Below are 121896 nucleotides of genomic sequence, written 5' to 3'. Positions count from 1 at the left end.
AGAAAAGCTAGGAAATACTCTTCTGGATATCATATTTGTCAATTAATTTATGGCTAAGTCCTCAAAAGCAATTGCAAGAATAACAAAAATTGACAAGTGTGATCTAATTTAGCTAAATAGCTTCTGCACAGCATGAGAAACTATCACGGGATTAAACAGACAGCCTAAAGAATGGAAGAAAATATTCACAAAGTATGGATATAGCAAACGCCTATTATCCAGAATCCATAAGAGACCTAAACAAATCAACAAGCAAAAAATAAATAACACCATTAAAACTGGGCAAAGGACATGAACAGACACTTCTCAAAATAACACACGTAAGTGGCCAACAAACATTAACAAATGCTTGCCATTGCTAATCATCATAAAAATGCCAAACAAAACATCAGTGAGATACCATTTCACACCAGTCACAATGACTTTTGTTAAAAACAAATAATAAATAAAAACTTAAAAAAGGATGTTGGGGAGGCTGTGGAGAAAAGGGAACACAAACCGTTTGTGGCAATGTAAATTAATTCAGCTACTATGGAGAGCAGTTTGGAAATTAAGAACTAAGGATGACTGTTGGATGCAGCAACCCCATTACTATACTAGGGGTATGCCGAAAGGACAATAAATCATTGTAACAAAAAGATGTATAAACATGTATGTTCATTGCAGCACTATTCACAATAGCAAAGACATGGAGTCAATCCAGGTACATCCAAGGTACATTGAAAATCCAAGGTAGATTGGAAAATTCCATATATACCATGGAATACTATGCAGCCATGAAAAGAACAAAATCACGTCATTTGCAGCAACATGAATACAGCTGGAATCCACTCTCCTAAGAAAACCGACGCAGAAACAGAAACCAAATATCTCATGTTTTCACTCATGTGGGAGCTACACATTGGGTGCACATTGTCATAAACATTGGAATAATAGACACCGGGAAATAAGAACGGGGAGGGACAGAGTAGGCCAGGGTTTAAAAACTACTTCTTGGGTCCTATGCTCACTACCCGTGTGATGGGTTTAATTGTACTGCAAACCTCGGTATCCCTCAATATGCCTTTGGAAGAAACTTACAGAGGTACCACGTTAATTTAGAATACAAACTAGAAAAAAAAAGAAAAGTTTACTATAAGTAGAGAACAGAAATTTCTTTTTAAGATAAAATTTATTGAAGTAAAAAATGGATTAAACTTTTATAAAGGGCAGAGTTTTCTAAGAATTTCAAAGCAATGCATTCATTGCAAAAGATGGCCTCAATTACTTAATCTTTTTTTTTTTTTTTTTTTTTTTGTGAGACAGGGTCTCACTCTGTCACCAGGCTGGAGTGCAGTGGTGCAGTCTTGGCTCACTGCAACCTCCACCTCCTGGCTTCAAGCAATTCTCCTGCCTTAGTATCCCAAGTAGCTGGGACTACAATAGCACATCACCACGTCCAGCTAATTTTTGTATTTTTAGTAGAGATGGGGTTTCCCCATGTTGGCCAGGATGGTCACGATCTCCTGACCTTGTGATCTGCTTGCTTTGGCCTCCCCAAGTGCTGGGATTACAGGTATGAGCCACCATGCCTGGCCATTGTTTAACCTTTGTACTAATAAAACACTATCTTTCTAAAATCATGTATATGCAATAGATCAATATTAACTGCATTTTTTCAGATTACTCTAAACAGCATTACACATATACATCCTCTGTTATCTAAACTTAAAATAAGTAGAAATTTTATTTTATTTATGTGATTATTTTTCTATTTAAGCAAACTTCAAGTTATGTCTAGTCACTAAAAATACTAAAGGCCACATTTTGTAAGTGATACATGATTTTCATGATAATGTTTCTTGTTTAATTTAGACATTATTATTATTTTTACTTATTTTAGATGGAGCCGGACTGTGTAGAATAAATAATTAGAGAAACAAAGAGAAGTACGTTGCCAAAATTTATTAATTAAATTTAGGTTTATTTTAGAAATAAAGTGTAAAAAGCAAATGGCATTCCTTTTCATTCTTGGGTTAGTAGATACTACATCAACATTTTTTTTCTTACACACATCTAATGAAAGATGTGAAAACAGAAACTTTCATAGAGAAGACTGTACTTATGCACCATAAATTCATCATGTTCCAAAGCTTAAACAGTTCCCAAGAAGTCTGTGCATCTCTTTTTCACTGGCTCTACACTTTCTTAAGTTTTGCCATCCTCATGGAACTGTCAGCCAGCACACCGAAACGATTCTCAGAAAACAAAAGCATCATCAGGTTTTCGGGGTTTCAGTAGAGATTGAAGGCCAACAGACCTAAGACTCATTCAGAAATACTTAGCTGAGCAATAATCCTTCATAAGCAGTCACTTGACAGGTGACATTTTAAATCTCCTGTCATTTACTGTGTCATTGGCTTACACTTGTTCTCAGGAAAAGTTCCAAATTTTTCACCATGAAATAAAAACAGCCATGTCAAAGTAATTCTTGTCAAGTTACTCAGCCTTGTCTCTCACCAGTTACTGCACTCTGCCCTTTGCTCTAGCACCAAACTGGATGGAGTGGAACTCTGCAGGGCTCTTCCTCACCTCAGGCTCTTTGCCTTCGCCTCTTCCCTCTATCTGGGAAGCTTTTCCTTGTCCTTCAGGTATCAACCTATGTTATCTCCTCCACCAGAAAGCCCATGATATTGACATAAAAGTGGGTAGATGTCCCTTCTGTGTGTTCCAGTAGTGCCCTGCTGTATACCTGTCATGGTATCTATGACTCTATATGGACATTGCCTGCCTGTCTGTTTTTTAGGTTATAGTTTATGACTGTTGAGAGGTGGACCATGCCATCTTCATCTTGTAATTCCAGTGCTGGTTCTAGTACCTTAGCATGTGGCTGTTGATTACATGAATGAAGAATGAAAAAGCTCTGATATTTAAACACAATTAGAATGCCATGTGTAAATTATTAAATAGTAATTTTGTATTGTAAATGTACATACATATTTCTCATTCTTATTAACTCTGATAAAGTTCTCAAGTCTTTAGTTTTTAAACTTACACTTAGTTAATTGAAGTGTTTTAGGTAAAGAACATAATTCTTTATTTTTCTTTCCAGCTGTTGCTGTATTGGACACTTGCTCCCATCTACTTTCTTCTCTAGAATCCACTGGTAAGCCACATCTAATGAAGAGAATATTTAACCATAAACTCTTAAGGAAAAATTGTATAATGATTTAAAAGATTATAAAACTTTATTACTGGGCTATTTACACATTTTAATTGTTTCTCATAAAATATATAACATTACAATATTTACTGAAGTAGGATATTTTTGTATCATATATATGATGATAATTTATAGGGTATTTTAAATGATGTTTTTTAGCCTCCTTAAGTTTTAAGTGGATCTTGCAAATGAAAACCAGTATTATTGAGTTTGACATACTCAAATTGCCCAAATGTCAGCTATTTAAACAACCAAGTCATCATTGATACTTTGGTAAAGGTTAGTAAAGGTCATCGAAGGCTTATTTGCATTTTACAGTTTGTATTACTTAGGAGACTTAAGGAGTACTGCCAGGTTTGTCCATGCTAATGTTACGACTTTCTTTTTGTAGTTCAACCATATTTTGTATGGAGATACTTTGAGGCTCTGTAAATATCTGGTTACTCCTCAGAACCCACTAGATTTAGCATTTCATGGATGACTTGTGTTTGAACAATTATTACTATGATGGTTGCCAGATGATTATTTTCTTATTCTCTTCTTTGTTCTACATGGAGAAATAAAACCAATAAATAAGGGAGAAGGAAAGCTCATGATTCTGATGCTCCATTTCCCCAAGATTAGGCCAGTAGTAGACATTCCAAGCTGACTTTATGTCTTTTTGATTTGTCTCCATTACTCTGTCGGCACTTTTTTACTTTCTGGCAGAAGATGTTCTAAACTCATCTTGTATTTTCTCTGCCCCAGCTCTGGAATGAGTAAATTTTTTTAGAAGCAGAAGTGGAGCCACTGAGGAAGCACAGGTGAGCCCTCCCCAGCCTGTACTCACTGGTCTCCAACAGAAGAACCACTGCCGCATCCACTGAGGTACCAAGAAACTAGCAAAGGGCCTTCTGGCTGTCTGGGGAGAGTCCTTATGTGGTCCCTGGCTGAGCCTCCGAGGTTCTGGATTAGTCTTCCTGTAGCTTCTGTGTTGTGTCTTTAGATCGGGGCTCTGTGGGAAGGGCCCTGGGAGACCCAACAGCACAGGGTGTCTCATCTGCCAAACATCCCTCCCTTCCTCACACTCTGACACTCAGGAATAGGGTAGATGGTGTGTCCAGGCAGTGTCAGGCCACCTCACTGTCTCCTTTGAGATGGGGCCAGAGGGCCTTTGGGGTGAGTGTGGAGCTGGGAACCTGGAGCCTGAGGCCAACTCTCTCTCCCTGTGTCTTGGAGGAAAGGCCATGTCCCAAAAAAACCCCCAGGGCCTGACTTCTGGGCACACATGCAGGGAGGGAGGGTCTATGAGCTGAGGGGGACATTGTAATGAGACTTTGAGCCCCGCTGCTCCGGGGCCAGGTCAATGGACCATGGTCAGAGATGACCTGGTCATCAGGACCTATTCATTTGGGACCTGATCAGCAGGGGCCTGGTTAGTGGCGGCCTCCTCAGTAAAGGCCTCATCAGTGGGGACCTGGCGACCTAGTCATTGGAAGCCTGGTCAGTGGGGAGACCTAGTCAGTGGTGGCTTTATTAGTGGGGCCTGATCTGTTGGAACATAAACAATGAAAAACTGGTTGGTGGGGCATATACAGTATACCACGGGCCTGGTCAGTGTGGGGCCGTAGTGGCTTGGGGCCTGGTCAGTGAGGGCCTGGTCAGAGGGGGCTCGGTCAGCTGGGGACTCGTCCATGGAGAATTGTTCAGTGGGGGGTTGGGTGAGCAGCAACCTGGTAAATTGTGGTCTTGTCAGTGGGAACCCGGTCTTGTCAATGGGGACCAGGTCAGTGGAAAATTGGTCAGTGGGGTCTGGCCCATGAGGCCTATTAAGTGTGGGCCTGGTTAGGAAGACATGGTCAATGGGGACTTGATCAGTGGGACCTGGTCAATGGAGGAGTGGTCATTAGGGGCCTCATCACTCATCACTGGGAACCTGGTCAGGGGCAGTTGGTCAGTACCTGGCCTGCTGGCCACTATGTGACCTCAGGCAGGGGGGTTGTCTGTGGAGCCTCCTTGCCTCCATCTACAGGGAAGGTGAGTCAGGGCACCCTGGAGGGTGGCTGGAAAGAGAAGGTGAGAAGATGTGTTGAATCCAATACTGCCTGGCAGACCTACAACTTTACAAATGACCTGTGTTCCACCTAGAGAGGGTGCCAGCCCTCTCAGCATTATGCAGTGCCCCTCCTCTGTCTGCATCCCCAGGACCACCATGGGTGGGGAGGGCAGAGATTGGGGAGCACCTATAGAGTCTCTAATGCTCTAAGGTGACAGTGATGAGGACCTGGGTGCACCCATGAGTGGAGAAGCTAGGCCTGTCCAGAGAAGCAAGACAAACACACACATACACACACACACACACACAGGCACACATGCATACACAAATACATTGCATACACACATGTCAGTTCAGGGGATAGAGGACACTGACTCTGGGCCCTGTTGACCCAAGCAGGCTCCCATGGTGGTCGGTTGTGTCACCCCACAATGTCACTGTTGCTGAGTCCCCATCGCCTCTGTGTTGTGGAACAGTTAGAGACACACAGCATTGTCTGTGAGTAGCTCTGCGTGAAGGACCATTTTCTAGATGAGAGGCACATCTCAATACAGCTCACTGATCAGACTCAGGTGAGTGGGACCTGCTCTTTTCTCTTCCTCCTGGCTTGGGGAAAGTCACTATCAGGTGGGTGGTTTTGGCCTCCGGGCAGCTACTGAGGGTAATCCCTGAACACTCACTGGCTGCCTGTTCTGTGCTGACAGTCGTCTCATTCATCCTCACAGCAATTCCATTCTGCATCTTTTCTGATCACCTCTGTGACCACCCAGGACAATCCCATCAGGACACTGTCACCAGGCCCAGTCTAGCTCCATGATAACCAAGACACAGGTGCAGAGACAACCGTCCTACATTGTGCCTGCATCTGACCCCCCTCAGTGGGTAGTGACCAGCACAACATGGAAGAAGCCAGGGCAGCATGCAGCCAGCTGCTCTGCAGCCCCAAATGGCTCCTGGGCCTTGGGAAGTCATTCATAAAAGGGAAGCTGGTCACTTTGAGGTCCCTGAAGGGAAGGGTGAACGTGCATCCCAACAGCCCTGGCAGCCAGCACCATGCCATACATCTTCTCACCCAACCTGTGTGACAGAGGCCCCCTCCTGGGGCACAAGTCCCATACCTAAAGCATCCTGTCCCAGTCGGACCTCATCCTGAGCCCTGGGAGGGGAGAGGCACCATGGGCCCCCCTTCAGCAGACAGGATTACCACCCAGGGGACTCAGCCTTCTGTGGCCCTGGCCAGACTTAGAATTTGGTCCAAGACAAACTTACTCGGAGCAGCTTCTCAGTACCTGGGGCCTGTGCATGCCAGGCAAGGCCAAGCTGGATCAAAGAGCAACGAGCCACCTCTGCAAGTGTGTGCCAGGAGCAGGTGGAGAAGTCACCAACCTCACCCACTCAAGGAAACAGGGATGGCCAGTTTCCCACAGTCTGAGTGACCACCACCTGACAGCTGATGGAGTGGAGGCCTGAGGAAAAGCAGATGGCACTGGGGCTCCACCTCCAGGGCAGAATAACTGATTTACCCTGACTGGCAGGGAGTGACGTTGGTGGCTGGTCCACTGGCTCCTGGCACACCCTTGCAGAGGTGGGTGGTTGCTCTTTGAGACAGCTTGGCTTTGCCTGGCATGCACAGGCCTCAGTGCAACAAATGTGCTGCAAATAGAGCCACATAGAGGAAACGAGCAGCAGGCTCAGAAGTGGGGTGTGTGCTGCCTTTGGGGCTCCAGTCCAAGCATCAGGGCTTCTACAGCACTGTGGGCTTCTCGGGTGCCAAGAGGCAGACCACAGGCCATCTTGAGGAGGACTCTGGTAAGAGCTTCCTTGTGTATGTGGATGATGTCCAGAATGTTGGCCTGGTGTCCCTGAAACAGCACTAACAGGTCCATGACTGGGTCCAGGTCCCGCCTGGGCTGATGGGCAAAGAGCTCACTGACAGTGTGGAAGGCATCTATGGTGAAGTGGATCTATGTTCAAGTGCAGAAAGGGCCCAATCTTGTAGATGAACCACACAGCCAGCTTCTGGATGCAGGTGCGGTGCCACATTTTTTGTCAATTCCTGATGTGCCCCACCAGCACTGAAGAGATAGCCTGGAGACAGGGCAAGAGGAAGGCTGAGAAGGATGAGATGGTGAGTGCCAGATTCTTCCTGGCCCTGAGCCCACCCCAGTGTGACACTCAACTTTTAGGAGTGGGAGAGCAAGACTGACGGCTTCAAGTGCTTCACCAAGAAGATGGACAACAGGGCACTCAGCTCAACTTCACAGCCAATGAGTGGTGACAGGCTTTGAGAAAGAGCATCACAAGCCTGCCAGTTCTTCTTCAGCCTCAGCCAGGCCTTGGAGCTGGACCAGGCCATCCACTTCAGTATAGATGCCTTCCACTCTGTCAGTGAGCTCTTTGCCAGTCAGTCCAGGAAGGACCTGGACCCAGCCATGGACCTGTTAGTGCTGTCTCAGGGACACCAGACCAACATCCTGGACATCATCCACATACACAAGGAAGCTCTTACCAAAGTCATGGAGAGCAGGCAACATGTGGCAGAAGGGAAGACAGAGGTGCAGAGGCGGATGACGTCAGAATCACAGGAACAGGATTTCTTTGGCCACTTTGGCTGAAATTCACCACTTCCATCCAATTCCAGTGAGAGACATGGACTCACAGATGCAGCATTTCTTGCAACAAGAGATACTACTTTTTCAAAAAGTCACCCAGGAATTGATAGTGTTGAATGACTCGATACTCGATCGTGGACGGTTTCCAGCTCAAGGATACTTTCTACAGCAGAATAATAACACTAGCAAAGAGCTAGTACAAGGATGGTTTTGTGCTCAACTGAAATCCAGCTGAATACAGAATTGTATAGGAAACAGTTAATATGGTGATAGAATAGAAACAGTAGCAATCGTGAACTAAATCATACTATGAATGCCTAAACTACTGCTGTAACTTTTGGAAAAACGATAATACCACTTTATTGCTTTTCGAAGTATGAATATTTTAGTGTATATGCTCTAGACCTCAAACTCTATAAAGAGTCTCAAAGAAGTTGGCTGGATAAAGCCTGCTGTGGATGTCTTTATATTCAAAGATTGGTGATGCAATTTGAATATGTGTCCCCACCGAATCTCATGTTGAATTATATTTCCTAATGTGGAAGGTGGATCCTGGTATAAGGTGACTGAATTATGAAGGCAAATTTCTCATGAATGGTTCAGCACCATGCCCTTGTACCATCCTCACAATAATGAGTGACTTCTCATGAGATGTGGTCACTGAAAACTCTATATCACCTCCCTACTCTCCGTGTTTTCCCCTTGCCATGTGAGACAATTGATTCTTTCTTTGCCTTCCATGATTATTGAAAGATTTCTGAGGCCTAGAAGCAGAAGCACTGTGCTTAGAACCATGAGCCAATTAAACCTCTTTTTCAAAATAAATCATACAGAAAATGGCAAATGAGGACAGAAGCATTGCTATAAAGATACCTGGAAATGTGGAAGCAGCTTTGGAACCAGGTAATGGACGGAGGTTGGAAGAGTTTGGAGGGCTCAAAAGAAGATAGATGAGAAAACCTTTGGACCATTTTAGAGTCTGGTTCAATGGTTGTGACAAAAATCCTGACAGAAACATGGACAGTGAAGGCCAGGCTGAGGAGGTCTCAGAGAGAAATAAGAAGCTTTCTGGAAAATGTCTTCCTTTTGGATATGGAAAGCTTACACAATGCCTGCTTTTTATTTCAGAGACTCATAGGCAAAAGAGACTGTAGCCTTGACCCAGATGAGACTTTGGACTTTGTAACTTTGAGTTAATCCTGAAATGAGTTAAGACTTTGGGAGACTGCTGGCAAGGCATGTTTGTATTTTGCAATGTGAGAAGGACATGAGATTCATCGGGTCAAGGACAGAATAATACGGTTTTTGTCTATGTCCCTACCAAAACTCATGTGGAATTATATTTTGTAATGTTAGAGGCAAGGTCTAGGTGGAAAAAGATTTAGTCATAAAATGGTGCAGGTAGATACTTCACGAATGATAAAGAACCATCACCTTGATGCTATCCTCCTGATAATGAGTGAGTTCCCATGAGATCTGGTTGTTTAACAGATCTCATCCTCCTGCTCCTGCTTTAGGAGACATCTCATTGTCCCTTGGCTTTCTGATATAATGAGGAGGCTTCCTGATTCCTCCCAGAAACAGAAGACACTATACTTCCTTCACAGCTTGCAGAACCATGAGTCAATTACACCTCTTTTATTTACAATAATACAGAAAAGTAGAACTGCAGAGAGGAGCTGTGAAATGCCTTCAAGGCCTTTTTCCCTTTGTTTTGGCTATTAGCACAGGGCTTCTTTATATGCAAATTTCTGAAATCTTCTTGAATGTTTCCCCTTAAATGGGATTTTTGTTATGGCTACATAGCCAACCTGCTATACAGATTTCTGAAAAAGTAGAAGCAGGCTCAGTAGTGGGTAGCAAACAAAGATTGGAAGGGTTTGGAGGGATTAGATTATGACAGGGAGTGGGAGGGAGTGATTTAATCATGGATGGGTGGGGGTGGGTGTGGAAGGGAAAAAGGGGTGGGCAGGGTGGGAGGGAGTAGACTGGCTGTACGGTGGTGGGAGGGTGGTGGGTAGTAGGAAGGGGTAGTAGCCTGCTGCAGAGGCAGAGTCTCATGGAAAATCCCTACTACGGAAGCGCACCTGTGGCTTTGCAGGTTTGAGCCCCAATGGCTGCTCTCATGGACTGGACTAGTGTTGAGTGCCTGTAGCTTTTCCACACGGAGGGTGCAAGCTGTTGGTGGGTCTATGTATCTGGGGTCTGGAGGATGGTGGCCCCCTGCATGGGGGCTCCAAGTCCATATTTTCCTTCTGCACTGCCCTAGTAGAGGTTTCCCAAGAACGCTTCATCTGCAGCAGGCTTCTGCCTGGAAACAATGGGAGGTGGGGGTGGGAGGCAGATCCTTCACCAATGGTTAGGCAACATTTTCTTGATGCTGTCTTCATGATAGTGTGTTCTCATGAGATCTGGTTATATAACAGGGGGTGGCACCTCTTTCCTCTCTCAGTCTTTCTTCTACCCCTGCCATTTGAAACATCTCATTGCCCCTTGGCCTTCTGGTATGATTGGAAGGCTTCCTGATCTGATCCTCCCAGAAGCAGAATCCACTGTGCTTCCTTTACAGCCTGCTGGACCATGAGCCAATTAAACCTCTTTTCTTTATGATCATGCAGAAAATTAGTACTATGAAGTGGAGCCATGAAATGCCTTCAAGGCCCTTTCCCCTTTGTCTTGGCAACCAGCACTCAGCTTCTTTTCATGCAAATATCTGAATCCTTCATGAACTTTCCCCCTGAAAATGGACTTTTCTGTTTTACCACATTGCCAGGCTGTGATAAAGATAGCTGACAATGTAGAACCAGGTTCAGAAGTGGGTAAAAGACAGAGGTCAGAAGAGTTAGGAAAGCTTAGAAGACAGCAAGATGAGGAAAATATTGGACCACTATAGAGAATTGTTAAATACTTGTGATAGGAAGGCTGACAAAAGTGTAATCACTGAAGTCCAGACCTAAAAGTTCTCAGATGAAAATGAGGAATTTCCTATGAACAAGAGACAAGATTACATTTGATTGGCCTTAGCAAAGAAGCTGGCTGCACGGGGACCCTGCCCTGGAGATCTGTGAAACTATGAACTTGGGGGTGATGATTTAGGATGTATCTGGTGAAATGAACATCTAGGCAGCATAGCATAAGAGGTGTCCTGCCTACATTGAACAGCTTGTGTTCTTATGGGTGACCTAAGAAGTGACTTCAAGTTGGAACTTCAAGTGGAGATCTAAAGTTTGGAAAATGTGGAGCCTGGCTAAGTGGTCAAAAAGAAAAGCCGATTTTGAGGGGGAAAATTCAAGAAGGCTTAGGGTATTTGTATAAAAAGGAACCCAGTGCAAAAAGCCAAGACAGTGGGAAACCGGCCTTGAAAGCATTTTAGAGATGTCTGCAGCAGCCCTTGCTGTCACAGGCCCTGGGGCCTAGGAGAAAAGAATGGTTTCCTAGGCCAGTCCCATGGCCCTGCTGCTGTGCTCAACCGCAGGACACTGCTGCCGGCATCCGTGCAGCTCCAGCATCAGCCATGGCTGAAAGATGCACAGGTACAGCTTGGGTCATTGCTTCAGAGGTGGCTCAAAATCTTGATGGTTTCCATATAGTGTTAAGCCAGTAGGTGCACAGAGAAAGAGATTAGAGGCTTGGGAACTCCCATCTAGACTCCAGAAGATGTACAGAAAATCCTGGATGTTCAGGAAGAAGCTTTTCCAAGAGGCAGAACTTCATGGGGAACCTCTACTAGAGGAGCAAAGAAGGGACCTATAGGGTTGAAGCCCCCACACTGGGAGGCATCATTCTCTAAAACCCAGATTCATAGACCCACAAACAGCTTGCACCCTCAGTGTGGAAGAGCTATGGGCACTCAACAACAGCCCTGTCCATGAGAGACAGCCACGGAGGCTGAACGCTTCCAAGCCACAGGTGCAGATCTGCCCAAGGCCTTGGGAGCTCAGCCCTCACAGCCCTGTGCCATGGATATGGGACAAGGATTCAAAAATGGTGATTTTGGAGCTGTAGCATGAAGTGACTGGCCTGCTGGGTTTTGGACACTTATGTATCCTATGAGTCACCCACTGCCTGTACAATCATTGTACCTTGGAAGTAGTAAACTTGCTTTATAATTCACTGGCTCATGGGCAGGAGGGACTGTAGACTTGTCTCAGATAAGACTCTGGGCTTTGTGCATTTGAGTAAATGCTGGAATGAGTTAAGATTTGAGAGACTCTAGGGAAGGCATCATTACATTTTGCAATGTGAGAAAGACATGAAATTTGGGGGACCAGAGACAGAATAATAGGTTTTGGCTCTCTGTCTCTACCAAAGCTCATGTGGAATGTTAATGCAAAATGTTAAAGGTGGGGGCTGATGGAAGGTGATTTAATCATGGTGGAGAGTGGAGGTTGGATGGTTGGGGGCACCGGGAGGGTGAGGGGGATTCTGGGGTGGAGAGGGTTGGAGGGAATCGGGGGTGGGGAGGGTTGGAGGAGATTGTGGTGGGGTTGGGGGTGAAAGGCAGGGGTGGGGGTGGATCCTTCCCAAATGGTTAAACACCATCTCCTTAATGCTGTCCTACTGATAGTGAGTTCTCTTCATGATTTTGGAGCTGTGAGATTGAATGAACACTGACGTACTGGATTTTGGATGTCCATTGGGCCTGTGGTCCCATTTGTGTTATTTTTTTTGGAAATTTCTTCCCTTTGGATTGAGAAAGTTTACCCAGTACCTGTACCATCATTGTACCTTGAAAGAAACAAACACCCTTTTAACTTCAGGGACTCATAGGCAGAAGAGACTGTAGACCTGTCTCAGATGAGACTTAGAACTTTTTACATTTGAGTTAATGCAGGAAGGAGTTAAGCCTTTTGGAAACCTTTGAAAAGGCATGATTGTATTTTATTCTGTGAAAAGGATATGATATTTGGGGGGTCAAGGTCAGCATAATATGATTTGGCTGTATGCCCCTGGAAAAACTCATGTGGAATTGTAATCCCAAATTTTGGAGATTGGGCCTGGTGGGAGATTATTTAATCATGGATGGGACGGGTAGGGGTGGAAGAAAAAAGGGGTGGGTAGGGTGGGGAAGAATAGCCTGGCTGTAGGGCGGTGGGAGGGTGATGGATAGTAGGAATGGGGAGTAGCCTGCTGCAGAGACCGAGGCTCATGGAAAACTTCTACCAGGGCAGTGCACCTGTGGCTTTGCAGGCTTTAGCCCCCATGGCTGCTCTCATGGGCTGGGCTGGTGTTGAGAGCCTATCACTTTTCCATACTGAGGGTGTGAACTGTTGGTAGGTCTATGAATCTGGGGTCTCAAGGATGGTGGCCTCCTGCATAGGCAGTCAAAGCCCTTATTTTCCTTCTGCACTGCCATAGTACAGGATTCCCAAGAGCCTCTGCCTCTGCAGCAGGCTTCTGTCTGGAACACTAGGAGGTGGAGCTGTGTTGCGGGGCGGATCCTTCACCAATGGTTAAGCACCATCTTCTTGATGCTTACCTAGTGATAGTAAGTTATCATGAGATCTGGTTATTTAACGGTGTGGCACCTCTTTCCTCTCTCAGCCTTGCTCCTACTCCTGCCGTATGAAATATTTCATTGTTGTTTTCCTATTGGTATGATTGGGAGTCTTCCTGAGTCCTCCCAGAAGCAGAAGCCACTATGCTTTCTTTACAGCCTGCAGAACCATGAGCCAATTAAACCCCTTTTCATTATGATCATACAGAAAATAAAGTACTGTGAAGTGGAGCTATGAAATATCTTCAATGACATTTCCCCATCGTCTTGGCTATTAGCACTGGACTTCTTTTTAATGCAAATATTTGAAGCCTTCTTGAAGTTTCCCCCTGAAAATGGACTTCTTTTTCTTCTACACTGTCAGGCTGCAACAAAGATAGCTGAAAATGTAAAGCAGGTTCAAAAGTGGGTAACAGCCAGAGGTTGGAGAGTTTGGAGAGCTTGAAAGAAGACAGGAAGGTGAAAGAAATTTTGGACCATCGTAGGCACTTGTTGAATAGTTGTGATTAAAAGGCTGGCAGAAGGATGGACAGTGAAGGCCAGGCTTAGAAGGTCTCACATGAAAATGAGGAGCTTGCTGGGAACAGGAGTCAAGGTCACTTTTGTTTTTTCCTTAGCAAAGAATGTTGCTGCACGATGCCCCTAACCTGGAGACCTGTGAAATTTTGAACATCAGGGTGATAATTTAGAGTGTATTTGGTGGAATGAAATTTTAGGCAGCAAAGCTTAAGAGGTTTCCTGTCTGTGTCGAACAGCCTGTGGTCCTATGTGTGACCAAAGAAATGACCTCAAGGTGAAACTTGTATTTAAATGAGAAGGAGAGCTTAAAGGTTTGGATAATTTGAAGCCTGGCCAAGTGGCCAAAAAGGAAAGCTGATTATCAGTGGGAAAGTTCAAAAAGTCTTCAGAAATGTGCATAAAAAGGAGTTCAGTGCTGATAGCCAATACAATATTGAAAAGGTCTTGAAGGCATTTCAGAGACTTTTGCAGCAGCCCTTGCTATCACAGGCCCTGAGGCCTGGGAGAAAAGAATGGTTTCCTTCTCCAGCCCCATGGCCCCGCTGCTATGTCCAACCTCAGGACACTGCTGGCTGCATTCCTGAAGCTCCAGCTCCAGCCTTGGCTGAAAGATGCACAGGTACAGCTTGCATCACTGCTTCAGGGGTGCAAGATTCAAGGCTTGGTGGCTTCCACATAGTGTTAAGCCAGCAGCTGCACACAGCACAAAACTAGACGCTTGCAAGCCTTTGTCTAGACTCCAGAGTATGTACGGAAAAACCTGGGTGTTCACACAGAATCTTTTCCAAGAGGCAGAGCCTCATGGGAAACTTTTACTAGGGCAGTACAGAAGGAGAATTTAGGGCTGGAGTCCCTAAATATGGAGGCACCGTTCTCCAGACTCCAGATTCATAGACTCACCAACAGCTGGCACCCTTAGTATGGAAATGCTACAGGCACTCAACATCAGCCCAGCCCATGAGGGCAGCTGTGGGGTATAGACCCTGCACAGCCACAGGTGCAGAGCTGCCCAAGGCCTTGGAAGCCCAGGCATCACACACCTGTGCTCTAGATGTGAGATGTAGATTCAGAAAAGATGATTTGGAGCTGTAGGATTCAATGACTGGCCTGCTGGGTTTTTGACTTGCATGGGGTCTGTAAGTCCTTGTACATTTCAGTAAATGCTGGAATGAGTTAAGTCATTGGGGGACAGTAGAGAAGTCATCAGTGTATTTTGCAGTGTGACAAGGATACAAGATTTGGGGAGCAAGAGCCAGAATAATATGATTTGATTCTGTGTCCCTACCAATACTCATGTGGAATTGTAGTGGGGAATGTTAAAGGTGGGACCTGGTGGGAGGTGATTTTATCATGGAGAAGAGTGGGTGTTGGAGGTAGGGGTGTGGGGAGAATGGGAGAGATTATTTTGTGGGTGGGAGTGAGAGGTGAGGGTGGGGGGCAGATTCTTCACAAATGAGTAAACACTATCTCCTTAATGCCGTCCGCATGACAGTGAGTTCTCTTGATGATTTTGGAGCTGTGAGATTGAGTGAATACTGTCCTGCTGGGTTTTGGACTTGCATTTGTGTTATTTTTCTGGGCAACTTCTTCCCTTTGGATTGAGAAACCTTACCCAATGCCTGTTCTACCTTGAAGGAAAAGAAATCCCTTTTAAATTCAGGGACTCATTGGCAGAAGGGACTGTAACCTTGTCTCAGATGAGATTTTGAAATTTTTACATTCGGAATGAGTTAAGACTTTTGGAAACTTTTGAAAAGGCATGATTGTGTTTTGCTCTGTGAGAAGGACATGAGGTTCTGGGGAATCAGGGTCAGAATAATATGGGTTGGCTGTGTGTCCCTATAAAACTCATGTGTCATCCTTAATGTTGGAGGTGGGCCAGGTGGGAGGTGACTTAATCTTGGATGGGAGGTGGTTGGGTGGAAGGAAAAGGAGGGATAGTGTGGGGAGGAGTAGGTCATCAGTAGGGTGGTGGGAGGGTAGGAGTAACCTGCTGCAGAGGCTCATGGGAAACCTCTACTAGGAGAGTGCACCTGTGGCTTTGCAGGGTGTAGCCCCCATGGCTGCTCTCATGGGCTGGGTTGGTGTTGAGTGCCTGTAGCTTTTCCATACTGACAGTGTGAGCTGTTGGTGGGCTGATTAATCTGGAGTCTGGAGGATCGTGGCCTCTTGTGTGGGGGCTCAAAGCCTATATTTTCCTTCTGCACTGCCATAGTGGAAGTTTCATAAGAGGTTCTGCCTCTGCAGGAGGCTTCTGCCTGGAAGCAGTGGGCAGTGGTGTGGTTGGAGAATCCTTCACCATTGGTTAGTCTTCTTGATGCTGATCTCCTGATAGTGAGTTCTCATGTAATCTGGTTGTCTAACAGGATGTCACACCTCTTTCCCCTCTCTGTCTTGCTCCTACTCCCGCCATATGAAACATCTCATTGCCTCTTGGTCTTCTGATATGGTTAGGAGGGGTCTGATCAGTGTGGGCCTGCTCAGTGGACCTAGTCAGTTGGGACTTGTCAGTGAGGCCTATTTAGTGGGGGGTGGTCAGCAGGGGTCTGCTTAGAGCGGGTCTCATTAGAGGGATCTAGTAGTGCATGTCTTGGTGAGTGGGTTGATAGTGGTAGAGAAATGTTTGGTGTCTGATCAGTGCCAACCTGGGCTGTGGGACTTGGTCAGTGGAGACCTTGGGACCTAGTCAGCAGAGACGCTTGTCAGTGGGGCCCTGGTCAGGGCAGGCTGGTCCGTGGAACTTAATCAGTGGGGGCCTGGTCAGAGAGGACTTGATCATTGGTGGCTTTTGTAGCACTGGTCTACAGGGTGACCTGGTCAGCGGGGATCTGAGCAGTGCGTGCCTGTTCAGTGGGGCGTAGTCATTAGGGTCCCAGTCAGGGGCATCTTGTCACCTCAGTCCTGGTTAGCAGGGGCCTGGTCACTGGCTGCCTATTCCCTGCAGGCCTGGTCAGTGGGGCTTCGTCTGTGGGACCAGACAATGGGGTCATGATCGGTGGAACCTGATCAGTGAGGCCTTGTCAGTAAGGACCTCGTCAGTGAGGCCTTGCCAGTGAGGCCTTGTCAGTAAGGTCCTTGTCAGTGGACACCTGGTCATTGTGGGCCTGGCAGCGGGAATCTAGTTAGTGAGGCCTGGTGATGGGGCTCTAATCAGTGAGGGTGTGGTCAGGGAGGAAGTGATATGCTGGATCTGGTCACCAGGGACCTGGTCAGTGGGGGCTGCTGAGTACTGCTGGGAGATGTCAGGGGAAATGCATGTTATCGAGGAGCCTGTGGACAGCTGGGGTGGCCCAGTGGTGTTCAATGGCCCAGTCAAAAGTGGACAAAGCAGGTGTTTGGATGGACCTGGGAGATCTTGCTCAGAGATTCTGACAGGACAAAGGTAAAGGAAGGGCCAGAGTGCTCGGAGAGATGGTCACAGTCTATGGTCTGCACAGGATGGAGGCGGCCAGGGAACAGGCAGGGTGGGCAGCTTGGTTTCAGGGAGAGGCAGGTGCATGCTGGGAGGTCAGACCCTATGAGGGTTGTGGGGGCGTCAGGTGGTGTGGGCTCCAAGTGCACCCTCAGCGCACTGGGCAGGTCTTGGCCCAGGCTCCCTGGACCTTGGCTGGGTGATGTGGTCACTTGCTGGGAGACTTTTGTCAGGTGCTGGCCACCCACCCTGGGTAGCACTGTCCCATCTCAGGACTGGACTTCCTCAGATACTGTAGAGGGCACAGCCTCCAGCCCAGGAGGGGCAGCCCGTTGGTGCAGCCTGAGCTCTCCATGGGCCTGGAGCATCCCCTGCCAGCCCTGCACTCCCTCTTCTCCCAGGTCCCGCTTTTCCAGGGTCAGCCAGTGGGGAGGCCCCGTCCTCACTTCCCTATGTGTCTCCTGGGCTGAAACTTGCAGTGCACTGGGACAGGGATGAGGCTTCCCTAAGGCCAATTTAGGGAGAGGACTGGCTCCCAGCCTGGCACAGGTCCTCAGCTCTGCCTTGGTTGCCTTAGAATGAGATATATCAGTCATTGCCCTGAAGGTAAAGGTAGGAGACTGTCCCTGCTGTTGGGAGGCTGGTCTAGGGATGGAGGACTTCACAGGTCCTCCCAGTCTGTCAGGCCTGGGCAGCACTGTCCTGTTTTAGGACTCAGTCCAGTTCTGGGATGGGATGGTGCTGCCCAGGGAGGGTGGCCAGGGTCTGACAGCAGTCCCCCAGGGAGTGACCACATCACCCAGCTGGGGTCCAGGGAGCCTGGCCTGAGACCTGCCCTGTGCACTGAGGGTGCACCTGGAGCCCACTCCACCTGATGAACCCACAGCCCTCACAGGTCCTGACCTCCCAGCATGCACCTGCCTCTCCCTGAATTCCAGCTGTCCACCCTGCCTGTTCCCTCACTTCCTCCATCCTGTCCAGCAGGATGGGATGGGCAGGGGGACAGCCTGTGTGCACATTTCATGGCAAGCAGGAGTGACACACCATCCCTGGGAGGCGCCTTGGTTCCTCCAAAACTCGGTCCCAGAACTCTGTCCTTGGGGTGGTTTTACCAAACCCCAAACCCAGAACTGTGGTTGTGGCTCAGGGGTCAGCACCCGTTAGTTCTACAATGTCGCCAAGGACTTTGATTGTACAATGTTCTTCTTTTCAATAGTCATTCCAAATATTGTGAGATGCATTGTTTCAGGAAGCCCCTTGCCCTCCTAAAAGCCACCCTACTTCTCTCTAAGGAGAATGGCCCACCCCAGTCCTCTCCCGAGTTCACACATGGTAGGCGATAGCATTGCTTTTGTGTAAATTATGTAATGCAAAATTTTTTAAATCTTTGCCTTAATACTTTTAAATTTTGTTTTATTTTGAATGACTAGCCTTCATGGCCCCACTTTTTTGTACCCCAACTTGGAAGGTATGAAGGGTTTTGGTCTCCCTGAGAGTGGCTCGAGGTAGCCAGGGCTTACCTGTACTCTGACTTGAGAAAAGTTGGATAAAAGTGTTCACCTTAAACAAAATTGAATGACGAAGCATTAACAAAAACAGTATTTCAGTACAGTGGACAGCTTAGCATTTTGACAATTGGGAATAAAATGCTCATTTCTGAACTGTACAATGTAAGACACAAAAACAAAACACTGGAAATGGAAATTCAATTATGTCATTATAGACTGGCTACTGCTCTACATAACTGTGACCAAAGTCAGATAGTTGAAAGAGATTTCTTTCCAGAGAACAAGACATGAACAGGTTTATTTACAGAAAACAATGAATTCTCATATATCTAACCTAAAAGATAGCAGATTCTTTCCGAACAAGTCCAATGTAGACAGTAAAATTAACAGACTAAAAATTAATCTCCATCAAACAAGATGAACTCTGAGAGAATAGATGGGGCAGGCCGCCATCTTTCCTGTTCAGGCAACTTAGTCATTCCAGCCTGAGGGCTTTGGAGAGTACAAACCGACAAGGGGCAGAAGAGATCCCACAGCACAGCATAGCTGCTTTACCAAATCATGGCCAGAATGCTTCTGTAAGCAGGCCCCCGACCCTGTTGCACATCACTGTACAGGACCTCCCAAATGGGGCCTCCAGCTACCGCCACCAGCATTCCTTGGCCAAGAGAAATTTGAAGTGTTCACGGGACAGAGCTCCCAGAGAGAGGGGGAGGCCACCACCTTTGCTGTTCGGGTGACTAGCAGTTCTGGTTTGCGGGCTTTGGAAAGCCCAAGGTGACAAGGGGTGGAAGAGGAACCTCAGCGCAGCACGGCCACACTACAAAAACATGGCCAGACTCTTGTTTAAGTCAGTCCCCGACCACATTTCTAATCAGCAGGTGAAGCCTTTCAACCAGGGTCTCCAGCTGCCTTCACTGCTGTTCTCTGGCCCACAGAGGTTTCAGGCCTCCCTGAGTCAGAGCTCCCAGGAGGAGGACCAGACTGTTGTCTTTGCTGTTGGGGCAACTCAGCCATTTCAGCATTAGGGCTTCAGAGTGTCTGAGGCAACCAGGAGTGGAAGTGAACACCCGACATAGCACAGCTGCTCTAGAAAAACGTGCCCAGACTTTTTTTTTTTTAAGTCAGTGCCTGTTTTTGTTCCTCCTGACTAGGTAAGACTTCTCAACTTGCCTCCAGTCACATCTTATAGGTGTGTTCATACTGGCAACAAGTTCGTACCTCAGTGGCACAGAGCTCCCAGAGGAAGGGGCAGGCTATCATCTTCCCTGGAAAATACAAGGCAATTAGGGACTGGAGGGGACCCCCAGCATACCACAGCAGCCTGACAGAAAAGTGGCCACACAGTCTACTTGATGGGCTGGTCCTACTGACCTGGGTCTCCAGCCAGTCCACCATCAGAGCTATCCAGCCAGTAGCAACTCAGCAATTCCCTGGACAGAGCTTCCAGGAGCAAACGAAATTCTCTCTGCCATTGCCTCTGCAGTGAAACTGCCCTTGCTACCCTCAGAATATCAAGGGAGCAAAGACCCTAAGTGACATATTGACACCTCCAATAAGCTGCGGTTGACCCAATGAACAAGCCAGTCCATCTCCCACGGGTACCACACACCCCCCACTGCTCATCACCAGAGAGGGAACACTGGCTTGGCCTCACAACACAGACCCTCCATCCTGGGCTGATTACGCTAAGTGATTGCTAACTCACATCTCTATGGGATGGAGTACCCAGGAGACAAGCAGAGTGGTGGAGCAGCAAGTCAGGTGATGTGGAGCCCAGAGGGCAGGGACAGCTATCTCTCTAGGCTCCACGTGCCCTTGTGAGATACTTTATCCCAGCACTTTAGGAATGCTAAGTTCAGATCAGCCCCATCTCATGTTCAAGATTGCCCAGCAGAGATCAGGTCCCAGAGTTCCCCTCTTCAAAAAGGGGACTTGCTTAAAAAAGAAGCCTGGCCATGTTTGTGTAAAGCAGCTATGCTGTGCCGGGGATTCACTTTTGAGAGAGTTCTCCTCTGAGACCTGATCTCTGCTGGGCAGTCTTGCACATGAGATGGGGCTGGTCTGATATCAGCACTCCTTAGTCTGCTTGCCTCTCCCAGGACCCCAGCCTGGCCACACCTGCATACAGGGCACTCTCGGATGCCCACAGCATAGCTTCCGTGCTAGTGGACTGTACCTGATCAGTGGAGAGCTGCAGCAAGGTGGCCCCAACAGCCACGCACCAGCCTGCACATTACCTCTCCATACTGCAGCCCTTTATGTGGAAACTTCCTACATCACTTTGCTGTGTGTGTTTACACATGTGGGTTTTGCTGTACTTGCCCTGACAGCACAGGGGAGTGCAGGACACACCCCAACCCACACCAACTGCCATTGAAGACAGAGCCTTGGTGGGCACAGAATCAAGAACCCCATCCCTGCCAGCCCCTAACCCTTGAGCTAATGCTGTGCAGAGAAAAAGGGACCTTCTTATACCCTGAGTGACCACTGTTGCTTTGAGGGGCACAGAGAAGGCACCATGGCCTGCACTGGCCAGCATCCCACCATGAACCAACACTACCTCCAGGGCAACACACACACAGCAGGGGACCCCTGGTCCACACCCCAGCTGTCTTGCCTCCACCACTGGGTGAACGCCCGCAGGGAGGCAGGGACTTTTGCATCCACTAGCATTCTGCCACAGTTGCCACACTTTGGTCCCCTCAGTGCAGTGGACTCCAAACCTCCAAGAGCCAGAGAACAAAGTTGGGGCCCAAGACAAGTTCCCCAGAGTTAAAGCACACAGTCCAAGAATTGGGAGCTGCACATTGGCCCCCCTAAAATCCTCCGAAAACAAAGCCAGTTGGCTGAATCCACCTTATCCCACTATGAAACCCTCAAGATCATCAAATACAATAAAACAAAAATACCCTGTCCGAATGTCAGCAACCTCAAAGATGGAAGGTGGATAAGCCCATAAAGATGAGAAAGAATCTGTGCGAGAACACTGAAAACTCAAAGTCAGCATGCCTTCTTTCCTCCAAATGACTGTATCAACTCTCCAGCAAGTGTTCAGAACTGGGCTGAGGCTGAGATGTCTGGAATGATACAAGCAGGGTTCAGGATATGCGTAGCAACAAAGTTCACTGAGTGAAAGAAGTATGTTGTCATGCAATACAAGTGAGCTAAAAATCATTGTAAAACATTGTAGGAGCTAACAGACAAAATAGCAAGTATAAAGAAGACATAACCGACCTAATAGAGCTGAAAAGCACACTACAAGAATTTTCATAATGCAGTCACATAGTGATTATGTGTGATTGCATTATGAAAATTATTGTAGTGTGTGTGGGCACCCGAGATTGCCCTGTAAGCAGGTGTGGCCAGGCTGGGGTCCTGGGAGAGGCAAGCAGACTAAGGAGGGCTGAGGTCACACCAGCTACATCTCATGTGCAAGACCACCCAGCAGAATAGACCAAGCAGAGGAAAGAATCCCAGAGCTTGAAAACCGGCTTTCTGAAATAAAACAGGCAGACAAGAATGGGGGAAAAAAGAAGGAAAATGAATGAACAAAACATCCAAGAAATATGAGATTATATAAACGACCAAATCTATGACTGATTAGTGTACATGAAAGAGATGAGGAGAATGGAACCAACTTGGAAAACATACTTCAGAATATCATTCATGAGAATATCCCCAACCTATCCAGACAGGCCAACATTCCAATTCAGGAAATCCAGAGAACCTCAGTAAGATAAGCCACGAGAAGATCATCCCCAAGACATATAATCATCAGATTCTCCAAGGTCAAAATTAAAGAAACAATGTTAAAGGCAGCTAGGGAGAAAGGCAACGTCACCTGCAAAGGGAATTCCATCAGCCTTAGCAGACTTCTCAGCTGAAACCCTACAAGCCAGAAAAGATATTCAACTTCTTAAAGAAAAGAAATTTCACGTAGTATGGCAGAGACAGATATACCATATAATAACATGGTGTTATTATAAATGGTTAAAAGAAAAAGAAATTTCAACCCAGAATTTCATGTCCAGCAAAATTAAGCATCATAAGTGAAGGAGAAAAAAGATCCTTTTCAGACAAGCAAATGCTGGGAGAATTCATTATCACCAGATCTACCTTACAAGAGCTTACATGAAGCACTAAATATGGAAAGAAAAGACCATCACCAGCCACTACAAAAATGCACTGAAGTACACAGACCAGTAATGCTAAAAACCAACCACATACACAAGTCTGCAAAATAACTAGCTGACAGCATGACGACAGGATCTAATCCACACATACCATTACTAACCTTAAATGGAAATCGGCTAAATGCTGATTGAAAGACACAGGGGGGCAAGCTGGATAAAGAACCAAGACCCATTTGAGTATGCCGTCTCCAAGAAACCCATCTCACATGCAGTGCCATACATAGGCTCAAAATGAAGGAATGGTGAAAAATCTTTCAAGCAAATGGAAAACAGAAGAAATCAGGTGTTACACTCCCAGTTTCGACAAAATGTATATACCAATAAAGATAAAAAAAGACAGAGAAGGACATTACAAAGGTGGTCCTGACCTTTGATAAATCTCATTATTGATTGATACCAACCTGGGCTATCTTTATTGCCCAAACCAACAGAATAATTTGCTGAGGTTGTGGAGCTTCTCCCCTGCAAAGAGTCCCTGATCTCCCAAAATCTGGTTGAGATCTAAGTTTGATTTTGCTGTACAACTCCTTTTCTGAAGTTTTACTCATTTCCAACAAGGAAGGTGAAAGGAGCCGGGCACATTCCTCAGCCCCGGGCTCAAAACAAACAAGCCCAGTACAAACACATCCCATCCTCCCATCCCACCACATATCGCCATATATCTCTCAAACTTCCTGAGCCCAGTACAAACACCACCAGGAAAGTCTCTGATAAGGGGACAGCCGTTCAAAGTTTTACTGAAAGAGCAGGAACCAAAAGAATTCCTTTGTTCCCCTGTAACTTTCAGGCTATAAAAAGCAAACACTCGCATTGTTCAGGGCCCTCTTGTATGCTGTGGAATGGAGGGACCAGGTTCGAACTTATAGTAAAGATCCTTGCCGCTTGGCTTTGACTCTGGACTCTGGTGGTCTTCTTTGGGGAACTAACGGTCTGGGCATAACAAAGGCAAGTTTTCCTGCTTCTGTGGTGATGGAGAGCAGGCACCTCCTTTCCTGAGTTTCAGCTTGCTTCTGACAGGGAAGGTGAGTGTAAGTTGTTTCCAGCTTCTAAGATGGCAGAGAACGATCACCAGCCTGAGCCTTGTTTCCAGGTAAGTAGCTGAATTAGAGTTTTGTCTTAAAATTTTTCCTTAATGACTAAAATTTAAGATTACTCACCAGCTGCTTTTAATTTCTGCTTTTAGTTTCTCCTTACCATTAGAACACTCAGTAATCATATGAATTGTGCATTTGTTGTTTTGCTTAACTCTTTTTGTTTGTTTATACTTGGGGCTTTATTGTTGTTGTTTCACTTTTCTCCCGTCTCTTCCTTACTTGGTCAAATCCAAAGGAATTTTCCAAATTGTGGGGAGCAAGTCCTCTGAATTGGCTAAAACTCCTATGGCTGCAAACAAACAAACAAACAAATAAACAACAACAAAAAACATTCCAGTTAGCAGAAATTTTTTAAAACTTTTTTTTTTTTTTTTTTTTTTACATAAGTGGTCTCATCTATATAACAAGGCCACCCTTTTGCTAGACAAGGCTAAACTGAAGGAGTAGTTGTGGTGACCCAATGTGAAGATTCTGCCCTGTTCACTACAGAAACCTGAGTTTGGTTCCTAAGTCTAGTTCTTTCTGTTTGATATTTGTGTTACTTTTAAAGCGTCAGCAGTTTGTCCCAGCTATGATGTGGTAATAAAAGATTCAAAAGGATTTTCTTCACAAGTTCTATGATTAAAAGCTTAATTAAAAGCAAATTTCTTTTTTTTAAAATTATACTTTAAGTTCTGGGGTACATGTGCAGAACATGCAGGTTACATAGGTATACACATGCCATGGTGGCTTGCTGCATCCATCAACCCATGATCTACATTAGTTATTTCTCCTAATGCCATCCCTCTCCTAGCCCCCCACCCTGACAGGCCCTGGTGTGTGATGTTCCCCTTCCTGTGTCCATGTGTTCCCATTGTTCAACTCCCAGTTATGAGTGAGAACATGTGGTGTTTGGTTTTCTGTTCTTCTGTTAGTTAGCTGAAAATGATGGTTTCCAGCTTCATTCATGTCCCAGCAAATGACGTGAATTCATCACTTTTTATGGCTGCATAGTATTTCGTGGTGCATATATGCCACATTTTCTTTATCCAGTCTATCATTGGTGGGCATTTGGGTTGGTTCCAAGTCTTTGCTGTTGTGAACAGTGCCAAAATAAACAGACAGGTGCATGTGTCTTTATATTAGAATGATTTATAATTTTGGGGGTATATACCCAGTAATGGGATTGATGGATCAAATGATATTTCTGGTTGTAGATCCTTGAAGAATTGTCACACTGTCTTCCACAATGGTTGAAGTAATTTATATTCCCACCAACTGTGTAAAAGCTTTCCTATTTCTCCACATTCTCTCTAGCATCTGTTCTTTCCTGATTTTTTAACGATGACCATTCTAAGTGGTGTGAGATTGTATCTCATTGTGGTTTTGATTTCCATTTCTCTAATGACCAGTGATGATGTGCTTTGCTTCACATGTTCGTTGGCTGTATAAATGTCTTCTTTGGTAAGTGTCTGTTCATACCCTTTGCTCACTTTTTGATGGTTTTTTTTTTCTTGTAAATTTGTTCTTTGTAGATTCTGCATATTAGCCCTTTGTCAGATGGATAGATTGCAACAATGTTCTCCCATTCTGTGGGTTGCCTGTTCACTCTGATAATAGTTTCTTTTGCACTGCAGATACTCTTAAGTTTAGTTAGATCCCATTTGTAAATTTTGGTTTTTGCAGCCATTGCTTTTGGTGTTCTAGTGATGAAGACTCTGCCCATGGTTATGTCCTGAATGGTATTACCTAACACAAGGACATTTCTGTGCCTGAGTGCTATACCACCCAAAGTAATTTATAGACTCATTGCTGTCCCCATCAAGCTACCATTACTTTCTTCACAGAGTTAGAAAAACTACTTTAAATTTCATATGGAACCAAAAAAGAGCCCACATAGCCAAGACAATCCTAAGCAAAAACAGCAAAGCTAGAGGCATCACAGTACCTGACTTCAAATTATTCTACAAGGCTACAGTAACCAAAACAGCATGGGGCTGGTAACAAATCAGATCTATAGACCAATGGAACAGAACAGAGGCCTCAGAAATGACACCACACATCTAAAAGCATCTGATCTTTGACAAACCTGACAAAAACAAGCAATGGGAAAGGATACCCTATTTAATAAATGGTGTTGGGAAAACTGGCTAGCCAAATGCAGAAAACTGAAACTGGGCCACACCCATACACCTTAAACAAAAATTAAGTAAGATGGATGAAAGAGTTAGAAGTAAGACCTAAAACCATAAAAAATCTAGAAGAAAACCTAGGCCACCAACCTCAGGGGAAATGACCTGTAGTGAAATGCATGGTACAAACGTGCATTCCCTGCTTCCTTGAGTGGGCAACGTTGATGGCTAGTCCAACCACTTCAGGCACACCCTTGCAAACGTGGCTGGTTTCTTTTTGAGCCAGCTTGGCCTTGCCCGGCATACACAAGCCTCAATGCAACAACTGTGCTAAAAATGGAGCCACACAGAGGAAATGAGCAGCAAGCTCAGAAGCAGGATGTGCACTGCTTTGGGGCTCCAGTCCATGCCTCAGGGCTTGTATGGGACTGCAGGATTATTGGTTGCCAAGAGGTAGACCATAGACCAGCCGAGGAGGACTTTATGTTCAAGGGCAGAAAGCAGCCAGGTTTACCACCCAGGGGACTCGGCCTTCTGTGGCCCAGGCCAGACTTAGAATTTGGCTCAAAGCAGGACCAGCTCACTCGGAGTAGTGTGTCAGTAGCTGGGGCCTGTACATGCTAGGCAAGGCTAAGCTGGCTCAAAGAGTAACCAGCTACCACTGCAAGGGTGCTTCTGGAGGAGGTGGAGCAGCCAGCAACCTCAGCTACACAAGGAAGCAGGGATGGCCAGGTTCCCACAGCATGAGTGGCCACTGCCTGATGGCTGATCAAGCAGAGGCCTGAGGAAAAGCAGATGGCAGTTGGGCCCTACCTCTAGGGTAGAAGAACTGATGCACCCTGACCGGTAGTGAGTGAGGTTGGTGGTGGGTCCACCGGCTCCTGGCACACCCTTGCAGAGGAGGCTGTTTGCTCTTTAAGGCAGCTTGGCCTTGCCTGGCATGCACAGGCCCCAGGTACCGACGCGCTGCTCCCAGTGAACTTGTTTTGCCTTGGACCAAATTCTAAGTGGCTTGGAATTTGCCCAGCATGCACAAGCCTCAGTGTAATAACTGTGCAACAAACGGAGCCACATAGACGAAACGAGCAGCAGGCTCAGAAGCAGGGTGTGCCCTGCCTTTGGGGCTCCAGTCAATACCTCAGGGTTCCTATGGCGGGTTTCTTGGTTGCCTAGCTGCAGACCACAGGCTGTCTTGAGGAGGACTTTATGTTCAAGTGCAGAAAGTACTCAGGATTACCATCCAGGGGACTCTGCCTTCTGTGGTCCTCTCCAGACTTAGAATTTGGCCCAAGGCAGGAGAAGCTGACTCGGAGAAGAGTGTCAGTACCTGGGGCCTATGCATGCCAGGCAAGGCCAAGCTGGCTCAGAGCAACCAGCCACCTCTGCAAGGCTGTGCCTGTAGCAGGCGGACAAGCCAGCAACCTCACCCGCTCAAGGAAGCTTGGATGGCGAGGTTCCAACAGCATAAGTAGCTGCCACCTGATGCCTGATGGAGCAGAGGCCTGAGGAAAAGCAGGTGGCATATTTAACTCTTTAATCAATCTTAAGTTAATTTTTGTATAAAGCAGATGGCACTAGTCCATGCCTCATGCCTTATATGGCACTGCGGGCCACAGAAGGGCGAGTACCCAGGGTGGTAATCCTGCCTGCTTTCTGCACTTGAACATAAAGTCCTCCTCAAGATGGCCTGTGGTCTGCCTCTTGGCCCCACCTTTAGGGTAGAAGAACTGATGTACCACGTCTGGCAGTGAGTGAGGGTGGCGGCTGGTCCATCTACTCCTGGCACACCCTTGCAGAGGTGGCTGCTTGCTCTTTGAGCCAGCTTGGCCTTGCCTGGCATGCACAAGCCTCACTGCAACAAGTGTGCTACAAATGGAGCCATATAGAGGAAATGATCAGCAGGCTCAGGAACGGGGCGTGCACTGCCTTTGTGGCTCCAGTCCATGCCTCAGGGCTCGTATGGCACTGTAGGCTTCTTGGTCGCCAAGAGGCAGAACACAGGCTGTCTTGAGGAGGACTTTATGTTCAAGTGCAGAAAGCAGCCAAGATTAGCACCCAGGGGACTGGGCCTTCTGTGGCCCTGGCCAGACTTAGAATTTGACCCAAGGCAGGACAAGCTGACTCGGAGCAGAGTGTCAGTACCTGGGGCCTATGCATGCCAGGCAAGGCGAAGCTGGCTCTGAGCAACTAGCCACATCTGCAAGGCTGTGCCTGTAGTAGGCGGACAAGCCAGCAACCTCAGCTACTCAAGGAAGGAGGGATGGCCAGGTTCCCACAGCCTGAGTGGTTGCCGCCTGATGACTGATAGAGCAGAGGCCTGAGGAAAAGCATATGGCACTGGGGCCCTACCTCTAGGGTAGAATAACTGATGTAACCTGACCAGCAGTGAGTGAGGTTGGTGGCCGGTCCACCGGCCCCTGGCACAACCTTGCAGAGGTGGCTGGTTGCTTTTTGAGCCAGCTTGGCCTTGCCCAGCATGCACAAGTCTGTGCAACAACTGTGACACAAATGGAGCCACACAGAGAAAATGAGCAGCAGGCTCAGGAGCAGGGTGTGTGCTTCCTCGGGGGCTCTAGTCCATGCCTGAGGATTCATATGGCACTGTGGGCTTCTTGGTTGCAAAGAGGTAGACCACAGGCCATCTTCAGGAGGTCTTTATGTGGAAGTGCAGAAAGCAGCCAGGATTACCACCCGTGGGACTCGGCCTTTTGTGGCCCTGGCCTGACAGAATTTGGCCCAAGGCAGGACAAGCTCACTCAGAGCAACATGTCGGTACCTGGAGCCTGTGCATGCTAGGCAAGACCAAGCTGGCTCAAAGAGCACCCAGAGCATCCATTCTGGTGGATGAGCCAACCACATGGCCAGCTTCTGGGTGTGGGCACAGTGCCATATCTTCTATCACTTTCTGATATATACCACCACCACTGAAGAGACAGCCTGGAGAGAGTGCAAGAGGAAGGCTGAGAAGGATGAGATAGTGAGTGCTGGCTTCTTTCTGACCATCAGCACACCCCCAGGTGGTGACCATCAACCTTTAGGGGTGGGAGAGAAAGACTGATGGCTTCAAATGCTTCCCCAAGAAGATGGACACAGGCCACTCAGCTCAACCTCACAGCCAATGAGTTGACAAGCAAGCAGATGACAGTGACAGGCTTTTAGAAAGAGCATCAGAAGGTGGCCAGTTTTTCTTCAGCCTCAGCCAGGCCTTGGAACTTGACTAGGCCATCCACTTCACCAGAGATGCCTTCAAGAACATCAGTAAGCTCCCTGCCAGTCAGTCCAGGAAGGACCTGGACCCAGCCATGGACCTGTTAGTGCTGTCTCAGGGACACAAGACAAACATCCTGGACATCATCCACATACACAAGGAAGCTCTTACCAAAGTCACGGAGAACCGACAACATGTGGCAGAAGGGAAGACAGAGGTGCAGAGGCTGATGGCATCATTATGACAGGAACAGGATTTCTTTGGCCACTTTGGCTGAAATTCACCACTTCCATCCAATTCACTCAAGTGAGAGACTTGAAATCACAGATGGAGCATTTCTTGCAACAAGAGATACTATTTTTTCAAAAAGTCACCTAAAATTTGATAGTGTTGAATGACTAGCTATTCGATTGTGGACTTTTTCCAGTTCACGGGTACTTTCTACAGCAGAATGATAACAGTATCAAAGAGCTGGTGCCAGCTATCGGTGGTAGTACAAGGATGACTTTGTGCTCAACTGAAAGCCAGCTGAATATAGAATTGTGTAGGAAAGTGTTAATATGGTGATAGAATAGAAACAGTAGCAAATGAACTAAATCATACTATGAATGCCTACACTACCATTGTAACTTTTTGAAGAATGATAATACCACTTACTTTATTGCCTTTTGAAGTAGGAATATTTTTAGTGGATATCCTATAGATCTGAAACCCTATAAAGAATCACAAAGAAGCTGGCTGGATAAAGCCTGCTATGGATGTCTTTATACTCAAAGACTGATGAGGCAATTCGAATATGTGTCCCCACCAAATCTCATATTGAGTTATGCTTCCTAATGTTGGAGGTGGATCCTGGTATAAGGTGATTGAATCATGAAGGCAAATTTCTCATGAGTGGTTCAGCACCATCCCCTTGGTACTGTCCTCACAATCACGAGTGACTTCTCGTGAGATCTGGCCACTGAAAACACTATATCACTCCCTACTCTCCGTGATTTCCTCTTGCCATGTGAGACAATTCACTCTTTCATTAGCTTGCACAATGATTGAAAGATTTCTGAGGCCCCCCAGAAGCAGAAGCACTAAGCTTCCTGTCCACTCTGCAGAACCATGAGCCAATTAAACCTCTTTTTCAAAATAAATCTTACCAAAAATGGCAAATGAGGACTGGAGCATTGCTATAAAGATACCTGAAAATGTGGAAGCAACTTCGGAACTGGGTAATGGGTAGAGGTTGGAAGAGTTTGGAGGGCTCCAAAGAAGACAGACAGATGAGAACATTTTTGGACCATCTTAGAGACTGGTTAAATGGCTGTGACAAGAATGCTGACAAAAACATGGACAGTGAAGGCCAGGCTGAGGGGGCCTCATAAAAATAAGAAGGTTTCTGGAAAATGTCTCCATTTTGGATATGGAAAGCTTACACAACGCCTGTACCATCATTGTACCTTAGACACAGTGAACTTGCTTTTTATTTCAGAGACTCGTAGGCAAAAGAGAATATAGCCTTGACCCAGATGAGACTTTGGACTTTGTAACTTTGAGTTAATGCTGAAATGAGTTAAGACTTTGGGAGACTGCTGGCAAGGCATGACTGTATTTTGCAATGTGAGAAGGACATGAGATTTGTGGGGTCAGGGACAGAATAATACGGTTTTTCTCTATGCCCCTTCCAAAACTCATGTGAAAGTACACTCCCTAATGTTAGAGTCGGGGCCTAGGTGGAAAAAGCTTTAATCATAAAGGAGTGGGAGTGGATCCTTCACAAATGGCAAAGCACCGAGCCCTTAATGCCATCCTCCTGATAGTGAGTGAGTTCTCATGAGATCTAGTAGTTTAAAAGGCTGTGGAACCTCTTTCCTCTCTCTGTCTTGTTCCAACTTCTGCCATATGAAACATGTCATTGACGCTTGGATTTCCGGTGTGGTTAGGAGGGGCCTGATCAGTGTGGGCCTGGTCAGTGGACCTAGGTCAATGAGGACTATTTAGTGGGATTGTGGTCAGCAGGGGTCTGCTTAGAGAGGGTCTCATTAGTGGGGTCTAGTCGTGGGGGTTTTGGTGAGTGGGGACCTATTGGCTGCCAGTTGTTTGCTGTCTGGTCAGTGCAAACCTGGGCTGTGGGGCTTGATCAGTGGAGACCTGGTCAGCTGGGGCTTAGTGCTGGCCTGGTCAGCATGGGCTGGGGCACTGGTGACCAGGTCAAGGGGTGCTATTCAGTGGAGGACTGGGCACATGGGACCCAGTCAGCAGACCCTGGTGGGCGTGTCCTCATCAGTGAGGCCCTTGTCAGTGGGGCCCTGGTCAGGGCAGCCTTGCAGCGGGACCTAATCTGTAGCGTCCTGGTCAGAGAGGACTTGGTCAGTGGTGACTTTTGTAGCACTGGTCTACAGGGTGACCTGGTCAGTGGGGATCTCAGCATTTGGTGCCAGTTCAGTGGGGTCTACTCACTAGGGTCCCAGTCAGGGGCATCTGGTGACCTTAGGCCTGGTTATTAGGGGCCTGATCAGTGGCAACCTGTTCCCTGGAGGCCTGGTCAGTGGGGCCTCATCTTTGGGGCCAGGGAATGAGGTCATGATCAGTGGAACCTGATCAGTGAGGCCTTGTCAATAATGACCTAGTCAGTGAGGACTTGTCAGTAAGGACTTGGTCCGTGAGGCCTTGTCAGTAAGGTCCTGGTCAGTGGAGTCCTTGTCATTGTGTGCCTGGCAGTGGGGGCTTTGTTAGTGGGGCCTGGTCATGAGGGTCTAATCAGTGAGGGTGTCATCAGGGAGGACCTGATGTGCGGGGTCTGGTCAGCAGGGACCTGGTCAATGTGGGCTGCTGAGCACTGCTTGGATAAGCCAGGTGCAATGTGCATTATTGAAGGCCCTGTGGACAGCTGGGATAGCCCAGTGATGCCCAAGGGCCTAGTCAAAAGTGGACAAAGCACGTGTTTGGATGGACCTGGGAGATCCTGCTCAGATATTCTGACAGGACAAAGGTAAAGGAAGGGCCAGAGTGGCTGCAGAGATGGTCACAGTCTATGGGCTGCACAGGATGAAGGAGGCCAGGGAACAGGCAGGGTGGGCAGTTGGGATTCAGGGAGAGGCATGTGCATGCTGGGAGGTCAGACCCTGTGAGGGCTTTGGGGGCGACAGGTTGGGTAGGCTCCAGGCACTCTCACTCACATAGGATTCCAGAACACTGCTACAAGGCTCTGAGTGTTTGTCCCTCACGTAGGATTCCAGAACACTGCTGCCATTGTCTGAATGTTTGTCCCCCACATAGGATTCCAAAAGCCTGCTGCTGGGGTCTGAATGTTTGTCCCCCATCTAGGATTCCAGAACACTGCTGCGAGGGTCTGAATGTCTGTCCCTCACATATGATTCTAGAACATTGATGCTAGGGTCTGTATGTTTGCCCTTAACATATGATTTCAAAACACTGCTCCTGGATTCTGAATGTTTGTCCTTCACATAGGAATACAGAACACTGCTGCTGGAGTCTGAATGGTTGTCACTCACATAGAATTCCAGAACACTGCTGTGAGGATCTGAATGTTTGACCTTCACATGGGATTCCAGAACACTGCTGCGAGGGTCTAAATGTCTGTCCCTCACACAGGTTTACCAAACAATGTTATGAGGTTCTGAATGTTTGTCCCTAACAGAGGATTCCAGAGCACTCCTGCTGTGCTCTGAATGCTTCTCCCTCACATAGGATTCCAGAACACTTCTACGAGGGTCTGAATGCTTATCCCTCATATAGGATTCCAGAACACTTCTGCTGTGGTCTGAATGTTTGTTCCTCACATAGGATTCCAGAATACTCCTGCCGTGGTCTGAATGTTTGTCCCTCACATAGGATTCCAGAACATTCATGCTGGGGTCTCAATGTTTCCCTTAACATAAGATTTCAGAACACTGCTCTTGGGGTCTGAATGTTTGTCGCTCACATAGGATTACAGAACACTGCTGCTGGAGTCTGAATGTTTGTCAGTCACATAGAATTCCAGAACACTGCTACAAGGGTGTGAATATTTCTCCCTCACCTAGTATTCCAGAACACTGTTGCAAGGGTCTGAATGTTGGTCCGTCATATAGGATTCCAGAACACTGATGCTGTGGTCTGAATGTTTGTCCCTCACATAGAATTCCGGAACACTGCTACAAGGGTCTGAATGTTTGTCCTTCACATACCATTCCAGAACACTGCTGCCGTGGTCTGAATGTATGTCCCTCACATAGGATTCCAGAACACTGCTACTAGGTTCTGAATGTTTTCCCCACACCTAGGATTCCAGAACACTTCTGCTGGTGTCTGAATGGTTGTTCCTCACGTATGATTCCAGGACACTGCTACGAGAGTCTTAATGTTTGTCCTTCACATAGGATTCTAGAACACTGCTCCCATGGTCTGAATGTTTGTCCTTCACATAGCATTCCAGAACACTGCTGCTGGGGTCTGAATGTCTGCCCCTCAAATCAGATTCCAGAGCACTGCTGCTGGGGTTTGAATGTCTTTCCCTCACATAGAATTCCAGAACACGGCTGGGAGGGTCTGAATGTTTGTCCCTCACATGGGATACCAGAACACTGCTGCGAGGGTCTAAATGTCTCTCCCTCACATAAGATTTCAGGACACTGCTACAAGGTTCTGAATGTTTGTCCCTCACAAAGGATTCCAGAGCACTCCTGCTGTGGTCTGAATATTTGTCCCTCACATAGGATTCCAGAACACTGCCACCTGGGTCTGAATGTTTGCCCTCACATAGGATTCCAGAACACTACTGCTGGGGTCTGAATGTTTGACCCTCACATAGGATTCCAGAACACTCCTGCTGTGGTCTGAAAGTTTGTTCATCACATAGGACTCCAGAACACTGCTAAGAGGGTATGAATGTCCCTCACATAGTATTCCAGAACACTCCTTCTGTGGTCTGAATGTTTGTTCCTCACATAGGATTCGAGAACACTCCTGCTGTGGTCTGAATGTTTGTCCCTTACCTAGGATTCGAGAACATTCACGCTGGGATGTAAATGCTTGCCCTTAACATAGGATTTCAGAACACTGCTCCTGGGGTCTGAAAGTTTGTCCCTCACATAGGATTCCAGAACTCTCCTGCTGTGGTCTGAAAGTTTGTACCGCATATAGGATTCCAGAACACTGCTGCTGTGGTCGGAATGTTTTTCTGTCACATAGGATTCCAGAACACTGCGGCTGGGTTCTGAATGTTTGTCCCTCATAGGATTTCAGAACACTGCTACGAGGGTCTGATTGTTGGTCCCTCACATAGGATTCCTGAACACTGCTGCTGGGCTCTGAATGTTTGTCCCTCACATTGGATTGCAGAACACTACTGCTATGGTCTGAACGTTTGTCAGCCACATAGGATTCCAGAACGCTCCTGCTGTGGTCTGAATGTTTGTCTGTCACATAGGATTCCAGAACACTGCGGCTGGGGTCTGAATGTCCCTGACATAGGATTCCAGAACATTGCTATGAGGGTCTGAATGGTTGTCTTTCACATAGCATTCCAGAACACTGCTATGAGGGTCTGAATGTTGGTCCCTCACACAGGATTCCAGAACCCTCCTGCTGGGGTCTGAATGTTTGTCCCTCACAAAGGATTCCAGAACACTGCTATGAGGGTCTGAATATTTGTCCCTCACATAGGATTCCAGAACACACCTGCTGTGGTCTGAATGGTTGTCCCTCACAAAGGATTCCAGAACACTCCTGCTGTGATCTGAATGGTTGTCCCTCACATAAGATTCCGGAACACTTCTGCTGTGGTATGAATGTTTGTGTCTCACGTAGGATTCCAGAACACTGCTACGAGGGTCTCAATGTTTGTCCCTCACATAAGATTCCAGAACACTGCTGCTGTGGTCTGAATGCTTGTCCCTCACATACGATTACAGAACACTGTTGCTGGGGCGTGAATGTTTGTCCCTCACAAAGGATTCCAGAACACTGCCATGAGGGTCTGAATATTTGTCCCTCACATAGGATTCCAGAACACTCCTGCTGTGGTCTGAATGGTTGTCCCTCACATAGGATTCCAGAACGCTCCTGCTGTGGTCTGAATGGTTGTCCCTCACATAAGATTCCAGAACACTTCTGCTGTGGTACGAATGTTTGTGTCTCACGTAGGATTCCAGAACACTGCTACGAGGGTCTCAATGTTTGTCCCTCACATAAGATTCCAGAACACTGCCATGAGGGTCTGAATATTTGTCCCTCACATAGGATTCCAGAACACTCCTGCTGTGGTCTGAATGGTTGTCCCTCACATAGGATTCCAGAACGCTCCTGCTGTGGTCTGAATGGTTGTCCCTCACATAAGATTCCAGAACACTTCTGCTGTGGTACGAATGTTTGTGTCTCACGTAGGATTCCAGAACACTGCTACGAGGGTCTCAATGTTTGTCCCTCACATAAGATTCCAGAACACTGCTGCTGTGGTCTGAATGCTTGTTCCTCACATACGATTACAGAACACTGTTGCTGGGGAGTGAATGTTTGTCCCTCACATAGGATACCAGACCACTGCTGCTGGTGTCTCAATGTCTGTCCCTCAAAAAGGATTCCAGAACACTGTTATGAGGGTCTGAATTTTTGTCCCTCACTTAAGACTGCAGAACACTGCTTTGAGGGTCTAAATGTCTGTCCTTCACATAGGATTCCAGAACACTGCTACGAGGGTCTGAATGTTTGTCCTTCACATAGCATTTCAGAACTGCCATGGTCTGAATGGTTGTCCCTCACATAGTATTCCAGAACACTACTATGAGGGTCTGAATGTTTGTACCTCACATAGGATTCCAGAACACTGCTATGAGGGTCTGAAAGTTTGTCCCTCACATAGGATTCCAGAAGACTGCTGCTGGGGTCTGAATGTCTGTCCCTCACATCGGATTCCAGAACACTGCTGCTGGGGTTTGAATGTCTGTCCCTCACATAGAATTCCAGAAGACTGCTGGGAGGGTCTGAATGTTTGTCCCTCACATAGGATTCCAGAACACTCCTTCTGGGGTCTGAATGTTTGTCCCTCACATAGGATTCCAGAGCACTCCTGCTGTGGTCTCAATGTTTGTTAATCACATAGGATTCCAGAACACTGCTACAAGGGTCTGAATGTTTGTCCCTCACATAGGATTCCAGAACATTCATGTTGGGGTCTGAATGTTTGCCCTTATCATAGGATTTCAGAACAGTGCTCCTGGGGTCTGAATGTTTGTCCTTCATGTAGGATTTAAGAGCACTCCTGCTTTGGTCTGAAAGTTTGTCCCTCACATAGGATTCCAGAACTCTCCTGCTGTGGTCTGAAAGTTTGTCCTTCACGTAGGATTCCAGAACACTGTTGCTGTGGTTTGAATGTTTGTCCCTCACATAAGATTCCAGAACACTGCTACGAGGGTCTGAATGTTTGTCCCTCACATAGGATTCCTGAGCATTGTTGCCGTGGTCTGAATTTTTGCCACTCACATAGGATTCCAGAACAGTGCTATGAGGGTCTGAATGTTTGTCCCTCACATAGGATTCCAGAACACTTCTGCTGGTATCTGAATGTTTGTACCTCACATAGGATTCCAGAACACTGCTCCTGGGGTCTGAACGTCCGTCCCTCACATAGGATTCTAGAACACTGCTGTTGGGGTTTGAATGTCCCTCACATAGAATTCCAGAACACTGCTGTGAGTGTCTGAATGTTTGTCCTGCAGATGGGATTCTAGAACACTGCTGCGATGGTCTAAATGTCTGTCCCTGACATAACATTCCAGCACACTGCTACGAGGTTTTGAAATGTTTGTCCCTCACATAGGATTCCAGAACACTCCTGCTGTGTTCTGAATGTTTGCCCCTCACATAGGATTCCAGAACATTCCTGCTGTGGTCTGATTGTTCCTCGCATAGGATCGCAGAACACTGCTACAAGGGTTTGAAGGTTTTTCCCTCACATAGGATTCCACAGCACTACTGCTGGGGTGTGAATGTTTGTCCCTCACATAGGATTCTAGAACACTCCAGCTGGCTTCTGAGTGTTTGTCCCTCACATAGGATTCCTGAAGACTGTTGCTGTCACTATAGTCGTTGCGAGTGTCTGAATGTTTGACCTTCACCAAACACTAAATATCCTGCCCCTTTAGTCTTGGACTTTCCAGCCTCCAGATCTGTGAGCAATAATCTCTGTTGTTTATGAATTACTCAGTCTTAAGTATTTTGTTATAGTAGCCTAAAGAGACTAAGAAAGCATCACCTGCCCTGTCACCTCATCACCGCATTACTAAAGCTATACTAACAGCAGTCACTTTTAGTGGGTGCTTCATGCATGAGAATAAAGGGAAAAAATTGCAAGGCATACTAAAATCCAAAAAAAGAAAAAAATACAATTTGTGTCAACAGAGCAAGCTTCAGAAGCAGACAAAGATATGATTTTGGAATTTTTTTAAACCTCTAGAGAATATGCTAAGGGCCTAATGAATGGACAGCATTCAAGTATAGATGGGTAATGTAATCAGAAAGACAGACATCGTAAGAACCTTCAACATAATGTAGTGGTAAAAAATGTGGTAAATAACTGAAGAATACCTCTGATGGCTTATTAATAGACTGGACTCAGCTGAGAAAAGAATCTCTGAGCTTGAGGATTTATCATCAGAAACTTCGAAAACTAAAGAAAAGAAACACTGAAAAGAACAGAAGATGATATCCAAGACTGTGGGACAACTACAAAAGGTGAAACAGAGTAACAAGAATACCAGGAGGAGAAGAAATAGAAGAAAGTTCTGCAACAACCATGTCTGAGAACTTCCAGTATTAATGTCAGACACCAAACCAAAGATCCAGGAAGCTCCGAGAACACCAGGCAGAATAAATGCCAACAACCTACACTTGGACATATAATTTTCAAACTATATGAAATAAAAGATAAAGGAAAACTGAAAGAAACCAGAGGTGGGGCAGAAAATACCTTACCTACAGAGACACAAAGATAAGAACTGCATTCAATATTGCAGAAACTGTGAAAGCAAGAAGACAGTGAAATGAAAAATTCAAAATGTTGACAGAAAAAAACCCACCAACCTAAGTTTCTGTACCCACTGAAAACACCCTTCAAAAGTGAAGGAGAATTAAGGCCTTCCTCAGAAAAATAAAAATTCAAGAAACTTGTTGCCAGGAGACCTGTCTTGCAAGAAATGTTAAATGAAATTCTTTAGGGAAACAAAAGATATATAACTGAAACCTGGATCAACATTATTTTAAAAAGAGCATTAAAGAAAGAATTGTGGTACAATAAAAACCTATGTATTTATTCTTAATTGATCTGACCAAGAAGTTCATAGACAATAACAAATACACACAGATAGATTATGCATGCTTATACACAAGTTAAATGAGTAACACTAATACAAGGAATGGAATGGAAGGATGGGAGGGAGGCATTGTGGTACAATAAAAACATGTATTTATTCATAATTGATCTGACCAATAAGTTTGTAGATAATAATAAATACACACAGATAGATTATGCATGCTTATACACAAGTGAAATAAGGAACAATAATAAAAGGAATGGAATGGAAGGATGGGAGGGAGGAATCAGTTGTTTTCTTTGTTAAGCAGGTAGTCACCCGTGAAGTGGGATAGTGTTATCTGAAAGTGGACTTGAATTGGTTGTAAATGTTACTGAGGAATTAGGTGTTTTGTTTGTTAAGCAGGTAGTCTTATTTGTGGGATAGTTGGATAGTGTTATTTGAAAGTGGACTTGAATTGGTTGTAAATGTATATTGCAAATTCTGTGGCAACTAGTTAAAAAAAAGTTTTAAAAAGAGAAGTACGTGCTAAGAAAGACAGGGAAAATGTAGTCATCTAAAATCATCAATGAAAACTGCAAAAGGCAGAAAAAGAGTGGTAGACAAAAGAATGAAGACTGAGGAGAATGAATAGAAAACAGTAACAAATATAGTAGATATTAATCCAATGATATCAATAATCACTTTGAATGTTAATGGTATGAATGTACCAATTCAAAGGTAGAGATTGTCAGAGTCTATCAAAAGACAGACACATCTTGTTTCACTGCACTTTGCTTTATTGTGTTTTGTGACCATGTGTTTTACATATTGAAGGTTTGTGGCCACCCTGCAATAAGCAGGTCTCACTGGCACCACTGTTCCTACAGCACGTGCTCACTTCACGTCTCTGTGTCACATTTCGGTCATTCTCACAGTATTTTAAGATTTTTATTATTGAATCTGTTGTGGTGATCTGTAATCAGTGATCTTTAATGCTACTATTGTCATTGTTTTGGGAACCACAAATCACACCAGGATAAGACAGCAAACAATTGACAAATGCGTTTGTTCTGACTGCCCAACCAACGGGCCATTTCTCTTTCTCTTTTTCTCAGGCTTTTTATTAATATTAAAATGTGGCCAATTAATAACCCTAAAATAGCCTCTATATGTTCATGAAAGAAGAGCTGCATGTCTGTCACTTTAAACCAAAAGGAAGAAATAATTAAACTTAGTGAGGAAGGCATGCTGTAAGCAAGACAGGCCAGTAGCTAGACCTCATGCAACAAACACTTAGCCAAGTTGTGAATGCAAACGAAGTGTTCTGGAAAGAAATTTAAAGTACTACTCCAGTGAATACATGAATGATAAAAAGCTAAACAATCTTGCTGCTGTTATGAAGAAAGTTTAATTGGTCTAGATAGAAGATGAAAAACAACAAAAAACATTCCATTAAGCCTAAGCCTAACTCTCTTTTCACTTTTTTTTCTTTTTTTTTTGAGACAGAGTTTCATTCTTCTTGCCCAAGCTGGAGTGCAATGGCGTGATCTTGGCTCATCGCAACCTCTGCCTACCAAGTTCAAGCCATTCTCCTGCCTCAGCATCCCGAGTAGCTGGGATTACAGGCATGCACCACCACACCTGGCTAATTTTTTGTATTTTTAGTAGAGACGGGGTTTCTCCACGTTGGTCAGACTGGTGTCGAACTCCCGACCTCAGGTGATCTGCCCGCCTCGGCCTCCCAAAGTGCTAGGATTACAGGTATGACAGCCACCACACCCGGCCTCTCTTCAATTCTATGAAGACTTACAGTGGTGAGGCAGCTGCAGAAGGAAAGTCTGAAGCTAGAAGAGCTTGTTTCTTGAGGTTTAAGGAAAAAAGTCATCTCCATAACATAAAAGCGCAAGATAAAGCAGCAAGTACTGATGGAAAAGCTGCAGAAAGCTATCTAGAAGATAACTGATTAAGATGGCTACACTAAATAGATTTGCAATGGAGACAAAACATCCTTCTACTAGAAGGAGATGCCATCTAGGATGTTCCCAGCTAGAGAGGAGTTGATGCCTGGCTTTAAGGCTTCAAAGGACATGCTGACTCTTTTGTTAAGGGCTAATGCAGTTGGTGATGTTAACTTGAAACCAATGATGATTTACTATTCTGAAAATCCAAGGGCCCTGAAGAATTATGATAAAACACAGCTCTGTCTGTACTCTACAAATGGGAACAAAGCCTGGATGACAGACTATCGGTTTACAAATGGTTTACTGAATATCTTAAGCCCACTGTTGACACCTACTGCTCAAGAAATAAGATTCCTTTCAAAGTATTACCGCTCACTGACAATGCCCTTGGTACTCAAGGGCTTTTACAGAGATGTATAAAGAGCTGAATATTGTTTTCATGCCTACTAACCCAACATTCATTCTGGTGCCCTTGGATCAAAGAATAATTTCAACTTTCAAGTCTTATCACTTAAAAAATATATTTCATAAAGCTATAACTTCTCTAGAAAGTGATTCCTTTGATGGATCTGGGCAAAATAATTGAAAACCTACTGGAAAGGATTCACCATTCTAGATGCCATTGAGAACATTCATGATTTAAAAAATAAGATCAAAATAGCAACATTAGGAGAAGTTGGGGCCGGGCGTGGTGGCTCACACTTGTAATCCCAGCATGTTGGGAGGCCAAGGCACGTGGATCACGAGGTCAGGAATTTGAGACCAGCCTGGCCAACATCGTGAAATCTTGTCTGTACTAAAAACACAAAAAAAAATTAGCTGGGCCTGGTCGGGGGTGACTGTAATCCCAAACACTTGGGAGGCTGAGGCAGAATTGCTTCAACCTGGGAGGTGGAGATTGCAGTGAGCTGAGATCGCATCACTGCACTCCAGTCCAGGCAAGACTTCATCTCAAAAAAAAAAAAAAAAGAGAGAGAGAGAAGTTGGGAAGATTATTCCAACCCTCACAGATGACACAGGGGTTCACGACTTCTGTGGAGGAGGTAACTGCAGATATGGTGGAAATAACAAGAGCACTAGAATCAGAGACAGAGCCTGAAGATCTGGCGAGACTGCAGCAGCCTCCGGAGAAAATGTGAGTGGATGAGTTGCTTCCACGGATGAGCAAAGAAAGTGGTTTCTTGAGATGAAATCTACTCGTGGTGAAGACAGTGTAAACAATGTTGAGATGACAACAGATTTAGAATAAACTTAGTTGGTACAGCAGAAGGAGGGCTTGACAGGATTGAACCCAATGATTTACAATAATACATAAACTTAGTTGGTACAGCTGTACGAAGGTTTGACAGGATTGAATCCAATTTTGAAGGTTCTACTGTGGGTAAAAAGCCATCAAACAACATCGTATGCTACAGATAATTCTTTTGTGAAAGGGAGAGTCAATTGACACAGCAAACTTCAATGGTGTCTTATTTTAAGAAATTGCCACAGCCACCCCAACGCTCAGCAACCACCATCTTACATTAAGGCAAGACCCTCCATCAGCAAGGAGACTGAAACTTGGCCAGGTGCAGTGACTCACACCTGTCATCCCAACACCTTGGGAGGCCAAGGTGGGTAGATTGCTTGAGCCCAGGAAGTCAAGGCAACATGGCAAAACCCCATCTCTACAAAAAAAAAAAAAAAAAAATACAAAAATTAGCTGGACATGGTGGCATGCATCTGTAGTTCCAGCTAGTCAGGAGTCTGAGGTGGGGGTTTGATTGAGCATGAGGTTGAGGCTGCAATTACTCCAGCCTGAGCCACAGAGTAAAACCCTGTCACGCACACAAAAAAAGATTGCAGCTTTCTGAAGGCTCAGATGACTGTTAGCACTTGTTAACAATAAAGTATTTGTAAATTAAAGTGTGAACACTTTGTAGACATATGCTATTGCACACTTTATACAGCACAGTATAAACATACTTTTACATGCACTGGAAAACCAAAAGAAATTGCATAACTCACTTTATTGCAGTGGTCTGGAACCAAACCCACATATATCTCTGATGCATGGCCGTCCTGTATTGTACACTTAAAATAAAACTTAAGAGGGTATATTTTAGGTGAAATGGTCATCTCATTTTTTTTTTTTTTTGAGACGGAGTCTCACTCTGTTGCCCAGGCTGGAGTGCAGTGGCACGATCTCAGCTCACTGCAAGCTCTGCCTCCCGAGTTCACACCATTATCCTGCCTCAGTCTCCCAAGTAGCTGGGACTACAGGTGCCCGCCATCACGCCCAGCTAATTTTCTGTATTTTTAGTAGAAACGGGGTTTCACTGTGTTAGCCAGGATGGTCTTGATCTCCTGACCTCGTGATCCACCTGCCTCGGCCTCGCAAAATGCTGGGATTACAGGCTTGAACCACCACTCCCGGTCTCATTTTTAAAAAAGGGTGAGAATGAGAAATATATGGGGAGTGATGGTCAAGTTTACGGCATTATTTGTTGTGATGAGTCCTGGGGCGAATACTTATCTCTAAACTCATTAAGATGTATATATTCGGTGTCACACGCCTGTAATCCCAGCACTTTGGGAGACCGAGGCAGGTGGATCATCTGAGGTCAGGAGGTCGAGACCAGCCTGGCCAACATGGTGAAACCCTGTCTGTACTAAAAAAATACAAAAATTAGCCGGGTGTGGGGGCGCACGCCTGCGATCCCAGCTACTCAGGAGGCTGAGGCAGGAGAATTGCTTGAACCCGTGAGGCGGAGGTTGCAGTTAGCTGAGATCGTGTCACTGCACTCCAGCCTGGGCAACAAGAGTAAAACCTCCGTAACACACACACACACACACACACACACACACACACACACAAAGGTATATATTAAATATGTGTAATTTTTGTATGTCAACCACACCTTAGTTTTATTTTATTTTATTTTTTTGAGACAGAGTCTCGCTCTGTCACCCAGGCTGGAGTCCAGTGGTGCAATCTCAGCTCACTGCAAGCTCCACCTCCCAGGTTCACACCATTCTCCTGCCTCAACTTCTGGAGTAGCTGAAACTACAGGCACCCGCCACCACGCCCGGCTAATTTTTTGTATTTTTAGTAGAGATGGCGTTTCACCGTGTTAGCCCGGATGGTCTAGATCTCCTGACGTGATCTGCCTGCCTCAGCTTCCCAAAATGCTGCGATTACAGGTGTGAGCCACCGTGCCCAGACAATTTTTATTTTTTTGAGACAGAGTCTCTCTCTGTCACCCAGGCTGGAGTGCAGTGGCACTATCTTGGCTCACTGCAACCTCTGCCTCCCATGTTCAAGCAATTCTGCTGCCTCAGTCTCCTGAGTAGCTGGGACTACAGATGCATGCAATCACACCTGGCTAATTTTTTGATTTTTAATAGAGATAAGGTTTCACCATGTTGGCCAGGCTGGTCTCAAACTCCTGACCTCATGTGATCTGCCCACCTCAGCCTCCCAAAGTGCTGGGATTACAGGCGTAAGCCACTGCACCCGGCAATTTTTAAATATATATAATTAAAAATTAATAAAAAAACAGGTATTTGCAAGTTTCCGTTTTGTTACATGCTTATTATTCTTTATCTTTATGTCAGGTTGCTGTGTTAATACACTTAGGAGATCATAGTTTCTAAATTGAAATACAAATAAATATGTCTGAAATTTTTTCTTTTTTCTTTTTTTTTTTTGAGATGGACTCATTCTGTCACCCAGGCTGGAGTGCAGTGGTGCAATCTCAGCTCACTGCAACCTCCGCCACCCAGATTCAAGTGATTCTCCTGCCTCAGCCTCCAGAGTAGCTGGGATTACAGGCACCCACCATGACACCCAGCTAACTTTTATATATTTTTTTTCTATTTTTAGTAAAGACAGGGTTTCACCATGTTGGCCAGGCTGGTCTCCAACTCCTGACCTCAGATGATCCTCCCGCCTCGGCCTCCTCAAGTGCTGGGACAACAGGTGTGAGCCAGTGTGCCTGGCCTGGAATTTTTTTCTAAAATTTACATTTCTGAGTTAAGAATGCTTAAAATATTATAAAAACAGAAGCACAATTCATTATGTGTTTCATTAATTACCTCTATTAAAAACAACACAATTATATTATAATAGGACAAAAAAATGTTTAAGCAAATGAAAACAAAACTATGACATACCCAAACTCAGGAGGAGGCAACAAAGGCAGTGCTAAAGGGAAGCTTACAGCCGCAGATGCTTAAATTAAAAAGAAGAAAGATCTCAAACCCATGTTAAAGGGAAGCTTACAGCTGCAGATGCTTAAATTAAAAAGAAGAAAGATCTCAAATCAATAACCTAACATTACACCTAAAGGGGGAAAAAAAAAAAACTAATGACAAACCAAGCAAAATGAAGAAAATAACAGATTAGAACAGAGATAAGCAGAATAAGACCAGAAAAAAAGGAAAAAAAAAACACTGAGTTTGTTTTTTTAAAGATCAATAAAAATTTTAAAACTCACAGCTATATTAAGAAAAAAAGAGAAATCTCAAATACTAAAATCATAAATAAAAGAGGTGACAGTACAACAAATTCCACAGAAATGAAAAAGATTACAAGAGACTAATGTGAGCAACCATATGCCACAAAACTGGGCAACCTAGAATAAATTTATAAATTCCTAGAAACACAAACCACCATACTGCATCATGGAGAAATAAAAAATCCAAAGAGACCTGTAACTAGTAAGAAGATTCAACCAGTAATCAAAAACCCCCCAAAAAAGAAAATTCCAGGTCCAGATAACTTCACTGGAAAATTTTACCAAACATTTCAAGAAGAATTAATGCCAGTCCTTTGCAAAATATTCCAAAAATGTTCAAAAACTAGAAGGGGACATTCCAATCCATTCTATCAGGTCAACATTTATCTGGTTCCAGAGCCAGATGAACACCTTTTGTAATAAAAACACTCAAAGAATTAGTAATATATGGAAACTCCTCAGTAAATAAAGATTATACATGAAAAGCTCACAGCTAACATCATACTGAATGGTGAAAAACTAAAATCTTTTCCTCTAGGATCAGGAATAAGATAGCAACATCTCTTCCTGCCACTTCTATTCACCACAGTACTGGAATTTCTACTCAGAATAATTAGGCAAGAGAAAGTAATAAAAAGCATGCAAATTGGAAAGAAAAAAGTACAAAATTTTGTTCACAGACAACATGATGTAATGTGTAAAAATCCTGAAATTCCACAAAATACTGGTAGAATAATGAAATTCAACAAAGTTTCAGGATACAGTAACACACACAAGTCAGTTGCTTTTCTATAAACTAACCATGAACAATCTGCAAATAAAATTTTAAAAAGAGGCCAGGTGCAGTGGCTCACAGTTGTAATCCCAGCACTTTGGGAGGCCAAGGCGGGTGGACCACCTGAGATCAGGAGTTCATGACCAGCTGGGTCAACCCCATCTCTAATATAAATAGTAAAACTCTATCTCTATTAAAAATACAAATATTAGCTGGGCATAGTGGCAGACACCTGTAGTCCCAGCTACTTGGGAGGCTGAGGCAGGAGAATTGCTTAAACTTGGAAGGTGGAGGTTGCAGTCAGCTGAGATTGTGCCACTGTGCTCCAGCTTAGAAAACAGAGTGAGACACCGTCTCAAAAAAAAGAAAGAAAGGAAAGAGAGAGAGAAAAAGAAAAGAAAAGAAAGAGAAAACAAAAGAAATTTTTAAAAAGAATGACATTTGGCTGGGTACGGTGGTTCATGCCTGCAATCCCAGCAGTTTGGGAGGCTGAGTCGGGCAGATCACCTGAGGTCACAAGTTCAAGACTAGCCTGGTCAACATGGAGAAACACTGTCTCTACTAAAAATACCAAAAAGTTAGCTGGGCATGGTGGTGCGCACCTGTGATCCCAGGTACTTGAGAGGCTGAGGTTGGAGAATCGCTTGAATAAGGAAGGTGCAGGTTGCAGTGACCTGAGATAGTGCCACTGCACTCCAGCCTGGGAGACAGAGCAAGACTCCATCTCAAAAAAAAAAAAAAAAAAAGAATTATATTTACAACAGCATTATAAAAATTAGAAATAAGCTTAACCAAGAGGGCAAAAGATTTGAACACAGAAAACTACAAAACACTGTTAAAAGAAATTAAACACAAATAAATGAAAAGAAAAGCTGGGTTTGCAGAATAGATGATTTCATCTTGGAATGATGTCAACACTACTCGAAGTGACCTAGATTCAATACAATCCTTATAAAGATTCCAATGACATTTTTGATAAACAGAAAAACCTATCCTAAAACTCATATGGAATCTCCAGGGCCCATGAATAGGCAAATCAATCTTGAAACAGAACAAAATTAAAGGTCTCAAAGCAATTACAAAACTGCAATAAGTCAAAAAAAAAATGTGGTCACGGCATAAAGACACTCTTGACACACTTATGGACCAACACAACAGAGATCTCAGAAACCAACCCTGGCATATATGGTCCGATGATCTTCCACAAGGATGGCAAGACCACTCAATGGCAAAGCACAGTTTCTTCAACAAATGGTGTTGGGAAAATTGTATAACTACATGCAAAACAATGAAGTTGGACTCTTACCTTACACCAGGTTAAAATCAATTCAAAGTGAATTATAAACCTAAATGTAAAACTAGAACTATCAAACTCCTAGGGAAAACAAATTTGGAAAATGCTTTATGATGATGAATTTGTCAATAATTTTTAGGATATGACATTAAAAGCTCAGGCAGTAAAAGCAAAAATATATCAAACCTAAAAACTTCTGTATCTCAAAGGTCACAACCAACAGGGTAAAAGGCAAATTGTAAAATTAAAAAAAATACCAGTTGAGTGTCCCTTATTTGAAATGCTTGGGATGTGTTTCAGATTTTGTAATATTTGCATTATTCTTACTGGTTGAGGATCTCAAATTCAAACACCTGAGTCTGAGATGCTCCAATAAGCATTTCCTTTGAGTGTCATGTTGGCACTCAAAAAGTTTCAGACTTTGGAGCATTTGGGATTTCAGATTTTTTGGATCAGAGACATTCAACCTATAGTTGCTCATCATGTATCTCATAAGAAGTGAACATTCAGAATACGTAAAGAACTCCTACAGACAGACTACCAGAAGCAGAGAGGAGCAAACACATTTTCACACAAGCGTACCTCCTATCTCTCCTGGATTCCAATTAGGGCAGAGTAAGTGCTAGTTCTCTGCCAACCCAGGATTAGGCCCTGCAGCTGCAGTGAAAATAATCACAGAAGAAAACTAAGAAATAAAAAATGGAGAAAGTGAGACATCAAACTAGAATTACTAGAAACCCCCAGGAAGAAGGGAAAAAAATCCAAGAAAACAGAAAAACAATCAAACCAGTTAATTAAACCTTGGTGTGACCAGAAGATCAGGGTTTCCTAAAGGAGTGGAAATTTATTGACTTGAAGACGATTTATTGATTACTAATTTGAAGAGGAAGAAAACCATGAATGGTCTAAAGCAAAAGCCTAGTGTCTGAAGAAGTCAGTAGGGTGAAAACAAGAGCTGGCCAGAATGTCCACAGATGGTGACAAGTTGGCAAAGCCTTTACTAGACTACTTGTGAAGCTAACTAGAGGCCAAGGAGCCAACACTGCCCCTGTCCTTACAGAGAGACCCTACACAGGATTCCCAGATATACATGGAAGGACAACATCTTATCAGGTCCTCTCTCTGCAGATGTGGTTATCATTCCAAATAATGAGCTCCAGCCCCAAGACTGTTCCATCCTCAATTGCTTTGAGTGGGCAATGTAGGCTCTCCACACACGAGCTACATGTAGGTTCCTTGGGTACCCAGATGGGAGCCGTGAAACATAAACCCTCCATGGTCAGGTCTGTATCTGTTTCCTGCCTTTTTCCCAGCAATCCCCAGACCTCAGCAGCAGTGGTCTACCTCTGCTGATTCTCATTCAGAATCTAAACTTAGAAACAATTAGAACCTAGACCCCAATTCTACCTGAAAGTGACAGAATAACATAATCTATACCCTGCAGCATGACTGTTTGCCCAACATAATGAGGATGAACTGAGAGATAATGAATGATCATGACCCTGGCCCAAGTAACAAGAATGAACTGTGAGATAAATGAATGATCATGACCAAAAAACCCCGCTACAACACAACAAAATAAAGTGATTTAAAAAATGGACAAAGAAAATTCATCCAAAGATGCAAAGATGATATACAAATAGCCAACAGATACATGAGATATATGAGATGTGTAACATCACTAATCATTAGAGAAATGCAAATAGAAACCACAATGGGACATCACTTCAAACCCAACAGAAAGTAACAAGTGCAGGTGAAACTGAAACACTTGAACACTGTTGGTGGAAATATGAACTGGCTCCTCAAAAAAATAAAATAAAATGACCATATGATCCAGCCATCCAACTTCTACAGAGACAGAATAACTAGTAGCAGGACCTCAAACAGATATGTGCACACCTATGTTCACAGGAGCATTACACAGCCACAAGGTGGAAGAAACCAAAACGTCCATCCAGGAATAGATGGATAAACAAAAGGATATACATATATATATATATAGAGAAAATATATATATATGAAGAAATATTATTCAGCCATAGAAAGGAAGAAAATCCTGACACATCTGCACATAACATGGAACCTACTTAAAAAACAAATATTATATAACCCTAGGTATATAAGCCAAATTTTTAGAAACACAAAGTAGAATAGTACTTGCCAGGAGGTGGAAGGAAGGGGAAATTAATAGTTGTTGAATGGGTATAGAGTTTTCCAAGATAAAAAAAATCTAGAAATCTGCTACACAACAATGTAAATATTCTTAACTCTACAAAACTGTATAGTTACAACTGGTTATGATGGTAAATTTTAAGGTATGTGTTTGTTACCAAAATTTGAAATTATAAATTATTTATAAAAAATGATCTTTTTTGACACACGGTCTTACTCTGTTGCCCTGGCAGGAGTGGAATGGCATGATCACAGCTCATTGCAGCCTCAACCTCCCAGGCTCAAGCAACCTTCCCACATCAGCCTCCCAAATAGTTAGGACTACAGGTGCACACCAATATGTCAGGCTAAATTTTGGTTTGGTTTTTTTTGTAGAGAGGGTTTTGCCATGTTGCCCAGGCTGGTCTCAAACTCCTGGGTTCAAGCAATCCACCTCCCTTGGACTCCCACAGAGCTGAGATTACCAGCATAAGCCAACATGCCCAGCCTATAAAAAATATTTCGGCCGGGCGCGGTGGCTCACGCCTGTAATCCCAGCACTTTGGGAGGCCGAGGCGGGCGGATCACGAGGTCAGGAGATCGAGACCATCCTGGCTAACACGGTGAAACCCCGTCTCTACTAAAAATACAAAAAATTAGCCGGGCGTGGTAGCGGGCGCCTGTAGTCCCAGCTACTCGGGAGGCTGAGGCAGGAGAATGGCGTGAACCCGGGAGGCGGAGCTTGCAGTGAGCCGAGATCGCGCCACTGCACTCCAGCCTGGGCGACAGAGCGAGACTCCGTCTCAAGAAAAAAAAAAAAAAAAAAAGAATTTCAAAAAGCCAAAAGATTAATCAAACTGGAATATTTAGAAATATTTAACCCAAAAGAAGTTAGGAAAGAATATATAGAAGATCAAAAGACAGACGAAGGCCAGGCATGGTGGCTCATGCCTGTAATCTGAACACTTTGGGAGGCCAAGGTGGGTAGATTGCTTGAGCTCAGGATTTCAAGACCAGCCTGTGCAACATGGCAAAACCCTATCTCTACAAAAAATATAAAAATTAGCCAGGTGTGGTGCCATGCACCTGTAGTCCCAGCTACTCAGGGGGCTCAAGTGAGGATTGGTTGGGCCTGGGAGGCAGAGGTTGCAGTGAGCCAAGATTGCACCATTGCACTACAGTCTGGGTGACAGAACAAGACCCTGTCTTAAAAAAAATAAACAAACAAATAGAAAATAACTAGAAAAATGGCAGACCTAAATCCAACCTTAGCAATGATTAGTTACAATGTAAGTGGACAAATACTCTACTTAAGACAGAGACTGCCAGACCTGAGAGGAAGGCAAGACCCAACAATATGGCATCCACAGAGACACAATTTAAACACAAAGACACAAAGTATGAGAAAAAATATGCTATGCAGACACTAAACATAAAAATATGCTATCCAGACACTAATCATAAGAAGCTTCAACAGAGATGTTAACACTAGATGAAAGAGGCTTCAGAACAAAATATATCACCAGAAATAAACAGGGAAATTTAATAAAAATAAAAGAATCAGAGAGGATGATGTTACAATTATAAATTGTGCCTCAAAGTGCACACAAACTACCCACACACACACAGAGCCTCAAAGTATGTGAATCAAAAACAACTGAACAAAAGCAGGAAATTGACAATCCAAAATTATAGCTGGTGAATTAATACTGCTCTCTCAGTAACTGACGGAACAACCAGATAAAAATACAGGAAAAATACGGATCTAAATGACAAAATCCTGACCCAAATGGTACTTGGCAGTGCCAAGATAGACTGTATGTCGATCAATTGAGAAAATGTTCAAGCATGAAATAGTATACAAAGTATGTTGCCCGAACACCTGAAATTAAATTAGAAACCAACAACAAATTGATATCCAGAAAAGCCTCAAATGTCTGAAAACCAAGTAATAAACTTTGAAATACCCTGTGAGTCAAAAAAGTATTCACAAGGGGAACTGGAATGTATTTGGAATAAACTTGTTATAAAAATCTCATTTCTGGTAGACTAAAGGTGACAAATTCTTTCCTGCTCCTCTCTCTGTGAGAACCAATTCCCCTTAAACCTTGACCAGACTACTGACTTATTTGGCCAACAGAAGATGACAAAGCTGGTATTTGGGGACTTCAGAAGCCAGGCTGAGAAAACAGAACACTTATCCAGGAGAAAGCCAGTCACCAGGCAGGAAATCCCACTCCCCTGAGACCTCATGATGGAAACCACAAGGCCAGTCCATGACTAGCTACACGCATTGACATCCCCCACTGAGCCTCCAGCAACACCGACTCCCAACAACTAGTGAGCCTCCAGCAACATCCACTCCCAACCACTAGTGAGCCACCCTGCACACCACCCCACTGTGCTTTCACACAATCCAACTTGGCTGCAACTGTGTGTGAGATGAGCTGGCCACCAAGACTCTCTAAGCCAAAAAACAAGTAATAATGTGTTGTTTTACTTCAGAATAGATAACTGGAACAGAATATGGCAGCTGGAAATGAGCTGCTGTGGTAATCAGAAGCTACAATATGTGACACGACTGTGAGGCTGACCTGTAACTGGGCCTCAAGACCATTCATGCAACCTGGAAGGGCATCAAGACTCTTGGTCAGGGCCTGAAGGACGGTGAGAAAATGTCATTGGAAACTGGAGAAAAGGCCTGAGAGTTACGTGCTGAGGGACTGTGGGAAAACTACCGCCACAACATGGAAACTGAAAGGGCACTGCACCATCTCAGGGATCTGCCTAAGGAGACATCTGGGAAGAACATGGAAAGTGCTACCAGCCTCCCCTAACTGTCACTGAATAAATATGACAGGAGAGGGACATGATCTAAAGAAGAAGGTTCAGTTTTCAAACAGAATTTAGAGAAAATATAAAGAAATAATTTCTTGTCTCAAAAGGCCAAAGTAAAAAAAAAGAAAAGAAAAGAAAAGGAAAAAAAAATGAAAAAGAAGCCATTGAATACCCTATTGACCATAAGAAAAAGGCAGGGAAAGTTTGTCAACGGCAACCCAGGCACTGAAGGAAAAAGAACATGGAGAATGACAAAAGCCCAGAGGGAGGAGTAAAAGGACACAAACACCATTCTCAGGGACGAGGATTGGGCGCCGTTCTCAGGGACCAGGACTGGGTACTGATCACAGAACTGTAACAGGCCCCCCATGGGAATGACCAACTGTTAGACGGGGCTTGCAAGGCAGCACTTCCCTTTTGCCTCTCACCAAAGCTTCTAAAGGGAAATGTCGACTGTTTTCACAGCAGTCCCCTCACTGCGGCTGAGTTTGTGGGCTCAGATGATTGCTCACAGCAACCTGATTCAGTCCCCACTGTGGCTGTGTGTGTGGGGTCAGATGACAGGCCACCACAACTTGATTCAGTCCCCACTGTGGCTGTGTGTGGGGGGGGCAGATGACAGGCCACCGCAACCTGATTCAGTCCTCACTGCGGCTGAGTGTGTGTGGGTGCAGATGACAGGCCACCACAACCTGATTCAGGATTCAGTTGGGCTACTAGCCAGTGCCATAAGGAAAACCATTCTGGGGCTCTTGAGAGGGGCAAAGCATAATTTGCATGTGGGAGAAACGTTAATAGTTTGTGGCCAGAGGACAAGCTGTGGTTTATTAAAGACTGCTGCAGGTTCCTACTATGCTTCTCATCAAGAGGTGGAATCTAATCACCTTCCCCCCTTGAATCATGGCTGGTCTCAGTGATGAGTACGACTGGACAGTGTGGCAGGAGAGATGCTCTGGGACTTCTGAGGGGCGATCATGAGAGGCCTTACAGCTTCTGCCTGGGCCTCTTGGACACACACCCTGGGAGAAGCCAGACAAACCTGACTACCTGACACTGCCAGACTGGGAGGAAGTCCATGCTGGCCACAAAGAGAGGGCTGGGTGCCTGCTCCATGTCCCCAGCCACTAGAGTCCTTCTGGGTGCCTGCTTCACGTCCCCAGCCACTAGAGTCCTTCCAGATGAGACCAGGGACATCATGAAGCAACAAACCCACACCGCCCTGTCCTGTGTCTTGACCCAGAAAATTCTGACATGTAAAAAGAATAAATTCCTGGTTTAAGCCAGTAAGGTTACTGGTACATTGTTACATCTCAGATAATTAAAACCTTGAAAAACTCACGAGAGATCACAAGTAGAACCTTGATCTGAAACATGGCATTTATATTGAGTATTAGGTTAAAAATGCAAGAAGGGAGCATAGTTAATATTTTACGTTAAAGCTAAAACTATAATTGCCTACTTAAAATTTTCAGTTAATTAGGTTGTCACTTTTTGTTCTTAACCAAGAAATCAACTAGTTTTATTCCATAAACAGTTAGAACTAATGCACACATCCATTTTTCCTTACTCATTTTAAACAGCTATCTGAAATAGGAAGCGTAATATAATCTTTAAAGAATCTGAAAACATGATAGAAATGTTTAAACTATAAACATATATTGTATATGTTAGCATATTGTATACATTGCATATTAACATAAGCTAGAATCATTGACATAAATTTATATAAACAAAAGGTATAAAATATGGCAATGCTCTTCTTGTTTTTTGTCTTTGCATATTTCTTTATTGGCCCTTGTCAAACGTGACCCACTAACTCCTGAATGCTTTCTCTCTCCCCATGGATTCCTAAGGATGTCACCACAGTGTTGGCCAGATGCACAGGTCACAGGGGACTGAACCTCATCACCCACAAACATACCATTCAGGTTTTGCCAAGAATGACACTGAAAATGTAACAAAGCTTCCGTGCTTGTTAGTGAATACCAACTCAGCTCCTCTCCTGTATTCAGAAATAAGGATGAGGTGAAAACAACAAGCAGGCCAGGCACGGTGGCTCACGCCTGTAATCCCAGCATTTTGGGAGGCCGAGGCAGGCAGATCACCTGAGGTCGGGAGTTCGAGACCACCCTGATCAAAATAGAGAAACCCTGTCTCTACTAAAAATACAAAATTATCCGGGCGTGGTGGCAAATGCCTGTAATACCAGCTACTCAGGAGCTGAGGCAGGAGAATTGCTTGAACCCGTGAGGTGGAGGCTGCGGTGAGCCGAGATCACACCACTGTGCTCTAGCCTGGGCAACAAGAGCGAAACCTGTCTCAAAAGAAAAAAAAATTAAAAATAAAAGAACAAGGAAACAAAAGTAACAAGGCTGACACCAGATGAGACTGAATCTAAGCAAGAAAAGCCCAGAAGAAATCCCATTTTGGGCCACTGGCTCCATGGTAGTAATACCATACACATAAGGGAAGAGAGGAGGATGTGGCTTTCACTTTGAATTTTTTGAGCTTAAGGTAACTTTTGCGTAGCTACAAAGAAGCATTCAACAGAGAGTTAAACCTATGATGGAAAGACTGAAGGGGTCCAAGCTGTAGAGAAACAGGACTGCAAACCACAAAGGGCTGAATCAGTCAAGGAGAACTGCAGGGCGGGATGAACAGGGACCAATGGAACATTTGGACAAGCTGTTGAGAAGAAAGGAGAATTCAGAGAAAAAGAACTGTCAGTGAGGTCATAATAGGAACTGTTACAGTGAACTAAATATGGCCTGGGAAGGACTCTGTACTTCTAGATTTGAGTCCCTGTGGACAAACTGCAACCTAACTTAATAGGTAGAAAGACTGATAACCTAACTTAGGAGTATGCGCCTGTAACTATAGCTGAGTCCTGGCCAATCCCAACAGCCAAACTTCTGCCACTCACACACTGCTGAGTGTTCAGCTGTGTTCAAATAAGGCAAATGCTGAGCACTGTAACCAGTCCAGTTGTTTCTGGACCTCACTGCTGAGAACTGTAATGGACCCAGTTGCTTCTGGACCTCACTCCTCACTTCAGATTTCTGTACATCACGTTCCCTTTATTGTCTATAAATCTTCCACCACGTAGCTGTGCTGGAGTCTCACTGAATCTGCTGTGATCCTGTGGGCTGCCTGAATCATTCATTGCTCAATTAAGTTCCTTTAAATTTATTTCAGCTGAAGATTTTCTTTTAATAGATGGTGTCAGAAGTGGGATCTGTGGGAGCAGGACTGCTAGGGCCTCCGGAGCTATAGTGTGGTGAGCAGTGTTGCTAGGGCTTCTAATGACCCCCAGGAGTGCTGAGGTACAAGAAAGGCACCTGCAAGGACTGCTCTGTGATGGCAGCAGTGGCCCACGTGGAGCAGTTGCTACAGAGACACTGGCTGCAGTGGGGAGGTGTGGCTGGGGCTGTGCGCTCTTCGAAGCTGGTGGGAGCCAGGAACGGGTGGGAGACCCACCCCTTCTAAATTGGCAGGCAGGAGCCCCGCCCTCCCAGGCACAGCTGCAGCCATCCAGCCATGACTGCAAACCCGGGCATCTTTGCACTCTCAGAGGCCCAGCAAGCCCCCCTGCCCCCGCAGGCTCAGTCGTACCTGGTCCCACCACCTGGTGTCTCTCTGCTCCCAGAGCCCACTCCAACTTCGGATCCAAGTTGAGGTTGAACCCGGGCACAGTCGCAACCCAGCCCAGTTTGTGCAAGCTCAGGGCAGTGCTGACATGCCAGCCCCCTACCACCTCGGCCCCCTCCAGACTTTGGGCACTGACAAGCACAGGAGGGAGGTTGAGGTGGGGCTAAGAGTGGCTCAGCACTGGCCTGAAGGCACTCCTCAGCTCGAACAGCCTGGGCACTGTGGGCACAGCTAACCACCGTGCGTCTCACCTGCTGAGAGCTGAACAGACATTGGGATGACCTGCCTGCAGAAAGGAGCTACCCACTGCAGGTCTCCTCTGAGGTGTACTGTTGCTCAATAAAGCACCTCTTCACCTTGCTCACCTTCTACTTGCCCACATACCTCATTCTTCCTGGACTCAGGACAAGAACTCAGGACCTGCCAACTAGCAGGGCTGAAGGAGGTGTAACATAAACAGGGCTGAAACGCACCCCTTGCTTGCCAAATTGCAGGCAAGAAGAAGAGAAGAGAGAAGGAGAGAAGAGCTGTGGCCCTTCAGGGAGCCCAGACCTAGGTGAGCCCCAAGCCAGGGCTGTGACACCTTCTTTGGGGCTCTGCAGTTCCTGCATCTCCAAGCTTCCGGGCGCCACTGCGTTCCCTGATACCCACAGTGGAAGCTGTTTGCAGTCGGCCTGGTCCAGCTGCAGCCTCACAGGGAGCTGGCACCTGTGCCAGTGCCTGGAGCTGCCCACCCCACCACAGCTGGCATGCTTGGCTGTGTGCAGTGGCCAGATCCCATGCTCATTCACACACCCTTCACTGCTCTGTACCCAGCTTACACTTGGCAGGTGTGTGATCCAGACCACTAGCATGAGCCGAGTGGACAGAACAAACCCAGTGGGCCCGAGCAAAACACAGGTAAAGGCGCCACCAGCCAGAGGTTTCAGGCAGAAGAGTGACGCCTCAGGATTCTGTAACACTTGTGCCCTTTGACCTCTTGGAGCAGCTGGGGATTGTGGTAAATTCTCACTCCGATTTCAGAGCTCCATGGATTTGTGTTTTGAGCTCTGAGGTTCTTTGAGCAAATTTCTGTTCCAAACTGCTATCCAGCCATGACTGGCTGGATGTTTTAGAAGTTATGACAGAAACGGGACTGGGTCCAGGATCAGATTTGATCCAGTAGTTAACTGGCTTGAATCCAGTTGCAGTTAGAGGCCTCCTACATCGGAATGGGTCAGAAGGAAAGTGATAGTAAATGATAATATTGGAGGGTTGTAAAATTTGGCTTTTGAAAATTCACAGGGATTTTTGTGTTCTACCCCTTTGTTTCATTTTCCTCACATGCTTAGGTAGGAAAAAAAAATCATTGGCTAAGTCAATCAAGGGAACCTGGGAGTAAAGCCAATATATTAGGTAAAAATAGGATCCTTAATTTCTGGAAAATTAAGTTCCTTCTGGCTAATTCATTGGGCCTGGGAAGCAGCAAAGTCTTACAGAAATGGCAAAATCTTACTAAAGATAACTTACAGTGGAACATTCCAAATGAATAATGCCCTGAAATGTATTTAAATATGAAGGCTCCCAAATTAGTCTCATCTAGGGATGCCTATTAATATGCAGAAGCTTCTAAAAAGATTTAGAGATGGCACAGCCTATCTGGGAGCAAGTTTAAGTCTTACCAGTTTGACACTGGGTGCTAAGCAAAGTGCCTCGTGTCTATGTTTTGTTACATGTGTTTTGCTCTGAGCAGAATGAGAAATGTTAATTTGGTTACTCCAAGCAACCCCTTGGGCAGCATCTTGCAAAACTGAGTGGATTCTTCCTGTGGCTCCATGATTTCCACTGTGATGTAGCTTGGCCCCCCAGAGCTATAATGTGGTGAGGAGGGTGACAGAGCAAGACGCTATCTTTAAAAAAAAAAAATGGCCAGGGGCAGTGGCTCATGCCTGTAATCGCAACACTTGGGGAGGCCGAGGCAGGTGGATCACCTGAGGTCAGGAGTTCAGGGCCAGCCTGACCAACAAGGAAAAACCCCATCTCTACTAAAAACACAAAATTAGCTGGGCATGGTGGGGCATGCCTCTAATCCCAGCTACTCAGGAGCTGGTGTGGGAGAATCACTTGAACCTGGGAGGCAGGGGGTTGCAGTAAACCAAGATCGCACCATTGCACTCCAGCCTGGGCAACAAGAGGGAAAATCCATCTCAAAAAAAAAAAAAAAAAAAGAATAATAGATTTGCCTATAAGGTTTTATGAAAAAGTGGGTGACATTTGGCTTTCTCTCTTTAAAGAAGATTTTCAGATAATATTAAAAAATAATGGGAGGAGGAGCCAAGATGGCCGAATAGGAACAGCTCCGGTCTACAGCTCCCAGCATGAGCAACGCAGAAGACGGGTGATTCCTGCATTTCCATTTGAGGTACTGGGTTCATCTCACTAGGGAGTGCCAGACAGTGGGTGCAGGACAGTGAGTGAAGTGCACTGTGCACTAGCCAAAGCAGGGTGAGGCATTGCTTCACTCAGGAAGCACAAGGGGTCAGGGAGCTAGTTCCCTTTCCTGGTCAAGGAAAGGGGTGACAGATGGCACCTGGAAAATTGGGCCACTCCCACCCTAATACTGTGCTTTTCTGACGGGCTTAGGAAATGGCGCACCAGGAGATTATATCCCGCACATGGCTCGGAGGGTCCTATGCCCGTGGAATCTCACTGATTGCTAACACAGCAGTCTGAGATCAAACTGCAAGGTGGCAGGGAGGCTGGGGGAGGGACACTGGCCATTGCCCAGGCTCTCTTAGGTAAACAAAGCAGCAGGGAAGCTCGAACTGGGTGGAGCCCACCACAGCTCAAGGAGGCCTGCCTGCCTCTTCAGGCTCCACCTCTGGGGGCAGGGCACAGACAAACAAAAAGACAGCAGTAACCTCTGCAGACTTAAATGTCCCTGTCTGACAGCTTTGAGGAGAGCAGTGGTTCTCTCAGCATGCAGCTGGAGATCTGAGAATGGGCAGACTGCCTCCTCAAGTGGATCCCTGACCCCTGACCCCCGAGCAGCCTAACTGGGAGGCACCCCCCAGCAGGGGCAGACTGACACCTCACATGACCGGGTACTCCTCTGAGACAAAACTTCCAGAGGAACAATCAGACAGCAGCATTCGCGGATCATGAAAATCGACGGTTTTGCAGACACTACTGCTGATACCCAGGCAAACAGGGTCTGGAATGGTCCTCTAGCAAACTCCAACAGACCTGAAGCTGAGGTTACTGTCTCTTAGAAGGAAAACTAATAAACAGAAAGGACATCCACACCAAAAACCCATCTGTACATCACCATCATCAAAGACCAAAAGTAGATAAAACCACAAAGATGGGGAGAAAACAGAGCAGAAAAACTGGAAACTCTAAAAAGTAGAGAACCTCTCCTCCTTCAAAGGAATGCAGTTCCTCACCAGCAATGGAACAAAGCTGGACAGAGAATGACTTTGACGAGTTGAGAGAAGAAGGCTTCAGATGATCAAACTACTCCGAGCTACAGGAGGAAATTCAAACCAAAGGCAAAGAAGTTGAAAACTTTGAAAAAACTTTAGACGAATGTATAACTAGAATAACCAATATAGAGAAGTGCTTAAAGGAGCTGATGGAGCTGAAAGCCAAGGCTCGAGAAATACGTGAAGAATGCAGAAGCCTCAGGAGCTGATGCGATCAACTGGAAGAAAGGGTATCAGTGATGGAAGATGAAATGAATGAAATGAAGCGAGAAGGGAAGTTTAGAGAAAAAAAAATAAAAAGAAAAGAACAAAGCCTCCAAGAAATATGGGACTATGTGAAAAGACCAAATCAGCGTCTGATTGGTGTACCTGAAAGTGATGGGGAGAATGGAACCAAGTTGGAAAATACTCTGCAGGATATTATCCAAGAGAAATTCCCCAGTCTAGCAAAGCAGGCCAACATTCAGATTCAGGAAATACGGAGAACACCACAAAGATACTCCTTGAGAACAGCAACTCCAAGACACATAATTGTCAGATTCACCAAAGTTGAAATGATTGAAAAAATGTTAAGGGCAGCCAGAGAGAAAGGTCAGGTTACCCACAAAGGGAAGCCCATCAGACTAACTGCTGATCTCTCGGCAGAAACTCTACAAGCCAGAAGATAGTGGGGGCCAATATTCAACATTCTTAAAGAAAAGAATTTTCAAGCCAGAATTTCATATCCAGCCAAACTAAGCTTCATAAGTGAAGGAGAAATAAAATACTTTACAGACAAGTAAATGCTGAGAGATTTTGTCACCACCAGGCCTGCCCTAAAAGAGCTCCTGAAGGAAGCACTAAACATGGAAAGGCACAATCAGCATCAGCCACTGCAAAAACATGCCAAATTGTAAAGACCATCAAGACTAGGAAGAAACTGCATCAACTATGGAGGAAAATAACCAGCTAACATCATAATGACAGGATCAAATTCACACATAACAATATTAACTTTAAATGTAAATGGACTAAATGCTCCAATTAAAAGACACAGACTGGCTAATTGGATAAAGAGTCAAGACCCATCAGTGTGCTGTATTCAGGAAACCCATCTCACGTGCACAGACACGCATAGGCTCAAAATAAAAGGATGGAGGAAGATCTACCAAGCAAATGGAAAACAAAAAAAGGCAGGGGTTGCAATCCTAGTCTCTGATAAAACAGACTTTAAACCAACAAAGATCAAAAGAGACAAAGAAGACCATTACATAATGGTAAAAGGATCAATTCAGCAAGAAGAGCTAACTATCCTAAATATACATGCACCCAATACAGGAGCACCCAGATTCATAAAGCAAGTCCTGAGTGACCTACAAAGAGACTTAGACTCCCACATAATAATAATGGGAGAATTTAACACCCCACTATCAACATTAGACAGATCAATGAGACAGAAAGTTCACAAGGATACCAAGGAATTGAACTCAGCTCTGCACCAAGCAGACCTAATAGACATCTACAGAACTCTCCACCCCAAATCAACAGAATATACATTTTTTTCCAGCACCACACCACACCTATTCCAAAATTGACCACATACTTGGAAGTAAAGCCCTCTTCAGCAAATGTAAAAGAACAGAAATTATAACAAACTGTCTCTCAGACCACAGTGCAATCCAACTACAGCTCGGGATTAAGAAACTCACTCAAAACTGCTCAACTACATGGAAACAGAACAACCTGCTCCTGAATGACTACTGGGTACATAACGAAATGAAGGCAGAAATAAAGATGTTCTTTGAAACCAAAGAGAACAAAGACACAACATACCAGAATCTCTGGGACACATTTAAAGCAGTGTGTAGAGGGAAATTTATAGCACTAAATGCCCACAAGGGAAAGCAGAAAAGATCCAAAATTGACACCCTAACATCACAATTAAAATAACTAGAAAAGCAAGAGCAAACACATTCAAAAGCTAGCAGAAGGCAAGAAATAACTAAGAGCAGAACTGAAGGAAATAGCGACAAAAAAACCCGTCAAAAAATTAATGAATCCAGGAGCTGGTTTTATGAAAGGATCAACAAAATTGATAGACCGCTAGCAGGACTAATAAAGAAAAAAAGAGAGAAGAATCAAATAGACACAATAAAAAATGATAAAGGGGGTATCACCACTGATCCCTCAGAAATACAAACTACCATCAGAGAATACTACAAACACCTCTATGCAAATAAACTAGAAAATCTAGAAGGATGAATTCCTCCACACATACACTCTCCCAAGACTAAACCAGGAAGAAGTTGAATCTCTGAATAGACCAATAACCGGAGCTGAAATTGTGGCAATAATCAATAGCTTACCACCAAAAAGGGCCCAGGATCAAATGGATTCACAGCCGAATTCTACCAGAGGTACAAGGAGGAACTGGTACCATTCCTTCTGAAACTATTCCAATCAATAGAAAAAGAAGGAATCCTCCCTAACTCATTTTATGAGGCCAGCATCATCGTAATACCAAAGCCGGGAAGAGACACAACCAAAAAAGAGAATTTTAGACCAATATCCTTGAGGAACATTGATGAAAAAATCCTCAATAAAATACTGGCAAACCAAATCCAGCAGCACATAAAAAAGCTTATCCACCATGATCAAGTGGGTTTCATCCCTGGGATGCAAGGCTGGTTCAATATATGCAAATCAATAAATGTAGTCCAGCATATAAACAGAACCAAAGACAAAAACCACATGATTATCTCAGTAGATGCAGAAAAGGCCTTTGACAAAATTCAACAACACTTCATGCTAAAAACTCTCAATAAATTAGGTATTGACGGGGCATATCTCAAAATAATAAGAGCTATCTATGACAAACCCACAGCCAATATCATACTGAATGGGCAAAAACTGGAAGCATTCCCTTTGAAAACTGGCACAAGACAGGGATGCCCTCTCTCACCAATCCTATTCAACATGGTGTTTGAAGTTCTGGCCAGGGCAATTAGGCAGGAGAAGGAAATAAAGGGTATTCAATTAGGAAAAGACGAAGTCAAATTGTCCCTGTTGGCAGATGACATGATTGTATATCTAGAAAACCCCATTGTCTCAGCCCAAAATCTCCTTAAGCTGATAAGTAACCTCAGCAAAGTCTCAGGATACAAAATCAATGTACAAAAATCACAAGCATTCTTATACACCAATAACAGACAAACAGAGAGCCAAATCATGAGTGAAACCCCATTCGCAATTTCTTCAAAGATAATAAAATACTTAGGAATCCAATTTACAAGGGATGTGAAGGACCTCTTCAAGGAGAACAACAAACCACTGCTCAATGAAATAAAAGAGGATACAAACAAATGGAAGAACATTCCATGCTCATGGATAGGAGGAATCAATATCGTGAAAATGGTCATACTGCCTAAGGTAATTTATAGATTCAATGCCATCCCCATCAAGCTACCAATGACTTTCTTCACAGAATTGGAAAAACCTACTTTAAAGTTCATATGGAACTAAAAAAGAGCCTGCATCACCAAGTCAATCCTAAGCCAAAAGAACAAAGCTGGAGGCATCACGCTGCCTGACTTCAAACTATACTACAAGGCTACAGTAACCAAAAGAGCATGGTACTGGTACCAAAACAGAGATATAGATCAATGGAACAGAACAGAGCCCTCAGAAATAATGCCACATATCTACAACTATCTGATCTTTGACAAACCTGAGAAAAACAAGCAATGGGGAAAGGATTCCCTATTTAATAAATGGTGCTGGGAAAACTGGCTAGCCATATGTAGAAAGCTGAAACTGGATCCCTTCCTTACACCTTATACAAAAATTAATTCAAGATGGATTAAAGACTTAAATATTAGACCTAAAACCATAAAAACCCTAGAAGAAAAACTAGACATTACCATTCAGGACATAGGCACGGGCAGGGAGTTCATGTCTAAAACACCAGAAGCAATGGCAACTAAAGCCAAAATTGACAAATGGGATCTAATTAAACTAAAGAGCTTCTGCACAGCAAAAGAAACTGCCATCAGAGTGAACAGGCAACCTACAAAATGGGAGAAAATTTTTGCAACCTACTCGTCTGACAAAGGGCTAATATCCAGAATCTACAATGAACTCAAATTTACAAGAAAAACACAAACAACCCCATCAAAGAGTGGGCGAAGGATATGAACAGACACTTCTCAAAAGAAGACATTTATGCAGCCAAAAGACACCCGAAAAAATGCTCATCATCACTGGCCATCAGAGAAATGCAAATCAAAACCACATTGAGATGCCATCTCAAACCAGTTAGAATGGCAATCATTAAAAAGTCAGGAAACAACAGGTGCTGGAGAGGATGTGGAGAAATAGGAACACTTTTACACTGTTGGTGGGACTGTAAACTAGTTCAACCATTGTGGAAGTCAGTGTGGCGATTCCTCAGGGATCTAGAACTAGAAATACCATTTGACCCAGCCATCCCATTACTGGGTATATACCCAAAGGACTCTAAATCATGCTGCTATAAAGACACATGCACACGTATGTTTATTGTGGCACTATTCACAATAGCAAAGACTTGGAACCAACCCAAATGTCCAACAATGATAGACTGGATTAAGAAAATGTGGCACATATACACCATGGAATACTATGCAGCCATAAAAAATGATGAGTTCATGTCCTTTGTAGGGACATAGATGAAATTGGAAATCATCATTTTCAGTAAACTATCGCAAGAACAAAAAAACAAACACCACATATTCTCACTCATATGTGGGAATAGAACAATGAGATCACATGGACACAGGAAGGGGAATATCACACTCTGGGGACTGTTGTGGGGTGGGGGGAGGGGGGAAGGATAGCATTGGGAGTTATACCTAATGCTAGATGACGAGTTAGTGGGTGCAGTGCACCAGCGTGGCACATGTATACATATGTAACTAACCTGCACAATGTGCACATGTACCCTAAAACTTAAAGTATAATAATAAAAGAAAAAAAAAGAAGATTCATGAAAGAATGAAAAGGACCCTGAAAAACACTTGTGAACACAGATTTCTAATAACTTTAATATCATGGGTAAAAATTCCCCATAAGTTCCCCGATACCCCAAGAATTGGACAGGTTAAGAATTCTCAAAAGTTAGGCTGGGTGCAGCGGCTCATGTCGGCAATCCCAGCACTTTGGGAGGCCAAGGCCGGTGGATCACTTGAGGTCAGGAGTTTGAGACCACCCTGGCCAACAGTGAAACCCCACCTCTACTAAAAATACAAAATTAGCCGGGTGTGGTGGTATGTGTCTGTAATCCCAGCTACTCGGGAGGCTGAGGCAAGAGAATTGCTTGAACCCAGGAGGCAGAGGTTGCAGTGAGCCAAGATTGTGCCACTGCACTCCAATCTAGGTAACAGAGTGAGACTCTGTCTCAAAAAAAAAAACAAAAACCCAAAATTTAATAAAAAGACCAACTGGTTTATAAAACTGCTAACCCAAGTAAAACAAAAATTTTAAACCAAGGAAATATTTTGCCACATTTGCATGCTAAATCACCAATACTGAAATTGTTTAGATATATAATTTAAATAAACTCCATGGTCTAAGTCAAATCACCTATAACTACTCATCAGTTACCAGTGCCATGCACCTAATTTGGAGAAACAGTTGGTATTCAAGAGGATGTAAGTCTAATGTTAATTAAGCACAGACTTATGAACAACCAGGATGGCCACCTTATCCTTCTTAAGTCCTTAAAACTTTTGTTATTAAAAGTTATGCATTCCATAACTCATCATGGAAAAAGAAAATGATCCAAATTAAATATATTGGTGTGGTGATTTCTAAATTGCTAAAATAGTTTATAACCAATGTTTGGTTTGTCAAACCTATATTCCTAGGAAAACAATCAAAACTTCAGGTACATTTGGTTACCTGATAGGTCATTTAAACATGTTATAAAGGGATTTCATTCAGTTGTCATTTTCAGTGCATGTTTTCTGATTGTATAAAAGCTCTTCCATGTAAGAGAGTTGATGTTAAAACAGTAGATTATTACCCTGAAGTGTATTTCCACCAGGTAAAGAAAGCCTTTTATGGTTCACTGAGGACAGTCAACCCCTTCAAAATCTAGAATCTGATGACTGGATCTTCTGAGAACATCAGAGAAGGACTGCCCTTGCCATCCACATGACAGCAAAACTTTAAAACCTTAAACTTTGGGTTCGTAGTCTCACAACTCAGAAGGGTCCCTCCACACTCGGAACCATATACCCATTGGAACCCTTAAGGTAAAGCTAAAAAGGACAGTTCCTCCCAGAAGAAGATGGCATCCTTAATGTGAACAGCTTTTCCCAAGATCACAAATCAAGACTTCTCTACTATCATGAGACTCTTATCTTAAGTATCTGTGCAGCTGCTAACACTTACAGCATGTGGAGAAAACATGGGGTATTATAAAGATTTGGTTGTAGGGAATTAACAAAAAACCCCACTTAGTTAAGCAAGAAAACTCTTTATCTAATTCATTCTTTAATCTATTTGATTTTAGGTGATTTGATTTATGGGGACCCTGAGTAAGGAGCATATACCAAATTCTTGGTGTTATCCCAATAGTCATAAGAGTCTCCCTGGTGCACTGTACTTACTCAAATGTTTTAAGAGTTTGCATTCAGCCATCTCTAAAATGTCAAATGGTATCTCTTCAACTGGAATGACAAGAGATTTAAAAAAAATGTGCAACCATAAGGACACCGTAACCTATGAGTGACATGCTAAACTGGAAACCCAAAACAATGGGAGTAACATGCTAAACCAAAAACCCAAAACAATGGAAGTGATGTACTAAAACTGGAACCCAAAACAATGGGAGTGATGTGCTAAACCAGAAACCCAAAACAATGGGAGTGACTTGCTAAAACCGGAACCCAAAACAATGGGAGTGATGTGCTAAAACCGGAAATGAAAACAATGGGAGTGATGTGCTTAAACCAGAAACCGAAAACAATGGGAGTGACCTGCTAAACCAGAAACCCAAAACAATGGGAGTGACCTGCTAAAGCAGAAACCCAAAACAATGGGAGTGACCTGCTAAACCAGAAACCCAAAACAATGGGAGTGACCTGCTAAACCAGAAACCCAAAACAATGGGAGTGACGTGCTAAAACTGGAAACCAAAACAATGGGAGTGACGTGCTAAAACCAGAAACCCAAAACAATGGGAGTGATGTGCTTAAACTGGTACCCAAAACAATGGGAGTGACCTACTAAACCAGAAACCCAAAACAATGGGAGCATCCTGCTAAACCAGAAATCCAAAACAATGGGAGTGACGTGCTAAAACCAGAAACCCAAAACAATGGGAGCATCCTGCTAAACCAGAAACCCAAAACAATGGGAGTGACGTGCTAAAACCAGAAACCCAAAACAGTGGGAGCGTCCTGCTAAACCAGAAACCCAAAACAATGGGAGTGACGTGCTAAACCAGAACCCAAAACAATGGGAGTGACGTGCTAAACCAGAAACCCAAAACAATGGGAATGACGTGCTAAAACCGGAACCCAAAACAATGGTAACTAAGAGGGATGCTAAGGCCCTACATTTTGGTCACACTCTCAACTAAGTAAGAACTTGACTGAAAAGGAGGATTTTTTTTTTTCTAAGACAGAGTCTTGGTCTGTCCCCCAGAGTGGAGTGCAGTGGCATGATCTCGGCTCACTGCAAGCTCCACCTCCTGGGTTCAGGCCTTCTGAGTAGCTGCGACTACAGGCACCCACCACCACGCTTGGCTAATTTTTTGTATTTTTAGTAGAGACAGGGTTTCACCGTATTAGCAAGGATGGTCTCAATCTCCTGACCTTGTGATCTGCCCACCTCAGCCTCCCAAAGTGCTGGGATTACAAGTGTGAGCCACCATGCCCAGCCAAAAGAGGAATTTTTTAAGCAAAATTATGGGAGGCCATTGTTTTGAACTAAGCTCATGCAATAGGTCCCAAAAGACCAAACCAAACCAAAATGGAGTCACTCATGCTAAATGTAACATAATCAAACTAAGACTTTAAGGAAACACATAAATCCTAGAACAAACCAGGTTTTGTTTTTCTCCTGTAAACAGGATGTTCCAGCATAAGAAGATACCTTCTACTCAAGTCCTTGTTCCACCTTTTCAAATCTCACTGGTCTATTTCCCAGTGGGTTTCTAAACCAAGTAAGTACATTTGCAATGGTAACAGTGACACCAGTGACTGAATTTTTGGCCAATCTCTCAAAATTGAGAAAATAACCAAAGGGAAGGCATTGTTAAAGTGAACTAAGTATGGCCTGAGAAGGACTCCACAATTCTATATATGAGTCCTTGTGGATGAACTGCAACCTACCTTAATAAGTATACAAGAATGAAAAACTAACTTAAGAGTATGCACCTGGAACAACAGCTACATCTTGGCCAATCCCAATGGACAAACTTCAACCACTCAGGCACTGCCAAATGTTCAAACTGTGTTCAAACAAGGCAAACACTGAGTTGTTTCTGTACCTCACTTCCGATTTTGGTATGCCACTTCCCTTTTGTCTATAAATCTTCTTCCACCACATGACTGCACTGGAGTCTCTGAATCTGCTGTGATTCTGGGGACTGTCCGATTCGTGAATCGTTTATTGCTCAATTAAACTCCTTTAAAGTTTTTCTTTTAACAGAACTAACACAGAAGAATTTCTAGATCATGAACAGATGGTTTGTAATACCCAACGTTTTATTAACATGAAAAGACTCTTCCTTAGATAGCTAACCTTGTTTTTAACATGAATAGACTCTCCTTTAGCTGAGAAAACCAGACAAACTCCATTTGGCTCCTTCATTTACAAGACATCAAGGGCTCCCTACCCACCCCCTTTCCTCAAGGACTTTAACTGGCGCAAGCTGATTTTCAACATATCAAAGAGTGCAATTAACTGATAAAGTGCTGAGGCAAGCGATGTCGGCAGTTCCCAGCAAATTACTCAGAGATAGTATCATAAAGCCACCACATTTGTCCAGCAGATAACGCCCAGAGCCCCCTCACCTATCACTTTGTGGTGAATTTAAATCCCCTGCACCGGGAACAGTTTGTTTTCCTGTATCTATCTGTCTTTTAAACTTTTTTGTCTGTTTTTTTCTTCTGTAAAGTTGCTGCAGCTGGAATCTCCCCTCCCCTCTCTAAACCAAAGTATAAAAGTAAATCTATTCCCTTCTTCGGGGCCGACAGAATTTCGTGCGTTAGCCATCTCTCAGCCATCGGCTAATAAAGGACTCCTGAATTCGTCTCAAAGTGTGGCGTTTCTCTCTAACTCACTCAGGTACGACAGTTTCAACTATGGTAGAAGACTCGAGTAAGGCAAATACAGTCCCGCTAAATTTGACTATTATTTAGGTTAATGGTGAGTTTAGAAGAAATAAGTTAAGACTACACAGAGTGGGCTAAAGCGCAAATAAACACTGGAAATGTTTCCCGGAAAATATGACTTTGAACAGGCTGCTGCACACCCTGCATGTAGAGATAAACTAAGAAAAAGGTGTGGAGAGTTATTTAAGGACCTATGGTTAACTCAGTCCTCAGGATGTTCCGGGTCTCATCCATGAATCAAGGAGGACCTCCCAAAAGTTGTTTGGGACCACACTCTTTGAGCAAGGATCATACCTTACGATGGAAACTGTGCTTTAGTGGCAGATGACCATTTCCACTGCACAACACGCCATGCTTTAGCGGAAGGTGACCGTTTCCACTGCACAACACTATAAGTGTTTACTGCCAGGCCGGTGTGAAATATGTTCCAGCACATAATCTATGTCACCAATGAAGGTGGTGGTTCAGACTTGTTGCACACAAACTTTCCTGTCCCACAAGAACACAGCATGCTCTCTTCTCGGGTTCCATTCCAATCACGTAACAAATATGACTGCCTTTTTTGTCTCAGCATCAGAAAGATCAGAGGAAAATTTGCACCCAACTTAGACAACTCTAAGCTCTTATAACCTGCCTATATCTACAGGTCAGCTTTATCTTATTTATGTATATTTCCTTCAACCTGAGTTTTACTTATTTCTACTTTTCCTTTTTAATTCACAGACACCCATAAACTCAGAAAATACAGTGTAAAACAAAGTGAAGAACAAATAAACAACTCACCAGAGATTTATTCGTTTCTTGTTGCTCTTGGAAACACCCAGAGGACACTGGAAACATAGCTGGATAGAAGGCAAATGACGTGGATTAAGGAGAGAACTGGTGTGGTGTGGTCCCAGATTCTTCTGCCCAACACTGTAGACACATTACCTGGGAAAGCCCTCCTCCCTCCTGAAAAAGAAAAACTTCCCCATGGGAGAAGAGTCCTTCACGCCTCATTAGGGGCAGCAAAGACTCAAGTTAAGATAAGATACGTCTACAAGTACATTAATTGGTAGACATTAGATGCACAATTTATTTTTGAATAAAAATATGTATTACCTACTAATTTAGTAACAATATTATCTAAAGATATAATCTAATAATTTAATGCAAAGAAACATTATAAGTTCACTAAAATAAATGTTATAGAAATATACTGGGCTGTATTAACTATTTTCCTATTAATATGTAGATTCCACAAATAACTTCATATGAGTGTTCCCATGACAGTACACCTTGCTTTTCTATACCTGAACATCATGGAAAGTGCATCTTGCAAACCAGCAATTTTGGCCTACAATTACATTTTTAAAAATGTACATAATATGTATTTCCTACAGTACACCATTGTACTCATGTTTCCCAATAACACCTTTCCTTCTATCCAAGCCCTCATATTATGCTGTGACAATAAATTGGGCTTTTCCATCTGACTTGTCCAGTGAATGGACAATGGAAAATGTGATGCAAATATCCATTGGTTCTTGCCATTTTGGACACAGTCATATTGTGAAGAGGTCTGGAGCTACCCTGTTGGAGACACAGGGCCTAGCCAAGAGTCACCACAAACCACCAGATTGTGAAGGAAACTGTCTTAAACCAACAAGGCTCAGTCAAGGCACCAGGTGACTAAGGGCTCTTCTGTGATCCAGGCAAAACAAATATATCAACTACCCAGCTGAACCCACCATACCAAAATGCAGATCCACAGAACTTCAAACAAATAAAATGGTGGTTGTTTTTTATAAGCCAGTAAGGTTTAATTAGTTCCTTAAACAGCAAGTATTAACTGTTACACCTAAGTGAACACAATTCACTTCTGTGTTTTTAACAAAATTACGTAGGGGGAGAAAATCTTAAATTACAAATCAAATACAATCAATAGAACTTCACAATCTAATGCTAAATTTGGTGATGGACTAGGTTTAATATATCTCAGATGCTGGAAACAACGAGCTAAGGTTGAAGGAATGGGACTGTGTTTGGAGAGTATTTTAATCTTCTCAGGTATGACACGTCACTCCTGTACCACAGACCACACTTTCAGACCCCTTCAAATAAGGAATATTTCCTAGGTCCTTGCCTGTTCTTCTCAGCTGAATTCACCTCAACCTTCTGAAAGTTCGTCCAAACCTTCTACTATCACCTAGTCTTTGCAAATCTTGTGCATTCTAGGGAGTAGAATAAATATTTCCTGAGCGAGGAAAACTGGGATCTTCACCTGTGACCTTTTTTCCTCCTCTGAAACACCAGTGAGAGGTTAGACCAGATGGCTGTTCTTTCAAGTGCACTTCTTATTCATAGGGAACCCTCCCTTTCAAGCTTTATAACACACAGTTAAGACTGAAGTACCCTTAAGGCTGAAGACCATCATCCACTACGCCATCTCCCTCGCGGAATCAGTGAGTTCTTCCCTGAAAACTAGGTCTCGTATAAACTTCTGTAAATGCAACCCAGGAGGAGTAGGCAGGTCACACAGTGAAGGAGGGAACCAGAAACTTCACTTGCTAAAGAGACACCAGGAAACCCAACTAATACAAACGGCAAGTTTAAGACTAGAGGCGCACGCGTTTCGCACTACTACTCTGGGAATGGGGAACGTCTCCCGAGAACTGTGTGTTAGCACCGGGACACATGGGCAAACAGAGTGACATGCGGGTTGGTAACCGGGTCCCTCAGCAGCAGGACAGGAGCTTGGCCTGCAGACTCTGGGCCCAGGGCCACCGGCCTCGCCTACGCGCTCCTGGGCCTCTGGAACCCGCTTCACTGCCGGGACCCCACGTCTGTCCTCCCAGCCCCCACCACGGTCTGCGGCCCGCACCTGCACGTCAGGCCTCGCTCGCCCGCGATGCGCCCAGGCGTCTGCTCCCACAACTAGGGAACACTGGTCCGGCCCCCCGGGATCCCCAGAGGCCCACGGGTCCCTCTTCGCCCCCACACCGACCCATAGGGACATAGAACCAAGCCCCAAGCCTGCCCAGCCGCAGGACCGCCTCAGGGTTGAGCACTTCCAGAGGAAAATGGTGGAGTGGGCGGGGCGGCGCATGAGCAGACAGAAAAGCTGGTTCCCAAGGTCCTTCCTGGTAACATCATTGGAAGGTGACACTACATTTCCCATGAGGCTCTGCGTTCCCCTGTTAGGAACGCACGCCGGACATTCTGCTTTGCCCAGCTGTGAGTCCAGTTACCCGGAGATCCGGACTTCATGGATCAGGACTGGTCCCTACCCACCTGACACATTTGTGGCATTCTGGTTCTTTATTAAATCCTGGTTTCACAGCCTGAGACATTGTGAAAATAATGGAGAAATTTCAATAGAGGCCAATTGGTCTATGCTATTAATGAGTAACTTTTTTTTTTTTTTTGAGACAGAGTCTCGCTCTGTCGCCCAGGTTGGAGTGCAATGGTGTGATCTCGGCTCACTGCAACCTCCGCCTCCCGGGTTCAAACGATTCTCCTCCCTCAGCCTCCTGAGTAGCTGGGATTACAGGTGGGCGCCACCACACTCGCCTAATTTTTGTATTTTTAGTAGAGACGGGTTTCACCATGTTGGTCAGGCTGGTCTCGAACTCCTGACCCCGTGATCTGCCCTCCTCGGCCTCCCAAAGTGCTGGGATTACAGGCGTGAGCCACCGCGCCCAGCCCTCAAGTCTATTTTTTATAGATGCATTCGAAAGCATGAAAAAAATCATGTCTCTATTTTACTTTAAATTTTAAAAACACAAGTAATGAATACGGTAATTCTCTTCCAATCTGTTATCTTTTCTCTCACTAAACTAATTTGTGAGCCTTCAATTTACACAGTTAGGATAAATGCTCTGGTGTATATAGTAGGATAAAATAACAGGGTCATAAGACAGGTGCACTCCATAATCTTTGTGACAACTTACACTTCCAGTGTCTGATAAATATTTGCCCATAAACTCCCACGTTTCATCCATCCACCAATCAATCAAATCTACCTATCTTTATTTATTTATTGTGAGAAAGACTAGAACTTTGCCTTTCCTTCCCTGACGTCTGCCACAAACTAGGCAAGGAGTTCTGCCTAGGGGTTTCTCAGAGCTCCGGCTATCACCAAGGTTCCTAACAGGGTAATTGCCGGCTTGGATGCTCCGGGTTGATGTGGGAGTGCATGTGAAACGGGGGTGGGGTGAAAGGGCAGTGAAGTTTGTAGGTGGGTAGATGGGGTTGTGAAGGGCTTTCAGGTAAGAGGCACGCAGGAAACTGGGAGAGGCAGCGAAAGCACCTCATGCCTCAGATCACCAGAAGATGCTCCCACCAGCGCCATGACAGTTTGCCAATGCCATGGCAGCACGGGAAGTCCCCACCCCTTGCCATGGAAACAGCTGGAAGTTACTGCTCATTTCTAGCTGTTTCTGAGTAACCCGCCCCTTAATTAGCATGCCATTAAAAGTGAATTATAAAAATGACTACAAGCCAACCCTAGGCTGCTACTCTGGGAGCACAACCCACGGAGAGCTCCCTGCCCTACCGGAGGGGACGCAGGGCTGTAACACCGCCAATGCCTCCGTAGAGCTGCTTTCTTCCACCACAGGCTTGCTTTTGGATTTCATCCTGAGCGACGCCAAGAACCTGCGCTTCCCCAGTGTGACTCTTGCCTAAAACCTATCCCTGGTTTTCTCTTTTCCTAAGCATGCTCTGACTTGTTCTTTCATCTCCTCTGATCTTGCAATTGGTACTCAGTGACTCTATTCTGCAGATCCAGAAAACTCAACCTTAATCTTCCCAGAGCCCTGTTGTCTCCAATATTGGAATTTTAGCCTTGCTTTCTCAGACGCCTAGATTTACAGGCCTCTCTCTTGAACACCTATTGGTAAGGTATCTGGGGATCCTTTAAATACAAGATGATTGGCAGGGTTTACATAGGGGAAATTAGTGCCTGACAATTCGCCTTCCAGGATATGGATTGTCTCTCTTTGTGGGCCTCAGTCTCTTATACATAAAAGTAGAGATTGTAATACTCATTTGACTTGCAGATACCTCACCCCGAACCCATCTAATATAATATAAAAGTCAAGAATGCAACCCCTTTCCTCACCCCGTGAAGGTAAAGTCCTCAGAGCCAAGGAGAGAAGGCTCAGGGATGGTACCTGGGTGTTTCCAACACTAACCATGTATTGTAGTTTTTAGTGTTCAAGTTTAAGCTTCTTATGTTAAAGTTACCCCAGCTTTAATTCTATTGTAACAAGATTTATTTTTGTAATTCCATTTTTGGATTCTTGATTTCTTGGTAAAGAAATATAGTTATTTTTGTATACCAATCTTATATAGTATTACATTCCTAAATTTGTTCATGAGTCCTAATACTTTTTAGTAAATATCTTATGATTTTCTAAATGCAAGATCATGTCATCTGTACATAAAGATAACTGTACTTCTTCCTTTCCAATCTAGATGCCGTGTATCTATTTACATTGCCAAGTTGTCCCAGCCACCACTGTTATCAAGTAAAAGGGTCTCACTGCCCAAAGCACTAGAAGGCGGTACCATGGCACCGAGTTTTTGAGAAAAGAAAAACTTTAAATTCAAACCAAAATCTATGGGATACAGGCCGGGTGCAGTGGCTCATGCCTGTAATCCCAGCACTTTGGGAGGCCGAGGCGGGCAGATCACGAGGTCAGGAGATCGAGACCATCCTGGCTAACACGGTGAAACCCCGTCTCTAATAAAAATACAAAAAGCAAAAATTAGCCGGGCATGGTGGTGGGCACCTGTAGTCCCAGCTACTCGGGAGGCTGAGGCGGGAGAATGGCGTGAACCTAGAAGGCAGAGCTTGTAGTGAGCCAAGATTGCACCACTGCACTCCAGCCTGGGCAACAGAGTGAGACTCTGTCTCAAAACAAAAACAAAAACAAAAACAAAAACAAAAAACAAAAAACAAAAAACAAAACTATGGGATACAGTAAAAACAGTACTAAGAAGTAAATTTATAACAAAAAGCACCTACATCAGAAAAAGTAGAAAAACTTCAAATAAACAACCTAATAATGCATCTTAAATAATTAGAAAAGCAAGAGCAAACCAAAACCAAAATTAGTAGAAGGAAACATAGCAAGCATCAGAGCAGAAATAAATGAAATTGAAATTTAAAAATATAAAATGTCAATGAAATGAAAAGTTAATTTTTTAAAGACCAATAAAATCAACAAACATTTAGCCAGACTAAGAAAAAATAGAGAAGACTCAAATACATAAAACCAGAGATTAAAAAGGAGACACTCCAACTGATACTGCAGAAATTCAAAGATTCATTAGAAACTATTATGACCAACTATATTCCAATAAATTGATAAACCTGCAAATAATGACCAGGCACCGTGGCTCATGCCTGTAATCCCAACACTTTGGGAGGCCAAGGCAGGTGATCACCTGAGGTCAGGAGTTCAAGACCAGCCTGGCCAACATGGTGAAACCCCATCTCTACTAAAAATACAAAAATTAGCCAGGCATGGTGGTGTGCACCTGTACTCCCAGCTACTCCAGAGGCTGAGGCAGGAGAATCACTTGAACCTGGGAGGCAGAAGTTGCAGTGAGCTGAAATTGTACCAAGCTCCAGCCTGGGTGACAGTGCAAGACTCCATCTCAAAACAAACAAACAAACAAAAACAAAAAAACCCCACAAAAAAACAAAAACAACCAAAAAACAAACCTAGAAGAAATGGATAAATGAGATTGAACCCATAATAAAACATCTCCTAGCAAAGAAAAGCCTGGATCCAATGGCTTCACTGAGTACTTTTACCAAACATTGAAGGAAGAATTACTATCAATCCTACTCAAACTATTCCAAAAAACAAAGAAGGCTGTAGTATTTCCATACTCATTCTATGAAAAAGATCATTCATCATGTCTAAGTGGGATTTACCCCAAGAATGCCAACGTGGTTCAACATATGCAAATCAATCAATGTGACACATCATATCAACAGAATGAAGGACAAAAACCATATGGTAATTTCAATTGATGCTGAAAAGCATTTAATAAAATCCAACATCCCTGTGATAAGAAGAAACCCTAAAAAAAACGTAGATTTAGAAGGAACATATCACAACACAATAAAAACCATATGCAACAGACCAACAGCCAGTATCATCCTGAACAGAGAAAAACTGAAAGCCTTTCTTCTAAGATCTGGAACAAGGCAAGAATGTCCACTTCCAACACTGTTACTCAACATAGTACTGGAAGTCCTAGCTAGAGCAATCCAGACAAGAGAAAACAATAAAGGGCATCCAAATTGAAAGAAGTAAAATTATTATTGTTTTCTTGTTTGCAGGTGATTTGATCTTATATTTGGAAAAACCTAAGTACTCAACCAAAAAACTATTAGAACTGATCAACAAATTCAGAGTCACACGATACAAAAACAAACTACAAAAATCAGTAGTATTTCTAAATGCCAAAAATGAACAATCTAAAGAAGAAAATCAAGAACGTAATCCCATTTACAATAGCTACACATAAATAAAATATCTAGGAATAAACATAACAAAAGAAGTGAAAGATCTCTATGATGAAAACTATAAAACACCAATGCAAAAAAATTAAAGAAGACACCAAAAAAAAAAAAAAAAAAAGGAAAGATAGTCCATGTTCATTGATTGGAAGAGTAAATATTGTTAAAATACACATACTTCACAAAGCAATCTACAGATTCAATGCAATCCCTATTGAAATACTAATAACATTCTTCGCAGAAATAGAAAAAAAATCCTAAAATTTATATGAAACCATAAAAGACCCAGAATACCCAAAGTCATCCTTAGCAAAAAGAACAAAACTGGAAGAATCACATCACCTGACGTTAAATTATACTACAGAGCAATTGTAAACAAAACAGCTTGGTACTAGCATAAAACAGAGACATAGACCAATGGAACAGAATAGAGAACCCAGAAATAAATCCTTACATTTACAACTAACTCATTTTCAATGAAGGTGCCAAGAATATACATGGGGGAGAGGACAGTCTCTTCAACAAATTGTGCTGGGAAAACTAGATATTCATTGGCAGAATAATTTTTTTTTTGAGATGGAGTCTAGCTCTGTTGCTCAGGTTGGAGTGCAGTGGTGCGATCTGGGCTCACTGCAAGCTCCACCTCCTGGGTTCACACCATTCTCCTCCTCAGCCTCCCAAGTAGCTGGGAGTACAGGTGCCCCCACCATGCCCGCTAATTTTTTTTTTTTTTTGTATGTTTAGTAGAGACGTACTTTCACCGTGTTAGCCAGGATGGTCTTGATCTCCTGCCTTCATGATCTCCCCACCTCAGCCTCCCAAAGTCTGAGGCTGAATAATTTAATTGGCAGAATAATTATACTAGAACCCTCTCTTGTGCTATATACAAAAATCAAATCCAAATGGGTTAAAGACTTAAGTCAAGGACACGAAACTACTGAAAGAAAACATTAGGGAAACTCTCCAGGAAATTGTCGTGGGCACAGATTTCTTGAGTAATACTCCAAAAGCTCAGGCAACCAAAGCAAAAATGAACAAATGGTATCACATGAAGTTCAAAAGTTTCTGCATAGTAAAGAAAACAATGGACAAAGTGAAAAGACAATCCACAGAATGGAAGAAAATATTTGCAAACTATATAACTGACAAGGGATTAATAACCAGAATATATAAGGAGTTCAAACAACTCTATAAGAAAGAAACTAATAATCCAATTATTTAAATGGGCAAAAGATCCGAAGAGACATTTCTCAAAAGAAGGCACACAGGTCAGGCGCAGTGGCTCACGCCTGTAATTCCAGCACTTTTGGGAGCCAAGACAGGTGGACCACTTGAGCCCAGGAGTTCAAGACCAACCTGAAAAACATAGCAATTTAAAAAACTACCTGGGCATGGTGATGCATGCCTGTGGTCCCAGCTACTCAGGAGGCTGAGGTGGGAGGATTGCTTGAACCCTGGTAGTCAAAACTACAGTAAGCCATCATGATACCACTGCACTCCAGCCTGGATGACAGAGTGAGAACCTGTCTCAAAAAAATGAGCAAAAACAATAAAGAAGATATATAAATCTCATATAGGTATATGAAAAGATGCTCAATATCATTGATCATCAGAGAAATTCAAATCAAAACTACAATATCATCTTACCCCCATTAAAATGGCTTTTATGCAAAAGACAGGCAATAACAAATGCTTGCAAGAATGTGGGGAAAAGAGAACCCTCTTACTCTGTTGGTGGGGATGTAAATTAGTACATTCACTATGGAGAACAATATGGAGGCCCTTCAAAAAATTAAAAAAGGATTAGAACTATCATATGATCCAGCAATCCCACTGCTGGGTATATACCCAAGGGAGGGAAAATTAGTATATCAAAGAGATATCTGCATTCCCACATTTATTTCAGCACTATTCATAATAGCCAAGATTTGGAAGCAACCTAGGTGTGCATCAACAGATGAAGGGATAAAGAAAATGTAGTACATATACACAATGGAGTACTCTTCAGCCATGAAAAAGAATAAGATTCTGTCATTTGCAACAACGTGGATGGAACTAGGGGACATTATGTTAAGTAAAATGAGCCAGGCACAGAAAGACAGACTTTGCATGTTCTCACTCATTTGTGGGAGCTAAAAATTAAAACAATTGAACTCAGCAAGATAGAGAGTAGACTGAGAGTTTCCAGAGTCTGGGAAGAGTAGCGGTGTTACGGGATCTTTGGAGTGTCAGTTTTCTGGACAGAAACCTCTATGGCTGGTGGCACCTTTACCTGACTTTTGCTTGGTTCCCGCCCACTCAGCCTGGCAGGCTGTGCTCAGCTCATGCTACCAGGTGGGATCCCATGTTTGACAAGGGAGACTGCGTGGAGTGGCAAGGGGTGTGTGAGCGAGCATGGGGTATGGCCACTGTGCAGTCAGACTTGCTGGCTGCCGCAGTGGGGCAGGTAGCTCCAGGTGCCAACACGGGTGCCAGCTCTCCACAAGGCTGTGGCTGGACCACGGGCACCTCAAGCAGCTTCCACAGCTGGCACACTGGGAACACAGTGGAACCCAGAAGCTTGGAGATACCAGGAACCACAGGGCCCCAAAGAGGGAATCACAGCCCTGGCTCGGGGATCTCCCAGGTCGGGCTTCCTAAAGGGTCACAGCTCTTCTTTCCTTCTCTTTGCCCACAATGTGGCAAGCAAGGGGCATGTCTCAGCCCTGTTTGTGTTACAGTTCTTTCAGCCTCTTCCCTAGGATTTGTCATAATTAATTCCCATATTGTCTTATTTTTTTACATGTTTCAACTTCAGAAGATGTATGGATTTAAACAAAACATGATGTGTTAGCTAGCTGCCATATGAATTTCTCCCTGTTTCACCACTATGTAGGCTAAAGTTATTCCGTCATCCATGACTATCCTGGCTAAAGAGTCTGAAGATCTTTATTTGGTAGCTATGGCTTCAGCTAGTTCATTTGCTAAGTTACCTAGAGTGGTTGACAGATTTCTAATTATACGTTCATGAGAGGTTACTCCCCAACATTGCAAGCGACTTCTGCCAAACATAGGCTAAAATTCATCTCCTTGGTTTGCAGGTATGGTTTGTCTAATCCTGGAAAATAATTTCGATGAACTACTTCAGTGTTCAGAAACATTGGAGTTATAAATAGAAAGAGGAAGAGTCACATAACCTAATAGACAATTACTTCTCATATGCCAGTGGTCAACACATTCATAAGCCCATGGGTAGTTGATCCAGGGACCACACAGGGTCCCTGAGAGATTCTGAAAGTTAAGGCTTTGGTTTACTGGTAACAGAGACAGGTTAAAGTACACGTCTTCAGTCTTGAGTAGAGTGTAATCAGTCTCATTTTTTTTAAATGAGACAAACATCAGGTAAAGACCTTGACAAGAAGGAAGAGAAATCCCGAGATTCTATAATCATAATAATCGAATTGTAATTGCTAGTTTGAGTAGTCCTTCAAAAATACATCTCATTCCTGACAGGATAAAACAAGTTTTTAAAAATATATTATATTCAGATTCACTAGGGAACACTTGGAGCCAGGAAATAATTCAGGATTCAGCCCAAATTATAGCAAATAATAAAAACTCTAAAACAATGATCAGGGTTGGAATCTAATAGCATATGCCATAGTTTTCTTTTGGAACATACATTTTCTCTCTAGTCCATCATTTTATCAAAGACAAATCATAGTAGGACCAATTTGTATGCAAAATAAGTTTTAGTCTTATCATACCTGGCCTGATTATTTCCATAAAGTGCAGCAAGAATATTTATTGGCCATACAGGCTTCTTAAAATTGGCTTTGTTGGAAATTTTTAATAAGGAATCTTAGACTTTTAAGAGGCTTGAAGCTAGCCAAGTCAAAGATTTGCATCAGACTATGTCTGTAATACATTTTTTAACCTACATTTTTAAAATTATACTTTAAGTTATGGGGTACATGTGCAGAATGTGCAGGTTTGTTACATAGGTATATATGTTCTGTGGTGGTTTGCTGCACCCATCAGCCCATCACCTATATTAGGTATTTCTCCTAATGCTATCTCTCCCCCTGCCCCCACCCCCCAACAGGCCCCAGTGTGTGATGTTCCCCTCCCTGTGTCCATGTGTTCTCATTGTTCAACTCCCACTTATGAGTGAGAACATGTGGTGTTTGGTTTTCTGTTCTTGTGTTAGTTTGCTGACAGTGATGGTTTCCAGCTTCATCCATGTCCCTGCAAAGGACATGAACTCATCCTTTTTTATGGCTGCATAGTATTCCATAGTGTGTATGTGCCACATTTTCTTCATTTAGTCTATCATTGATGGGCATTTGGGTTGGTTCCAAGTCTTTGTTATTGTGAACAGTCCTGCAATAAACATACATGTGCATGTGTCTTTATAGTAGAATGATTTATAATCCTTTGGATATATACCCAGTAATGGGATTGCTGGGCCAAATGGTATTTCTAGTTCTAGATCCTTGAGGAATAGCCACACTGTCTTCCACAATGGTTGAACTAATTTACACTCCCACCAACAGTGTAAAAGCCTTCCTATTTGTCCACACCCTCTCCAGTATCTGTTATTTCCTGACTCTTTAATGATTGCCATTCTAACTGGCATGAGATGGTATCTCATTGTGGTTTTGATTTGCATTTCTCTAATGACTAGTGATGATGAACTTTTTTTCATAAGTTTGTTGGTTGCATAATTGTCCTGTTTTGAGAAGTGTCTGTTCACATCCTTCACCTACTTTTCAATGGGGTTGTTTTTTCTTGTAAATTTGTTTCTTTGTAGATTCTGGATATTAGCTGTTTGTCAGATGGATAGATTGCAAAAATTGTCTCCCATTTTGTAGGTTGCCCGTTCACTCTGATAGTTTCTTTTGCTGTCCAGAAGCTCTCTAGTTTAATTAGGTCCCATTATTCAATTTTGGCTTTTGTTGCCTTTGTTTTTGGTGTTTTAGTCATGAAGTCTTTGCCCATGCCTATGCCATGAATGGTATTGCCTAGGTTTTCCTCTAGGGTTTTTATGGCTTTAGGTCTTATGTTTAAGTCTTTAATCCATCTTGAGTTAATTTTTGTATAAGATGTAAGAAAGGGATCTAGTTTCAGCTTTCTGCCTATGGCTAGCCAGTTTTCCCAACATCATTTATTAAATAGGGAATCCTTTCCCCAGTGCTTGTTTTTCTCAGGTTTGTCAAAGATCAGATGGTTGTAGATGTGTGGTGTTATTTCTGAGGCCTCTGTTCTGTTCCTTTGATCTATATCTCTGTTTTGGTACCAGTACCATGCTGTTTTGTTTACCGTAGCTTGTATTATAGTTTGAAGTCAGGTAGCATGATGCTTCCAGCTTTGTTCTTTTTGGTTAGGATTGTCTTGGCTCTTCGGGCTCTTTTTTGATTCCATATGAAATTTAAAGTATGTTTTTCCAATTCCGTGAAGAAAGTCAATGGTAGTTTGATGGGGATGGCAGTGAATCTATAAATTACTTTGGGCAGTATGGCCATTTTCACGATACTGATTCTTCCTATCTATGAGCATGGAATGATTTTCCATTTGTTTGTGTCCTCTCTTATTTCCTTGAGGAGTGGTTTGTAGTTCTCCTTGAAGAGGTCCTTCACATCCTTGTAAGTTGTATTCCTAGGTATTTCATTCTTTTTATAACAATGGTGAATGGGAGTTCACTCACAGTTTGGCTCTCTGTCTGTTATTGCTGTATAAGAGTGCTTGTGATTTTTGCACATTGATTTTGTATCCTGAAACTTTGCTGAAGTTGCTTATCAGCTTAAGGAGATTTTGGGCTGAGATGATGGGGTTTTCTAAATATACAATCATGTCATCTGCAAACAGAGACCATTTGACTTCCTCTTTTCCTAATTGAATACCCTTTATTTCTTTCTCTTGCCTGATTGCCCTGGCCAGAACTTCCAATGCTATGTTGAATAGGAGTAGTGAGAGAGGGTATCCTTGTCTTGTGCTGATTTTCAAAGGGAATGCTTCCAGTTTTTGCACATTCAGCATGTTATTGGTTGTGGGTTTGTCATAAATAGCACTTAATATTTTGAGATACGTTCCATCAATACCAGTTTATTGAGAGTTTTTAGCATGAAGGACTGTTGAATTTTGTCAAAGGGCCTTTCTGCATCTGTTGAGATAATCATGTAGTTTTTGTCATTGGTTCCCTTTATATGATAGATTACATTTATTGATTTGCATATGTTGAACCACCCTTGCATCCCAGGGATGAAGCCGACTTGATTCTGGTGTACAAGCTTTTTGATGTGCTGCTGGATTCAGTTTTCCAGTATTTTATTCAGGATTTCTGCATCGATATTCATCGGGGATATTGGTCTAAAATTTTCTTTTATTGTGTCCCTGCGAGGTTTTGGTATCAAGGTGATGCTGACCTCATAAAATGAGTTAGGGAAGATTCTCTCTTTTTCTATTGTTTGGAATAGTTTCAGAAGGAATGATACCAGCTCCTCTTTGTACCTCTCGTAGAATTCGGCTGTGAATCCGTCTGGTCCTGGAATTTTTTTGGTTGGTAGGCTCTAATTAATGCCTCAATTTCAGAACTTGTTATTGGTCTATTCAGGAATTTCACTTCTTCCTGGTTTAGTCTTGGTAGTATTCTCTGATGATAATTTGTATTTCTGTGGGATCAGTTGTGATATCCCCTTAATCATTTTTTATTGCATCTATTTTATTCTTCTCTCTTTTCTTCTTTATTAGTCTGGCTAGTGGTCTGTTTTGTTGATCTTTTAAAAAAAACAGCTCCTGGATTCATTGATTTTTTGAAGGGTTTTTCGTGTCTCTGTCTCCTTAAATTCTGCTCTGATCTTATTTATGTCTTGTCTTCTGCTAGCTTTTGAATTTGTTTGTTCTTGCTTCTACAGTTCTTTTAATTTTGATGTTAGGGTGTCAATTTTAGATCTTTCCTCCTTTCTCTTGTGGGCATTTAGTGCTATAAATTTCCCTCTACACACTGCTTTAAATGTGTCCCAGAGATTCTGGGACGTTTTGTCTTTGTTCTCATTGGTTTCAAAGAACATCTTTATTTCTGCCTTCATTTCGTTATTTACCCAGTAGTCATTCAGGAGCAGGTTGCCCAGTTTCCATGTAGTTGTGAGATTTTGAGTGAGTTTCTTAATCCTGCATACTAATTTGAATGCATTGTGGTCTGAGAGACTGTTTGTTATGATTTCCATTCTTTTGCATTTCCTGAGGAGTGTTTTACTTCCAATTATGTAGTCAATTTTAGAACAAGTGCAATGTGGTGCTGAGAAGAAGGTATATTCTGTTGATTTGGGGTGGAGAGTTCTGTAGATATCTTTTAGGTCCACTTGGTCCAGAGCTGAGTTCAAGTCGTGGATATGCTTGTTAATTTTCTGTCTCATTGATCTAATATTGACAGTGGAGTATTAAAGTCTCCCACTATTATTGTGTGAGAGTCTAAGTCTCTTTGTAGGTCTTTAAGAACTTGCTTTATGAATCTGAGTGCTCCTGTATTGGGTGCATATATGTCTAAGATAGTTAGCTCTTCTTGTTGCATTGATCCCTTTACCATTATGTAATGCCCTTCTTTGTCTCTTTTGATCTTTGTTGGCTTAAGGTCTGTTTTATCAGAAACTAGGATTGCAACTCCTGCCTTTTGTTTCTTTCCACTTGCTTGGTAAATGTTCCTCCGTCCCTTTATTTTGAGGCTATGTGTATGAGATGGTTCTCCTGAATACAGCATATTGATGGGTCTTGACTCTTTATCCAATTTGCCAGTCTGTGTTTTTCAATTGGGGGCATATAGCTCATTTACATTTAAGGTTAATATTGTTATGTGCGGATTTGATCCTGTCATTATGATACTAGCTGGTTATTTTGCTCATTAGTTGATGATGTTTCTTCATAGTGTCAACGGTCTTTATAATTTGGTATGTTTTTGCAGTGGCTGTTACCAGTTTTTCCTTTCCATGTTTAGTGCTTCCTTCAGGAGCTCTTGTAAGGCAGGCCTGGTGGTGACAATATCTCTCAGCATTTGCTTGTAAAGGATTTTATTTCTCCTTCAATTATGACGCTTAGTTTGGCTGGATATGAAATTCTGGCTTGAAAATTCTTTTCTTTAGGAATGTTGTGTTTTGGCCCCCACTCTCTTCTGGCTTGTAGGCTTTCTGCCAAGAGATCCACTGTTAGTCTGATGGGCTTCCCTTCGTGGGTAACTCAACCTTTCTCTCTGGCTGCCCTTAATATTTTCTCCTTCATTTCAACCTTGGTGAATCTGATGATTTTGTGTCTTGGGGTTGCTCTTCTTGAGGAGTATCTTAGTGGTGTTCTCTGTATTTCCTGAATTTGAATGTTGGCCTGTCTTGCTAGGTTGGGGAAGTTTTCCTGGATAATAACCTGCAGAGTGTTTTCCAACTTGGTTCCATTCTCTCTGTCACTTTCAGGTACACCAATCAAACGTAGATTCAGTCTTTTAACATAGTCCTCTATTTCTTGGAGGCTTTGTTCATTTCTTTTCACTCTTTTTTCTCTAATCTTGTCTTCTTGCTTTATTTCATTGAGTTGATCTTCAATCTCTGACATCCTTTCTCCTGCTTGATTGATTCAGCTATTGATACTTGTGTATGTTTCATGAAGTTCTTGTGCTGGGTTTTTCAGCTCCATCAGGTCATTTATGTTCTTCTCTAAACTGGTTATTCTCGTTAACAATTCGTCTAACCTTTTTTTCAGGTTCTTAGCTTCCTTGTATTGGGTTAGAACATGCTCCTTTAGCTTGGAGGAGTTTGTTATTACCCGCCTTCTGAAGCCTACTTCTGTCAATTCGTCAAACTCATTGTCTGTCCAGTTTTGTTCCCTTGCTGGCGGGGAGTTGTGATCTTCTGGAGGAGAAGAGGCATTCTTGCTTTTGGAGTTTTCAGCCTTTTTGCACTGGTTTCTCCCCATCTTTGTGGATTTATCTACCTTTGCTCTTTGATGTTGGTGCTGTTGATACTATTCCTTTCTGTTTGTTAGTTTTCCTTCTAACAGTCAGGTCCCTCTGCTGCAGGTTTGCTCGAGTTTGCTGGAGGTCCCCTCCAGACCCTGTTTGCCTGGGTATCACCAGTGGAGGCTCAGTTGGAAATGCATGAACCACCTGCCTTCTGTGTTGATCTCACTGGGTGCTGCAGGCCAGAGCTCTTCCTATTCAGACATCTTGCCAGCTCTCCTGTAATACTTTTATGAATGGGTGTAGTCCTCTCTTCTCAAGGTCCCCAAATATCTTGAGGTTCCTGGGCCCGTCAGAAAGTGACATTCTTTACTTCTTACCACAAGGACAGTGACTGTAAAGGACCCTTGTAGACAAGACACCAAGCCAGTCATTATAAGGGGCTTTGTATTGCTGCTATAAAGTCAACCTCAATTCCTTAAAGTGGTCTGGTTGTATCTGCCATTCGAGTTAAAGCCTTGATAAAACAAACAGTGTCTCCAATTGAATCCTGTTATCAAAAACAGATTCATATTGAAATTATGCAAATAATTATATTGCCATAATTTAAGAATGCTCACGAATGGCTTCTGAATTCTGGAGTAATCAGTTAGAGAGACAGATAAACGGCTCAAATTTTTGTTCACAATGTAGCTTATCTAATGTATTGTGAGTTAAAAATAGCTGAAAAGAAAAAAAATTCTTGACTTTGGAAAACAAAACATAAAGAGAATCAACAATGTTTCCAATGAAAAGGCCATGAATAAAATCTTTTTCTTCTTTTATGAGTTCATTCCCATGTAACTAAATCTTGTTCTGTTTGATTTCAAATAGCAATTCTCATTCAGTTTTTTTGTGTTTTGCTTGATTTCAATTAGAAGTTCTCATTCAGCTTTTTAGAGTCCTGGAAGATTTTCCTAGTCCAATGGTATGATCCCCAAAGTTATCAGAAACCATATTTAAGAGAACTTGTCAGAGTCCTTTCCATTAAAAGTAATTTAGATGATAGCTGATTGTAAAGGCTTTTTAAATTTTTTTTGAGACATGGTCTGGCTCTATCACTCAGGATGGAGTGCAGTGGCATGATCTTGGCTCACCACAATCTCTCCCTCCCAAACTCAAGCCATCTTCCTACCTCAGCCTCCAAAGTAGCTGGGACCATAAGCATGCACCATCATGCCTGGCTAATTTTTGTATATTTGTAGAGACAGGGTTTTACCATGTTGCCCAGGCTGCTTTCAAACTTCTGAGTTCAAGCAATTCACCCAACTTGGCCTTGCAAAGTGCTGGGATATTTACACGCATGAGCCACCGTGCCCTGTGCCACGCCCAGCAACACGCCCTGCACGACCTCCAGCACTGCACACGGCCTGTAAAGGGTTTTAGAGAAGAACTTAAAACAATCAACGTGGATGACAAAAACTTAGAATAGCCTTTGGTTAAAATCCAGTAGAAGTTCTCAACTGGCGAGAAAATTTAGTTACTTCTATTATATGTAGCACTTTATGATAACAGCCAGAATCATGACTGATGGCAACACATCTAATCCATCAGACTTCCACAAATTTTATATAATCTTTAGAATATTTATAGTAATAATATATCTATACACATAAAACTTTAGAAAATATTTAACATCATCAAAATTGTGATTTATGCCATATTAGATTTTTATAGTTTATATAACGTTTAAAATATTTATATTAATAACTTACCTATAAATGTAACCAAAAGAAGATTTAGGCCAGGCACAGTGGCTCATGCCTGTAATCCCAACACTTTGGGAAGCCAAATTGGACAGATCATTAGAGATCAGGAGTTCGACAGCAGCCTGGCCAACATGGAGAATCCTTATCTCTACTAAAAATACAAAATTAGCTGGGTGTGGTGGCACGTGTCTGTAGTCCCAGCTACTTGGGAGGATGAGGCAGGAGAATCGCTTGAACCTTGGGGCAGAGGTTGCAGTGAATCTAGATCATGCCACTGCACTACAGCCTGGGTGACAAAGAGAGATTTTTGTCTCAGAGAAAAAAAAGATTTAGTGTTACTTATCTTTTGGCAATGCTTCCCATACAATGTTATCAACTAAGTTTTAGCAAAGATGTCAAAAAATTGAAAACATTTGACCAAAACAGAATGACAGTTTATTGTTTTTTATTTTATTACTTTTTTGAGACAGGGTCTCACCCTGTTGCCCAGGCTGGAGTGCAGTGGTGAAATCATGGCTCACTGCAGCCTCAACCTCCCAGGTTCAGGTGATTCTCCACCTTAGTCTCCCAAGTAGCCAGGATTATGAGCACGTGCTACCACACCTAGCTAGCTTTTGTATTTTTAGTAGAGATGGGGTTTTGCCATTTTGCCCAGGCTGGACTTGAACTCCTGGGCTCAAGTGATCCACCCACCTTGGCCTCCCAAAGGGCTGGAATTACAGTTATGAGCCGCTGCACACAGCCACATGTCATTTTTAAATAACAGTCATTCATTTAATTAGCATGACAACCAAAAGACATCAAAAGCAACATAGAAGGTTACATGGATGTGAAAACTGAAAACCCTCAGTTTTCCCAAGTAATTAAAAAACAATAAAGGCAACACATGGATTATCTTGATAAAACCTAAAATCTTTATTACAGACCAGTCATTTAAAGGGTAAAACTCCTGTGGCATAACTGTGTCTTCTTATGGGAAGCTAATTTATATCACTTGGAAGTCAAACCCGATGACAAGGAGACTTGAATTTAATTAGACATAGAAAGAGTGTGTCCAGGATCATGAGTGAGCATAATATTACAGAGGAATGTAAACAGGAAAACCAGAGCATAGAGCAGTGGGGATCCATAGCTCACAGTGATAGCATGGAAGTTTCCTGGTTACATGAAGTAATTAAGACATATTTAAAAGCCAAAAGTACAAAATTAGACCTGATGAAAAAGCTGAAGGAGTTATCATCCCAGCCAAGCAGGAAACCCAACCCTTTTATTCCTTCTCAAGAAGGAACAGGAGACAATGATGTGATCTGTGACTCATGTGTAACATGAAAGTACAGGAAAAGTTGAACTTCTGATATACAAATCTGAAAAGTTTTTATAGTAACAGATTTCAGGATTAAAAGTCAATATTTATTACCTCTTATTATGAGCAAATAAATACATTAAGAAAACCTTGTTATTTTAACCAAAATTTTTAGTTTTTTATCACTATGTTTTTAATATTACAGCTAATTTAAATAAACTTTATAAACAGTCTATCTGATCTCAATCAGTTTTGACCTCGAGCTAAGATTTACATAAACTTTTAATAACCTTGTATATTTTTTCCATCTTTCCCAACTTTTTATACACATTTAGTTTTATCTATCTTTTTTATTCCTTCAATTTATAATAATCCTTAAAAATCTCTAAGCAAATTTACTTTCTCTGAAACAAAAACCGGTATACATTTTGCATACAGAATTGTTTCTCTTGTATCTAGTAGTCTTAATCACATATATCTACCAAGATATTAACACTTAGTAACCCTTATTTTAATAAAAAAACCTAGGAAGCAAGAAACCTTGAATTGTCATATAGCAGTATCTTACATATGAGAATAATTTCATAATTTAGAATTATGTGTTCCTAAAACATATTTTTTAAGATGGATTTTCACTCTTGTTGCCCAGGCTGGAGTGCAATGGTGCAATCTCAGTTCACTGCAACCTCCGCCCCCCAGGTTCAAGCAATTCTCCTGCCTCAGCCTCCCGAGTAGCTGGGATTACAGGAACCCACCACCACACCTGGCTAATTTTTTGTATTTTTTAGTAGAGATGGGGTTTCACCATGTCGATCAGGCTGGTCTTGAGCTCCTGACCTTGGGTGAGCCACCCACCTTGGCCTTCCAAAGTGTTGGGATTACAAGCATGAGCCGCAGTGCCTGGGCTAAAACATAAGTTTTAAATTGGAAATAACCCAGATATTTAATGAGTATCTATTATTTAATTTAACATAACTAAAATTTCAAAAATAGGCTGGGCATGGTGGCTCACACCTGTAATCCCAACACTTTAGGAGGCCAAGTCAGGAGTATCATGAGACCAGCCTGAGCAAAATAGTGAGATGCTGACTCTACAAAAAAAATAAAAGTTAGCTGACCATGGTGATGCATGCCTGTAATTAACAGCTACTTGGGAGGCTGAGGTGGGAGGATCCCTTGAGTGCAGGGGCTCAAGGTTGCAGTGAGCTGTGATCATACCACTGCACTTCAGCCTGGGTGACAGACAGAGACACTGTCTCAAAAAAATTTCAAAAATACATTAAGATGTCTTGTATAGACATTTATCCATTTACATTTACTTATTTTTGACAGTTTATCTAGAGTATTTGTGAGAACTGAGGTATTAGACAAAGCTAGTCATCATTTCTAGGTTATTTTCTTGTTAACCATGTTATAGCCTGTGAATATCAGGTGTTCACGTAAGTGAGGACTTCAAAGTTAAATACATGGGTATTTTACCAATAACTCAGAAAATTCCATTATTTTTGTTCAACAAGCCTTATTAAATTTGCCTTATGTATTTAAAAAACACGTAAACAAATATTCTTTTTTTCTGTGTTTATAGCTTTATAACCTTCATGCCAAACCCTAGCACCTTAAAATATCTAGCAAATGTAAATATAAAACACAGTCAAAAATGTATGCTGACAATTCTGAAGAGATTTCTATTTTTATTTTATCAATACTTTTTAAATTATTTGTATTTATAAAAGAACTCTTTTGTCTGGGCACAGTGGTTCATGTCTGTATCCCAGCACTTTGAGAGGCTGAGGCAAGAGGACCACTTGAGCTCAGGAGTTTGAGACCAGCCTGGGCAACATAGTGAGACCCAATCTCTACTAAGAATAAGATGAAAAATTGTCAGGCATGGTGGTGCATGCCTATTGTCCCAGCTACTAGAGAGGATGAGGCAGGAAGACTCCTTGAGCCTGGGAGGTTGAGATAACAGTGAGCTATGATCCCACTACTGCACTCCAGTTTTGGGAACAGAGTGAGAACTTCTCTCAAAAAGAGAAAAAAATAAAGAAATGTTTTATTCTTTTGTTTTTCTTCAGCAAAGTAACCTTGAATTGGTAACACCACAGACAGTAAGTCTTATCTCAACATCAGTAGATAAATCAGCAGATTCAAAGTAGGCAGGCAAAAAAAATGATAGACAAAAGAACTGAGACTTTTTAATTTTAGGGTTTTTAAAAATAGTAACTATTTGAGTTCTGAATTTTCTTTCATGTAATTTGGCCGTCAGGTTTAAAGTGTGCACTAGAGGCCAGGTACAGTGGTTCATTCATGTAATCCCAACACTATGGGAGGCTGAGGCAGTTGGATCACTTGAGGCCAGGAGTTTGAGACCAGCCTGGCCAACATGACAAAACCCCATCTCTACTGAAAATACAAAAATTAACTGGGTGTGGTGGTGTGCACCTGTAGTCCTAGCTATTCAGGAGGCTGAGGCAGGATAATCACTCAAACCTGGGAGGTGGAGGTTGCAGTGAGCCGCGATTGTACCACCATACTCCATCCTGGGCAACAGAGCAAGACTCTGTGTCAAAAAGAAAAAGAAATATATATATATATATATATGTATAGGCTGGGCACAGTGGCTCATGCCTGTAATCCCAGCAGTTTGGGAGGCCAAGGCGGGTGGATCACTTGAGATCAGGAGTTTGAGACCCGCCTGGCCAACATGGTGAAATCTCATCTCTAATAAACCCACAAAAATTAACCGGGTATGGTGGCGCACACCTGTAATCGCAGCTACTCGGGAGGCTGAGACAGGAGAATTGCTCGAACCTGGGAAGTGGAGGTTGCAGTGAGCCAAGATCACACCACTGCACTCCAGCGTGGGCAACAGAGCAAGACTCTGTCTCAAAAAAGTGTGTGTGTGTGTGTGTGTGTGTGTGTGTGTGTGTGTGTATGTGGCTAGAATGGTCCATAATATATAGCCAGCTCGAGTCCCAGAAAACCTAGCAAGCTTAAGGTTAGAGCTTCTCATTTTGGCCTTTTCAAGATTAAATCTCCTTTAGTAGGCCCTTCCCCTCTAGGGAGGTACTTGCCGGAGCTCTGTCTGAAGTTGGTTTTCTGATGCCCTGTTGTTTCTGTTCTGAATGGTTTATTTCTCATTATAAGAGCTCAGCAAAGCAGGCAGAGTTAAAAAGCAGAGACATGAAGGCTTTAAAATCATGGACTTCACTCCTACACTGAATCTCAGGTCCCCAGAAAGACAGAAACACCAAGGGACCACAGCAAAGGCAGAAGGAGGAGTGAGAGAGGGAGGTGGACAGAACAAGAAACAGGAGTTGGCTCTCATTTTTTCACGCGTGCCATTTTCTTTAGGTTTTTCTAGTTTATGGAGTCTCTTTGTTCCAGTTGAGTACACAGATAAACTAGAGATCTCACAAGGCTTTTGCTGAGAACATCAAAGGCTTTAACCTCTGTTGGGCCAAATATTTAAACCAAAAATACAGATAGACACACAAAAGCCAGAACCAGACCAGATTGAGTAGCTCAGTGGCTACAGCCTTTATTCCCTTTATTCTTTAGGATTCGAACTCAAACCAGATTCAGGGTTCTAACCCCAACCAGGAGCCCCCTGGGGTGAAACTGAAACCCCACAGTCTAGACAAGGTTGGGGGTCTTTTTTTATTTTTTATTTTTTTGAGATGGAGTTTCACTCTTGTTGCCCAGGCTGGAGTGCAATGGTGCAATATTGCCTCACAGCAACCTCCGCCTCTCAGGTTTAAGCACTTATCCTGCCTCAGCCTCCAAAGCTGGGATTACAGGCTTGTGCCACCATGCCCAGCTCATTTTGCATTTTTAGTAGAGACGGGGTTTCCCCATGTTGGTCAGGCTGGTCTCAAACTCCCAACCTCGGGTGATCTGCACACCTAAGCCTCCCAAAGTGTTGACATTACAGGCATGAGCCACCACACCCGGCCTGCTTGTTCTTTTCATTTCATCCTGATCTCCGAATACAGGAGAGTAGCTGATTTGGTGTTCACTAACAAGCACAGAAGCTTTGTTACATTTACAGTGTCATTCTTGGCAAAACCTGAAGTTTTGCCTCCCGGGTTCATGCCATTCTCCTGCCTCAGCCTCCTGAGTAGCTGGGACTATAGGCGCCCGCCACCTCACCCAGCTAATTTTTTGTATTTTTAGTAGAGACGGGGTTTCACCGTGTTAGCCAGGATGGTCTCGATCTCCTGACCTTGTGATCCGCCCACCTCAGCCTCCCAGAGTGCTGGGATTACAGGCGTGAGCCACCGCGCCCAGCCAGAAGCTCTAATTTCAATGATGATTGTGCTTTTTATCTCTTCCTCAGCATCTGACTCATGATAAAGTTTCAGGTGTCTTGATGGTATCTAAATCAGTTGTTGACTCGGTCCTGGAGAAACACAAGCATAACCTCTAGGCCAAGTTATAATTTTACCTATTTCCCAAGTTTTTGTTATTGGATCTCTCCACCAAACCAGTTGTTCTGCTTCTGTCTTTGCAGCTGGTTTCTGTAGATGCTGTTCAGCTGCTGGTAACATCTGGCCTTTGGGCAGGCTCAAAAACTTGAAAGTTAATAATGCTAGATTCAATTGTGTATGGGCTATCCCATAATCCCTGTTTCTCCCCCTTTTTTTGTTTTTATTATCAGTTGTTCATCTGTTTGAAATCGTAACTGAGCATTTTCAATTCACTGTGTGGAATGAACCATGTATGAAGAATCAGAAATCACATTAACAGGCATATCAAAAGCAGTCAACACCTCAATTACAGCTACAAGCTCCGTTTTTTGAGCTGACGTATAGGGTGTCTGGAAAACTTTACCTTTTGATCCAGAATAAGAAGCTTTACCATTACTAGACCCATCTGTGAAACAACGAAAACGCTTAGCAGGCTGCAGGTTGTTTACTGCAGGAATTGTAAATGCAAACCGTTCACAGTCTTGTTCAGCTAAAAGGGTAGTAAAGAAACAGTCTTTTAAATCTGTGACTATTAAAGGCCAATTTTTTGGAATTATAGTAGGAGAAGGCAATCCTGGCTGTTATATTTCCATAGGTTGTATAACTGAATTGATGGCTCTTAAGTCAGTTAACATTCTCCATTTACCTGATTTTTTCTTAATTATGAAAACTGGAGAATTCCAAGGGGAAAATGTTGGAGCTATGTGCCCATTTTCTAATTGTTCAGTAACTAATTTCTCTAAAGCATCCAGTTTCTCTTTGCTTATGCAGCCATTATTCTATCCAAATTGGCTTATCTGTTAACCATTTTAAAGGTATAGGTTCTGGAGGCTTAACAGTGGCCACCATCAAAAATGGTATCCTAATCTTTGGCAGGAACTTTGTCTTTCCGTTTGAAGCAGTTCTTTCAAATCTTGCAATTTTTTTCTACTCTTATACCAGGGACATGCCCCATTTCGTGCATCATATGTTGACTTTGAGGGCTGTATAATTGTTATGGAATTAGAACTTGTGCTCCCCATTGTCATAATAAATCTCTCCCCCATAAATTTATAGGTACAGAAATTGCAATTGGTTGAAGAGTCCCAGGTTGTCCATCGGGCCCTTCACAATGCAAAATATAGCTACTTTGATACACTTCTGGAGCTTTAGCAGTTTCCACTGCGTTAAATTGAGTGGGCTGAATTGGCCACATGGACAGCCAGTGCTGTAGAGAAATGATTGAAATGTCCACTCCTACCAAAAAAAAAAAAAGTATCTACCAAACCTTTAAAGTTCTTTCCCTGGATAGTTATTTCACAGATAGGATGTTTATCAGTAATTTGATTTACCCAATAAGCTGCCTTGCCTTTTTTATTTGTGCTTCCAAATCCTCCAGTTCATTTAATTTCACTTTTTCCCGTTCCCACATACGGCTCACTCAGGAGCTGTGCTATGCGCACTCCTGGCTGTGCTTTCCAGGGAACAGAACTAAATATCACAATTTGAATTTCCTCATTGTAATCTGAATCAATGACTCCAGTGTGTATTTGTACCCCTTTTAAACTTAAACTAGACCTTCCTAAAAGTAATCCCATTGTCCCTGCTGGCAACGGTCCACAGACTCCTGTTGGGACCTTTTGCGGGGGTTCCCCAGGCAGAAGGCTCACAGCTTTTGTGCAGCATAAATCTACTGCAGCACTATGGGCTGTGGTGGGGGACAGATAACGTATGGGGGTGAGGGAATGGCCTGAGCTGGAAATGCCCTGGTTTAGAACAGGGCCTGGGATGGGCCCCTCAGGGAGTTTCCCAAAATCGGGTTCCCTTCTTTATCAAACTTAGAGTGACACTGATTAGCCCAAAGTTTTCCTTTTTTACATTTTGGACATATTTCAGGATCAGCAGTTTTGTTTTTTCCCCTATCTGGTGGCCTGACTCGGTGATTTTTTTTTTTACATTCTTTTTAGTATGACCATGTTTCCCACAGTTAAAACAAGCTCCAGGAAATAGAGTATTTCCTTTATCCACTCTCAGTCCTGCCATCGCCTGTGCCAACAAAGTAGCTTTATGTAGATTATCTCTGATATCATCACAGGCCTTGTTATAATCAACTAAATGTGCTTTCCATCTGATAGGTCGCAGAGCAGCCTGGCAATAAGGATTAGCATTGTCAAAACCAATAACTGCAACACTATATCCTAAGCAGCCAAATCTGCAATCATCTTTTTAAGAGACTCCTGTAACCAAGCTATAAAATCCACATATGTTTCTCTTGGTCCCTGTTTTATAGCACTAAAGGAAGGGTATTGTTCTCCACATGAAGTGATTTTTTCCAAGCTCTAATGCACACTCCTCTAAGCTGTTCTATGGCATCATCCTGCATGACCACTTGTGCATGTAAACCAGCCCAGCCACCAACCCCCAAAAGTTGGTCTGCAGTTATATTAATTTGAGGTTGGGCCCAGGCATTGCGAGCAGCCTGAATGGAAGCTTCATCTGCCTACTAAGTTTTAAATTGTAAGAACTGAGCAGGAGTTAGACAAGCTAGAGTAAAAGTGTCCCAGTCAGTAGGAATCATCCGACTGGAAACAGCAACATTCTTTAACAGTCCCATTTCAAAAAGAGAACCTGGTCCATACTGATTTATAGTTTGTTTAATTTTTTTGAGTAATGTAAAAGGAAAAGGCTCAAATGTAGTTATAATGTTTCCCTGTTGATCTTGGGGGTGTATTCAAACAGGGAACTGCCAAGCCTCTAAATCCCACTTTTGTCTAGCTTGCTGTATTCCTGCCTGAATAGAACTAAGAGCAGTCGCTCAAGGCGCTGCTCAAACAGTCACCAGGGCAACTACTTTTCACCCAGTGTCCTCCAGAAAAGAAAGATCTGGAGGGTCGTTTTCTTCAAAATAATAATGAGGGTGTGCAGAAGGATAGGGATGAACCTCTCCCTCCTTTTCTGCTTTAGTTTTAGGTGACAAATAAACCTGGTCTGTAACCTCTACTGTTACTTTGTTATACTCTCCTGCCTCCTCATCATCAGCGTGGAAAAGTTCCAAGGTAGAACGAACAACAGCCCACACTTGTCCTACTGCTACCCTGATGCTTCCGAGCTCCCCTTCTTACTCACCACGGGGATTGCTTTAAGAGTACTCGGGTGTCCTCCAGCTAGTTCCACATTCTCCAATCGTTGCTCCAGCGATCCTTTGACCTGTATTCGAGCCCCCATGAATGGTCACCACTTGCTGAGACCAGGTCGGTGGGAGAGACCCTAACCCAGCAGCACTAGAGGAATTAAAGACACACACACAGAAATATAGAGGTGTGAAGTGGGAAATCGGGTGGGGGGGGGGGGGTCTTACAGCCTTCAGAGCAGAGCCCTGAACAGAGATTTACCCACGTATTTATTAACAGCAAGCCAGTCATTAGCATTGTTTCTATAGATATTAGATTAACTAAAAGTATCCCTTATTCTTAAGGCACAGATCACTCATGCTATTGTTTGTGGCTTAAGAATGCCTTTAAGTGGTTTTCCACCCTGGACGGGCCAGGTATTCCTTGTCCTCATTCCAGTAAACCCACAACCTTGCAGCGTGGGTGTTATGGCCGTCATGAACATGTCACAGTGTTGCAGAGATTTTGTTTACGGCCAGTTTTGGGGCCAGTTTATGGCCGGATTTGGGGAGGCTTGTTCCCAACAGTTCCTCAGGGTAAGGGTGCCCTAACTCCTGTGGGGACCTTCTTTGGTGGCTCCCTAGGAAGTAAGGAGATGGGAATTGTGCTGTAGAGGTCTACAGCAGCACTGCTTGCTGAGGCGGGGGACAATTGCTGTACATTTGTAAGGGCAGTGGCTGTGCTGGGTATGCCTCAGTTTGTTGAGGGGCTTGAGGCAGGTCCCTCTTCCTATTTCCTGAAAGAGGTTGTCCATCTTTGCTAAATTTAGAATGACACGGACTTGCCTAGTGATTGCCTTTCTTACACCAGGGACTTACATTGGGACTTTTCTGTTGATTGATGGTAGTAGTTTTCGTCTTTTGAATTCCTTTCTACATTCCTTTCTTGTGTCCAATTTGCCCACAATTAAGGCAAGAGCCTGAGAAATGAAGCATATTTTTTTCTTACTCTTAATCTAGCCACAGCCTGAGCTAAAAGAATAACCTTATGTAAGTTATCTCCAATGCCATCGCAAGCCTTAATATATTTAGCTAAATGGGCCCTCTCTGTCTGGGATCTAATAGCAGTTTGACACTCTGCATTACCATTATTGTATGCAAGAAGCTGTATTACAACATCCTGAGCTGTTTTGATCATTTACAGCTTTATACACAGCCTCTTGGAGCTGAGCAATAAAATTAACATATGGTTCTTTAGGTCCTTGTCAGACAGAACTGAAATAAGGATACTTTTCCCCTGTAACATTTATCATTTTCTATGCATGTAAGCACATGAAGCACAGCTGAACAATGGCAACATCTTCCATTAGTGCTTGATTCTCTAATCAACCCCAGTTAGGGCCAACTCATATTAACTGATCAAAGAAAACAGGCACAGGTGGCTGCACTTGTGTGTTTTCTTTTGCCTGAGTTTGAGCTTCATCAGCCTACCAAGTTTTAAACTGCAAGTACTGAGATGGAGTGAGAACAGGTTTTGTCAAAGTATCCTAATTATATGTATTAATCTATTATCAAGAGCCATATTTTTAAATAAAATTTGCACAAAAAGAGAGTTCAGTCCATATTGACTAATGGCTTGCTTAAATTCTTTAGTAACTTAAAAGAGAAAGCAGCCTAATTAGCTATATTCTGTCCTACTTGCTGGATTATAGTAACGGGAAATTGCCATGCTTCAAGGTCTCCCTTGGCTTTAGCTTTTTGAATAGAATTTTGTCTACCACCACCAATTGCTCCAGGTTTTAATGTTGTAACTACAGTAGCAGAAGTTTTTCAGCTAATTTATTTTCTCACCCATTTAGAGGAGAGAGAGGAGGTGGCCATTCACTTAATTCAGCAGGTGGAGCCAACGGGCTAGTAAAACATACTTTTTAAAGTTTTTCTTTCTTTTCTTTAATCTCCTCTGGTAGCTGCTCCCCACACTCAGAATTTGAAGTTAGTTTTTTACACTCATCCTCCTCTTCCTCATCTGAGTCTGCGTCATCATCTGTTTGAAATGGCTCAAGGGCTGCCTTTATTAGTGCCCACACTGACCATACAGAAACTGGAATTTCTGCTCCATCTTTATATGCCTTTTAAAAAATCTCTTCCAATTCTCTCCCATTCATCCAACTTCATAGTCCTTTGTTCTGGAAACCATGGACAAAACTGCTTTACTGTACTAAAGAGTGATAATAAATTCTAAGTACTAAATTTCATTTCCCATCTTTGTATGTCCTCGGGTGTCTTTTGATGTTGTGTCCTCTGCTTTCACACGCTCCAGCCTTCCTTCACCGGGTCTTTGTCACCCCATGTTGGGCGCCAGGAATGTTGGGGTGATCAGACCCAACACTAGGTCATGGGGGTGATGAAGTCCCGCAGAGTCAAAGGAATGAGAAAAAGACAGTTTGAGAGAGAAAGTGGGACCAGGAGACCATCACGAGTGTGGAGTCTGCAAAGTCCCCAAGCTCTGGGAGCCCACGCTATTTGTTGGTGCTCAAACAAACAGGTGGTGAGGATTTAGGGGTTGAAAGGAAACGGTGTATCAAGTGAATGAGAAACATATGGCCCTGACTCAGCTTCTCTTACAACACTCAGCTTTTCTCCCAACACATTCCCCTTATGAACAGGAATAAAATAGGGATGCCTGTTCTCACCACTCCTGTTTAACAAGTCCTAGCCAGAGCAATCAGGCAAGAGAAAGCGATAAAAGGCATCCAAATAGGAAATGAAGTCAAATTATCTCTCTTCACTGATGATATGATTCTACACCTAGAAATCCCTAAAGACTGTGCCAAAAGGCTCCTAGAACTGATAAAAAAAACTTCAGCAAACTTTCAGTATAAAAAAATCAACATATAGAAAGAAATAGCATTTCTGTACACCAAAAATGTTTAAACTGAGAGGTAAATCAAGAGTGCAATCCTGTTTACAACAGCAACCCCCAAAATAAAATAAAATAAAAGAAGAATATGTCTAAGCAAGGAGGTAAAGATATCTAAAAGGGGAACTACAAAACACTGCAGAAAGAAATCATAGATGACAAAGCAAATGGAAAACTATTCCATGCTCATGGATTAGAAAGATCAATATTGTTAAAATGGCTATACTGCCAAAAGCAATCTACACATTCAACACTATTCCTATGAAACAACCGATGTCGTTTTTCACAGAATTAGAAAAAAAATATTCTAAATTTCATATGGATTTTTAAAGAGCCCAGACAACCAAAGGAAACCTAAGCAAGAAGAACAAAGCTGGAGACATCACATTACTTGACTTCATACTATACCCTAAGGCCACAATAGACAAAATAGCATGGTAGCGATATGAAAACAGACACAAAGGCCAATGAAACAGAATAGAGAACCCCAAAATAAACATGCACCTACAGCCATCAGCTTTCCCAGGATAACACAAAGAGAGCCAAGTGGCACCTGCACATTACACTGTGGAAGAAAAACTCAAGCTCAAGAAACCCCAACTTGTATTATGGGAAGTTCACTTGGCTGCACCCTTCCCAAGAGGGAGAAATTATCTGCATTATATTAGACAGTAAATAAACTTTTCCTTTGTTCCAGAAGGAGGTACTGGTTTTCTATTCCAAGGCTGTTTTCTATACAAACATGCTTGAAAACAATCATTTGGAACAAGAAAGTCAGCGTCCATACTTGCAAAATGTGCGGAAATTAAAGAGACCCAAAAACTGTTTCTCTACCAATTTCTATTTTTTAAAAATCACATTTTCCCCATATAATATGCTTTTAATATGTGATAATATTCTGAAATTGTCTTAGCATTTACCCCCATTTCTGAGTCCAGAAGGATACCATAAATTTAATTTAATTTAGTAACACTTCAAATAGTAGTGATTGTAATAGCAGAGCTAGTTTGTAGCATAAAGAAAAAATAATAATATTGTTAGGTGACACAAATAATGCTAGCCACCATTTCTAAGTGTCATGGTAAGTACAGTGATTATTTTCTTTTTTTCTGACTCTTTTTTATTTTATTTTTTATTTTTTTCCCATAGGTTATTGGGGTACAGTGGTATGTGGTTCCATGAATAACTTCTTTACTGGTTATTTGTGAGATTTGGGAGCACCCATCACCCGAACAGTGTACACTGCACCTTATTTGTTATCTTTTATCCCTCGCCCCCTTCCCTATTAAATAATAGACAAAAAATAATGGGTTTAGAATAAATGAGTTCAAATGAATTGTCAAATGTATGTGGGAAAAGTGGAATCAGTTTGTGAGAAAAAGCAAAAAACTCAACAGAAATGCTGATAAAGCATCATCCCTTCATGGCTAGAGCTGCCAGGACACCAGAACACCAAAATCAGCTAGGGCAATTTTGTAGAAGTCCCAGATGTACTAAATGTTCTGTGAATACACAGAGATATAATTATAACTGTTACCTGCATGTAGAGTAAAGATGAGAAGGCATTGGTCATGGTGGCAGCTACCTCAGGAGTTACAAAGCAGACGTGGTTCCAGGACAGTGTATGTCAGGGCAAAGCTGTCCTAGGAGGCTATTAGGAGCTGGTTACGGCACAGACATTGTAAGTCAGATGGTCTCATTACTTTCAATGACAAAACCAAAATTACTTTTGTATCAGCCTAATACAACGGCCTGGCAAGAGCACAGAAAAAGTCCCTGTGCTGTTAGGTGGGGACCTCTGATGCAGCACAATTCCTTCATCCCCTTCTCTAAAACCCCCTCTTCCAATTCCACTGAAGAGAAAATCTGATGGAAGTGCTGTGTAAGTAGGCTCAGATATATCTACCACTATAGATAGTAGAGGTGATTCATAAATCCAAGCCTATCGAATACATCATAAATAAGTTACACGTTTAATTTTTTTTTTTTGAAATTAGGGATCATGATATAAAAGTTATCAGAATCAAAACTGTCACTAATGTTTAAAAAGAAAAGAAAAAACCTGGACAAATAGATTCAGAGAAGGCCTTGAAGAGAGGGTTCTCATGCTTCTAGGCCTGATACAAACTATCACAAAATACCACAAAATCCACAACCTTGCACAAAGGCCATAGCAACCTTACACAAAATACACTTCTGTGAGGACATCTATCCAGCAACCACCTGCTCAAACTTCAACTGACATCGACCTTGTTGTTGATCTTTATAGTCAAAGATAACTATAACAAAACAATTATATAAGCCTCTTCATTTTTCCTTTATTTATTTTTTTCTACTCCCCCATACTTCCAGGTTGATCGCTTTTCTTTTAAAGACCTTGTCTTCCTTTACCATTTGAATCTACACAGTTTGCTTTGTCATGCATATTCCCATTGCAGTGCCCTCCTCCCTAAGATGTGTCTTTTTCCTTTAGAGAGCCTTTCTCTGTTTGTTATTGAGGTTTACAATGAGAAGGCGTGTAAAGTACTTTTACTGTCTTCCTAGGAAAAAATCACTGACTTACAGTATTTATATTTATTTATTTACATTCCTGGGGATGAGGAATTAAAGATTTCACAAATTTTCTTATTGAGAAGATCGAAGTTTTCATGTGAGCAAAACTGAATATGTAAATTGATATGTAAATTATGCTGCAGATAATATGGTCAAATGTTTACTGGTATTTAATTTGTTACACATGAATATTGCATATGTAAGATAATATACTAAGAAATTATAACATTTAATGAAATGTTTTAATCAAATTCCTGATTGAATTTTTGATATCAATATCTTTTTCCTTGTTTAATCCATCTTTAGAGTGAACAGGGCTGTCTAGGCCAAAGTCCTCACATCTATCTAAATTGTCTGAGTTACAGAAACTTTTGAATTTATTATGTTGTCACAGGAAGTTTCTTATTGCTTGTTTAAAGGAGTCTCTCTCAATATGATGCAGAATCCAAAAGCACTGAAGGGCATATATCCTGAGTTTCTGTTACTGAAGCCAAAGGTTGCCAATTCCTTGTAGATCCTGCTAGAGTTAAACTTCATTTAAGTAATCATTAAAAGCTGCATTTATTCCCTCACTTGAACTTCTGATTTCACACTATTAGGACTAATCCTCTAAGTCTTTGCTAAGTTATGTTCCTCCTTTTCTTGTGACTTGACTCTGATGCTCTCTATATGCAACATCAATTGACATAAAGTACATTCAGGGCAAGAGAGTTTCTTTAAATATTACTTTGTTATTCAAAATAATCACAAAATCACTCATCGTAGGAAAACTTGTGAGGACTCAAATATAGGGAAATACTTTTTCTTTCTAAGGCACAATTCTCTAAAGAAGTTCACCTTAATCTGAATATACATGGGAAAATATCCTTGTTCACTAATAGTCTATATTCACTCTGTTTTCTTCCCTCATAGACCAGCCGGTTCACTATTATTCTCCAAATGATGTGTGCTTCTCTAGAGTCCAGGCTATCTGCATATCTATTTTTTCCCACAAATCACTGTTTTGAATTGCACTGAATTCAATTCAAGGGGATGTCATTTATAAACAGTGCAAATATATACTGCACGAGGGATCTTAGAAATCATACACATGGTTTGATCCATAAGCTGATATGAGCGTGCAATGTCAACTTTTTTCATGTTTTTTTAAATCCACTTAAATTCTATTTTAAGCCATCATCTGCCTGTGCTGTTAGGGCAGTTAGCCTTCAATCATTTTAAGATGCTCCCCTCTAAGTACCGTGATAGTGATAGAGATATCACCAGTCAGGTGTCCTAGGAAGCCGACTCCGAGTTGGAGATTTGCATGCAAGGAGGTTGAAATGATATTCCCAACACCTGTGGAAGAGTGAAAGCAATAGGATTGGGAGGAGCAGGAAGTCGGCTGGAATACAATCACTATCATGGCCGCAGTCCACTCTACAGGGATCTTGGTGAGTTTACCTAATGACCTCGAATTGGAGCAAGAAAACCAGGCCATTATATTTCTGTACCAAGCAGTTCTCAGATGTGGGATGCCTTGAGAAGGGACATGAACTTGGATGAAGGAACTTTACTGTGCTGTGAATATTGTTGCCAGGAGTCAGCTGTCAACACTCCCAGGAGACGGGAAATTATGCTTTAGTCACTGAGGCGGCATCTAGTGTCAGACCGCAGCCTTGTTAAACAGAGCCAGAATTTGAAGGATGGATGGTGGGTTTAACATTTGGGGCTTGACATCTTGTCCCCACAAGCTGCTACTGGCCTCTTCCTTGTCCATTTCTGTGTGGCCTGTTTAGGCCCCCCAGCTTCCTGCTTCTTCTTTACCATATTTGGAATGCAAAAATCTACACGTAATTTGGCCCATGGTCCCTTGTGCTTAGACATATCCTTGTAGCTATTTTTTTTTAAAAGATGACTATGCCTTCTAGAATATTTCTAAGAAATTGCCTAAGTCACCACTGCTCACCAAGAGGCCTTTGTTTTTTCCTCTTCTTAACCATGGGAAAGGAATGTAGGAGGGTAGGGAGTGGATATTTCCTAACCTGGAAAAAACTCATTTTACCCTATATAATTTTTGTTAGCAAATTCCTTCTTTGCACTTACTCCACAATCTTTCCAAATTCTCCCAAATGCTCAAGCTTTTAAAAAACAAAAGACAGAAAGATAGCAGGTTATTAGGTTTTCCACCAAACCTTTTCTTTCTATTCCTTTACATCAGTGAGCTTAGAATAACTCTGCTCCTGGAACTGGGAAAGGGACTTGGGAAAAGAAAGAAAAAAACAGGCTCCCAAAGTTTAACATCACAAAACATTATAGTCACTGCTATTTTATTATTTATTTATTTACTTTTGATTTGGAGTCTTGTTCTGCCACCAGGCTGGAGTGCAGTGGTGCGATCTCGGCTCACTGCAACCTCCGCGTCCTGGGTTCAAGTGATTCTCCTGCCTCAGCCTACTGAGTAGCTGGGACTACAGGCGTGTGCCACCACACCCAGCTAATTTTTGTATTTTTAGTAGAGATGGGGTTTCACCGTGTTAGCCAGGATGATCTCGATCTCCTGAATCTGTGATCCGCCCTCCTTGGCCTCCCAAAGTGCTGGGATTACAGGCATGAGCCACCGTGTGTGACCCTGCTTTGTAATTTTTACATCATATATCCCCTGTGTTAGACCAAGAGCTTGTAAAAGCCAGAAGACATACACCATTTATAGTTCAATTAGAGATGTTCACTGATAAAACTGATTCTTCCATCTGAGGGTGGTATTTGTAGTTACAGTAATGTAGATGACAATCTAAGTTATGTTCTATAAACTGTGTCACTGACATCTCAATCTACAGCTAACTTTAATTTTTTAAAAGCAGAGGAGTGGGTTGTATAGGTTTAGAAATACATCCATCAAGCTAGTTAAGTGAGATGGATTCAAACCTTCAACTCACTGGAATATTTACCAAATTGACTATTCATTAGCTAAAGGAGCCATATAAACAAGGTACTTTTTAAAATTCAAAATTATGTGAGGTTTTATTTCCTTTTTATGTTGTTATGAATTGGATTGTAGAGGTTATAAGGTAAAATAAGATGACTTTTACAGTAAAACATACAACACATTGTCACAAGAGGGCAGCCTTTGAACATGAATTGCTTCTCAGGCATTCCTTGAAATTTTGAGACAGTTACTTTAATTAACACAACAAAATAATAAAACACTGCAGAGGATCTAAGAAGATACTTTGACTTATGCATATTGTTACTTTTTTATTACTGCTAGTGGAAGATGTAATCGACAAGGAAGGTAAGGGCTGAATTTGTTTTATGTAAAAAGACAAATTTCTTTGGGTTTTAGCTTTCAAACATCAAGATAGTAGGTCAATGTCTAAATGGGTGTATCAAAGTTCTCACAATGGCACATGTAAATCCACCTCTTGTCTACCCAAAACTCTAACCAAGCAAAGGCAAGTTGGAAGAATCAGACAAATGTAAGTGCCTAGGATACATAAATGCCACTGGGTTTTATGTTTTTAACTTTCAACCTCCTAAGTTTCACTAAGAGACATGTTATTTGGAGAGGTTGCTAAAGTGTATTTGTATGATGTCTCTGTTTACGGTTGGTCTGGACCTCTTTCTGTCCAGTGGTTGCCCTCAACTGATGAGAGTCACCTCTCTAAAGATCATGCTTACGTCCCTGGAGCAGTCCACAGCACTGTCAATGTCTGACGTCCACCTTTTTCCAATTAATATTTCTGTACTTACTGAATTCGAAAACATACAGGTGTTTTTTGCCTGGTCACTTGTGGTTTTACAACACTCCCCCCGCTTCCCCACCACTGCCCCAGGTGATTTTGATGCCAGCCAAAGTGCGAGAACGACTGGCAGCTGCTGGCAGACAGCAGCAAAGGCCCAAATCCTTTGTGTGATTTCAAGACCCGTATCTGGTTTTCAGCCATATTTCCTTCTCCTTCTCACAGCTGAGCCCACTCCTCCTCCCTCACCACCTGTAGGCTATGCTTTCCAGCCTGTGTCCAGGATTAGTCCTGATGTAAGGCACGTGGGGTTTAAGGCGCTCTCTCTTCAGTCTTATTTCCGCACCATCTCTGACAGATATATTCCAGTTGTAATCATGGGGCTACCTCCTCTTTTTTCCAGTCCCATGCTCGTTTTCTCTATCACATTCTACCTTGTAATAACCTAAATCTTCTGGTGGGCAAGCTTCTTCCTCAATCAAATTTGTGTTTATGATTGTGTTGGGGATTGGCATAGTAATCCAGGTACTGCTACTGCCTTGAAAGCGGAGACTGCATCCTTCTGTCTGGATATCTTGAGTTTCTGGATTGTAAACCTTATTAGGGTCCATTTTTCCTAGAATTGGAGCCTCTACTTTGTTCTTGCTACTTTAGTTGACCCAGAAAGCACGATCTCTGTCTGAATTTCAAAGTGTTGGCTAGTTTAAATATCCTTTTGTGAGACTTTTGTCTTCCTGCGGGGTGATTTTTTCATCTTACATATCATTGCTAATCTTTTTACCTTGAATGTAATTGAAATAGTTTTAATCTGTGTTACCAGCAACAAGAACCCCTTTTATGAGATGAAGAGGCCAGGTCAGTCTCATAACGTGTTTCCCCCTCCGTGTGTTGAATTTATGTCAGAGCCAGGTTCTTTCCTAATTGATGTCTCTCACCAAATTCCAGTGTTTATGTCCTAGGAGGTGCCCAATAAATTCTAGAGTTGATACAAGCTGTAATTTTAGAGAAATTAAATTAGCAAGTAGAATTAGATTAGCTGCAACCTAATCAACTTTTTTTTTTCCTGAGGATGACCAAGATTTGGGCTTCAGTGACAATAGTTATCCCCTAAATATTTATACTCAATCTAGGATCACCAGTACAATGTTGAATAGAGGTGATGAACACACATATCCTTTTCTTGTCCTAATCTATGTGGTTGAAACATTTACGCTTTCACAATTAAATATAATATTGTTTATATGTTTTGTTGTGGATGCTTTCCACCACTTCGAGAAAATTTCTTTTTCTAGCTTGCTGAGAGTTTTTTTTTTTTTAATCAGCAACAGATATTTCTCCAAAGAAAATATCCAAATTACCAACAGGTACATGAAAAAAATGCTCAGCATCACTAATCATCAGGGAAATGCAAATCAAAACCACAAAGAGATATTGCCTCAAGCCTGTTAGAATGGTCTTATTAAAAGAAAAAGATAACGAGTGGTAACAATGGGGAGAAATTGGAACACTTGTACAGTGTTTCTGGGAAAGTAAAACTGTGCAGCCTCTATGGAAAACAGTACAGTGGTTCCTCAAAAAAATTAAGAAAGTAGAACTACCATATGATCTAGCAATCTCACTTCAGGTTACTTATCTGAAAGAATTGAGATTGGGATGATTCTCAGGCTCATTGCAGCATTATTTACACTAATCAAAATGTAGAAATAAGGTTAATGTCTATTGGCAGATGAATAGATAAAGAAAATGTGGTATATTCATACAACGGAATATTATTCAGCTTTAAAACAAGAAAATCCGGCAATATGCAACATGGATGAACCTAGAGGACATTAATGCTAAGTAAAGTAAATCAGTCACAGAAGGACAAACTGTATGATTCCACTTGTATAAAGTATCTAAGATAGCCAAATTCATTAGAATCACAGATTAGAATGGTGATAGCCCTTTATATTGAAATCAATTTTGCATTCCTGGGTTTTGCTGTTTTGCTATCAGGATTCTGACTCATAAAACAAGTTTGGAATTTCCCCCTTCTTCTGAAATAATTTAAAAATTTTATTTTTTTAAAACGTTTGAAAGAATTCACCAGCAAAACTCTTTGGATGTGGAGTTTGCTTATTTTTTTATTTCTTTAGTTTTATGTTTTTATGTGCAGGTATTTGACAATTTAATTACTTTAATAAATGTCAATTACTTCATATATTCCATTTAATCTTGTGAATTTTTTTATAAGTTTTTTTCAAGGAATTCACCCTTTCATCCAAGTAATGAAAATTTGTATAAAATGTTTCACAATATTCCATTATCTTGTTAATGTCTCTTGTGTCTACAACTGTACAATCTCATTAATCCCTGATATTTATAATTTGCGTTTTCTTTCTTTCTCACAGAACTAACTTTTGGCCATGTTAATTTTCTCCTGTGTCTGTTTTCTGTCTCATTGATTTCTAATTTCTGTTTTATTTTATTTCTTCCACTTGTTTTGGACTTAATTTGCTCTCTTGTTTTAGATTTTCTTTTTAAGGTAGAAAATTAGTTCACTTGTTTTGAACTTCTCTTTTTTAGAATAAGCATTTATACAAAAAATTTACTCTGGGTCTGCTTAACTTTATCCCACATATTTTGATATAGTATATTTTTATTTGTATTCAGTTCAATGTATTTTAAGGTGTTTCTTATGATTTCTTCCTTGAGCTAAAGGGCATTTTAAGGTGTATTTAAATCTTCCAATAGTGTAGACTTTCCTGGGTAGCTTGTTTTCACCCATTTCGACTCATTTTCATTATGGTCAGAAAGCATACTTTCTATGATTACAGTGTTTTGAAACTTCTTAAGAGATATTTTGTGGTCTATAGCCTATTGACAAATGTTTCATGTGTAGCATAATAGAACATATATTCAATTTTCTTGGTCAATATCGTTAGGTCAAGGCGTTGTCAAAATTATTTTACCTTAACTTTCTTTAGTTATTCTATCAGCAATACAGCATTATGTCTTCATAATTACTTGACATTTTATCATTGTGAAATAGCTTTCTGTTGTAATGTTGCTTGTTTGGAGGTCTACTTATTCTTATATTAATATAGCCACATAAGATTTCTTGGGCTTGTTGTTTCCTTGGTATACTTGGAAATTATTTAACTCTCAACTTACCTATACCATAATATTTGGCATGCATCTCTTATAGGTACTTTTATTATATAGTTGGACAATCTGTGTTTTATTTGGAGTATTTAAATTACATTTGAAATAATTATTGATAAGGTTGGAGTTAAGCCTACTATTTTTGCTTTTTTTTTTTTTGAGACGGAGTCTGGTCCTGTCGCCCAGGCTGGAGTGCAGTGGCGGGATCTCGGCTCACTGCAAGCTCCGCCTCCCGGATTCACGCCATTTTCCTGCCTCAGCATCCGGAGTAGTTGGGACTACAGGCGCCCGCCGCCACGCCCGGCTAATTTTTGCATTTTTAGTAGAGATGGGGTTTCACCATGTTAGCCAGGATGGTCTCGATCTCCTGACCTCGTGATCCACCCGCCTCGGCCTCCCAAAGTACTGGGATTACAGGCTGAGCCACCGCGCCCAGCCTATTTTGCTCTTATCTTCTATTTGTTCCATCATTTTTTGCTCCTCTGTTCTTTCTTTCATGCCGTTTTATATTAACTGAACAATATTCAGCGTTCCATTTTAATTCCTTTATTGACATTTTAGAAGAATATCTTCATATAATGTGATGGTTCTCTAGGGATTGTAATAAACATCCTGGGCTTATCACAGTCCACTTACTGTTAATAGTCAACGTTTTCATGTAACATAAAGAAAAGTTGTGGCAAAATTGTTGCGTTTAGTCTCCTGTCAGAGCTATTAATTTAGAATATTTTACTCTACATACATTATCAATAGTACTCTTAATTTTTTATTTAAACCATCAATTGTTTGTTATAAAACTAAAAGAAAAAAGTCTTATTTTTTCCTGTTTATCCACATGCCATTCCTAGAGCTTCTCCTTGCTTCCTGTAGGTCAGAATTTCCATCTGTTATTATCTTTCTTAATCTAAAAAATTTCCGTTTGCATTTCTTGTATCTAGATCTGCTAATGACAATTGTTCGAACCTTTCTTTTATCTGAATAAATCTTTCTTTTCTCAAGAATTACTTTTTCTAGTTATAGAATTTGGAGTTGACAGTTTTTTTTTTTATTTTGAAGATGTAGTTTCATTGCTTTTTAAAGTGTCATTTCTGATGACAGGTCATCTGTCTATTTGTTTCCACGTATGTAAATTATTTTCTCCCTCCCTTTAGCTACTTTCAAGATTTGCTCTTTTTTTGCCCAGTGGTTTGACTATGGTATGTCTACATTTGGTTCTCTTTATTTTTATTCTGTTCTTTGAGTTTCTTAAACCTGTAAGTTGATATATGCTGACAATTAGGAAAACTTTTGGTCTTTACTTTTTCAAATAGCTTTTTCTGTCTCATTTTCTTCTCTACTCTTTCTAGGAGTCCAATTATATTAGTGCTAGACTGGTCATATTTTTATTATTTTTCTCCTTTGTATTAACTGTATTGGGAAATTGTTCTTGATCTGTTTTTAAGTGCACTGATAGTTTTTTCTGCCATCTTTAATTTACTGGTATGTGCATAAAATGACACTTTTATATAAGATATTCTGTCTCTCAGTTCTAAAATTTGTCCTATTATCCCTTTATCATTTTTACTTCTCTGTTGAGATTCTCCATATATTCCCTCTTATGACCATCTATTCCTTAAATCCTTGAATATGCTTATAATAGCTTATTTTAAATTTCTTATCTTCTAATTCCAGCACGTGGGCCATTTCAATGTCTTAATCCATTGTTTACTTTTTTTGTTATGTGTCATATTTTCCTGGTTCTATGTCTAGGCCGGTTAAATTATATGTTAGATTATGTGTATGATATTTTGTAGAGATAGGCTCTTTTATTTTCCTTTGAAGAGTGACTCTTTTCTAACATTAGTCTTCATTCTGTAGTCAAACACCAAACTTTCACTCCTGAGCTATATGCAATGGTTGAAATCTCTGCTCTGTACTAGCAATTTAGCTGTTGTTTTCTGCTGGATTCTATGGAGTCTCTTTTTATGAATGTGAAATGTAGCAGCCATCATATATCTGAATGATGTTTAAGTGCTGATTTTAGATTTTTACTCTGTGATATTCTCCTCTGTGACTTTCAGTTGTGTGAGATTTCCTCCCATGTCATTCAAATTTCCCAGTTCTTCTTTTCTGTCAGCCTGGAACTCTGTACTCTTATTCCTCAAGCTAGTAAAACTCACCGCTTTCCTCTTAGACATCTAATTTTGCACAGACTGGGAAGTGTCAGCAGGTGTGAAGTTGCATTGATGCAAATTTAAATCATTGCAATTTTCTTTATTCAATGGTCAAATACTTCATCATTAGTGGAGTATTCTACTATTTCTGCCTGTTTTCTGTTTCTCATTACCATCAAATGTGTATTTAATTTTTTTTAGAGTTAATAGTTTTTTCCCTGCATTTGAGTTAGACCTGAGCTACTACCACATTTTGTAATTCAAACTTTTTGTCTAACAATGTTTTAAAAAACTCTTTATTTGGAGGGAATTCTCAAATTTCTAAATACTCTACAAACATTAGGATCAGGGCTCACATTCCCAGTTTCCCTTGTAGCCAGATGTGCATATGGAACATGGCCTCAGCTAATGAAGCATACCCACATATTTGAAAGTAAGAAAAGTGTTAAGAGGAACTGTAGATATCATTTTAGTGATGCAAGGATGGAAAAAAAATAACCAACTTTCACTGGTGAACTTTGTCTTCAATCATTGTTTTCTCGTGGGTAACTGGCTAATTTTCTGGCCTAGAGGTGGCATTGGTGTTTTGGTAACAATTGATTTGATGATAACCTGCTTTTGTCTTTTTAAAAATTGCTAATCCACCATTGTTTCTGGTCCTGTTTTATATTTATGCAGTGTATAATGTCTCATGCAAAATTTAGTTCTTTGTTTCTCAGCTTAAACTGAATTTTGATGAGCAGTTTTCACCTTCAAATGAAAGAAATGGCTTTGGTTGATGTTAGACAAAAATAACAAGAAGGAATTAAAGAAATATATTTGTCCTCTTGTAACATTAAATAAATGAAACTGAAAATTCAATAATTCTGCTTCATAAAAAAATAGAAAGTTTCTACTGTTTTTCATTATTTTTGAAGCTGTATCATTAAATGAAATTTCTGCCTTATGGAAGGTTTTTAGAACTATGTAATAATACCATACAGACCATTAGGAGAGAAATGAATAAAGACTGAAAGAAGTAAGCACTGTGTGGTAACATAGATGGCGCACAGTTCTGTGCGTGGAGCCCTAATACATTTGACCATGGAATTTATACAATAAATGTTAGTTTCCTGTGAACCTGCTAATTAATATGACTTTTGCAGACATTTCCTTAACCTAAACAGTTTGGGTTTCCTGTATATAGACTGCATGTATTCTCACCTTTAACCTTTCCATAATCTTCCCTAATTACAGATGTCATTGATTCTTAATAGCAAAAGAACAGCAGTAGCTTATAAAGTTATATTATTTGTTTTTTACTAATATGTGAAGTGATTTTGTCTTTCATTTCACCTCTAGAGCTAATTATGTCTTCTAGGTTAACAAAAATTCCAGTTCATACCATCATTAGTTTAAACTTTACAATGAAATCATTATTTCCATTTATTACTAGCCTGCATTATAGCAATATTTAGCTAATGAATTCTCAAAATATTTCTTGAAAGGTGAAAGAGTACATCAAGTAAATGGTGTAATTAATTTATTTATCAGAATTTTAAATTAATTGTTCTGTTTAATCTCAAAGGGGTACCAATGAAGTCAGGGCATAAGGACTCCGTGGTTAATAAAATGGCAAGAATTAAAAAGGATTATTACATTTTTTCCTCATACTATGATGGCTATAATTTTTTAAAACAGTAGAAATGTTTAATTTTTAAAGGCTACTAGTGTCTATTTCATTCAAAGATGTGAGCTCTTCAGTTCAACTTGTTGTTTGAAATTTGAACAGCTTTTTCTTGCTCTTGTTCAATACAGTTATTTAACAGTCCAGGCAGGCCTCCGGAGTTACATATATGTATGTGGCTATGCGTGTATATATACGTAGAAGTACAAATAGCATATAAACAATTTACATAAGACTTTTGCTTTTGATGAAAATTCTTCTAAAAGTGAATATAAATTAATAGCATATGGAGCCTACAAAAATTGTCTAATAGGGAACTAGGAAAAGATAACTTGTGAAGAAAAAGTTCGCTAAAACAGACTTTTTATTTTTGCATGTAATAACTTTATATTGAAGGGTTTCCATAAATATAAAATGTTATAGGGCACTTATCCTGAGACACACGAAGGAGACAAGGGATAGAGCTAGGATGGAAGTGAAAATAAAGGACAAATAGAGATAGATACTTAAGTGGAAATGAAACACTGCATGTTCTCACTCATTGGTGGGAATTGAACAATGAGAACACATGCACACAGGAAGGGGAACATCACACACCAGGGCCTGTTGTGGGGTGGGGGTAGGGGGTAGGGATAGCATTAGGTCATATACCTAATGTTAAATGACGAGTTAATGGGTGCAGCACACCAACATGGCACATGTATACATATGTAACTAAACTGCACGTTGTGCACATGTGCCCTAAAACTTAAAGTATAAAAAAAAATCATCAAACCGGTGGTAATTTCAAAACATGGCTTTTCCAGGCAACAAATTTTCTGAATGTATCACAAAAGAAGATAAATTGCATGTCTATGCAGATCACGTCAATGAAATAAACAATAAAGTTACTTATTGGAATATTGAAAGTGGTTGATAATAAATAAATTATTTATATTTATGGCAAAAGCAATAAACTTGCTTTTTAGGGGGTTCAATGACTTCCTGAAAATATCCTTTCACAGATTTTCTCAGAGTGTCTAGTTGGCAAAAGCACAGCTCCAAATAGCTATTTCTGTCAACGTCTAGAGAACATTTACAGTTTGATTTCCAAAAGTTTCCATTTCTACTGACCTTACAAATTTGTAAAGTGAATGCCCACCAGGACAAAATATTAAGTGATAAAATTAATTGGATCCTACAAGTGAAAATCTAGGCAAGGGAAATCTTCTTCCTTCTTAATGAATGATTTTTATGTCTCTTCATTCTTGTCCTTCTAGGTAGAGCAACACTCTGGAGACCTTCTTTTGAGGCATTTCACCACCAGAGTAAGTGTGATGTGTGAGTAATTAGTCCACCCACAGGGAGCTGGTGAAATTAAATGGGAAGTTATTTCCAACTGGCATATCTTGGAGTAAAATTAATCTAATAACAGCTTTCATAATAGAGCATAAGCTTAAAATACAACATTTTTCATTCAACTTTACCAAACAAAGTGCAAATTTAGGTGTCCAGTTGTGAAGTTTTGTTGTGTGTGGATTGTACAGTGAAGGTACCAGTGGACAACAGTTGCTCATCAAGCAAGTTTATACAAAAGCTTTCGGACAAATCCAACTCTAGATAAAATTCGAAAGTATTTCATGCTTGTGTTCAGAGTTTCTTTTTCTCTCTCCAAGGTAACCCACATATCAAAAGACATATGGGTTGTGGGTAGAACTTCCTAAAATTGCTGGTGAGAAGTGTGCCATGCATAAGCATACTTCACTAGCTGGAATTTTCTGTTAGTCTCACAGGCAACAATTACAATCCTGTATGTTTTTCTATCTCCACACACTCCTGAACATAAAAAGACCAAGTAACATCTCTGGTTAAGATGTGTACAGGTTACAAGACATGTCTAAATATATTCACCAAGAGGTTTATTATTTTCACAGTGACATTCACTAAATCAGCTGTCAGTGTAGCATTACTCAAGGAATAAGCAGGGTCTTTAATTTATCAAAGTTTGGAGTGTACCCCAAGTTGGATCACTGAAGCACATAACTATAGATAAGGTCACTCAAAAGCAGAAATCCAGGTAATAAATATTCACTAGTAGTTTATATGCATTTAGCAATATCAATGCTGGGAAGTGTAGCCCAGAAAATCAATCGACATGGAGCTATTAAAGAGGCATTCATGGCACCTGCACTTTGAATCTCTTCAGACTCAGGTTAAACAGGAGACACGGTAGCTCATGTATACTGCAAAAACCCTTCCTCTGTCCCTTTTTATCTATGAACCTGCCCTTTTCAATGTTATCTAGATGCCTGAAGGTATGAATACCCTTGATCTTGGTAAAAAATGGTACCACCCATCAGCAAAATCTCACTGATTAGTGTCTGTTACCTCACTGAGTTAGCCTTTTGTGTTGTTGTGGCCCAGAATGACAATGTTGACACAATCCAAACCAGTAGTTGGAAAGTTAATGTTGGATGCGGCTTTGACAATTGATGGAATGACCTGAAATCAAATGTGAGGCAGTGGAGACACAAGAATGCTATTCAGGAAGTTAGTGATCTGTGGAGGTACTAAATGAAATATCTGGAAGGAATTGTAATCTTGCAACTATGCTTTTATGTGTTTTTTGACATAAACAGTTTCTATTTATGGTGGAGCTAGATTGTCCATTTCCCATGAAGTTCCCATAGTGTTAACTAATACAGTCATGTGTCATTTAATGACAGGGGTGTGTCTGAGAAATGCATTGCTGGACAATTTTATTATTGTATGAACATCACAGAGTTTACTTACACAAACCTAGATGCTATAGCTGATTACATATCTAGGTTAGGTGGTATAGCCTATTCCTCCTAGGCTACAAACCTGTGCAGCATGTTACTGTACTGAATACTGTAGGCAATTGTAACACAACAGTTAAGTATATCTATACTTACTTATATCTATACAGTAAGTGTATCTACACATGTCTAAACATACAAGAGGTACAGTACAAATACAGTGTTATGATTTTTTTGCACCACTGTCATAGAAGTGCACTATCCTTGACCAAAATGTTGTTATGTGATGCATGATTGTAACAAAAGAATTAATTAAATATAATATCGAAGTGCCTATTGAGATTTCAATGAAGAAAGGAATATTTGTAAATTCTGATTACCTTAAGTGGGAATTGACTTTCTTCCTGTTTCCATGGCTGTTCTTGTGAAAGAGCATAGCTTTCCAAAGACCTGAAATCTCTGACAAATCTTGCAATTCTCTATAGGCTGCATTATGAAGGTCACCTGGTATCAAAAGGGGCAAAATCGTAGATTATAAAGACCTGTACTTTCTTGTCAGTTCCTAAACATAGCAAGCCTTGGTCTATCTTGAACATTTCTGCAGTTATAAATGAGCCTTGGGTCATGATTTTTCTGCCTTTTTATCATAGACAAGATTTAATTTAGGAGATGTCCTTTTAATGAGTAATGTGAATAGTAAGTGACACTTATGAAGCCTATTTTCTTCCAGCCATTTTAATTGTCAAATCTGTCCAGTCAAGATGCAATGTTAGAGGCTTCACTGACAACACCGTCTGTGTGTGTGTGTGTGTGTGTGTGTGTGTATACATACATATGATTGAGCAGGATTTATTGTAAGTCAAAACAGTCTCAAATTTCTTAGGACAATACAGCTTCCTTGGCCATTCCCTTGGAGCTCTGAGTTGAGGAGCTGGTGATGTGTATTTCTTTTGCATATTCTCCACATTATCGCTATGCAGGCCTTCCATGGGCTTGGTTTTGGAACCAGTGATGAGGAAGATCATTAGAATTGTTGTTCTCAAAAAGATTCCTCCATTCTTCTGTATAAGCAATGGCAATTTTCCCAGACCAATATTTCTTCTTTTGAAATGGTAAATTTTGAATATTAACTGGTTAGTATAATCCCATAAAATAACAAAGTTTGAGCCCTATGATCTGTGTTTTAGGCTAAAGTTGTGTTTTATGCTAAATCATCATTTACTCCTTGTATGATCTTTTGTTTTTTTGAGACAGAGTCTCACACTGTCACTCAGGCTGGAGTGCAGTGGCACAATTTTGGCTTACGGCAAGCTCCGCCTCCCAGGTGCACACCATCCTCCTGCTTCAGCCTCCTGAGTAGCTGGGACTACAGGTGCCCGCCACCACACCCGGCTAATTGTTTTTTAAGATTAAGGGGGAAATAAAAGCTGCTCCCCTATATTACATTCATAAATCAGAATCATTAAAGCAAGCTATTTATTTATTAGAAACACATACTCCAAATTTAGCATCTAAGACATGACAGCCTTTCAAGAGACATCAATTTACTTTTTAGGGTCTATAGCTATATTTGTATTCATGTTATTGGTGTCCATAATATTTCATTAGATGTTCTGGGTAAATTGATAAATGAAAATAATGTATGTGATAAGGAGAACAACCTAGGCCTCCTGGGGGGCCCCTTACAACTCAGCTGGTGTTAGCAGAAATGCCTGGGTGTAACAGTGAGAAACAACCTTTCAAAAGTGCTGAGCAATTTTTCAGGCAGAGGAATATGTATACCAATCCAGGCAGCAAGATAAGTGGAGGTCAGTTAAAAGATCAGGGTGTGATTACATTTTTTTTTTTAGGTTTCTACTGAGAGGAAATATAACACTCAGTTATTATTTTCTCCGCATATCTCTGGTTATTTTGTCACAACCTTTTATGTAAGCTACTACCAAACACTGGGTTATCCAAGATCTATGGGTCGTATTCAATATTTGCTTTTCCCTCAACTACTAACACATTTGATTCCCTTTGTAACTTTCTCCCCTATTTCTCCTTTCAACCTGTTTTCTCCAACCACACTGAGTTAATAAGCCTCCTATATACTCTCATAACCTGTTTTATCTAAAGAGATTTCCTTTTTCTACTATTATACCCATCTCATTCCCTAATTTATTTATTCTTATTTCTCACTCTATTTTTTATTCTTTTAGGCACAGCTCATGTCTCATGACTTTCAAAAAGTTTTTCTTCCGATATTCCCAGCTCGAATTAGTTACATCCCAATCAGTTTCCTTAGACTTACAACTCTGCATATTATTGGCTTGCAATCTGTCTTAGGCTGGGAATTAGCTCCTTGTAGGCAGGGGCTAGAATTTATTTATTCTTATGTCCATAATGCCTGACACAGGAACTATTCTTATATACAAATTGTAGGGCCATAATTCCTGAGAACATATGTACATTGTAGTGACTCATAAAGGCTTGAAATAAATTTTTAAAATGATTAATTGGGAAGTCCATGAACTTGACATCTTGATGTAGAAGAAAAGCAAGGGCAGATGAAGAAGTTATAGAGGATACTTGAAATACCAGAAGAATATAATCAGAGAGCAATAAATTAATCCTAGATTTTTAGATGTGAAGAAGTTCTGAGAAATATTTGAAGACATGGCTCTAGGGATGAGTACATAACAGAGACCAGTAGCCAGAGTCAGAGCTTTAAAGAGTGAAGAAATTGCATTGCAGGGGGAAGGACCCTTGTATGCTAAATAGAAATTGTCATTAAATGGAGACTAAGCAAGAGGCGGATGATCTGTGGATGACAGACGCAGAAAGGTGTGGAGATAGAGGTAAATGCCATAATCTACAAAGAAGATATTTTTGTGCCAGAAAGAAATAATAGGTCTAGAACGTAATAAAAGATAAATAGTTAACTACATTGCAATGTGGTCTGAGAACTCACTGAAAGCATAGCCATTGATATTAACTTCCACTTCGCTTCCAGACAAAAGATTTTAAATATCTTAAAAATTCCATTTGATATTGTATGATTCATCAAGACAGAAAGTAAAGCTGTAGTTGCCCTGGGAGGGCGGGGAATGGGGAGTCACTTTTTAATGGGTACAGGATTTCAATTTTACAAGACAAAAAGAATTATGGAGATGGGTGGTGGCGATGCTTGCACAACATTGTGAATACATTTAATGACACTGAATTGTATACTTAACAGTGGTTAAGATGCAAATTGTTGAGTGTGTTTTGCCACAGTTAAAAAACGGAAAACAATAGTATTTGAAGATATAGCCCATTTCATCTGGTAGCTAGCTGTATGTGTCTGCTCAGCTGAGGATAGATATTTATGCTGTTTCTGAACTGGAGGTTACTGGTATTCTTATAAGGTATAGGAAAATTGATCTTATGTGGCTAACTGAGGTGGATATAGTTGTATCAGTCAGACAGTAATGATATAATCACGATAGTTTACATTTAACACAACTTACATGTGTTATACTTTAGAAAGCACTTCATTCATATTATTACTTCATACCATTTTCCCCTTACCATATTTGTCTCTCCTTTTTCTGCTGACTTCAGAAAATGTCTCTTCCACACTACTCAATTCATCTCCTTATTCTGTCAAAATTTTAAGTCTCAGAGTCTCCAAAAAAAATTCCAGACAAGTCTCATCAGCTTTTGGTCATTGATTAATCGATATCCTTAGAGGCTTTCCCTTCCCCTTCTCAATTTAACATAGCTTCCAAATACACTTGCCAGTAAAACAAAGTTGTTTAAATGGTTTTGTATTTCTTCCTGCTGAATTATGAACATTTTTTCATATTGACATTGATTTCCATCTGGCCATGAAATATTCAAGGTGAAGAAAATGAAACAAAATTGTTAATATTTATCAAGAGCCAGGTACTGTTTTCAGTGTCCTAGAAGCATAAACTAGTGTAATGCTCACCAGCTCATATGAGAGGCAAAAATGGATGAAACTATAAAATCAAGACACAGAGAGTTAAGGGAAATTTCCCAAGATCACACAGCCACTGAGGATATGAACTAGATTTTGACTTCAGGCTATTTACCCCAGAACCTGTGCTTTCAACCATCATTTGTACTGCTTCCGTAAATTACTCTTGAGTACACTGTGACATCATATTTCACCTATGACACTGATTATCTGGGGAACTTTGCAACTTATTCTGAATGTGATTCAGTTTTCTTTTCTGTACAGAGATAAAGTCAGTATATACTCCATAGATTCGTTATAAGGATTATATGAAATGACACATGAGAAGGCTTTAAAAGGACTTGGAAAGCAATAAGCTTTTTTGTTTTCAATCATTTTTCAATAGGTTATCAGTGTTGTGAATGGTTCATGAAAAATGACTCTGGGCTCAGTGAGTAACTGAAATGTTGTTGCTTAATAGTGTGTTTAATATTAATATAATAGTAACAAATGTTGTTATTGTTGAGTAATACTTATTTGGCTTTTCACTGGTTTTCTTTTCTAGTGTTTTAGTCAGACTTCTTAAGTGTCCTCAAGTGTGTACACATTTCTTAAATTTGTTGGAAAGTACCAAATTTAAGATATCTTGCATTTTTTTCTTCCTTAGTAAACACGAAATTCCATCACGCAGCAGAAAAAGGGCTCTGTTATTGTTGGTACAATGGTTTAATATTCACTTTTATTCCCTGTATCGTAGTTCTGATTTAATTGCTATTTAGAATAAAACTTGTTCCTTATTATATGCATTCATAATTATAAAATTTGTGTTTTAATGCCTTCTACACATATACTGTGCTTTTCTTTATTTCCTTATATCTCTTACTGTTTCATGATCCTGGTATTTGAAATCTCATTAAGTGTTGTTTGGGGATTTGCTGGGAATGTCATCTACATAGTAATGTCTCAAGTTTGTAGCATCTTTAAAACATAATAGGAGAAGGAATTCACAGCAGAATAATAACCCTCCCGCTTTAGGCAATGTATTTGTGATTGGTATGACTTTGTTCCCAGAGGGCAGTTAGCAACACAATATTAAGGCTATGTGTACAAGGAAAACAAATTTTAAAAATCTCCTTTATAAAAAACAGTTCTCGATCCTAACCAGTATCATGCAGAGAATCCGTTTCCACCTCTTCATATGGAAGCAGCTCTGGGTGGACATCTAGAAAGTTGGATAACTATTGATCACATATGATCTGTAAAGGGAGAGATTTACAAGAAAGTGTTAAATTTAATCCATAGGAAAGCAAAATCAAAAATCAATGAATTTTCCATTTGTAGTTTTCCCTAGGGGCTCCACTCTCTAGATGGCTTAAATGCGTTAGAATTAAATGACTAGGCACAATTGTTTGTTAGTGAGAGAAAAGCAAGGTAAGCATTTCTGCTTTATGAGTCCAAGCACAGGGAAACTTGGTTTTCTTTGGAAGGATATCATAAAGGCAATGTTTATGAGTAATCCCTCATTGTCTTTCCTTCTGTAGCATTCAATGGTATGTACTATAATTTAGAAATGAAAACTACTTAAAGACCACTTGCTAAGTTTCATGTATTTCAAATTCTCAGATCCTGAGTGTTTAAATATGCCTATATTTCTTCATGAAAAAAACATAATCTTTGCCAAGTTAGAAAAAGAAAGTCATATTCCCATTTTTAACTAAATGTAATCAGAAATTTGGACAGTATTTAGCCTTCAATACATTATGTAATTTGGGTAACAGGCTGAATAAAAGTAAGGAACTTCAGTTAAATTCAGAGAGAAGCTAGTAATTTTTTCTAAGACTCAAATGTATAGAACAGATCTCTGATATTAAGGGTAAGACCCTCAAAGGTGACCCAAAATGGGTAATTGTGGGATTATTTTGGGAGGAATCATAATAGATTCTTACTGCTATAAATACAGTCAAATGTCAGATAAATATACTCCACTGAAATGTTTTCTAGGAATGACGTTGGAACCAATGTTGGTAATTTTGAAAGTCATTGAGAGGATTTCAGATGATAGAAGTCGGGCAACTATCCCAGGTTTAATAAATAAGCAAATGGTGAGTTCCAAAAATGCTGTATCAATGAGCCTCATATTGATCCTGAGCACAATTTCAGGAAGGTCCATTAAATGGGTCTTTGGAGAGCACTTAGGATAAAAGGCTGGCAGAAGGGATTCACTAAGAGCAATGGTGCCAATCTTGCCTCTTTGACATTGTTATCTGACTGATAAAGGTAGGCTATAGCGGTACACAATACAGATATTTCCAGGGTAAAGCCGTTGAGCTGCTGTAATTTTCCTTGCCTCTTCACTATCTTCTCCTATAGTTGACTCCCAAGGAAAAGATAGTTGACTTTTAATCTAGAAATGTATGTTAATTGGCAAAAACAAACAAATGAAACCATAAACTATCCTTTAGGCTTGTCTCTGCTCAGTTATTAGATCATATGAATGTGCCCTTAGGAAACACAGAAGGCCCACACTATTATAGAGACAAATTTCTTACATTCTCTGCTGTTTAATGCTCTTCAAAAGACTTACCATACTTCGCTAATTTGTTTACCAACTACTTGAACACAGGGACCAATGTGCTTATTAAAAATTTTGCATATTATGAGGGCATTAACTTTTAAGTATTCGATTGTTAAGACAATGCATATTATTATAAACCATAGAAGGCACACTTATTACCTCCTTGAGAACCAGTCTCTATTTCTCTGGTTCATAGAACTCCAAGGTCATAGAGGGATTGGACATTTGTGTCTTCAATTTGCCCTCTTCAGCCCTAGGATAAATAGTGATTAATCTAAGCCGATGGTTTTTGGCTCTGTCTGACCCAATGCCTCTACTTCATAAGAAATTCTTCAAAGACCCCTTCACTATTCTAAACTATTAGTGAGAACACAATGTATGTATTCAAGTTGTTGAAAATATTAATGTTATGCTGAAGCTAACAAAGGAGAAATAATTTACTGTCAATATATGATCCAAAATGTATATAATTGTGCCAGAACATTTACATATCAAATACAATAGAACATAATGAAATTTTCATATCTTCGCCCATACCTTGAAACATTGTAAATAAAAAGCTACAAATAAGCCTCGGCCTCCCGAGGTGCCGGGATTGCAGACGGAGTCTCGTTAACTCAGTGCTCAATGGCGCCCAGGCTGGAGTGCAGTGGCGTGATCTCGGCTCGCTACAACCACCTCCCAGCCGCCTGCCTTGGCCTCCCTAAGTGCCGAGATTGCAGCCTCTGCCTGGCAGCCACCCCG

The 121896-nt window shown here is 41.9% G+C and overlaps 2 long non-coding RNA genes across 2 annotated transcripts; one reads left to right on the top strand and one right to left on the bottom strand.

Annotated features, from left to right (window-relative positions):
* The first annotated feature begins 3001 nt into the window (after window positions 1-3001).
* LOC129137181 (uncharacterized) lies at window positions 3002-7103 on the top strand. Its single transcript, XR_008539433.2, has 3 exons — window positions 3002-3145; window positions 3950-4005; window positions 5637-7103. It is a non-coding gene; the product is annotated as an uncharacterized LOC129137181 (long non-coding RNA).
* Window positions 7104-19061: 11958 nt separating this feature from the next.
* On the bottom strand, window positions 19062-71751 carry LOC129137180 (uncharacterized). Its single transcript, XR_008539432.2, has 3 exons — window positions 71534-71751; window positions 69454-69512; window positions 19062-24364 (listed from the first exon to the last, which is right to left on the bottom strand). It is a non-coding gene; the product is annotated as an uncharacterized LOC129137180 (long non-coding RNA).
* Window positions 71752-121896: the final 50145 nt, after the last annotated feature.

The sequence above is a fragment of the Pan troglodytes genome, chromosome 16, assembly GCF_028858775.2.
Source record: "Pan troglodytes isolate AG18354 chromosome 16, NHGRI_mPanTro3-v2.0_pri, whole genome shotgun sequence".
NCBI classification, from domain to species: Eukaryota; Metazoa; Chordata; class Mammalia; order Primates; family Hominidae; genus Pan; species Pan troglodytes.
The sequence above is the reverse complement of the archived record's forward strand: the minus strand, read 5'-3'. Positions and strand labels throughout refer to the sequence as shown.